Genomic DNA, 126253 nt, shown 5'->3' with positions numbered 1-126253 from the left:
ATGCGAAACTGTTGAAACTTGCAGTCCACAACACTGCAACCTATCCAGTGCCAGTTCTGTTGTTTACAAGCGACTAATCTATATTTCGTTGTTCATAAATTGTGTGGACGTCGTTCGACCCCACATCAATCTCTGCCAGTTACTTTTGTCAAGAACTGCCACGGCTGTAATTTATTCCTAAAACTCGCTATAAATTCACAATAAACAAAAAAGTATCTTGTAGCTCTTTTGATGTTTTTAAAACCTAGGATAAATCCTTTTTGGTAGCGAAAAAGTTGATATTTCGGCTAAACTTTGTATTGAAATAAAATTTGATATTTAAGATACATATTTTGACTTGTGATTGTGAGTGATAAAACTAGATACATTAACACGTCAAGTGCCATCGAGTTCTTTTAAAATAAATGTCTATGTGGAAGATCACGAGTAGGTACTTCGTTTCAGTCAATTTTGAATTAACCTATCAATCCCCAAAGGACAGCCGGCTGCCGCATATAGCCGTGTCCAGACGAGTGTAACGTGTAATGTAAGATTACGTGTAATTTAGCGTCAAAAGTGTGGATGGTCCAAACGAGCCTTTGTGCTCGTGCGAAAACCGACAGCCGATGGATAAACCCCGAGCGTTACATGTAATGCTCGTAGTGCCGTCCACACGTAGAATTCGTGTTACATTAAACGGTGAATTACATTACCCGTTACACTCGTCTGGACCCGGCTTAACAATCAAAAATCTATTGTGCGCGATATCCACGATGGAGGTGTTTTAAATGTACGCAAAAAAATGAACTCGGGTTACATAATAAAATGCGATTGCTTTTCTTTAAACATTGATATGAAAAACTAAAAGCAGTAGCAAAGCTATTTTGCTGAGCATTTATTTATTTATTATTTATTTATTTATGCTTTTTGCACAATGTTGGTACATAGGCGGACTTAATGCCAGATGGCATTCTCTACCAGTCAACCTTTAGGTGTCCAGAAACAAAATTATAGGTGTAGGTGCCAATAGTGCGAAAGGATGAAGAAAATAAATAAAATAAATGAAGAGTAATCTAAATATAACTTAAGTCATAAGCAAACATTATACCTAATAGAGTGAGACTATTCTACTGAATACTATAAAAATATATATATAATACCTAATCTATTAATACAAAATATTATTTATTATTTTTACATAAAATATCAAAAGTACTTTATACATTTAGAGCTTTGTTTAAGTACTTTTCAAGATAAATCGTAGCCTATGTGTTGAATCAGAGTTTGAAGTTTTGAACAACTACCATGTCAAATTTGATCAAAATCCCATTTTTTTGTTAGGAGAAATAAAAGGCAAACGTAATATACAAACTTTAGCTTCTATAGTATCAGTGTAGTTAAGAAAAGAGTTTCCGAATGATTTCTAAATTTAAATTCTTTCAGAAACTACTCATATTTCACGTTTAAATGACGTAAATTGAATGACGAAAAACATTAATCACATATTCAAATGAGCCGTCGATCGAGCGATAAAGTTATTTTGAATTAATTCTATCAACACGTAGACACGTTTTTGCATAACTTAACTGTTTCAAAACTCCGCTTAGAAGTTTGATTGGAATTGCTCCTCACCTGAGCTGGAACTAACGACGAATCCACGAAAACGTCTTAATAACTCAAGGATTCCTAATTGCTTCATTAGAAGCGTCGTCCTAAAATTGTTTATATACCTAGCTATTTTAAAAGTGTATAATGTATATGATGTAACATTTATTACAACACTAGATGACGCCCGCAACTCCGTTGCGCCAAAATTTGTTTATCGCGTGGGAACCGTACATTTTTCCGGCATAAAAAGTATCCTATGAGGACATACCATGCCAAATTTCAGCAAAATCGGTTCAGCGGTTTGAGCGCGAGTCGTAACAGACAGACAGACAGACAGACAGACACACTTTCACATTTATAAAATTAGTATGGATATTTTATATCGGCTATAAGTATAATGTCTAAAAGGTGTAACAAAACTAAGTGATAATACTTTAGGCCGGGTATGTATGAGTCTTATTATACAGGGTGTAACAAAAATAAGTGATAATACTTTAGGGTGTGTACGTGTTCCTTGTAGAGAGTTCACTCTGAAAGTAGCAGCGCTGAAAGACCAAATTTTTTTTTCACTTTTGTATGGGGAACTCGTGACGCTCGGGCCTTTGCCCATACAAAAGGGTAAAAAAAAATTTCGTCTTTCAGCGCTGCTACTTTCATAGTGAACTCTCTACAAGGGACACGTACACACCCTAAAGTATTATCACTTATTTTTGTTACACACTTTATAAATATATTGGATATACCTCATATAGGGGGTTTCGGGAGCAAAAAATCGATCTAGCTAGGAATCATTTTTAGAAAATGTAATTTTATTCGTGTTTTATCGAATAGCTAGTATATTATTATGTGTGTATTAATTAAAACAGCTGCTATCTATACTAATATTATAAATGCGAAAGTATCTCTGTCTGTCTGTCTGTCTGTCTGTCTCGCTTTCACGCCAAAACTACCGAACCGATTGTAATGAAATTTTGTATACAGATAGTCTAAAGCCTGAGAAAGGACATAGGCTACTTTTTTACTGGAAAAAACGGTTGTAAAGGGGTGAAAATACGAAAATTTGTTCAAATTAAGTTAGTTCCAAAAATGCATACTAGATGGCGCCGTGCGTCTCTTACATCGCGCTAACGCTTGTCCAACATCTTTCTATAAGAGGTGGTATCATCTTACATTTCGTTGTAAAGGGGTGAAAATACGAAAATTTGTTCAAATTATGTTAGTTCCAAAAATGCATACTAGATGGCGCCGTGCGTCTCTTACATCGCGCTAACGCTTGTCCAACATCTTTCTATAAGAGGTGGTATCATCTTACATTTCAGTTTCGATCATAGAGAAAAATTATACACGGTTTCAATTTTTTCGATTGTTATTTCTTTTTTACGTTATTTAATAAGTCAGTACTTTATATTATATACAGTGACGTAACCTTAAACCTATCAATGATAAATAGTTTATGGGTAAAGTTGTGTAATGGGGGGGCTAAATAAGCTTTAAAATTTGGCATAAAATTTAAGTTTAATTTAAAAAAATGAAATATTATGTGCACACTGCACAGCTGTTTTGATTTAAGTGGTATTTACCAGGGTTTTTTTTATAAAAGCTTTTGTCACCAATTTTGTTGACATCGCGCGCTATAAACTGAAGTCCACGCGGACGAAGTCGCGGGCAACAGCTAGTACATTATAAGCAGTAGATCGTCATATTTTATGCCGTTTGAATCGGGCGCACGCACACATTTGCATAATTTCAGATAATTTTAGATAGCTGAATAAGTTTAATCCTTCGATCGCGGATTCTTGGAAATGCTATTGAATTCTCTTGATGTCGCGATCACCGGTGCGCTTATGGGACTTGAAGGATGTAGGTTTAAGTAATAGTAAGTATACTAACACGCCTTACACTTAAAACTCCATGTTTGTATTACACGAATTATTACTGATTATTATTATTGCACACAATTTTGACGTCATGTCATGAGAGAGTATAACAAATACATTTTGTAAAATGTATCTTTTGGACAGTCGCATTGCTCGCGCATATTTAAGCATAAAATATTCAATGTTGCACGAGTTTGATTCCAATAACTGAGGCACTCTACTGTACTTTTTTTATGAAATAAGGGAGCAAACGAACAAACGGGTCACTTGATGGAAAGCAACTTCCGTCGCCCATGGACACTCGCAGCATCAGAAGAGCTGCAGGTGCTTTGCCGGCCTTTTAAGAGGGAATAGAGTAATAGGGGATGGTAAGGATGGGATGGGAAGGGAATAGAGGAGGGTAGGGGATTGGGCCTCCGGTAAACTCACTCACTCGGCGAAACACAGCGCAAACGCTGTTTCACGTCGGTTTTCTGTGAGAACGTGGTACCTATTTCTCCGGTCGAGCCGGCCCATTCGTGTCGAAGCATGGCTCTAACACGTCTGGACACACATTTTTATTGCAATAAATTAATGCAGACGAAGTCGCATCCAAAATATTATACTTACGAATAATAATATAATGGGCAACTTTAACATAATACTCGTACCCAGTAAATGGAAACTTTGTTTTCATAGGCCCCGTTCGCTTTGAGATAATTATCCCGAAAAGTGAAAACCTTTTAAGAGTTTTCATACTATTTAACATTTATTTTTTCTAAATAATGTTTTAATATTTTAAAAATAATATGGAGTAAATCTTTTGAATATTTTTAATGGAAATTGTTTAAGAAATAATATGAATAATTATAAAATGAGAGCGAATAAACTTTTAACTTATCTTTGGATGTACCTCATTACAAAATATTAAAAAAAGTACTGAGACTGCTATACATTATAATATGATTAAAATATACTCGTCATTATCGTTATCACATCACTAAAAAGTGCATAGGCTATCTAATTTTAAACAGGGGTGTAAGGGGGTTAAAAGAGGTATAAAAGTTTTTATTTAAGCACTTACCTATTGTCTTTTTTTTTTTAATTTTACTTACTAATTTTTTAGGCATTGTTCTGATAAAATGAAATGACATTTAAAGTTTTAAAAACCCACGAGGGAATAAAAAAGGGTTTAAATTTTGTTCACCGATTGCTTCGCGCCGTCTGCGAACCGATTTTCTATATTTTTTGGAATTTTTCGAGCCACACTCCGATGGGCGAAGTCACGCAGTCAGTTAGTATGTTAAGCGAAAAAAATTGTTTCCGTGGAATACCAGTTGTAAAAGTAGACTTTACTAGTTGTAAAGAGTCACTGTCATAAAACACTTGCAAACAACATAAAAACATCGGCCAAGTGCGAGTTGGACTCTCGCACGAAGGGTTCCGTACCATTACAGAGCAAAAATAGGTAAAAAATGTGTTTTTTTGTATGAGAGCCCACTTAGTTATTTATTTTATTTAAATGTTATTTATTTTATTTAAATGTTATTATTAGTTATTAAATTTTAAATACTACTGAACATTTTGTCAATATTTCAAGTGTCTACCTATAGCCATTATTGATATCGAGCAAAAAATACCAAAAAAATTACGTTTGTTGTATGGTAGCCCCCCTTAAATATTTAATTTATTTGGGTTTTACTATTTGTTGTTACAGCGGCAACAGAGATAAACAATCTGTGAAAATTTCAGAAATCCAGCTATAGCGGTTCTTGAGATACAGCCTGGAGACAGACAGACGGACAGACAGACATCCAAGTCTTAGTAATAGGGTCCCGTTTTTACCCTTTGGGTACGGAACCCTAAAAATTACCAGGACCAAAAACCTCTTGACCAGGAAAGAAAAATAAAGCCCCTTTGGTACTCTACCGCTATTACGACATCAAATATTTTATTATACATTCAAAATATTTATTCGGAACGTAATAAAAATATTTAATCAGAATGTAGGAGTGGTCATAATACCTTTTCCCATCTCCGGCTTCGGTCTAATTTAAATAACTAGGTTAAAAAGGTTGTTAGGTAAAAGTATTATGATTTTGAGCATCAAAATGTTCAGTACATTTTGATGTTCAAAAATCATAAAAATCACATTTTATAAAACTCATCTATTAGGCCACTAATCTTAAATTACAGATTGTATCTACGCAAATGACCTGCCCCCTTAGACGAAGTATCTTTCGGTAAAAACGATAACGAAATTCTTTATCAAAATGTATGCGGTTTGACATAAAGTGCCTGATAGACGTACGAACTTAGGCCGGTATAAATAGTCAGTACTCAAGATGCATCTCGGTCTCAAGACGCGGTTTGGCTCCATGATTGGTCCAAATTTTGACAGCCAACCAATCACAGAGCCTGAACCGTGTCTTGAGACCGAGATGCATCTTGAGTACTGACTATATTTATACCAGCCTTAAAGTACGCGGGTTTTAAGCTCGCGAACTTACTCGGCTCGCGTCGGTGTCACACGAGAATCGCACACACTGGATTACCATGCCCAGCTACTTATAAAAAAAACCAGCTCATGTAACTTCGAAAATATCTTTCTCGATGCCTTCAAATACTAACTTCATACTATACTCGAATCGGGTACACTTACACAATGATTTTCGAAGACTTCACATACCTACTTAATTCTTTTCTATAAAATATGTAGTAAGATCCAATTATGCTCATTTTACGCATTTTTATACTTTTTTGTATGAAATAAAGGGGGCAAACGAGCAAACGGGTCATCTGATGGAAAGCAACTTTCGTAGCCCATGGACACTCGCAGCATCAGAAGAGCTGCAGGTGCGTTGCCGGCCTTTTAAGAGGGAATAGGGTAACGTCAAAAATGACGTTTTTGTATGATAGAAGCGTTTAGTTCCTTTTCTTGCCACGATCAAATAAAGCCTTGTCGAACTGAAATATAAACCAGTAGCGTCGCGACGACACGTCGTCTGCTGCAACTTCATGTAACCGGCTTTCAATTTGTACCTTAATATTGACATCTTAGATTTTTATTTCAAAATAAAATGTGTCGATAATATTTTGGACTTGCTGTAATATGAACTCTTAAAGTGCCTACCTGTAACAATTGGGTGTTTTACCTAAATAAATATGTATTAGGACTTAGCAACAGACATCAAAAATAGCGTATTTATCTAAACATCTATAATAATTCAAGACGTGAGTGGAAGAATAAGGTAAATAAAGTAACATGAAAATTTTTGCTTAAATGGAGGCATTAGGGCCGTAAAATTATTTGAAATAGAAAAACTAGATTATATGTATAGCCAGATATATTAGCTAGGTTATGAAGTAGACAAGTTACAAGTTTTATCATCATAATATTAATACGCGAACGAAAAACTTTGTAACCCTTTTTACGAAAAATGGGGAAACGTAGGTGCATGAAATTTTGCACAGTTATCCATACTAATATTATAAATGCGAAAGTATCTCTGTCTGTCTGTCTGTCTGTCTGTCTGTCTGTCTGTCTGTCTTGCTTTCACGCCAAAACTACTGAACCGATTGTAATGAAATTTTGTATACAGTTATTCTAGAGTCTGAGAAAGGACATAGGCTACATTTTGATGTGGGAAAATATCTTATTTCCATGAAAATATCGATGAAAATGAATTCGCATTGCGCGTGGCCAGCGCTCATCCCGGGGGTCCTGGGTTCGAGTCCCGCAGGCGGAACAAAAAGTTTTCAATGTTCCTGGGTCTTGGATGTGTATTAAAATAAAATTTCAAAAATCTTAAACATATTTTATGTATAATATTATAAAAAATCCAGAAATATATCGATGGAATGAACATTTTAGTTCTAATACGATTCAACAGATGGCGTTTTATTTTTTACTTTATTGTAACATAGAACTAATCATACTTATTAGTTAGTATGTTTTTGTTTACTTATAGTTTTTAATACGTTAGAATATTATGTTTAGTAATATTATCACTTGGTATAATAATAATCAATCTTATCTTATGTAGAACTCCTACTGCATTTCTAATCCATACTATCCATACTAATATTATAAATGCGAAAGTATCTCTGTCTGTCTGTCTGTCTGTCTTGCTTTCACGCCAAAACTACTGAACCGATTGCAATGAAATTTTGTATACAGTTATTCTAGAGTCTGAGAAAGGACATAGGCTACATTTTGATGTGGGAAAATATCTTATTTCCATGAAAATATCGATGAAAATGAATTCGCATTGCGCGTGGCCAGCGCTCATCCCGGGGGTCCTGGATTCGAGTCCCGCAGGCGGAACAAAAAGTTTTCAATGTTCCTGGGTCTTGGATGTGTATTAAAATAAAATTTCAAAAATCTTAAACATATTTTATGTATAATATTATAAAAAATCCAGAAATATATCGATGGAATGAACATTTTAGTTCTAATACGATTCAACAGATGGCGTTTTATTTTTTACTTTATTGTAACACTAGCTGTTGCCCGCGACTTCGTCCGCGTGGACTTCAGTTTATAGCGCGCGATGTCAACAAAATTAGTGTCAAAAGCTTTTATAAAAAAACCCTGGTACCCCTTAAATCAATACAGCTGTGCAGTGTGCACACAATAAGTATTTCATTTTTTTATATTAAACTTTATATTTTATGCCAAATTTTAAAGCTTATTTAGCCCTCCAATTACACAACTTTACCCATAAACTATTTATCATTGATAGATTTAAGGTTACGTCACTGCACAGATAAAGTACTGACTTATTTAATACCGTAGAATAGATATAACAATCGAAAAAAATCGAAACTTAAATGTAAGATGATACCACGTCTTATAGAAAGACTTTTGAGCAAGCGTCAGCGTGATGTAGAAGACGCACGGCGCCATCTATTATGAACTGTTGGAACTAACTTAATTTGAACAAATTTACGCATTTTCACCCCCTTACAACCCTTTTTTCCAGTAAAAAAGTAGCCTATGTCCTTTCTCAGGCTTTAGACTATCTGTATACAAAATTTCATTACAATCGGTTCGGTAGTTTTGGCGTTTGGCGTGAAAGCGAGACTGACAGACAGACAGACAGACATACAGAGATACTTTTGGCGTTTGGCGTGAAAGCGAGACTGACAGACAGACAGACAGACAGAGATACTTTCGCATTTATAATGTTAGTATAGATTATGTGCACACTGCACAGCTGTTTTTGGGTATTTTGATTAATTAAGGGCCGCGCTACACCGGAATGGCAGCGGCGAGGCGAGCACTTTCAGCGCTGCCATTCCGGTGTAGCGCGGCCCTAAGAGGGGTACCACTTACCAGGGTTTTAAAAAGTTTTTAAATTTGACACACATTTTGTTGACACCGCGCGCTATAAACTAAAGTCCACGCGGACGAAGTCGCGGGCAACAGCTAGTAGTTTATATGGTTAAGGAGTGCATCGAGCTAATATTATTTTGAAATTATGCTTTTATCATACATTTTTTTAACAAATAAAACATTACACATACTACAACACACACACATGAGAAATGACAGGTTTTTGAGTGACAAGCCTATACATACGAATTATACTCTTTTATTTATTGAATTACAGTTTTTTTTATTGAATCTAAGATACTATTAGACAATGCTTACACGGCCAGTCTGAGATCAGCTAAGTCCCAGAGACAAGAGTTGGAAAAAAATGATAAAGGCAATATTTTTTACAAATTATAGGTAGTAGTCCTAATGTCCTTGAAACTAAGGTCGAATTTCGACCATTGGGCGATCTCTAGTTAAAATAATTATGGAAAAAATTAGTTAATGTCCGTATGCTACGAAACGTAACTTGTTCGATTCTTCCACTCACGTCTTCAATTTATTATTAATCATCTGTAATATCATTGTCTTAATGTAGAGAGTTAAAGAAGGTATTCGAAAAAGCACCTCCTTGCCTTAACAATAAGGAAGCTATTTCCGTGTAAGTCAATAATTTTTAACAAATTCAAAGTCATGACTGTATTTGGAGATCCGTTTAATTCTCCACCTTAATATATGCGTATACAGGGCGATGCTAAATCGGGTACGAGTATTAGAAGATAATCCCAAATGATTTGAACATTTCGCGAAAATATACGCTTATTTTTTCCGCATGTATGTTGCATGCTTGCTAATAAAATGATGCACGAATAAGGTAATGTTTTGTATTCGTATTTCGAGCAAAGTTCGTGCCGTAACAGACAATCAGCAAAATCAGCAATCATATTATAAGCGCCCTGTTAAAAAATTAGGATAAACGTTGTTTTGTTCTTGTTACATCTGAAGTTGCAGGAAAAGTGAAGAAAATTTTAAAAGGACTTCACGGCTTTGTGCGCGTAAATAAGAGCCGTCATTTTTAGGGTTCCGTAATCCGTACCCAAAGGGTAAAAACGGGACTCAATTACTAAGACTTCGTTGTCTGTCCGTCCGTCTGTCTTTATCCAGGCTGTAACTCGAGAACGGTAATAGCTATAAGGTGGAAATTTTCACAGATTATGTATATCTGGTGCCGCTATAACAACAAATACTAAAAAAAATCAAATATTTATAGGGGGGCTCCCAAACAATAAACGTGTTTTTCATCATTTTTTGCTCGGTATCAATGATGATATCAGTTAGCCACTTGAAATGTTCACAAAATACTCAGATGTGTTTATACTTTAATAATAATTTATGATAAAATTTAAATAAAATAAATAATTAAGGAGCGCTCATACAAAACACATTTTTTTTTCTATATTTGCTTTATAGTGGTACGTAACCCTTCGTGCGCGAATCTGACTCGATCTTAGCTGATTATTTTAAAGAGCCTATACTATTTCACTACATACTGGGCAAATGCCGACCATTTTTCCATTTGTCTCGTTCTAAGCGTCATTTACTTTTACCGCTTTTACTTAGGGTCAATTTATACTAGCGCAGAGTCGAAGCGCATCGAAGCGAATTGTTAAAACTGAACATAACTAATTCAACCTTAACTCCAAAGCGTTAACGCACTTTATTACTTCTGAGCATTTAATAAGGCGCGCGCACCCGTGCGAATTCGCGTGAATACGCCCGGCCAACGCTGATTGGCTTCGAAGATGTAATGTATGCGTTACCTACGCTCTGGAGTTAAGGTTGAATTTTCTGTGTTCAGCTTTTGGAAATTCGCTTCGCTTCGCTTCGACTCTGCTCTATTATAAATTGACCCTAAGTATTTTGTAACGTGGTCTGTTTCATCAAAATTGGTTCGATAATTTCGAAGTCTTCCATCTAAAATTCCAAACGAAACTTTCCTCATTACTATAGGATCTAGTATAATATCCACGTAATCGATTACAAGTTACAATTATGTTAATGTTGAGTTAGCTTTCGTGAGCAAACATGACCTGGGTTTAGCCTACGCGTAATGTAATTATTTAGGATTTAAGGTTAATAGACTGGTTATAACCAATGGTTATAACCAGTAAGTATAATCACTGCTAGTCCACATTGACCGGAGTAATACCTATTAATATTGCAATTAGATGAGGCGACGCGATACATTGTAAAATGGGCAACTCAAAAGTTGTCAGTTATAAACATTTTGATCATCTATACTAATATTATAAATGCGAAAGTATCTCTGTCTGTCTGTCTCGCTTTCAAGCCAAAACTACCGAACCGATTGTAATGAAATCTTGTATACAGATAGTTTAAAGCCTGAGAAAGGACATAGGCTACTTTTTTACTGGAAAAAAGGGTTGTGAGGGGGTGAAAATACGAAAATTTGTTCAAGTTAGTTCCAAAACTTCATACTAGATGGCGCCGTGCGTCTCTTACATCGCGCTAACGCTTGCCCAACATCTTTCTATAAGAGGTGGTATCATCAAACATTTAAATTTTTTCGATTGTTATTTCTTTTTTACGTTATTTAATAAGTCAGTACTTTATATTATTTATAGTGACGTAACCTTAAACCTATCAATGATAAATAGTTTATGTGTAAAGTTGTGTAATTGGGGGGCTAAATAAGCTTTAAAATTTGGCATAAAATATAAAGTTTGATTTTAAAAAATGAAATATCATGTGCACACTGCACAGCTGTTTTGATTTAAGGGGTTTTCTTTATAAAAGCTTTTGACACCAATTTTGTTGCCATTGCGCGCTATAAACTGAAGTCCACGCGGACGAAGTCGCGGGCAACAGCTAGTCATCGATAAAGAAAACGTGTTGGCTGTGGTCTCAGATTACTCTGAATGTATGTACTATGTAATAAACCGAAAAGACTGGCCATACCAATCTGACACATGGATAATAATCTTTCTTGTCAGACAATCAGGCTATTACTATGTTCACTGTATCACTATTATGTTGTCCTCATAAAACCTGAACCATTTTTTAGTCATTCTAATGAAGAAAATGATCATATAATCAGCGATTCGATCAAGCCAAGCTTTACATTTCCAGACCACGAACGCATCATTTATAATTTAGTATAGTGATACACATTTATGGGGTAAGCTAGTACATAAGCATACCAATAATAATTCTAGTTACGTCTTGTATATAAAGTAGAATAGCAAATATCCAACCAAGATCTTTATTACTTTCATGACTGCTGAATTATTAGTTCATTCTTATTCAAAATTTTCGACCTCAATCAAATTGTCTACGGCTTCGAATAATTTTAATATCTGGATTAAAATGAGTGACATTTGAAAATACAATTTACAGTTTTGCGACTTCACTAAGTATCTGGTGACTGGTGAGCTTAGAACATTAGTATTTAAAAACATGAAAGGATGAAGCGGGTAAATAACAATTTGTCGTTTTTTTTGCATGAATGGAGGCTTTAGGGCCATGAAAATGGCTTTAATTAAAAATATGTGGATTCTATGTATAGCTAAGTATATTAGCCGGATGATGAAGTAGATAACAAGGTTTGTTCAAATTGTAAGAGAAAAATGAGTAGGTAAAGGTCTACCAGAATCTGATGGCAAAAAGTGAGAAAATAAATTGACTTTAGCAATACCAGGGAAATTGGAATAAAACATTTTGAGTTTTTTTTCTTATAGCGGCTGATTGTGTGTGTTAAACATGCAAATATAAAAATGTATCCAATCATGAAGGATATTTTTTGAAAATCTGCTGTCAAAAATTGCCATCATTTATTGCTCTTATGATAAAAATGTTAGTTACCCGGTTCATCCACTTATGTCTTTATTTAACAAACCAGTAATCTTCAGCATCCAAGTTTTAAACCAATTAAGTGGTCGGAGTAATTCCTTCGTAAACGCTTTTATGGGGGAAGTGGATCGACAGTAACTCTCGCAAGAAACTTCTTCGGTAATTTATTCGCGAATTATATAAAGATTTATATTGTCTTATCTAGTTGTTCATTAAGACAAATGGAAATAGAAAAGAATGGTGTACCTACAGCATGACTGGTGAGACATGTTCAATACTTACAGAGAGTAGCTCTGTTCTCGATTGTCATTATAATTAAGTAATAAAATTGAGTTCTTAATTTTTCTCCGAATTCTTCTTTTATTAAAGTCATGCAGTATATATTTTGGCATTGAACAACGCTACATAAGTTAAAGGTGGCTTTTTCATCTCTGCCGCAAGCGACAACGAGCGACAAAAATTCAAAATAAAATGCCAATTTATTTGCTACACAAATAGGGTTGCCATCCGTCCGGATTTTCCCGGATTTGTTCTAGTTTGATGGGCGTTCGGGGTGCGTCCGGCCAGTTTTTTGAAAAGCGTCTGGGTGAAATCCAGACACTTTTGATGAGAGAAATTTAACTTTTAAATCATGCAGCAATAAACAAAGTCAAAAACTCACTAAGCATACACACGCTTTCTTGCACGGACTTGAGTTAGTCAATTTTTTACAAATTCTTGTTGGAAAAACAAAAATTGGCAAGACGTTATCGTAATTACTGTTTAACAGGTGTCCGGAGAAATAACTACATTTCGGCCAAATGTCCGGGAATTTTGTCGTGCCTGACCGGCGAAGACAATTTGGGTGATGGCAACCCTATACACAAAGCTAAGGCTGCCTTTCCACCAGAGCTAAGCGGAGCTGTGTTGCGAGGAATATGTTTTTGAAAACCAATAGAATCGCTTCATTGACATGACTTTGCCATGACATCGCTCAGTTCGGCGATGCTATTGGTTCCCAAAAACACATTCCTCGCAACACAGCTCCGCTCAGCTCTGATGGAAACGCAGCCTTAGGCTTCATTTTCTACCGACATTGGTCTAACGACGCATGCCGCTGCTTTATAGACGCGTAGAGCAAAGTGAAATCTACAGCCTAGGTCATAAAGTAGCAGTTTATTTGAATTTATGTCGGTCGCGGTCACTAGCCGCGATCGGAAAGGGAGAAAAACTATTTTAGAAAAACAAACAGTACAAAATACACAGTGCATAGTGCATACAACGTACATAAAACTGGTATCACTGTTGAGCTGGTTTAAATTCAAACACACAGGTAAGTTGGTACTTGGTCGCTGTTAAGCATTAGTGTCCTAACACACATTTTTTTTTTTTGTTGTTAAATTTTGAATGCAGTTTTGTTTTAAATCATCTAAAGAACATAATTGCATTCATAACTCAATACGTAATTTTTGTGTGGGTTAGTACACGAATGCTTAACAGCGTCCTTATATTAAAGGTAAACTATTATTATATACTATGCTAATATAACCTTGCGAATTTAACTAGCTCGTGCTCTCGTCCTACACAAACCCAAATTTATAACATCCGGTGTGATTTTCCTTATTATTGGAATGAAAAGCAAAAGCTTGCACGTAAACAGGTAAAAAACTTATGTACAAGTTTACACGCGCCGTTCATTACACAAAGAATATTTATTTAACCCCCGAATTGGAAAGTTATAACAAGTTATAACCAGTTTTGGAAATATATTTTCACAAACGTTGTAAATTGGTTTGAAATGGCAATCAAACACTTTATTTACCATCCGTCCGGATATCCCTGGATTTGTCCTAGTTTTTATCTTTCGTTTATTGCTGCATGCGTTAAAAGTTTCAACAAAAGTGTCCGGAATTCATCCGGACACTTTTCAAAACCCGGCCGGACGCTTTCCGGACGCCCTTCAGGGCAATAAACGAAAGATAAAAACTCGCTAAGCATACACACGGTTTCTCGCACGGACTTGAGTCAATGAGATTTTTACAAAAATTGGCAAGATGTAATTGTAACTGTTTCAGAGGTGTACGAGTAATTTTTTTTTAAATGAAATAAGGGGGCAAACGAGCAAACGGGTCACCTGATGGAAAGCAACTTCCGTCGCCCATGGACACTCCCAGCATCAGAAGAGCTGCGGGTGTGTTGCCGGCCTTTTAAGAGGGAATAGGGTAATAGGGGAGGGTAGGGATGAGAAGGGAAGGGAATAGGGGAGGGTAGAGAAGGGAATAGGGTAGGGGATTGGGCCTCCGGTAAACTCACTCACTCGACGAAACACAGCGCAAGCGCTGTTTCACGCCGGTTTTCTGTGAGAACGTGGTATTCCACCGGTCGAGTCGGCCCATTCGTGCCGAAGCATGGCTCTCCCACGTCTAAATAACTACCTTTCGGCCAAATGTCCGGGAATTTTGTCGTGCCTAACCGAGTGATGATTATGGCTGACAACACGTCTCGATCATGATCATATTATCAGCCTACAAATTATATAAACTAGATCAAAACCTGTTCTTCCATTTGTGAGCTACGTTACCGCGCACACCTAGGGATGCGTCTCCAGGTCAAAGCTTTGTGTCATTATGTAATACCAAAAATATAAATAACTCAAAATTTGCGATTTCCCAGGAAAATACCCTACGTCTTCTCCCCCAAAACCCCATACATACTAAAAAGGAAAACCAGCTATTATAAAACCAATTTTAATATCCAAGATAGTCTCGTTCAAAAGATAATAACAGTCACAAAGGCCTCACCCTATTAACAAAACAGTTGTTTATGCATTTATTGTGCGACGCGACAATGGCGAGTAGCTAGCTTAATAATTATTAATTAATCTTTCTCGTTTCGCTCCTTTCAAATTTTCCGAAACAAAATTACCTTTTAATCGAATTAACAACATTTAAATTCGGACCCAACTCGTGGATTCAATTAGAAAGAGAACAATAGCTATGTTTGATGAAGCAACTTTCTCCTTCGTTTGTTTTTAACTCTAGGGCACTTATTTCGGTAAGCAATTGCTTTTTTTTTTCTGTCGCTTGGCCAACAGCTTATTCCTCAGAAAAATGGTTTGTAAAGCTGTTGCTTAGGGCTTTGTAACACCTATAAATGTGTACAGTGGCTAGACAGTGGCGACTGGCGAGACAGTGTGACACTCTACTCGGCAAGTGTATCAAGGCCATAAGAACTTCTCACTGAAGGTGCCGCATTTTTAGGGTTCGTTTTTTTTTACCCAAAGGGTAAAAACGGGACCCTATTGCTGAGACTTCGATGTCTGTCCGTTCGTCTGTCTGTCTCTGGCTGTATCTCAAGAACCGCTATAGCTAGACTTCTGAAATTTTCACAGATTGTGTATTTTTAGTATCATTATAACAAAAAATACTAAAAATGAAATAAAATTAATATTTAGGGGATTCCCACACGACAAACGTGACTTTTTTTGGTATTTTTAGCTCGTAATCCATAATGGCAACATGTAGGCATTTGAAATTGTCACAAAATCCTACAGTTACAACTTATATTTATTTTAATATTAAATAATAAAATGAATAATAAAGGAAGGCTCCCATACAAAAATTAAAAAAGAAAATTTTTCCCTACTTTCGCTCTCTAATGGTACGGAACCCTTAGTGCGCCAGTCCGACTCGCACATGGCCGATTTTTTTCAATTCGCTGTGTGAAATGATGTGAAACCGCGCGTATTCGTCCGCACCGTACATGCCGTATTTCGTGTACTATGCGGCGCGGACAGTGCTATCAGTGTTTGCCACTGGTTTGCTGTAGCACAGGTTAGGGCCTAGAGTTTTCTTCTGAAGAAAAATTATCTTCGTTAGACAGTATGTTGTGATAATGATAACTCAATCTAATAAACTTAATCGAGGACTAGTAAAGATAATAGTAGTTGTTTACTCATATTATCCTACATAACATCAACCATGCCACAGACTGAACAAACTCAGAGAAATGCAATTATCGAGTCGCCTTATTTGTGACGGCTTTCCTTATTTTATTTTCATTCCCGACTTGTTTACTTTAACTTCTCCTTGGGGCATCGAAATAACATGCTATAGAAGAGCAACTGAGACAAGAAAATAGTTCCACAAAATGCACGACCATACTTTTAGTTCGCTGTCATACTTAGTCATACAATTTTCTTTACTAAGCTAGTCTGCGCTGTGAGGAATGTGTTTTTAAGATCCAATTGAATCGTTAAATGAAGCCTTCCTTTACGTTACGCTTACGTTACGTTACGCAGTTTTGCTCAACTCCGATGGAAACACCCTAAAAGGAGCCATATATTGAACGCTCAATTATAGTTATTTATCTTTCTATAGGATAGTATTTCGACGCATTGAGGTGGAAATTGAGTGACATATTTGTTCTCGCTTTCCCAAGGCGAGCATTGTCAGTTTTTGGCAATCTCAAAAGCTATGGGATTTGGATGTTTCTCTAGAGTCTAGCGGCTCTGCATTATAGGCAAGTGGTAATACGTTTTATATTGATTTATGGAGGCGCATGTCACTCAATATCACGTACCTACTTATATCATTCCTTTTTGTGAATACCTACCTCTATAATATTAAGGATGTAACATCTCAATACTTTATTTTGAGACGTAGCTTCTTTACAATAAATAACATAATTATTATGTTAAACGCATAATAACATTACTCCTATAATGTTATTATTCATTTAAGGGGGCGACTTACCCTAAAGTGTCGATTTTATAATTCATTTTTATACTTGAAAATAAGCCCCGAATTGTTTCATTTTCTAAAATTAGATACTAGATACATTATATTTCCGAGAATTCGATCTGAGCAAAAACACGATACCTTAAAATTTTCTCGATAGAAAAAAATCACAAAGATTTCACGAATTTTTCATTTATTGCCATAACCGTGCATTGAACTAAGTTAATATTTTAACACATTGAGAGATCGACCTAGCGGATTTTTAAAATGTTGTATATTTATCGAGTTATTGAGAAAAAACTAATTTGGCGATGAAACCGCGTCCTTTTTCACCTGGCATAATATGAAAGACGGGCGTGAGTGTGAAGAGAGAAGGACGATGTTTGATTTTTTGGGTTAGCCGCCCTCTTAACATACTTATGTATATTATCCTCTACTCGAAAATTATGGGTTCTGTTCCCATGTTGGAACAACTGAAGGTGCTGCTTTCATGTTTGGTTTGGCTTACGTCACCTGGTATCAAAATCATTATAGTGATCTTACAAGAAGAATGTTACATGCACATTACATGCGTCGCGTCGGATGGAATGTCAAAATCATTCGTGATTTTCCGTCTACACTGTAGACGGAAAATCAGGATTGATTTTGGCTGTAGACTCTACAGCATGACTGGTGAGACGTGATCAATACTTAAGGAGAGTACTCGGTACTCGATTCTCATTGTAATTATGTAATAAAATTAGGTACTTCATTTTTTACCAAATTTCCCTATCATGGACACAGGACACTTAGTTAATTACTATGCGGCCGGCGCGGCAGCCTGCGCCCCGCGTCGCGCGCCTTGGGTAAATAATTATTTAACTTTAAGCTACATTTACTTAGTGATCAATTGATATTATTTTTTTTCAACTAATATATAATAATATCTATATTACCTAAACCTCACGCGTCATAACCACAACAACGTGGTCTAGGGATATTTCAATTAAACCTAAATAACAAAAATTTTATCAACTTTTTGTTAAGACACTTACACATTAAAATAAACCTTGTGTAATACCCTACCAGATAATAAACTTTTAGATAAAGTTAAATTTAAATAAAACTTAGAAGAAGAGGTAAAACTCAGACAAAAATTCAATCTTAACTTTATTTGTGAAACATCAAACCATAAACAAAACAACTATTTTTTATAAAAGTTGTTGTCAACGCATCTCCGGTGTTCATTTAATCATGCCACGAAGACACTTGACCAGGAACGAAATTTTAAGAGCAGTGGGCATGATTAAAGCTGGCGCCAGGGCCTTCGCTACCATATGTGCAATGTGTGCAATGCACACGGACGCCATCCTCTAGGGGCGCCAAATCACCATCTTTAGGGGCGCCAAAACCAAGGACCCGAAAAATATGCCTAAAGGGGCGCCAAAATCCTTTTTTTGCAAACAGGCCCCAGTAGCCCTGGCTGGCGCTACCCAAATTGCGGTTTCCGAAGCCATGGGGACCAGTCACAGCGTTATATCTAGGCTTCTCTCTCTCAATGGTCACTTGTGCTTTTCACTGATGAATCCTGGCCTATTTTTTTTCTTCACGCAGAGAAATGCATTAACGCATTCGACGCAGGGGATGGAGACTCCCGCTGCGGATATGTGGGGCTCATCGCGGCGAAGATAGTATGTGACGTGACCCTACCCACTAAAACTCTGCGACGCTCCTCTCGCCACCCAAGACGAAGCCACGGGCACGTCACACCCACCGCAACCCCGTCAGTGGCCGTCCGACCTTTGTCAGACTACACTCATTTGGGGGCGCTTCTCGCCCCACAGGCCGACAGAGGCCCCACTTGGGGCTTGCTTGGCCTGCCTTCTCTGGTGTCACGATGCACGGAGCGTTTTGTGCATCGTGAGCCACTCTGGGAGATGAATCCTGGCCTGAACAATCCTCTGGCTTAAATCCTATTGAGCATGCCTGGGATATGCTTCAGAGAAGAGCTCTTATGAATTTTCTTAAAGATATTGTGCATGAAAACCAGCTTTTCTTGCATCTAACCAGGACTTGGGACAGTATTCCACAACAGGATATTGATACCCTTGTTTAAAGTATGCAGAACCGCTGCAGACTCTCCTAGTCTTAAGTGTATCCACGGATTAATAATTTTAATTATGATATTGTCACTTCTTGGTGGAAATTTCCTCTTCGATCAAATAATTACACACTTTTCTTGCACTTATTCCACTTTATTTTAATATATTATTTTAAGTCATATATTATTATTAATTTTAAGTTTTCAGCAATTAAAAAAAATAATAGTTCTTTTGTTTAGATTTTGATGTTTCAAAAAATATTAAGTTGAGATTGAAATTTTGTCTGAGTTTTTCCTCTTCTTCTAAGTTTTTTTTTTTTAAATGTAACTTTATCTATAAGTTTATTATCAGACTAGATGACGCTCGCAACTCCGTTGTGCCAAAATTAGTTTATCGCGCGGGAACCGTACATTTTTCCGGGACAAAAAGTATCCTATGTTCTTTCCCGGGTCTCAAAGTATCTCCATGCTAAATTTCAGCAAAATCGGTTCAGCGGTTTGGGCGTGAAGAGGTAACAGACAGACAGACAGACACACTTTCGCATTTTTAATATTAAGTATGGATTAAATAGGCTATTAAACAAGGTTTATTTTAATGTGTAGGTGTCAAAAAGTTATTTATTTATTTTTATTTATTTAATAATTTATGTACACATAATCGTTAACAGAGAAAACTTAAAATAAGAGATACACTTTAGTACAAAGGTACTACTTATTCCAATTGGAATCTCTTCCAGTAGACCTGTTACAGGAAACATTAAAAAAGAGGTAACAATAGGTAGAGGTAACAAACGTACATATAAAGAATATTAAAAATTACATAAAATAAAATTTAATATAAACCTAATGCTATGTTTTAATAAAATACGATACATATATTTCATATTATAAGTTATATATTACTTAAATAATAATAATAATAAACATAATATAATTAATAATACAATATATTAGGGCTTATTGAAATAGGTAACGTGGTCAGGATAGGCTTAAATAGTGCTCGTGCAGTCTTTTTTTAAAAAGTGCAAGTGTTTTACAATCGCGTATATTACTTGGCAAGGAGTTCCAGAGTTTAGCAGCATAAACAGTGAAGGAATAAGCAAAGAAGTCAGTACGATGGGGAGGGATATCTAAGAGGGTGCGTCTAAAGGATCTACAGGATAAATTTTGCAAGTTGGGAAAGGAGAAGCGCTCTTTTAAATAGGAAGGGGTTGTAGGACTGAATAAAATATTGAAGAGGAAACAGAGTATTCGGTAATTTCTACGGAAGCGTATAGGCAGCCACCGTAACTGCCTTCTGTATTCGGACACGTGATCGTATTTTTTTAGGCCAAAAATAAAACGTATGGATAGATTTTGAAGCCGTTCCAATTTGTTCAATATCTCTTCGTTAGCATCCAAATAGCAAACGTCCGCATAGTCGATGATAGGTTGGATAAGGGTCTGTGCTAATAAAATTTTGGTAGGAGTAGGAAGAAACTTTTGGAGCAGTTTGAGGGAATGCAAGGTGTGGTACACTTTGCGACTTACATTGCTAACATTGGCATTCCACGACAGATGTTCGTCAAAAATAACTCCCAGATTCTTAGCAGTATCAGAGAAGGGTATTGTAGTGCCATTTAACATGATTGGAGGAAGAGAGCCTTTGTCAAGTAAAGCTAGCATGCGTTTACTGCCTATTAACAATGCTTTAGTTTTAGAGGGATTAACAAGTAAACCATAAGACTGCGCCCAATCAGAAATACGTTTAAGGTCATCATTTAAGAGAGATATTGCAGAAGCTGCATTGGGTATAGTAAAATGCTGGTACACTTGCAAATCATCTGCATAGAGATGAAACTTAGACACTAATATTCGAACAATGAAGTTAATAAAAATAGAAAAAAGAAGAGGGGAAAGTACACCGCCTTGTGGGACACCCGCATCGAGATCAAACCAGTCAGAGTAATCATTATTGAGCATTACTCGCTGTAACCGGCCCCTAAGATAGGAATTAAACCAGGACAAGACGGAGTTAATAGAATTTTAGTTATTTAGGTTTAATTGAAACATCCCTAGATCATGTTGTTATGTTTATATAAAACACCGAAAATTCTATAATATAATAATTCTGAGGCAGCACATCAACATTTACAATACAATATAATAATTTTCCCTAAAATTCTTTCGTCCAAAGGTATATAAGTGACCCTTATAATCCGTGGTTACGGCAGCCCCGCCAAAGGTGTCGGGGCAGCGATAGTATAATTACACCTATACCTAATTATAAATTATAATCAGTAATGGAGATGTCCGATGGGGATTTTCCCTAATTATGGGGACAAAAATGTAGATGCCAAGATAATCTTGGGACAATTTTCATTTTAATACAAAATATTGTGGACACTTAATTTGTGTAACGCGTATATTTTCATTTTAATCTCTATTTTTAATGCTTTAAAAGCATTAAGTACGTTTTTTTTACAAATGGAAAGACTAGTTTTGTAAGGATAAAAATATATATTTTTTTAATTTTACATAACATTTTTAAATTCTTTGTTTTTTTCTTTCTAAGTGTATTCAATACACAATAACACTAGCCAAGAGTTGTTTGAGAGAGTTTGAAGACAAAATATAATCTCGTAGTTAGAAACAACTGCCCTTCAGACGAGGGCTGAAGAACACGTGTAATTTCATGGTTTTCCAGTACATACCTTATACCTAGAACATAAAGGCAGAGTAGACAGATTGTGTCTATTGTGATTTGTGATAAAGGTATCCTCAGTACTAACATACTACCATACTTTATAGTAGTAAGTACAAACAAACATACTTTAAGGGGGCGACTAACGCAATTGACATACAGTGATAATTTGATTCTGACTTTTCTAGTCATATTATTATGTTGTATTGTGTTTAATAATTATGTTGTGCATGTCTCTAATTGATATGAATGCTGTTAAAGGACCTAATTGTAAATTGTTAATGTAAGCTTGTATTGATATTGTTGATATGCATAATATACTTAAATAAATAAATAAACGCAAAAATGTCAATTTTATAATTATTTTTTATACTTACTTAAAAATAAGCCCCGATTTGTTTTGTTTTCGAAACTTAGATACTACATTTATATTTCTAAGAATTTGATCGGAGCGAAAATATGACATCTTAAAAAAAATTCTATAGAAAAAATCACAAAGATGCATCTAATATTCACGAATTATTCATATATTGTCGTAACTGAGCATTAAGTTAATATTTTAACACAATGTATAAGATTCTATCATTGAGACACTGACCTGGCGGATTTTTACAATGTTGGATATTTATCAAGTTATTAAGAAAAAACTAACTTGGCGATGATTCCCTTTTTCACCTGGCATATGACAGACGGGCGTGAGTCTAAAGAGAGAAGGACTATGTTTGATTTTTTGGGTTTGTTGCCCTCTTAAGAACTATAGAGAATGACAAAATATACAAGTTAATAAAAATATTTAAAGGTGACGCCTACAGCTCAGTTACGCCAAAATTTTGAGTACAAACGTAAATATCGTACATTTTTCCGGGATAAAAGTACATAATATAATATTATTATGGCCTTTCCCGAGACTCCAAACATCTCTATAAAAAAAATCATTTTAGACAGACTTTGCATTTATAAGATTACTAATTATAATAATATTATAAGGATTAAATAAGCGTGCAATTGCTGCCTTATTAGTAAACGCAACCAAGCATTTACCGGGTGATTCTCCAAAATGATACACGTAAAATACGCGTAGGCTGGCTGGTGTGGATTCCGAGCCAATGATTGATAGCGGGGGTTTAATTAATCTCGCTCAGGCTCTGATTACCGCTGAGATGTCGCGACTCCTAATAAAGCCAATACTGAGCGAAGGCATAATTATTCTTGGAAAAGAATTGCCCAATAAACCCATATTGGTCCGGCCTTGCTAATTTGTTCTGAATGTCGCGTTGTTACGAAGTTGTCCAACTCGGTATTCCTCACGTATAAGATTTGGTTTTCATGTTATGGGAAGGAATATTATTTGTCAGAGGCATACTAATGAAATCCATACTAATATTATAAACGCGAAAGTGTGTCTGTCTGTCTGTCTGTCTGTTACCTCTTCACGCCCAAACCGCTGAACCGATTTTGCTGAAATTTGGTATGGAGATACTTTGAGTCCCGGGAAAGGACATAGGATACTTTTTATCCTGGAAAAATGTACGGTTCCTGCGCGATAAACTAATTTTGGCGCAACGGAGTTGCGGGCGTCATCTAGTCTATTATATACCTTAATTCTAAGACATTATTTTATTAAAAAAATACGTATGGCACTCGGGGACTGCCGCAGTAAAGCACTGCTATAATATAAGATTAGCACTTTTTATCAACTGCAATTACAATACCGTGCCGAACCGCACCGTGCAACTTTGCCAGAACCGCACCGAGTCGAAGTCTGCCGAACTGAAACGACGTTAGACGAATGTAAGGTGTTTTTCGTTACGGAATTTCTTGATCCGGTCGCTGCGCTCAAAGCCCGCGAAAAAAGCTATGCAATAGCTTAAAAATCATTTTTAACCGACTTCCAAAAAACGAGGAGGTTATACATCCAAAAGTCTTACAATATGTTCAAAGCCTTTAAAAACAAAAAAGATGATAGCGTACGAATTTGATCAAAGTAATAAAACATGGCGTGTTACCTAAACTTTAAGATTTGAGGTATGAAGATTTCGCTGTCGAGTATGCCTCTTGTTATAAAAAAAAATACGTTTAATTTTAATGTGATAGTGTAAATCAATTAAAACTAAGGACATAATATTTTGTTATTACCCCGATAGAGCATACCGGAAGGACCTGGTATGTATTTTGTTTAATTATTTTGCAGCTGAAAAAATGCATTTCGCTAACTGTACGCCAGTTTGAAAAATTCTAAAAGCAGTCACTAAAACTTTACGAAATAACAAAAGTTTTCAAAGCGCAAGCCGAACTCGGTATGTTGTTTCAAATCTTTTTTCTCAAAACGTTTGCAAAATCTACTTTAACAAATACTTTTTGCTTTTTCAAACTTAAGGCTTGAAAATTATAAATATCGTTGCTTTTGCTAGCGCATATTATTAATATTTTATTTCTTCGATGCAAAAAATAGGGACTTCGCGTTCTAAATTCTTCTTCTTTTATTATTGGCAAAACATTGCTTATTGTAACATTCAATACAATTAAAAAAAAAACGAAGCATAAAATACATTTGAAATTGGAATGTTTGGTTAAATAAAATATTCTAAATTCAAATACCTAATGTGCATTTGTGTAACGGTAAATAGGATACGATAATATTACTGCAATGGTTTCACGCTCCAGGCAGCACAGCATAGACGGTGAACAAAATAATAATTATGACGAGTGCAACATGTCCAATTTTGCTCGTTTAACTTACTATATGTACTAGTAGCGCCTCTGCTCCGACCTTTGCGTACAGTTCGACAAGACTTTAATTGAATGTGTCAATGTGCGCTGCTGGTAAAGGAGAACTGTCAAAAATGACGTTTTTGTATGATGCGTTAGTTTCTTTTCTCGCCACGTCATATATTCTGTGGCCACGTTCATAAACAGCCTTGTCGAACTCTACCATTATTAATAACTTTGACGTCCAAGTTTAATTTTAAAAGCTTTTTTAATTACCAACAACAAAGGCGACGGAGTTGTCGAAACGCCGAGTATCTCCGAAAACACCCAAAACTAGTTTCGCACGGGGAACACAACGTATAGACGTTACGATAAATCAAACTATTTTAATCGAGTACGAACCAAAACTAGTTAAAGTTTCATGAATGCAGTCGAGCCAAGTCGTACGCAGAAGTTTTAAGACAACATTAGCTGAATACCAACTGAGCCCAGGTCAACAGACCTGACTTACAGATACGACTGATATTAAACCTTGAATACATTACTGCGCATCGCCTTTCAATTTATTCTGTACCTTTTAGGAATAAACTTTTACTGAACTATGTCTAGACGGGTTATTTACCGACTTTACATATTATTGGAATTTGGAAGTAAGATATTGTAAAAAAAAAATGGATTGCACTTTATCATTGCCGTCAGAAGTAAAAATGAAATGGAAATACAGGAATATATTTTTGAGGTGCAGTAAAAAGAGAAGGGAATATTGCTCAGCAATAATACTCTGTAAGTTTTTTTTTCCTCTGTCCTATGAATTAAAGGACGTTCACAAAATTAGTTCGCCATAATTGCAATGTAATATTGGACTCCAAAACATTTTGAAATACTTCTTTTGAAATTCTTAATTTTGGACATAAATAAAAAAAGTAACAGATTATCTATCGTTATGGTTTTCACATTTGGTGTTTTGTTAAACAAAAAGATGCTTACGGTTTCTGTCAATTTTAGTTTTACTTTTTGATATTTTATATTCTCCTTACGTTTTCCATGAATTCAATGTTGAGAATTGAGATAGAAGGGGAAACATCCAGTTTAGTTCCAATATCTTTAATATGGTTGTGTCTTTACTAGTTCTATAGCTGCCACTAAATTTCTCGTCTGTACTTAGTATAACGTGGTCTAACTGCGTCAGAATTGAATACAGTATACGGTGGATTACTGTTATCTGACATTACAGACTGAGTTATCTGAATACTTAAGCTGATCATTGCTAGTCATTAAATGTTATTAGTTTGTTCATTAACTAAGTGAGTTCACTGTGAATTATGTGAGGCTAGGATTTGGCGGTATTATTGAAATGTGTCTCGGTAACGGTATGGACGTAGGTTATGGTCTGTGTCCAAATATGACTATGGCTTCTAAGGGTCAATTCAGACCGCAACGCGACGAGACGAGGCGAGGCGCGGCGCGGCATTTTGTATGGATTTGACAGATTTCAATTGCGTGAGACGTCTTGCGAATCTGTCAAATCCGTATAAATTTAAAAAGTCATCTACGCGTCGCGTTGCTGTCGGAATCAACCCTAAAGGTGGCTTTCGGAACTTTGCCGCGAGCGACCGCGACGGTGAAAATTCAAATAAAATGCTACTTTATGATATAGAATATAAGTATCATTTTCTACTGACATTTTGGTGGAGACCCACGCTGCCGCCGGCGGCGGCGTAAAAGCTAGTAGGTAGAGTAAAATGAAATCTATCGCCTATGTCATAAAGTGGCATTTTGTTTGAATTTTTCGTGCGTTTTTCGCGTAACTTTCTGCCGCGCACTGTAAAACTCTGGAATGAACTGTCACCAGCAGTATTTCCGGACCGATACGACCTGCAAACCTTCAAGAAAAGAGCGTATTCCCTCTTAAAAGGCCGGCAACGCACCTGCAGCTCTTCTGATGTTGCGAGTGTCCATGGGCGACAGTAGTTGCTTACCATCAGGTGACCCGTTTGCTCGTGTGCCCCCTTATTTAATAAAAAAAAAAAATTCGTCGGTCGCGGTCGCTCGCGGCAAAAATCCGAAAGTAACCTTAACAGTTATGGTGCGAAGCACAAAACACCTGAGGTACAAAAAAGGTTAATTGGCCTACATTTTAGGCTATTTATGTGAAGTATTTCTTCATTAAAAATGAAAGTGTCAAAGTTCATGCTAATGCATGCTGTTATCTTTCCGTGGGCGAGCGTCAGTGGCCTAATAATACATAATGGGTAGACCCTAGGTTTGCACTCGTAGAGGGTGCAGGTTCGATCCCGGGTGAAGGCGTGTACCAATGAGACATTTTCTGATCTCAAAGGTTTATAATACGGACGCTCATACGGCGAAGGAAAACATCGTGAGGAAACCCGCAAATAGTTGGTCCCAGATGTATTGACTAGTTCTTTCCTCTGGGCTAGGCCGACTATGTTGCGAGAATGTCGTATGTGTTTGGGCAAACATACGGACTTTTAAATCTTGTCCCAGGACCCAGACACTACAATATTTGATGAGTGGTTACTTCGCTCTGAAAATACTGTATAAATCATCAACAACGGATGTAAAAGGCCTAATTTGTTTATTTTTTCTTGGCCCACGACAAGCGATTATGAATTATGCTTATCCATAGTGCGTGCTATAAACTGCTTCGACAGAGAGCCTTTAAATTTCTGGTGCATTTCCAATAATAATCCTAACATTTTTGATTTTTTGGCGAACACTCCAGGATGACGGACAATTATGAACTTCGCGGAGCTCATAATCATCAATTTAAAATCGAAGACAAGGTAATTAGGGGCAGGTTAAATATCGCCGACAAGCTGGCAACACCGGGCATCGATCACCGCTGTCACCGCGCGCCATCCATCAAACTACACAGGTTCGCGGAAGAGACTACGGGACTTTGATTCTACTATTCGATAACAATAGTTGTCTCTATACTACGATACGACGCCGGCTCAATAGCTTTGTCCACACTGTGCCTTTTTCGAAAAAGGCGCAGTCAACAGCGAACGTGAGGCATGCCCGCGACGCATACCCTCTGACCGTATCCAAAACTTTCACTTTGTTATTAAAAATGACAGTCGGCGTTGCGTTCGCTGACGCGTTCAATTATTGAATGCGCCAAAACGAAAGTTTAATGAAAGAAGATGACAAAAATTGAAGACGAAAGCGCATAGTGTGGACATAGCAGTAGACTGTTGAAGCGCGCCGAACGGAAAAAAAAGTTTTCCAACTGAGCATCTTGTACCCCAAGCATCTCATTCTAAATTATCAGGGCGGGCGAAGCGAGCCCTAGTATATCCCACAACCTGTAACTCTACCATGAGTTTAAAGCTATGGTATTTATCGATACTCGATACCGACTACGTAAATTTTTAGTATGGCTACAGTGCAGCGCCTACGATCACTTGCGAAACTAAAATCGTCATACTAAAAATTTACGTAGTCGGTATCGAGTATCGACAAAAACTATAGCTTTAAACTCATGGTAGACCTACTGAGCACTCTTGTGGTACACTAAGTAATTCACGGAAAACTATCACGCCTATTGATTTGTGCTTTAACATAGTAATTTTTATTTATATGTGTTATGGAGAGGGAAAGACAGACGGATAGACGGACTGACGGACAGACATCGAAGTATTATAATAGGGTCCCATTCTTACCCTTTAGGTACGGAACCCTAAAAACTGCCTTAAACTTATCACCCCGCAGAAAAACGACGCGAGCCCTCACAAAGCTCGGCTTTTAGCTAGTAGGTATCTACACATACAAAAGTTCGTTCTCGTCCGTTATCTACATAACGGACGAGAACGAACAAAGAAAAAACTGCATTAATGTTGAACTAAATTAGGAGAATCGGGGTATTCGCATTTATTTTACATCCGACAGAACCCTTATACCGACTTTAGAAGGGCCATTATCTGGAATGGCGCTTAATGTCCGAATTGAGTTATCAATCTTGACCCGATTTTGGTTGAGGTCAAAATTTCAATCCATGTTGCGAAGGTCAATAACCAAAGTTTTGATAACAAACATCCAACGATGTTCATGAAGCCTTTATTTCTTCGCTCCTGTTAGTCTTAGTGTGATAAAATATAGCCTATAGCCTTCCTCGATAAACGGTCTATCTTTTTAGATAGAAAGAATTTTTCAAATTGGACCTCTTTCCTGAGCAAACAAACTAACAAACTCTTCCGCTTTATAATATTAGTACAATTATAGATAATAATATTAGTATCTAAGATATACATAATATAATTCTCACTACTCTGCAGTAGGCCTGCGCTGTCACAAGTTTTCACTATCGACTAATATCTGATAATATAGACCCCGAATGCACTAAGTCCTCACAAATATAATTCATCACGTACCCAAAGAGACCAAGTATCATTAGTTATTTGGTGAGGGATTAGGTTACAGGAAACGGCTGAAAGCGGTCTCGTATTTGGATCTACCGCAAATCCTGGACTCAATATTATTTTGATGCGTTTTATGGTTTTATGGACGTTTTGGGGTTAGTTTCGTAATCGCTATGTAGCGATATTATATGTATGACAAAATCTATCCTATTTTTATCGATAATCCATCATCCAATACAATGTTTAGTTACAATGCAATACTTTTCTATTTAATTTAAATGACTCGAATCGTGAACTTCGAATCACTTAAGTTCTCCTAAGCCGTCCGTGGACGAATATTTTGAGACTAAAATTCGGAAATTCGGTCCAGCCGATCTCCAGTTTTAGCAAGACGAAGAAAATTTAAGATTATTTTTTATTTATATAGGCGACAATGTGCATTGCATTTTAATTTATATTATCTGTAACGTTCCAAAAAAAAATGCATATATAAAAAATAATTGTAAAGCTGCTATTCAAAATATGACAAAGATAATAATAATTATATTAAGCAATATTCAAAGAGGATGTAAATAAACTACGTAACAGCAACATTATGCTTCTAAAGTTGATAATGATGATTTCTACTCTCTTGACAAATGAGGCGACATTAGATCTGTCACAGAATTCAATATGGCGGTGTCTGGAGGACGAAGTGATTAATTACATGAGGTATACCTACTTATAGTAATTAGCCACTCATTTTCTGACCGTCATTTTGTATATCCCTGTTACTAAAAAGGCTTTCGATACGTATACTGACCTTTTAGTTATACAATGTTTTTTTTTAAATAATTATTATGACAAACAAAATAGAACTTAATCTATACTAATACCAGAGACATACAATATTTTATATTTTTTCTGTGTATATTTTCTCTATGCTAATACTAATCATCAGAACGCGTTTTTTACAACATTTTTTAAAACTGTATCGTTGGCGAAACCTGAAAAATGTTTCACTTTTACAGCGTGCCATGGAAATTTGTAAATCTTTTGTAATTTTATGCAAAAAATTCATACGCCATATTCACGGACATGCTTAAAATATCTCAGCTCTTGTATATTTTAATCTGGGATCTGGCATCTCAAAAAATCGGTGAAGGTTGAAATATTATGATAATAATTTATAGTCTGTTGACATTTTTCTATACAAAAATATTAAAATAATAACCGCCGTACTCAGAGTTTATGCGTGGGGGAGCCATGCTTCGGCACGAATGGGCCGGCTCGACCGGAGAAATACCACGTTCTCACAGAAAACCGGCGTGAAACAGCGCTTGCGCTGTGTTTCGCCGAGTGAGTGTGTTTACCGGAGGCCCAATCCCCTACCCTATTCCTTTCCCTACCCTCCCCCATTCCCTTCCCTTCCTATCCCTACCCTCCTCTATTACTCTATACCCTCTTAAAAGGCCGGCAACGCACCTGCAGCTCTTCTGATGCTGTGAGTGTCTATGGGCGACGGAAGTTGCTTTCCATCAGGTGACCCGTTTGCTCGTTTATTTCATAAAAAAAGAGAAATTTAATTGTGATTAAACTTTAATTTAATGAAGAGTTTCACAGATATTGTATTTTATTTTCGAGGCTTATATCAAAATTTTGAATTAATTACATTTAAGTAAGTAATTAATTATCCACTCTGAGTGCGGCAGTAAGTCTTCTTCATGTCGAAATAACGTGTTAATGTAAAAAGTGATCACTGTACTGTGTGCTTTTTCGTTTCAATAAATGTTCTGATTGCGAAAACTGTTTTTTTTTTTCAGAAAATCATAATCAGCACGCTTTTCTGAGTTCAACTTCATACACCGAATGCGGTCCTCATATTTTGCACACTCAACTCAATCCCTTGTTATAAATAACCAAACACTTAACTAAAAATATTAAAAAAAACTTGAGAGGTGTCAAGGGACACCCGAATGGACGAAGTTATTTCTTATGTACAAAACACCTGTACCTATCTATACATATCAGACATCTATTGACGCCCAGGAATACTAACAATGCATCTTTGTTAATTCTCAAAAACGTCATCTAGTTGACGGCACTTGACGCACTGGAATATACTATCAACGCCCTCTGCCCCTACTATGCAGGTACTTAAAAAAAAGTGTCGAGGCAAATATCGTTCTGTCTAGCCTCCTTTACGCCGAACGCGGCATAAGGAACTTCGTCCCAAAAAAACAAGTAAAAATTTCAACTTAACCCTAAAGTTACCCTATTTTACATTTGTACCATTTTAACCCGGTGACCGGCGAAAAAACGAAACAAAAGGTAACATTGAAATGTTAATTCTGTTCCATTTCATAAAGCAATGAGCACGTACAGTTAATAGGCGGCTGGCGGTTACAAAGGGATGAATAATGTAGGTTTTAACGTGGCCTTAAGCCTAATTAAGGTTCTTTTAGGCTAAATTCAATAGTAGCATAAAATTTTATATATACCGGACATAGGGTTTCTACTTTCTAGTCGTACATATACTTAATATTACAAATGCGTAGATGTTTCTGTCTGTCTTTTGCCTCTTTGTGTCTGAACAGGGCCCCCGCTACCATATGTGCAATGTGTGCAATGCACACGGGCGCCATCCTCTAGGGGCGCCAAATTGCCATCTTTATGGTCGATTTACACTGGTGACTAACGGGTCGATTTTAGTCACCCGGCAAGTCACCAGTCAATAGTAGTATTTGCAGCAAGCGATCGCTTGCGACTGAGCGTTTGCACGGTCGATTTTAGTCACCAGCCGCATGCGGCCATTGGCCGCACGACCTTGGGGCTTGCGACTTTAGACGCATGTGGCGTAGTCGAAATGCCATTCACACGGTCGATTTTCGCCGTGCAGCGGAAATCGTGTCGTGCTTTAGTCACCCGTGTAAATCGGCCATTAGGGGCGCCAAAACCAAGGTCCCAAAAAAATTTGCCTAAAGGGGCGCCAAAATTATTTTTTTGCACACAGGCGCCAGTAGCCCTTACGGGGGCCCTGTGTCTGAACACACTATGCCAGACTCATGGGCGTACCCAGGTAGGGGCAGGTCCCCCCTCTTCTGCGGTGCTTTTATCTTCTAGGGGGGGCTGCCCCCCTTCCCCGAGAAGATAAAATAAACGTCAATTTTGTTAGGAAGTGGGAATTAAAAACGTGTTACCTACTCTGCGCAAAATGAAGTATTGGAAACGAAATATCCTTCAGTCAGATTAATAAAAGTCAATTTTCATGATTTTTGTTTCAATATACCTACCAGATCGACCATCTTCTCGAAACAGGGATGCTGCCCCCCTAGCTAAAATCCTGGGTACGCCCATCATGGCCAGAGTGCCGAAATACGCGCCGGAAGTTCCGCGACTGTGTTGACGTTTATAATATTTACAGCAGAGACACAATTTTTACTGGCAACTAGCTGTCCCTATACAAGCTACTACAAACGCACACAAGCCAAGCTAAATAGTTAATTTAGGGTCAATTCACCGCACGCGCGCACGCGACGCATAGATGCATTTCTGTATGGATTTATTTGACATATATTTATTTGATATACATTTCTAAAGTACTGTCAATTCAGTACTTTAGAAATGTATATCTACGCGTTTCGCTGGTTGCAGTCTGAATTAACCGTAGGCATCCATTCACAGAAATGGATATAGTCCATTTCTGTGCATCCATTACACGCTCATGCAAGCGACAGTCAATTCCGACAATCATAAATAATGTTTGACTGATGGTGACTGATGGACTGACGAATGGTATTAGACTCTTCAGTTTTATGTCAGTCAAAGGCCAAAGCCAAAATTTTCAAAGGTAGATACGTTTCTAATTTTTTTCCTATTTTGTCAGATGCGACAACACTCACTCAAAATTCGTGACTGATGATTGCATGAAGCAAAAGTCAAGATATCCAGATTTTCGTCAATCAACTTCATGCAACCGTCTGTCACGCTCTTACACGGTAGGTTATCCATCAGTTACAGCCATGACTGTGGTAAAACTGACAGCAAAACCTACCGTGTAATGGATGCCAACGTTTGTGTTTGTGAAGGTTTGTCGAAGCGTTTTTTGGTTCGGTAGTTTTTAAATTTCGAAGTCGTTTTTTTTAAATTATGCCATAATTACCAACCACTTCAGACACACCTATGTCATTATAGCTTGTGAGTCTTGTGACACGTTTAATTAATTTCATAATTGATGTATAATTAATACTCTGTTTGCCCTCAATATGTATCTATCTGTCATTATCAGATAGACTGTTTGTTTAATCTATGCTAATATTATCTTAGCCGCTATACCTAGTATGTACTTAGTCGCATCTCATTAACTTAAGCTTATTATATGACATGTGTGAGGTGTAGGTACTTTCAGAGAAGTTGCTTCTTTGCAGTTGGCGGACCTAGTTGGTGGCGTTATGTCAAAACTAGGCCTTTACATCTGTTGTGGATGATTTATACAGTATTTTTAGAGCGAAGTAACCACTCCTCAAATACTGTAGTGCCTGGGACAAGATTTTTAAATGTCCGTATGGTTGCCCAAGCGCATACGGCATTCTCGCATCATAGTCGGCGTAGTCCAGAGGAAAGAACTAGTCATTACGTCTGGGACCAACTATGTGCGGGTTTCCTCACGATGTTTTCCTTCGCCGTACGAGCGTCCGTATGTACTTGAGATCAGAAAATGTCTCATAGGTACACGCCTCCCCCCGGGTTCGAACCTGCACCCTCTAAGAGTGCGAACCAAAGGTCTACCCATTAGGCCACGGACGCTCTTCGTTATGTCAAACTCAGCCGACAACCAAATGACGTAGGTCTGTCAATTGCCTGTGAATCAATTTCTTGGAAGGTACAATGTACTATTAGAAATGTTGGTTTTTATACGCGAGAACGCACCGGCTTGCACTTGAAACGTACGTGCGGAATGCGTTCCGCTCAAAAAAATGAATGTGTGCGCCAGTTAGGGTTGCACATACTAACTTTAACTATAACTTTAACTTCAATGCAAAATGTCTAATCTTTGGTTTTTTGGGACTTTGGAAATCGTTGGGACGCCATATTAAACGATAACCTTGAGTTCGACAAGGCTTTAAATGAACGTGGCGAAAAAATGAACTAACGCTGTCATCATACAAAAACGCCATTTTTGACAGTTCTCCTTTACCAGAAATGCCCTCGCCCACGTTCATTTAAAGCCTTGCCGGACCAGCTGTCATCTGTCAAATTCTGTGGTCAAAGTTAAGGTTAAAGTTAGGCTAACCATAACCATAACTTTGACCATAAATTTACCGTAACCACGCCTCCTGTGCAACCCATCCTCAATGTTTTCTACTGATTGCATTCCGATTACCTAATACGGAAAACGTGTATGCGGCCAGCCTAATATAAATGCAGTAAAAAGTGTGTAAATAATATTTCTATTAGTAAGGGGCTAAAATGCGAAATAGATAACCCATAAGGTTGAGTATCGAAAAATCTATGCGGCCGACATTCGACTGAGTTCCACTCACGTCACGACCAAATATGTCCTCTTGACCCCTGTAATCTGAATATAAACGAAAAGCATTATCAATTTTAAGCTCCTCGGCGAGCTTTTGCGTATCTGATCCTTTAAAACGTCCAGCTTTTAAGTAGTGCTTTACCCATTGAGGAGAGTAAATATTTGTATAATTGAAAGCTGTTTTTGTTACACAATGTCGCTTGTGTTTTTTTTTTTTTTATTATTAAAATGAGAGAAAATTTTGGTAAATTTTAGATTTTGGCTTAATGTGTTATTTAGAAAGTGTTGCCAACATTAATTTATTAAGGGTGAAGCCAAACGAGCGTTATTTGCGAGTTGTGAACTTAATGTGAGTCGCAGAATTTCTGCCGCGTACCTTTTCCGTTACCGCGTTACCGTTTCATACAAATCATGACTTACAAAATTACACTCGTGTGAATCAAACAGGCCTTTTGTATGAAACTGAATGCAGAAGAATTCTACCGAACCGAAATTCTGCGACTCACGAGTCACAAATCACAAATTATTACGCTCGTTTGGCTTCGCCCTATGTCTTAACTAGAAAATAATATTATTGGAATACAGTTCTATAATATAGCTTATAAGACTTAATTTTAGGTAATTAAATTATTATTAATTACTATTTAGTACATGACCCGGTGAACTTCGTGAAGTCCTGGAAAGGTTTATAATATGATTCAGGAAGGAAGCGATACGAAGTTCACCGAGTCATCTAGTATTTTAATAATTTCGTCTTGAACACTATGCGCTGAAGAATAAAATATGAATTCGCGATAAAAGATGGTGAATCAGATACTGAATACTGTATTTAGGGGCAGAGGCGGCTTTAGGGTGGTGAACGGGTCAATCGTCCGGGGCCTCACCCTTGCAGGGACCTCGCGTCAAGGAAAATAATTGGATTATTTGCTTAAATAAAAGATAATCTTAGTAAAAGCCGCAAATATCAATTTTACTTAATGTTTATCATCCCTAATTTCGCTAATAGGTATTTTTTCGTAAGACAAAGTGACACGCAAAGCCTGCCACCCGGGTCCTTGCAAAACCTGCCGCCAGGGCCTAGCAAATACTGATATATCTGCGAGATATCTGCCGCCCGGGGCCTCGCAATGGGTGATGCCGCCTCTGTTTAGGGGAACTTGCCGCCAAACATTTCAAACTTCCACATTGTTCCAGCGATAACGTTGTTTTCAACTGTATTTTTGCACTTCAAAACGTTCAACTTTTGTGGTAGAGTTTCATAAGTGGTATTGAACGAACGCTGAAAATGTACGTTTCAATTCATGTTGATCTATGCAATATTTATTTGGTATTTTATGGTCTATCTTAAAACTGTTATAACAGGTCCCATATAAAGTATTTGCTTCAAATACATCGTTCAATTCAGGCGGGTGTAAAAAAAACTAAAAGATAACTAACTGCACTAGTAATAAAAATCGGCCAAAGCAAAAGTGCGAGTCGGACTCGCGTACGAAGGGTTCCGTACCGGTAAAGAGCGAAATTAGGCAAAAAATTGTGTTTCTTGTATGGGAGCCTTCAGCCTCCCTTAAATATTTACTTAATTAAAATTTTATTATTAATTATTAAAGTACAATTAATATGATTAAGGATTTTGTGAAAATTTCAAATGCCTAGCTGTTACTATTATAGCAAAAAAAAGCTAAAAAAATCACGTTTGTTGTATGGGAGCCCCCCTTAAATATTAATTTTATTGTGTTTGTTACTATTGCAGCAACAGAAATATACAATCTGTGAAAATTTCAGAAGTCTACCTATAGTGATTCTTGAGTTACAGACAGACAGACGGACAGACATCAAAGTCTTGGTAATAGGGTTCCGTTTTTACCCTTTAGATATGGAACCCTAAAAACAATGACACAAATATATAAGCTTCATTTTCACCGTAATATTAGTTACAATAATTAGAAATTGTATGTACTAATATAGTTTAATAAGGTTTTAAATAGCTGTAGTGAGCATTTGAAGATGGATGCACCGGTGTACGGACAACCCTTCAGGTTTTTGTGACACCGGGTTTTGTGTTTGTAATGTCTTACCTTTGTGAAGAAATAAAATAAATTAGTAACGATATAATATCAAAAATAATATTGGAATACTTTTTGTCCAAATATACCTGAAAAGGAGACAAGCAAGTAATGTAAGAAAAAAAATTAAAATCAAGCCAATGTAAACATAAAATATTTTTGTAAATAAAAAAAAAATATCCACAGCCGAACATCCTCCTCGTTTTTTGGAAGTCGGTTAAAAATTGACCTATATTACGTACGTGAAAAAAAGATACTTACCTGAAAGTTGAAACATTTAAATATTTTTGCTAACAACATTTCCTCCAGACAACTTCGCACGGCTAATTACCCACAACTTTGACAATGTTTTTGTGAAGCAATTACAAAAGAAACTCCACAAATAGTCCCATAGGAATTTCGTACACGTGCAGAGATGTCAAGGAAGAAGTCAAGTTTTATAGTGTTGTATATTAGACGTATACAGATTTTAATACTCGATAATTAGTATCTTTTTTCCTTGTTCATAACTACTATTGTCTAAGCAATAAATACATTTTGTATAATTTTATACATATTTGTATATTATTATTATTACATGGAGTTTTAATATGAAGTTTTGGGACTCGCATCGTTGCTTAGAATGTAAGCTACGATGCAAGTATTTAAGAGGAGTCCACACCGCCCTTTTTTCCATACAAACGTTGTCCCCTGTTTCCTCTCTGGATAATGCAAGTAGAGTTATAATTTTTTTCTTGAATATCTGCGGCCACTAATAAAGTGTCCCAATGTTTTATTTTTTTTTCATAATTTAATTATTAAATAAGATATGAACGTTCAAAAACCCAAAAAATGGCCAGATTTTCCACTGTGTTCAAACATCCTGAAAACAGATTTGGCTAGATTATACAAAACAAAAAAAAAACATAGGAACACATCTCAAGCCTTTCTTTAATCTTTAATGAAAAAAGTACTTAAATCGATTAAGTTTTGGAGAAGGAATCAGGGGACAACGAATCGTTGATTTTCTGTAGTTGTCTCTATCGCGATCTGCGGTATAGGCTTGAGGTAAGGGAGACAACTATAGATATTACACGTACTTTTTTTTCATTTCTCTAGCCCCTGGTGTATCCTCTTAAGCCTTAGATTATGGCATAGATATCAAAAAGACATCACGTTTCAGGGAAATCACCGTCATAGTAAAAACTACCCCACTTATATTATTTACAGTACTATTTTCACTTATTGTTACTAATAAATTGTTATCTTTCGCAGACTAACGGTAACGGTTTTTTGTCACCAATAGAGCAATCCTGCAGATGCAATATTTGCTAACGATTATGAATTTTTGGTACCATACTATCTTTTCTTTGACTCATAGTACCTATTCGTTGTGACTTAAAGTTTTTAAAATATCTTACAACAATACAGTTAAAATTTATTAAGTTTAGTTACTCATTATTTTTAAGAATATATGATGGCAATTTATTTAAAGTAGTGTTATTAGACTCACTGGAGCTAAAGTTTCCGTTACAAAAGTACCTTTATAACTTCAGTTAAGTATTCTTATGTCAACTCTGTTGTCTCAAAATTATACACCAAGTGGTGTCTCCATAAATATGTAGTTTTTCAGCGCCATGTCGGTTTATCAAACGTAGAAGTTTGAAAGAAATAAAAGTAGGACTAGATACTTTATATGATAAGAAATAAAAAATAAACTGATTAGTGCGTTAACCAACAATATTTATTATCAAACTAGAAATACAAAAATTGGTAGCTTTTAAGCATTTGTGTATTAAGCAACTTTTTATGTTAAATTATATATGCAGTCTTGTTCTAATGTCTAAAAATTATGACTGAATTCCTAACTCAATACGTATTTTTTTGTGAGACAAATGGTTAAAATAGCGTCCAAATGCACAATAAATAATAATATGAGAGTAGGTATAGAAGGTAAGTTTAAACTCTAAAACACCGATGCCGTTTACTTTTAGAATGTGCTACATGAGGTTGTGTGGGTGCCTTTGTCTCACCTTTCACTATGTTTGTCTGTTTCACTTTATCCTCTGTGGTAATATCACATTTGGCAAAATATTTCTCGTATCTGTCGAGCCAGTTTTGGACCTGAAAGAAAAGGTTAATTTAATTTAACAATGTTTTCAACTTGCAGACAGCTACCCACCAAAACGAGATGAGGCCAGAAGCTGCTGAGTATCTTAGCGATAAAAAATTGAAATATTGCATTTAAGCCAGGGATTCCCAAACTGTGCGCCGCGGCGCCCTGCCCTAGTAGACAAGTGGCAAGGGATTATCGTAAACGCCAACAAAATGTATGCGATTTGACATAAGTCATCGCTTCGCTAGCGAATACTAATGCGAAATGTCAAATCCCATACATTTTGTTGGCGTTTACGATAATCCCTTGCCACTAATGTCTAAGCCCTCTGGTGCGCCGTGAAAAGGAAAGAGCGGCGCCGTGAGTCGATCCTCCATCATTAACATTATCCAAAACCACAAAATAAATATAAAAAAAATTAATTATAATATTAATTCGGTGAAGCAGGTGGATGATTACATATTTGTTTATTATTATTTACATGCATAACGTAACTATAATCATTAAATGTGTTTATTTATGACGTATCTTTTTAATAGCTAAGTAGAGTAAGGCGCCGCGCCGTGACAAAATATTGTGACGTGCAACTGCGCCGCAGGCTGAAAAAGTTTGGGAACCCCTGCCTCCTGCGGGATGCTTAAATTTTAAGCATTGCCAAGACCCGCTTCTTTCGTCTTATTTCCGCGTCTACATTTATTAGCGACTACAGGGGGGTTAGCCAACACGTTTTCTATATCACTTCTTTTAAGAATCACCGATTAAAATGTATGGAATTGAATGACGAGTCGTTATTTAACGCGAATGTCAATTCCACACACTTTTGATCGGCGATTTTATAAAACAAGTAAAGATCAGGAAAACGTGTTGGCTAAGGCTCCATCACCACGTACCCTTCACAAAACGCAGACAAAGTCGCGGGCACTGTCTAATTTATATTAAGAAATTTAAAATTACCAAAATACTTAAATACTTACAATTTCAATGCTCCTTGAAGACATCTTTTGAAATTAACTCAGAGTTCAATCGAAGCGAAACAAAAATAGACCTCTTAAGCACCTGGTTTTTCTTATAATGACTCTTTTAACTCAAAACATTTCAATATATAGCACAAACTTTTTCATAAGTTTGCTAAAATAAACAAAACAATAATTTCTTCAACATAAGATACTTAATGATGTTTGGTATACAATAATAACCTAATTTTTAAATTCATTTTGGCATGTAAACAAGATTATAGTTAATAGGTGATTAGTACGATACACATATTTTACTAATAGCAGAGAAAATTATGCTATAATCATAAAATGTTTTGTTTTAATGAATAGTTTTTGACGAAAATAGTTTGCGAAAGTAGTGCAAAATTTTGTGTTAGTTCCGTTTTCTACTTGGAGGCTTCGATTCCTACATTGAAATAAGAAGAAATATTATTTTCATTTTTGAAGAACTTTGCTGGCTAACCATGATTGTTACACTAATCTAATAATTAGTGGTATGATTGCTGATATGGAAAAGGGACGACAAGGTCAAAGAATAACTTTTTTTTTAAATAAAAGACAACGATAAAAAATAAGTATTCCCAAAATTTCAGCTTCATAACTTAATTTTTTTTAATTTTTGTATACAATTCGATTAATTATTTAAAAAAAAAACTCAGAACCTAAACGCAATCCATCGAAGTTCTAACAAAATCTTCCCACAACAACACACAATGCGTGCAGTCTAGCTTAGGCGTAACATCATAGTTAGCTAACATTTAGTTTGGAGCGTTTTGGGAAGGTCTATTTTATGTAAGCTTTGAATTGTGATATTTCGGAGAGTTTTTATTTACTTCGGTGACAAGTGGAACAGTCTTTCAAGTGACATTTTACATTATAGTGATAAGTGGTTTTGGTTCTAACGTCAACCACGCACCAAAATAACCCTGTAGGTCGACACAACAAGTTTGTTCATAGCTTAATCATATTGACGTATTTTAATTAAAATAATAAAGCGTTCCAATTCCACCGGCCCATAGGAATTGTACTACATTTTGATAAATTCGTTAATTTGATTCGTATCTACTGGGAAATTAATATACGTGATTAATACGATTTTTAATAATTGCCAATGCAATAACAGAAACCACGTAAAGCTATTTATTGAAGATCAAGTTATTTTTAGTTAAGCTAGACTTGATCTATTTCGACGTCTCAATTCTCTCAACTTAGATAATTATAATATAGGACAAGGTGGTAATGTGGCCCCCCACTTTGTTTATCAAGCATTATTTCAAAAATATAGGAGTCAGAAACCTAAAACATACATTATAGGACTTCTTATTAATTTGTTTAAACGTCATGTCTTAATCTTATGATATAAAAATGAATCGCTAAATGTGTTGCTAAGCGCAATACTCGAGAACGGTTGGACCGATTTCGCTAATTCTTTTTTTTAATATTCCTTGAAGTACGAGGATGGTTCTTACAGAGAGAAAAATTCAAAAAAAAAAAATAATTTCCTGAAAAAGTCTAAAAACAACACTTTTCTATACTCCCATACAAAAGATTTGTGATAATACTTAAAAGTCAAATATATAAAAATGGATTTTCAATTATGTTAGTAACGCTAAAACTCGAAAATGGCTGAATGGGTTGGGCTAATTTTAGTCTTAAAATATTCGTAGAAGTCCAGGGAAGGTTTTAAAGTGACACGAAGTTCACCGGGACAGCTAGTAGGGAATAAATAAAACTTGTGCAGGATAATTGAAAGTTTTAATTATTCTTAATCAATCACATTTGGTATTTTGAGATCAAGTGATGGTAATGTGACCTCCCGGGGATGTCACATAAAATGTATTGCAAAAGCGAAACTTAACGGCAAAAATCACAAATGTAATAAGTAGTCACCTTTGGAGCCTCCACAGTCTACATAGCCCATTAGTAAAAAATTTGAGACTGTACCCATGGCTCTACAACTATCGAAATAAAATCACATACAATTAAAGCTCGGTATCTTAAGATACGAAGATGTAAAAATATACATTATAGCTGCTGTGTGTGGTCTCCTGACGATTTCTATAGAAAGACGTATTGAGATGTATCGTGCTATAATATACATCTTTACATTACCTGCTCTGTATGTGACAAGCTTTACAGTTACACCGGTCGCAAGCTTAGACTCGATCAAATGACAATCGAACTTGACAGCCTCTGTTGGATTAGTATGGTGCTAAATTAGTAGCATGCCGCGAGCATCCCGTTCCACCAAAATTATACTGGATAGCGTTGTTAAAACATTAAAATATTGAAGGGGGCCAATATAATATATGCAGGGGCCACATTACCATCTTTTTTCCCTGTACTTATTGTTATTATTACATATTGATTTGCCAAGAATTAAATAAATGCTCTTTTAGCGCTACATTTTCACGGTTACCTCAAAATAAATGGGCGTTGTGAGCTACAGGGGGGTCAAAGGCGCTTTGATATTTGATCAATAATAACAGTAGCCCTACGGTCTATAGAATTTTAGATTTTTCACCTTTTCGATGATATACAACCTAAACATAAGTCATGGAATGGTATCTGTGTATCTGGTAAACAGTTTTCGTATTCTCATAAGTGATAAAATATACAGACGGTGGGCGGAATCGTAGATTTACGACTTCCCTGGATATTAGAGAACACCTGTGACGGCTGACAGCGTGTGTTGTTTATACATTTACACCGATACATGTGCAAAACTATCTTTTCTATAATTATCCCATGGAAACCATAAAGTTAATAAACCTAGCGGAATAGAGAAACAAAGGCCTGACCAAGAGAGATGTCACTATCAGTAACACTGCGTGGTAAAAAGAGATGTGTGATGCATGACAGCAGCACTCTTTTTTTGACGTCCAGTCGGCACGTGCCGCACGTTGACAATTTAATCTCATAGAATTCATATTCAATCATGCTCGTGTAAGTGTATACGTACACATATTTTTACACACAGATGAAACCAATTTCGGTTTCGTTTGACAGCTCGAGATTGTTGCTATATTCCGCTAGGTATATTAACTTTATGATGGAAACTCTGTTGTTTTGAGAAGAGAATAAAAGCTTATGAGTCAATGAGGACTCTAAATGACTACAATGATAAGTTTTATCACAATCCGATTATAGTTTTTGCGTAACAGTAAGTAACATTATTAATTTCGATTGAAAGGATATGAATAGCGAGTGTATTTAGTCATAGCGTCGCTAATCCACTCACTTTTAAAGGCGATTACAGTATAATAGACTATAGACTTTATCGACAGCATTAATCCAATATCTTACAGACCTACAAGCATTTTATAACATTGGCATGTCATGGAATACGGATTTCAAAATGCCTTATCTATACTTAATTATAATATTAAGTAGCGGAAGAGTTTGTTTGTTAATACTGGTCCGATTCGAAAAATTATTTCAGTGTTAGATAAACCATTTATCGAGGAAGGCTATATGCTATATTTTATTACGCTAAGACTAATAGGAGTGAAGAAATAGAGGAAAACGTGGAAAAAACGGGGGAAATTATTTGAAATTACTTATTATCTTAAGAACTATTGGAGCAATTTTTATGTTATTTGGCACACATGAAGAATAGACCACGTGAAGGAATATAGGCTATTTTTTGCGGAAAAATGTACGTGAAATCTATAAATTACGCCGGCGAAGCCGTGCGGAACATCTAGTATTATGATGATTCAGAATTCGGTCACGTTGAGAATAATCGGTGTGAGTGTAAAACGGATATCAAGTGAGAGTGACACTTTACAAGATGGCAGCATTCGAACAATCCTCAAGTAGAATAATTGTATTGTGTTTCTATTTGTATTGTATTTGACGACCTAGCACAACAGCTGATCCACTAGGACCTAGTGGGTCCTAGTATCGCGTGTGTGCTTTATCCGGAGGTCACGAGTTCGAATCCCGCCTAGGGACTACTAATATATATTCTGTGCCTAGGGGAGAAAAAAAATGCATTGTTTCTGTGTCACGTTATGTACTAAATATGCGTAATCTATACTATCTATATCTATACTAATATTATAAATGCGAAATTACCTCTGTCTGTCTGTCTGTCTGTCTCGCTTTCACGCCAGAGCAAGGACATAGGCTACTTTTTTACTGGAATAGGGGTTGTAAGGGTGTGTTTATGCGTAAATTTGTTCAAATTAAGTTAGTTCCAAAAATTCATAACAGATGGCGCTAAGAGTCGCCTACATCGCGCTATCGCTTGCTCATATGTCTATATTGAGTTAAGATTTTCGATTCTTTCGATTGTTATACCTGTTGATAAATGATAAATAACTCACTACTCAGTACTTTATCTATGCAGTGATGTAACCTTTAAACCTGCCAATGATAAATTAAAGTTTATGGATAAAGCTAAAGTTGTGTAATGGGGGACTAAAATATAAGCTTTAAAATTTGGTATAAACAAAGTTTAATTAAAAAAATGAAATATTATGTGCACACTGCACAGCTGTTTTTGATTTAAGGGGTACCAGGGTTTTAAAAAGCTTTTAAATTTGACGCCAATTTTGTTGACACCGCGCGCTATAAACTGAAGCCCACGCGGGCGAAGTCGCGAAGAAAAATCTTAAATAAAGTATAATAGTTTGAAACATAATATTATTTCTGTACCCGTAAGCACAGAATAGGTAATAAGTACAAACCGTAAGTTCTTCGAGAAATAAGCATGGGGCCAGCACCCGTAGCATGGCTACAGTAGAAATACGAAGGTATAGACTAGCAGCGGAGATAAACTGAATGCTGTTTCGATTATACCGCGGCTAGCCGCGATCGACAAAAAATCAATTAAAATGCCACTTTATGACATAGTGTCTAAACACACTAGGCCGAAGTTAAGCGGCGTAAATTACGCATGATTACGTCAACGCATACAAAATACGGACGGAACGCGACGGAATAGTGTGTCATCGGTAATTTAAAATTCATTGCGGGCGTAATCATGCGGAATTTACGCCGCGGAACTTCGGCCTAGTGTGTTTTGACACATAGACTATTAGTCTACGTCATAAAGTAGGATTTTATTTGAATTTTTAGGACCATAGTCTATGTCATAAAGCGGTATATGTCATAAATATTTTTTGTCGATCGCGGCTATAAGCCGCGGTAAAGATCGGAGCGGCACCTTCAGTTTATCTCCGCTGTTTGTCTATACTTTCGTATTTCTACTGTAGCCATGCTACGAGTGCAGGCGTGATTAAAACAATGGATATTATTAGATATTATAATATTACTCTCCTTCTATATCAAATGTTAATGTTCTTAATCGTGGATCACCTTTTTCGTCCCAATCAGGTGATTGGCCTCTGCCGACTTGAAAAAGACTTGTATTGTTCTCAACGTCGAACGTGTGACTAGGGAATGCAAATCTCGCGAGATTGGGGCTCAAGCGAGATCCCGCGAGTTTATGAGCACAATACCGCGAGATCTCGCCAATTTCGAGATCTCGCGAGATTAGCAGTTTGGTGGTTTTTTACACAATATTTGAAAGAATTACGAAAAAATTAATAAATATTATAAGTTTTATAAGATTAACATTAATTTTCACGATTTTTTTCACACACGAACTTTTTAACGTGCACGTTAAATCACGACATTTACAATTAAAGGACATCACGACGTTTACACTTCTGAACCGCACAAAACGTTCGCGGTGCGTTAAATCAAAAAGGCATTTAACGTACACCAAACGTTTTATCGTGGAAGCCGGCGTCCACGATAACGTGACGTCCAGAACTATAAAAGCGCACTATCAAACACAAATCTTTCAGTAACAAAATAGTTCTTTTATAACAATGAGAAGTCAAAATTCAGGACCTAGTTGAGAATCACAGTGCACAGTTGATTAGGCCAGCTCCTCTTTGTTTTTACTCCGTGACTGCAACTCCGTCCGTGTCAGGCCGCGCTTCGAATAAAACGTTTTTATGCTCAAGTGCAATCTCGTCAAACTCGCGAGATCTAGCCTTTTTTCCGTCCGAGATCAATCTCGCTAAAAAAGGCCGAGATCTCGCGAGAACGAGATCTCGCGAGAATGTGATTGCATTCCCTACGTGTGACCCCGCCAGTCGAGAGTCAGGAGCCAATAATAATAAATATATTACGAGCTATATTTTATATGAGCCAATGATATCCATCATCATAATCAGCCTATATTCATCCAGTGCTGAAAAAACTTCTAACTGCAGATATTTTCTTCTGATTCATTTCTTTCGTATCCCAAGACAGCTTTAGCATGTCCCTCGGGCTTCCTAAGATCGTCGGTGCTCCGCAATAAAATCCGTAAGTGAAAGATATAAGGAACTCGCGAAAACCTAAGAAATCATCATATCAAAGGGTTTTCGTTGTTGGACACCGCTGACGATTTTGGCGAGACTGGAGATAGTAGGTGGGAATTTAAACCCGTAAAAAACACGTAAAAAAAAGGCTAGCCCTTGAGCCAAGAATCAAGAGGTTTTCTTTATCGTTTCTTTATAGAATCGCCGATCAAAATTAACTTCGAATAAGCGTTCGATAAAATACAGTCGACACTCGGTATTCGACTCGTTTACGGTCAATTTCATACATTTTGATCGGCGATTCTATGAAAAACGTCTCGGATAAAGGGCCTGAATGGATCGGACTGCATTGTGTGAAGTCCATTCAGGTAGGCCTGCGATCAGTCCAACCGAAGCGACCTATCTCCGTCTATGGGGACCTTTAAAAACATTATTTTTGCAGACGTCGTACTCGTAAATCAGTTTCACCAATTCGCACCTCACAAAAAAATATGGCGGACTTTAGTCTTTAACTAAAGGGCGAAACCGAAGCGCTGACTCAGTTCGACCTTCCGTCAGCACTATAGTTGGGGCCTTTTTGTTGCCAACTTTATAATATTATTTCTCCCTTATTCTGTATACCTTTCAATTTTCGATTAAGGTAATAAAACAAACCCTTTTCCTCCATATGTGACTGTGACGCTGAGGGATTGAAAAGTAATTTTTAACCGACTTCAAAAAAGGAGATTATCAATTCGACGCATATGTATGTAATGTTTCCAGAACTGCTCAGTTTTCGTATAACATTATGTTAATAGTATTTATCAGCGACTGAACAAATGTCTTCAAAAGTGTATGTATGTATGATTTTATGTCTGTGTTCGCATATCTCTGGAACTACAAGTCTTATTTAAGTAATTCTTTTTTAGGGTTCCGTAGCCAAATGGCAAAAAACGGAACCCTTATAGATTCGTCATTTGTTGTACTAGGTATTGTTCAACTTAGGGAACACTATAAGTTTTATCAAAATCCGTTCAGGAGTTTTAAAGATAATGCAATTTTAATTCACAATCACTTACAATTTTGAAGTCGGTTTTATCTTTTTAAAATACTATTGTTATACTAAGTATTATTTAACTTAGGGAATGCTGCAAGTTTCATCAAAATCGGTTAAGTAGTTTTTGAGATACTGAGTTTTAATTCTCAATTAGTTACGTACAATTTTGAAGTCGATTATAATAATTATATAAATATATTTTTAAAATACTATTATTTCATCATAAGGTTAAGTTTTTAATATTCATCATTGGTTTTAAGCCAACGGCGAAGCTAATACTGGGTTTACATTACTCCAATCCAGTAATATAATCCAGCACTGGTTACTACTGGAATAATGTAAACGGGCACTGGAATGCAAATGTGCATCCCATAGGGTCAGGGTTTCTCAAAGTTTCGGCTCCACTAATCCCTGTTAAAATTTCCAGGTGACAGCGAACCTCTTACTAACTAATGAAACCCCCCCAAGAAAATAATAAAATAAATTGTTGTAGAAACACATACAGTGCCAAAAAAAACCAATAAAGGTAACACACACAGTGCCACAAGAGTGTCGCGCGTGCCTGTATATCTTTTATTAAAAAATTTAACGCCTCCGTAGTCTAGTGGTACAGAGCGCGGCTCTTGACTCGGAGGTCGTGGGTGCGATTCCCGCGTTGGAAACATGTTATTTCCAAGTTTGGTTAGGACAATGCAGGCTGATCACCTTACTGTCTGACAAGTAAGATGATCCATGCGTCGGATGGGCATATTAAAAGTCTGTCCTGCGCCTGATCTCTCGCCGGTCGTGTCGGTCTGCCGTCCCACTGGGTTATGAGAGTAAAGGAATAGAGAGAGCTCTTGTGTACTGCGCACACATTTGGGCACTATAAAATTACTCCTGCGTAGCTGGCCTGGTTTCAATAAAACCGGCCACCGTCACCGAAACCGGTGTGGGAGCTATTATATTAAGTAAATCTTGTCGCGAAATTGTCTTGTTGAGAAACACCGCGCATAGGTAATGTGCAATCCAGCGCTGTCCAGTTTACATTATTCTAGTAGCAATCCAACTCTCTGTTAACATCCATTAGATTCTCATTTCCTTCTCATTTTTCACAGATGATTCTGATGAAGACATGGTCGCATATAACTCTGACAGTGACTCTGATAGGAATCAGAGAGAGATGAAAGCGACACAAGTCAAAAAGAGAAAATAATTATTTTATATTATTTCTAGATTGGAATAATGTAATCGCGCTTAAAAGCGAGATTACATCCTATTGTATATTAGTGTGCAGTGTGAATAATAAAGAAAGAAAAGAAATAAATGCGAAGCTTATGTTGACAGACTTAAGTGATGATTGTTTTACGAATTTTTAGACTTAAGTACATAGATATATTACTCAATTAATTTTGTATGGTTTCTATAATTTTGCAACTGTTAAATTCAATTTAAATAATTGTATCCGTCAAAATAACGAATGTTTCCCGTGCGATTCGTCGAAATTATTTTCCTATTAACTTTAATGTAAACAGTATAGCGTTCATCTGATATTGTGTATGCAGTTTTTATTATATTTATTTAGTGAAATGGTTTTGCGGGTTACCGAATATTTTTAAATACACAACTTTTAACTTCACTGTAATATAATAGTAAACAACAGTTGTGTACAGTGTGGAGAATTTTGGTTGATCATGATCTATACAGGGTGCAATTAAACCTTCCTGCCAAATTTTTTCCAAGGGTTAGGTATCATTAGGAGAGTCCATTTAACCAAAAAAATTGGGTGTCATTTTTTTTTCAATGACATATTTTATCCCATTTAAAATCGTTGCAGAACGGTCACTCGCGGTGCGGGGGAATGAGAGGGGGTGACGCGGGATAAGGAGCGCGCGCGGAAGCAGGTCACGCGCGGCCGACGCATCGTGTCCATTAATAGTAAGTAGTGTTTTTTAGGATAACTTTCGGAAGGTATTTCTCAACATTTTAGTACTGAGTGATTATAAAAGAAAAAATACATGTATTTTTATTTTTAACAAGGATTAATATATCAAAATTTGGCAGGAAGGTTTAATTGCACCCTGTAGGTCTAGGTACCAAGCGATACTCACAGATTTTGAACCATCATAGTAGTTGGGTATGAATGATAAAGTAAAAAATCATAAATCCATACTAATATTAATATTGCGAAAGTGTATTAATTTGTCTGTCTGTTTGTTACCTTTTTACGCCTAAACACGTATTTACGAGCGTCTTCAATAGTAAATAAATCATCCACAAAAATGCAAAGGTTCATTTTATCTAAAAGTAGAAATAATCTACGACGACAAGAAAAAAGATTTCAAACTTAGAACTTCTTAGGTCCTAAGCCTTAGTAATAGCCACTTAGTCTGTCAAAGTTGTCTAAGGAGATACGTGTAGACTTGGAAACTTTCCAGCAGGTCTGCCGGTGATTGGGTATGGATGTTTAGGACTTGTGTAGGATGTGCTATATTACTACTAAAGTAATATAATACTACAAAGCTTTAAGTGAACGTGAACGGGGCGCTGCTTATAAAGGAATTCTGTCAAAAATAACTTTTTTGTATGATGGCAGCGTTAGTTCCTTTTCTCACCACGCTGCACGTTAATTTAAAGCCTTGTCGAGCTCTAGTCACGGATTGAATTTGGACTACTTCGTAATCATGGGCGTAGCCACACTGGGGCAAGCTGGGGCGCTTGCCCCACCCTGGCTCTGAGCTATAAGGTGCCTAACTAAACAAAAATTTTTTACTACGCCCATGTTCGCAATTCTTAATCACTTTTTTTTAAATACTTATTATTATACAAGAACCCGCCCGCAACTCCGTTGCGCCAAAACTCGTTTATCGCGGAGGAACCGTACATTTTTCCAGGATAGATCAAATGTCCTTTCCCGGCACTCAAAAGTATCTCCATGCCAAATTTCAGAAAAATCGGTTCAGTGGTCTGGGCTTGAACAGGTAACAAACAGACAGACAGATAAACAGACACACTTTCGCATTTATAATATCAGTATCCATCAATGATTGGTCTCCACGCGTATAGCGCCAAGTTCAAATTAGAAGTATTATGGAACAAGCTGTTGATGAAGAATGAAAATGATTGAATGATCGATGAAGAAAAAAAATTAATAAAAAAAATTGTTTTATTTCTGAATAAATTTGAATCAAATATATTCAGAACGTTGAACTACATGTTGACTACCACCGGTTCGGTGTGAAGAAGTGCATCTGAACTCGGCATTGGATTGGATTTCCACTCTTTTTAGGCCAAAAATTAGGCGATAGGAACTTGGCCCCTATTTAACGCAGTCACGATATTTGGGTGGTTATAGCTTGTAGTTCCAGCTAACAAAACGATGGTGCAAATATTATGCAAAGGTCGAAGCAGAGGGTGCTACACTAGCACATACAATAAATAATCTGAAGAAAATCCGACATGCTGCACAGTACGTCATATCAGAAGAAGACGTGAGTGGAAGAATCGAACAAGTTACATTTCGTAACATACGGACAATAATTAATTTTTTCCCTTATTATTTTAATAAAACTTGTAACTTATCCACTTCATAACCTAGCTTATATATCTGGCTACACATATAATTCACAGTTTTTCAATTTCAAATAATTTTTCCGGTCCTAAAACCTCCATTTGAGCAAAAAAACAGGAAGTTTTTTCATGTTACTTACCTTATTCTTCCACTCACGTCTTGTATTATCAGAATAACAAAACTTTTTGTTTACTGTCTATGCTTCAAGCTGAGCCTACGCGTCAGTGACGGAGCGTCAAGTTGCGTCAAGTTGTTAAATGTGTGTTTTGTATAACTTGACGCAACTTGACGCACCGTCAACGCGTAGGTTTGGCCTAAGCTTTACTTATACATTAACATTAACATATTGCGGCTCCCTCGTTACTGTAGTGCATCCGGGATGTTTGCCGATGCAGGAGTCGACGACTCTATGCGCAAAAAAGTAGCGTCAGTGGTGCACAGAGTTCGAGAAAGCCGAAAAGCGGAGAGAATTGATTCTGCACACCTTCGCAGACTCATTGAGCTACATGTCAGGGTAGCAAGATGAGCTGCTTCATAATTGTTAAATTAGATTGTTAATATAATTAGATTGTAACAAAACATTTCTTAATATGGACTTTTTTGCCTGATAATATATTTTTTTGTTTTATGCTGGTGCAGCCTCTAGCGTGAAAATATTGCAGTAATATTATAAAATAACAATTTGCAACTTTTTTACAAATAAAATGTGGCTGCAGACCCTTATTTCAGATGATTATTATTTTTTTATTGTTATATTTTGTAACGTAAATTATTGCTTATTAGTTATTACTTATTAGGTATTAAACATTGTAATAGCAAAATTACTTGTTAAGTACTTAAAAATCCGTACTAAACTTTCTTTTGAAACGCGTTAAAACTTTAAGCCCTAAAATGACTGCATATATTTTGAATACGCTCATAACAAACAGAGCAAAACTCGTTAAGTTCCGTCACCGTCACCATCACGGAGCCCTATTAAAACTGCGCTAATGACGCCCTAATTGCACTTAAATCAGTATAATTGCTATATTTAATAACATTAAGGCTCATACACACGTATGAAGTTTCTTATTGCTCCTTCTTTATTTTCTTTTTATTTAAGAATATTAATAAATAAAAAAATAAAGAGTACTAAGAAATGAGCAGTGTTTAATAGACATGACAATTAATAGGGAAAAGCAAAAATCAAAGTTTATTTATAGACGTTATAATATTTTGGCCGGACTATGTCAATTAGTTCATTGTATGTTATTCTCTGATAACTGGGCTTGATATAACTCGACAAAATAACCTAGGTCCGCCATCTATCGCCTATGAATCACTAATTTATCTGATAGGACCACCAGCAAGCCTTTATTTTGGTTGAGACTTGAGAGGCAACTTCATTACCCTAAAAATTGTGCTTCCATACCCTGTGACTCCCTAGTGGTAGAAAAGTAAAAACACCCTGGTAAGGACTAAGGTGGAAACAACTGAAGGAGTATCGCCAGCATCCGGGCATCACCTGCCAGCTAGCAACAAGTTGAAGTAAATATTATAAAAAGGTAAACTTTGTTTGTTTGTTTGTTTAATTGTAACGAATAGGCTCAAAAACTACTGGACCGATTTTAAAAATTCTTTCACCATTCGAAAGCTACATTATTTACGAGTAACATAGGCTACTTTTTATTTTGGAAAATATAGGTAGGTTCCGTAAGATATTTCAGTTTTTCGGAAACAACCAGAAAATTTACTTATTTTGCGTACGCTGCCTAAACTATAAAACATAGAACTATACAATGTTCTAAGTAAATGTAGATCTTATAAATATCTACAAAAATGTCCACGACACACTATACCTATCTATGTCAAGTGAGGCACAACAACCATACTTTTATTTAAAAATCTTGATTTTTTTTGGACTACATTTAAATGCATGTATTTTACTCATGATAATAATCCTTATCAAAATAAATTATTTCATCTCAAAGTACAGTTTATGTGGACAATATTTGGTCTTTGAATGATTAAAATTGGATGTTTGGTTTAGAAGTTATGGCGAAATTAAAATATTGCGATTTACGCCCGTTTCGAAGTGGGCGCTACCAAGGCGGGGGTGCGCCCGCGGGAGGGGGGTTTAGATCTATGAGTATTGACTATTGAGTAGTAATGTATCTATCAGTAGTATCGACGGAGAGCTGACGACCAAATCAGTCATGTTACATGTAGCTTCACCTGTGTTAAAACTCCGTTAGCTACTTCCCTGAACAACCCTTTCTGATAATCTGCGTGCTGGCAGGCCGTGGGCGGTGGGTGTGGGAGTAGTGGGGTGGGGGAAAAAAGAAAAAAATGTAGGTTCAGCTGTATTAAGACTCCGTTAGCTACTTCCCTGAACAACCCTTTCTGATAATCTGCGTGCTGGCAGGCCGTGGGCGGTGGGTGTGGGAGTAGTGGGGTGGGGAAAAAAAGAAATAATGTAGGTTCAGCTGTATTAAAACTCCGTTAGCTACTTCCCTGAACAACCCTTTCTGATAATCTGCACGCAGCACGCAGATTATCTGAAAGGGTTGTTCAGGGAAGTAGCTAACGGAGTTTTAACACAGCTGAAGCTACATGAGTCATGAGTCATGACTGATTTGGTCATCAGCTCTTAGTCGGGTAGTAGTAGTAGATCTATGAGTAAACAAACAAACAAAGTTTACCTCTTTATAATATTGGTTTAGATTAAAAACTCATTTATTCAGTGAGTGACTTTGGCTATATATTTTTTACCCGTGCGAAGCCGGGTCGGGTCGCTAGTCTTCTATATATTAATACGTGAGCCAAAAACTTTGTACTTATCCTTTTTGACGAAAAATGAGGAAACGTAGGCGAATGAAATTTTGCACAGTTATAGTTTATATCGTGAAGGAGTGCATCGAGCTAATATTACTTTGAAAATTTACTTTTATCATACATTTTTTTAACAAATAAAACGTTACACACACTACAACACACACACTAGGAAAAATGACAGATTTTTGAGTGACAAGCCTATACATACGAATTATACTCTTTTATTTATTGTTGAAGTCTTTTGACAACAAGGTGATAAATTGAAAATGGATTGTTTTTTTTTATTGAATCTGAGATACTATTATATTCTCAGAACAGGGAAATAAGATATTAGACAATGTTTACACGGCCAGTCTCTGCTGATCAGCTGAGTCCCAGAGACAAAAGTTGAAAAACATATTGTACGAGACGACGAAAATATAGATTTTATAGTTTAGTTATATACAAGAACATTTATAGTTTAGTTTGTTCATAATAGTAATAGGTTTAAAATACTTTAATTTAATTCATAGTTATAGGTTTCATGTAAGAGTGAGACGGAAATAAATGATCTCGTATTGTGCCTCTTATTCCCAAAACCAAATAGTTTAATAGTCGTGTAATACTTACATTTAATAGTTAATTTGTTTAATTTGTATTTTATCTCTAGTTCTGTCAAATTTAAATAGCTTTAATAGTAAAAATAGTATAATTATATCGTTCATTGTAAATTTCGTGTTAGAGTAGGATAGACATATACAAAGTAGCATGTAATAGATAGAGATAGCTAGATTAGTCACTTTGTTTTACCGATTTTCCGTAGTTTTTAATAGTTTATGTTCGATATTGTAATAGAAATAGGTAAGTAATATAGTAAAATAGTGTTTAGAGTAATATAGTAAAATAGTTTAGAAACATAGCATATTAAGTCTGTACGAAATAGTGTAAATATTTAGAAACAATAAAGAAAGTTTGGCGGGGGCGAGGTGATAACGGGACCGATAACGGGACCGCAGGTCAGGCCCATTGTTTTAAACCTAGTATAAATAAAGGGCCGGGCCGGCCGCCAACCAGACCGCTCCGAGCCAGCCTACCTAGAAGAAACAGCAAGACAAGAAGAATTGGGAAAATATTGGGGAATTATTGGGTCATCGCTACATCGGAAATAGAAGAAAGGCTGGCCGGAAATCGCGTCTACCTCGACCCCCGCTAATAGTACAATAGTGACGAAGTGTTTTCTTTCGACCACCCAGTACAGAAGCCGTTCTCGAGTAAATTCTCGCACGGCAACACTGTACATTTTGGTCACATTCGAGCCGGATCGGATCATCGCATCAACACATCGTCAACCATGCCAGTGACCCGTTCACAAAGCGGAATAGCTGCGTCGGCGCCCCGCGAAGAGGACCGACCGTCCGTCGAGGAGACAGCGGATCTCACAGTACCTGCGTCCCGCCCGTCGTCCCCGCTGCGACACGAAGACCCGCCGAAGTCTCCGTCGGTGCCGGTTACTACACAAGCCGCGCCGACGAGGGCGAAATCCAGGAGCGCATCAAGTAAGGCGGAAAAGGCGAAGAAACTCGCCCGCGCCGCCGAAGAAATAGCAAAGCGCAAGCTGGAGCTCGCCATCGCCCGGATGAGGGTTCTCGAAGCGGAATCGGAGGACGACACGGACAACGAGTCTGAGGGTGCACAGGAGAGAGTGACATCGTGGCTGGAGAATCAGCGTGCGGAAGAGGGCCACATAGACAACCAGCCTCTTCTGCCGCCTTCGTTACCGGCGGGAGCACTTATAGCTTCGCAAGCCCCGCCGCCACCACGTAACACAGCACCCGAAGACAACATAGAAGTCATCGAGCAACCGTCGGGGAATATAGTACCGTGCTCGTCATCGGCGTGCCCCAAGCCGCCGAAAGATTCCCCCCTGCCCCGCGTCGAAGCATCGAAAACAGCGGCACCACCGACGCCGGGGCACATAGCATCGCACACAGCATCGCAGCCAATGAATAGCGAGATAGCGCAGCTCACCTCAGCTATCACCGCGGCCGTGAACAGCGCCGCGGCGAACAGAAGCTCGAAGTACCTGGGGGAGCTGCCCTTCTTCAACGGAGCCTACAGTGAATGGCTCGCCTTTCGGTCGGCCTACATGGAGACGGAGCGCCACCTGACCACGGCTGAAAACGCGGCAAGGCTTCGAAGAGCCCTGAAGGGAAAGGCCAAGGAAGCCGTGACCAGCCTCCTAATAGCGAACGCTCCGTCGGACGTCATCATGAAGACCCTGGAGGATCGATTCGGCCGACCGGACACTATAGCGATCGCCGAACTAGACAAGCTGCGCAACCTTCCCAGGACAAGCGACGCCCCGAGGGACATCTGCCTGTTCGCTAACAAAATAGCGAACAGCGTCGCCACACTTCGGCTCCTGGGAAAGGATAGATACTTGTATAGCCCAGAGATAATAAAAAACATAGTGGAAAAGCTTCCGTCGACCACCAAATACCGCTGGTTCGACTACGTCGAAACCATAGAGACCGAGAAGAAAAACGAACCGGAGCTGCTGCAATTCTGCGAATTTATAGAGAAGGAAGCCAGAAGATGCGCGAGATATGCCGCTCCGGAGCCAATAACAGAGGAGAGCACGCCGCCTTATCGAAAACAGCGAGCACACCACACACGAGTGGAAGGCGAGAAGAGGACAGAAGAAAGGCCGTGCCTCCTCTGCAAACAACTCGGTCATCCTCCGGCCAAGTGCGAAAAATTGCTGCAAGCGTCGACGGAAGACAGATGGACCATAGCAAAGGAAAGCAAACTTTGCTTCCGATGCCTGCGCTATAAAACGATGTCTCACAAGTGCGACTTCCGGACCTGCAAGACGGATGGGTGTGCTAGAAGTCATCACCCGCTGCTGCATTTCGACAAACCGAAAGAAGTCGAAAAAGAAAAGGTCACATCGACGTGTGAAAATAGAAGAGCCCACACCTATCTAAAGATAGTGCCAGTTCGGGTCACCGGTTCGAAGAGCTCCGCCGACACCTTCGCCCTCCTGGACGACGGGTCAACCGTCACCTTACTGGACTCCAATATAGCGAGGAAAATCGGCGCCAAAGGACGCATCGATCCCCTTGAAATAGAAACCCTGGCGCCGAAGAACCTCAAGTCCGAATCGTCTCGTCGAGTCACCGTCCAGCTAAGGGGCAGCGGAGAGGCTCACGAAATAGAGGCCCGAACCATCGACGACCTCAAGCTATCGCCGCAGGTCGTCCAGCGAGAAACAGTGTGGGCCTGTGACCACCTCAAAGACCTGGAAGAGAATTTTTCTTATCGAGAGATGCAGCCGACCATCCTCATAGGCCAGGACAACTGGCACCTCCTAGTCGCGTCCGAAATTAGAAGAGGCGAACGTCGCCAACCCGCAGCATCGAAGACACCTCTGGGCTGGGTCCTCCACGGCACCGACTCGCGCACCCTTGGACACCAGGTCAACTTTGTCAACCACCTGGTAGAAGATAGAATGGACGACATGCTGAGGCATCACTTCTCCATCGAGTCCATGGGCATAGAGGAGAAGAAGCCGCAGTCCGATCCAGAGCAAAGAGCCCTCGATATCTTAAATAGAAGCACGCAAAAAGTCGGGGGCCGGTTCGAAACAGGGATGCTCTGGAAGAAAGAGGACTGCGTGATGCCTAACAACTACGACAACGCACTAAGAAGGCTGCACAGCACGGAAAAACGTATCGACAAGGATCCAGAGCTGCGAAAAAAGTACGCGGAACTCATGGCGGCCCTAATAGAAAAGGGGTACGCCGAAAAGGCACCAACACATAAAACGCCGGGAAAAACATGGTACCTGCCGCACTTTCCCGTGCTCAATCCGAGAAAACCGGGGAAAGTTCGAATAGTCCACGATGCTGCAGCGAAGACGAAGGGAGTCTCCCTCAATGACTACCTTCTCACTGGGCCGGATTTGCTGCAGTCACTCCCCGGGACTCTCATGAGGTTCCGACAACATCGCATAGCAGTAACGGCCGACATAGCAGAGATGTTTATGCGCATCGGCATCAAGGAGGACGACAGAGACGCGCTGAGATACCTCTGGCGCGAAGATCGACGCGACGGCCCTCCGGACGAATACAGGATGATGTCCCTCATCTTCGGTGCAACCAGCTCTCCAGCGACGGCGATCTTCGTGAAAGATCTAAACGCTCGACAACACGAGAAGGAGTACCCAGCAGCAGCCGCGGCCATAGTCCAGGCCCACTACATGGACGACTACCTGCACAGCTTCCAAACAGAAGAGGAAGCTATAGCGATCTCGAAGCAGGTCCAAGACGTCCATCGGAAGGGCAACTTCCACCTTCGCGGCTGGGTCTCCAACTCACAGAACGTCACACGAAGCCTCGACAAAGAACAAGCCGAGAAGGCTCAAGTCGCGCTGGACGACGGCACGAAGACAGAAAAGGTCTTGGGACTCGTATGGGAGCCGCAACGGGACGAGCTCGCCTTCAACCTTAACTTCGAGCGAATTCCTCCACACCTGCTGCAAAAGAACGCGCCCACGAAGAGGGAAATCCTCAAAATAGTGATGTCGGTATACGACCCTCTGGGCCTGGCCTCTCCAGTCACCATCCAAGCCAAGAGGCTCATACAAGAGGTCTGGCGCAGAGGCATAGACTGGGACGTTCGAGTCGACGACGATCTAGCCGAGCAGTGGACGGAATGGCTAGACCTACTACAGAGGTTGAAGGCGATCAAAATACCAAGGGCCTACGCAGCATATAGTGAAGCTTCGTCACTCCAGCTCCACATCTTCGTGGACGCCAGCAGCACAGCATACGCCAGCGCGCTGTACTGGAGATCGGAGACAGAAGACGGCCGTGTACGTGTCTCTCTCGTCACGGCCAAAGCACGTGTGGCACCCGTCAGGGTAACATCGATCCCTCGCCTGGAGCTTCAGGGAGCCGTCCTAGGAGCAAGGATGGCACAGACGGTCACAGATGAACACGAGAGGAAGCCGGACGCCCGCTTCTTCTGGACAGATAGCAAGACCGTCCTGGCCTGGCTCAAGAACGGATCCCGAAGCTACAAGCCCTACGTCGCCCATCGTATCGCGGCCATAGAAGACCTGACCACCTTAAACGAATGGAGGTGGCTGCCCTCGAAGCTCAACGTAGCCGACGACGCAACGAGGAGCGCCCCGCCTGACTTCGGTACAGAGCATCGGTGGTACAGAGGTCCTGAATTCCTGTACGAGAACAGCTCTACATGGCCGGCGGAACGCATCATAGAAGAGAAGGAAACGGGCGAGGAGAGGACTCATCACGTCACATCAAAGCCGCCGTCAATCAGCCAAGTGATACCGGACGCCACACGTTTCTCCAGTTGGGAAAAGTACCTACGTGCCACAGCCCGGGTACTACAGTTCGTGAAGAAAATGAAGCCCAAAAAAGAGATAGTGAATTATAGAAGAGGCAAGAAGAAAAATAATAGTGATCCCGACTGGAGAAAACAGAAGAAAACGACGCAAAACTCAAAACAGAAAACACGGATCGAAACGGAAAAGCGAAAATTCGTCCCCATAGAGGCCGATTTAATCTGGGAGGCCGAAAAATTAATAGTTCGCTCAATCCAACAAGAAACATTCGAAGAAGAAATAAAACTGTTAAACAGTGGAAAGCCCGTGCCGAACAATAGCCGCCTTCGACAACTGTCCGTTCGAGTAGAAGACGGCATACTTCGAATAAGAAGCCGAATCAACGCGGTCGACGGGGTAACAGAAAATCAGAAGTCTCCAGCTATAATAGACGGCGACCACCCGGCGGTGCGGCTCTGGATAGAACACACGCATCGTCGCCTGCAGCACGCCGGGGTCGAGACCACGGTGAACGAGTGCAGACAGCACTACTGGGTACTCCGGCTGCGCCCCTCTGTGCGCTCCATCGTTAAGGGCTGCCTGCCCTGCCGAATACGGCGGGAGGCCCCTCCATCGCCGGCCACGGGAGACCATCCACCCTCCCGCTTGGCCCATCACCAGAGGCCGTTCACCAACACCGGCGTGGACTACTTCGGCCCAGTCAGCGTCACAGTGGGGAAGCAGCACCATAAGAGGTACGTCGCCCTGTTCACGTGCCTCACTACAAGGGCCGTGCACCTAGAGCTGGCGGCGTCCCTATCGACCGACTCCGCGATACTGGCTCTTCGAAGGCTCATCGCACGCCGCGGGTGTCCGACCGTAATATTCTCGGACAACGGCACCAACTTCCACGGGGCGGACGCGGAATTACGACGCGCCGCCATAGAAGCGATGAGCCAGGAAGCCGACGTTCGGGCCATCAAGTGGAGATTCATCCCTCCCGGCGCTCCGTTCATGGGAGGAGCGTGGGAGCGCCTCGTAAAGTCCGTAAAGATAGCGCTCTCCGCCGTGCTGCACGAGCGCCATCCATCCGAAGAGGTCCTCAGCACCCTGCTCGCGGAGGCGGAATACACAGTGAACAGCCGCCCCCTCACGCACGTGTCAGTCCAGCCCGAAGACGACGAAGCCCTCACGCCCAACCACTTCCTCCTGGGTGGGTCAGCGCGGGTACCAACGCCCGGCAAGTTCGACGACGCTGACCTCATCACCCGCTCCAACTGGCGGGCCTCGCAGCGCCTGGCAGACATGTTCTGGGCGCGCTGGGTCCGAGAGTACCTGCCGGAACTCCAACACCGGCGGGAGCCTCGCGGAAGCGGGAGGACCATCAAGGAGGGCGACGTCGTGCTGATAGTGGACAGCAACCTCCCGAGGAATACCTGGCCCCGGGGGATAGTCATCGCCACATACCCGGGACAAGATGGCGCGGTTCGAGTGGTGGACGTGAGGACCAAAGGAGGAGTACTTCGGCGACCGACGAAGCGGCTGGTGATCCTGTCGACATAGTGCGTCGTCTCTCCCAGCACATCGGATCTGCAGCGTCGAGGCTACGTCGCTGCACGGCGGGAGAATTGTACGAGACGACGAAAATATAGATTTTATAGTTTAGTTATATACAAGAACATTTATAGTTTAGTTTGTTCATAATAGTAATAGGTTTAAAATACTTTAATTTAATTCATAGTTATAGGTTTCATGTAAGAGTGAGACGGAAATAAATGATCTCGTATTGTGCCTCTTATTCCCAAAACCAAATAGTTTAATAGTCGTGTAATACTTACATTTAATAGTTAATTTGTTTAATTTGTATTTTATCTCTAGTTCTGTCAAATTTAAATAGCTTTAATAGTAAAAATAGTATAATTATATCGTTCATTGTAAATTTCGTGTTAGAGTAGGATAGACATATACAAAGTAGCATGTAATAGATAGAGATAGCTAGATTAGTCACTTTGTTTTACCGATTTTCCGTAGTTTTTAATAGTTTATGTTCGATATTGTAATAGAAATAGGTAAGTAATATAGTAAAATAGTGTTTAGAGTAATATAGTAAAATAGTTTAGAAACATAGCATATTAAGTCTGTACGAAATAGTGTAAATATTTAGAAACAATAAAGAAAGTTTGGCGGGGGCGAGGTGATAACGGGACCGATAACGGGACCGCAGGTCAGGCCCATTGTTTTAAACCTAGTATAAATAAAGGGCCGGGCCGGCCGCCAACCAGACCGCTCCGAGCCAGCCTACCTAGAAGAAACAGCAAGACAAGAAGAATTGGGAAAATATTGGGGAATTATTGGGTCATCGCTACATCGGAAATAGAAGAAAGGCTGGCCGGAAATCGCGTCTACCTCGACCCCCGCTAATAGTACAATAGTGACGAAGTGTTTTCTTTCGACCACCCAGTACAGAAGCCGTTCTCGAGTAAATTCTCGCACGGCAACACTGTACACATATGATAAAGTAAATATTTTTTTACAAAATATAGTTAGTAGTCCTAATGTCGTTGAAACTAAAGTCGAATTTCGACCATTGGGCGATCTCTAGTAAGAATAATTCTGGAAGACTTAGGTAAAATATTTTTTCACAAACCGTAGCATAAACGAATCTCGATATTTCCAATATTTTAAAATTTTTCATCTTCTACTTCTGCTCAACCAATCACAGTCGATCTAGCTTAAAACCTACACAGACACCGGGTATAAGGGCCCATTCACGGCAGGACTGCACGGCAGTCCTGCATTGAATGGGCCTCACTGATTGGTTCACACTCGGTGTTGCCGGAAACACCGAGTGTGAACCAATCAGTGAGGCCCATTTACTGCAGGACTGCCGTGCAGTCCTGCCGTGAATGGGAACTTTTAGGCCAAAGGTGAGTTTAAAGGAACACATTGTTTTTCGGAGGTTTCGTTTGCAAAGGAACATAATATTGTAATAAGCAGAATCTGAAATGACTATCAGCATTTAACGAAATCGACTCAGCGAAATGGCCTTAGATAATGTGCGTTAACGAATCGAAATCTGGACTCGGATTGTTACTCGTTACCGCGTTATTTATTGTTATTACCTCCTTTGAGATCTTTTTAACCAACGACAAAAACCGTAGATAGTGTTATCATTTCGTCGTGTATGTCGCTTTGTAACTTTCAAACGGATGAACAGTTTTTGATCTTTTCCATTTAAAAGCTAAAGTAGGTAATTAGTTGTTTTTACAGACTCCCCGCCTAAAGGTACGCTTATACGGGCAACGAAATTAATTCTCGTCGACTATGACGTCATGACTACATCAAGCAATTTGTGTTATGAAGCACTTACACGGGCAATTATTGCCCGTGTAAGTGCTTCATAACAACAACATCGTCCATGACAATTATGTTGTCATGGGTGTGGACTCAAGCACAATAAAGCCACACAGCTGACATTGGCAACTCACTGAGGCGGCCATTTTTAAAAGAAGAAGAAGACATAACTACCAGTAGTTCGACTGCAAAAAACGGACAGGTTTCAATATCTGTCAAATTCGTCGGGTTTCACTAGGATTATGAACGGAATGTGCCTCGCGCTGGCTGATATAATTTATTTTTAAATATTTAAAATAAAGATTTCAAAATTGGATTCTGACAATTTTAATCGCATGTGCCAAAACACAAACAACAATACGACCAAAGAGGAACACATCCAGCGAATATGTCATAGTTTGAAAGTTACGTAGTATATGACATTCTCTTTGGTTTTAAATTCGTATGTAACAATTTAACAACCCTGGCGACGATTTTCGTCATAATACGTCAAATTAAATTTTTTTAACATCAGTTCTAAGTCGGCATACTCTATCATTCTGTCTACTCTGACTCAAGGCAGGCAAAACACCCAACCTATAATTCATCATTATCAGCTCATTTAATCGTTCTTGTTTGCAAGTTTCCAAGTTCTTTTTATACAAATAATCTTCATCAAACTACAACTAGTTTCTGATAATAAAGTGGATACTTCTATCCACTTTATTATTTAGGTTTATTCTAGAAAATTTAATAAACCAACGCCAACTATGTGTACAAGTACATCTTAATTGAATAACGCCATAACTTGTATAATTACAACATATTTCGTCTGCGCTTTGAACATGCAACTATCTGCTGTGCGGTCCAGTTTGTTGTTACTTTATGTTCTGTGCAAACTCATTATTATTAGTTAACCCTTTTACAACAGTAGAGGGTGCTACTGCCACATACAGTAAGTTATCCGACCAAAATCCGACAAGTTGTATAATATCAGAAAACCTACAGAAACAAATGTCAAACATCGTACAAAACTTTTGCCTCCAACGTGGAATCTTTGCAGTAATACTTACTTACCTATATACTATTATAATATTAAGTTAAACAATATTGGTTACCACAATGGATTTTTTTCAAACGATACGGTCTAAATTCTAAAGGTATCATCGGAGAAATTTATTCTTGGCAAGTTTGCGGACTTTTTTTACTTTGACTTGATATAGCTCGACCAAATATTACTGCTTTTGAATCAATTTCCTGATAGTTACCAAAGTTAAGGTGAAGCTGCAAACTATGAAATTTTCTTTTTCTCTCCCAATTTTTTTCAAAATACCTTAAATGCAATAATTGTACACATACGATACCTTCACAAAAGTGTATGTAAGTATATTGCATTTATAATTTTAAACGAAATGCTAAGGCAATACGACTATTAAAGAAAAACTCCTAGCGAATGTCTATTGATTCCTAAAAGTGGTAGTGCTTTTACGAGTGAAGTCTTTTTACCTTTCAGGGATCCTGGAATCGACAATGCCACTAGCCAGACATACAAAAACGTACAACCTCCAAGTATGATTGATATAACCGAGACGATAAATGAAATTGAACTTTCGATAGAAATATTAAAGTTCATTCTTGTATGTTTTCGGATACATGATAAATGCTTAATAAAATGACATGAATATTTTATCAAATCAATTTAACACGTATTATAACTGTTGATTAGGATCAATAACGATCTATTTATAATAATGAAAGCTTATAGAAAGTATTATTTTTCATCAAATATATTTCGTACGATAGTATTTTGCTTTTAATTAATAAGCGCCATCTAGTAACGGACGCTGGAACAACGATATAAATGATGTACGACGCTCTGTCGACGCTGGACAACTTTCGTACCTTCGATAATTTCTGAACTAACCACTACACTCGACTTTACTCGCGAGTCGCGACTTGAGTTTTATGTGGTTTTGCAAGTTCAAATCTTTTTACTTGATTAATTGAATTTTATCATACAGAGTTTAACAAAACAAAGTGTAACACTTTAGGGTACGTATGAGTTCCCTGGACAGTTTATTGTGGAAGTAGCAAGCAGCGCTTAAAGATTTTTTTGTTTTTTTTTTTTGTTCTATATCAATAAGTTGTTGGTGGTGGTCCAACTAGATGGGACGACGATCTCCGCTTAGTTACAGGCCCATGTTGGATGCGAGTAGCAGGAGATCGGTCATCTTGGCATTCATTGAGAGAGGCCTATGTCCAGCAGTGGACGACTATAGGCTGATATGATGATGATATGATATGATGATATCAATAATGGCAACACTTGATTTATTCTCAAAAGTCTTTAGTTATATGTGTTCTTTAATATTTAATAATAATATTAAAATAAAAGTTAAGGAGGGCTCCCATACAAAAAACAAAAAATTTGGCCTAATTTTGCTCTATTATGGTACGGAACCCTTCGAGCGCGAGTCCGACTCGCACTTGGCTGATTTTTTTTTTTTTTGTATGGGCAAAGTCATGACGGGCTGCTTACTGCTTGCCCATAAAAAACAAAGAACTCTACTATAAGTACATGAGAAACATACACAGTACACACCCTTACGTTTAATCACTTTGTTTCGTTACACTCTGTAAATAGTTTGTAAGTACCATTCCATGTCTCAAGCTGTTCCTTAATTCTTTTCTATCAATAACAAAATAACAATATCATAACCTATATAGATAATTAAATAATATCCTTTTATTCGTTTATACAGCTCATAAAACGGGAAGCTCATAAATCAGATCTACAGGATCACAGGTTGGAGCCGTAAATCTCAGGGTTAATTTATTTTAAGACGCATCTCTCCACTTGTGAGCGCCTGTAGCCGACTGAAGTGGAAATTTATGGGCAAATGAATGTCATTTTCGTTATTCTGTTCCTCATGTGAATGTTTAAAAGGAATGTAAGGAAATAAATTACGGATGTACGTACCATGTCATACCCGCGAAAACTTGTCTCTGTGATAAAATTAATTTGAAGGACTTAACTGGGCTTACAATACTGCATGATAAATATTTATACTGTAGGAAGATTGTCTCTATTATTATATATTTTCTTTCTTTCTTTGGCTGTATGTACAACCAAGAAAATCAAAGAATAATTGTACCTATTACGTTCTCTATTACATTAGCTTCTTTGGGTTTTTATTACCAAAAAATATACGTGGGAGAGCCATGCTTCGGCACGAATGGGCCGGCTCGACCGGAGAAATACCACGTTCTCACAGAAAACCGGCGTGAAACGCTTGCGCTGTGTTTCGCCGAGTGAGTGAGTTTACCGGAGGCCCAATCCCCTACCTGCATATTCCCTTCCCTACCCTCCCCTATTTCCTTCCCATCCCTACCCTCCCCTATTACCCTATTCCCTCTTAAAAGGCCGGCAACGCACCTGTAGCTCTTCTGATGCTGCGAGTGTCCATGGGCGACGGAAGTTGCTTTCCATCAGGTGACCCGTTTGCTCGTTTGCCCCCTTATCACATTAAAAAAAAATTACTTCGATATCTACCTTTGCCTCGAAGTCTATCAAAATTTAATTATTGTGAAGCAAAAGTTAAATAATATTTAGACTTTAGACCGTTAAAAGGATTCTGCCTGTTTAAAATTTTTATTCACCATGTTTACTATATTTTCTGAGCACTCAATTGCTATAAATAAGATTTAAACTTTCAATTAAATAAAGCCCTAATTACTAGGTACTTATCTAAAAAGGTAAAATAAAATACAAATTATTACATCTTTTATTTCAAAAAATATAAAATGGTAGACATTGTTCTACAACATAATTTTAACATTTATCATATTTTAAGCAGGTGCTGGAATTAATGATATAATTAATATTATTTAAAATAATGTTAGGGACTTCCACTTTGAGCCATGATGGACCTATGATTGCCACCATTATCGCACACATAAATGAAGCGGAACATGGGCGATCATAGACTAATTATACGCGCCTGTACAGTATACACGTTCGAAATTGTATGGGTCCATCATAGGCCAATGTGGAAAGGCTGCATTATAATAAAAATTAAAAATCTTTTTTTAAATTAGTACAGACTACAGAATAACAATAAAATTACAATTTTATTGTTATTTATATACTTACCTAATAATTTTCATGCGTTGTAGTAATTATCATCTTAATCTTTGAAATAATAATATCACAATATTATTAGTAACGTGAAACGTATAGAAGAACCTTAGACTAATGAGAAATAGAACATTAAAAAAAATTCTTGTGAAACTAAAGTACAAACGTACAAAAAAAAATTTACATGCGTAGCTAAAAATAACATAACATATTTTTTAAACTAGGAAGTAGAAACTAATATTACAGATATGTTTTTATTTTGTATTTAAATTATTCAAAATTTCATTACTTAGAGTGTATTGGTATTTTATATCCCTATATAAAAAAAAATACAATAATACTTATAATATTTTGACTAGCATTTTTATGTTCTTACACTTACATTTATTCAGAAAATTATGTGACAAATCTTTACAATGTCTGGTAATATAAAAGCATAAAAAATGTTTTTTCTAATAAATTAAATAAAAACTATAATCCATTAACAATTAACCAATCACGTTACTTAAACTCGCCGAGTAAATTATAAACAAAACCTAATTTCTTTTAACGGAGTTTGAGACAACAATGTTTATTCCACGAATTAACACCGTTTTCCAGAGAAAACAAACTGTCAACAATTTCATCACTCATAAAAATCAGAAGTTTCAGCTTTAGATTGGTTGAGAATTATTTATAAGTTGTGCTAAGAACAAACGAAAAAGCGATTTTAATAAAAGAGTAACGTTTTAAGTAAGGGTCAGTTCTTATAGCGACATGGCGAGACGATGCAATGTATTATTGAATCAGTCATTCAAAATCGGAATACTGCAGCTTTAACAACAAACTACGGCAAGGTTATAAAATATTACAGGTTACGATAAGGTATATTCAACTTTATCTTCTCGTGTAATAAAGTTCAGTTTTTGAAAAGGCTTCACATCACATCGTCACGTCACGTTGCAATGTGAATTGACCCCAAGGCGTACCTAATAGAATTTTATGCACTTATCGAGGTGAAACGTGACAAATTAAGTATCTCGCATCACCCTTTATTAGGGCTCCCACACAAAACTGCGAATTTGTGCGAATTCGCATCGCAATGTCATTTTTAGGGTTCCGCACCCGAAGGGTAAAAACGGGACCCTATTACTAAGACTTCGATGTCTGTCCGTCAGTCTGTCTGTCTCTGTGTCTCCAGGCAGTAACTCAAGAACCGCTATAGCTAGACTTCTGAAATTTTCACAGATTGTGTATAATTACCTATCTGTTACCGCTTATAACAACAAATACTAAAAATAAAATAAATTAAATATTTAAGGGGGGCTCCCATACAATAAACGTGTTTTTTTTGCTATTATATTTTGCTCGATATCAATAACAGCAACATAGAGGCACTTGAAATATTCACGAAATAATTAGTTGTATTTGTATGTACTTACTTTAATAATAAAAATTAAATAAATAAAATAACTAAGGGGGCTTCCATACAAAAAACACAATTTTCAGCCTATTGTGGTACGTGCGCGAGTCCAACTCGCGCTTGGCCGATTTTTTATGAGTTTTGTCGCAGATATTTGCGATGCGATGCGAATTCGCAGTTATGTGAGAGCCTTTAGATGTGCCTGTGTAAATTCTCTAATGCTGCGCCAGCTGCCACTGGCTTACTTATTTTGGATATATTGTCTTGTATCCTGGGCCCGTACCACAAAATGGTTTTGAGACTCAAACAATCGGACGAGAATGTCGCGTCATACTCTAACAAACGTGAAATGCCGTTGTTAGAGCAAGGCGCGGCATTCTCGTCCGATTGTTTGAGTCTCAAAACAGTTTCGTAGTAGGTCTACAGACTCGATGCGTGTTAAACACGTTTTACCTAACCCCAAAAATGGTTTTACCTAAAAAATGAAGAAATTTAAGAATGTTTTTACTTCAAAAATTGTGTGACCTATGTTACAATATTTTTTATGCCTACCTAGATAAGGTTTTTATACTTAATGGACTGTATAACTTTTAAGGGCAAAAATTTCTAAAGTAACGTTATTTTCGCCATGCACACCATTTATTAGCATATTGAGAGAAAAAAAACTAAAATGACTACACCAATACCATAGTCCCAATTCTGATTCCTTCGATTCCTGGATTCGAAGAATGTTACAATCGAACGAAAGTCGGAGGTATAAGAATTAGAGCCCAATGATTCTAATGTGGTCCTTCGAGGCATCCTCGTTGGCACATAGCAATAAATGAGCAAAGAAGCTAATGAGCAATATTTAATTAAATTTTTATCATCAAGTTGTTACGAGTATTCAGATACTTTTGTTAGTGACAGTTGGAACTTTTATTGACCAAATCATAATAATACTTAAATTATAACTTTAAACATAAAACTCATTAAAAATATACTTATTATAAGATGGCAGTCATTGTGAAATGAATTAAGCTGCCAACTTTAAAGCTATTATTTTAATAATATTAAGTTATTAATTTTCAATTCGAGGATTAAATTTTCTGTTTAATTTATATTTTATTAATTCTCTGATTTCATCATCAAATAAGAGTAATACTGTAAATTTATTGTGCTGTAATAACATAAGTGCTTAAAGCGCGTTTAATAAGTACAGTTAAACCAATTTGCTAATAGCTGTCGACAAATGGGAATATGACGCAAAGTTCGGACCAGATTGCGCTGCTAGAGGCTGCTAGCATATAATACAGTAAACAATCAGACCAAAATCAGACATGTTGGACACGTCAGAATATTGAGAGAAACGTTGCCAAACATGAAACAAAACTCTTTGATTACTGTCTAAGCTGGTGCTGCACTCTAGCGTGAAAACATCGCAGTAATATATCCTATATTTGGTTTTTCAGAATACGTCAGTCCTCGTTAGGCTCTGTCCCCATCAGACACGTCGCGGCGCCGGCCCCGTGTTACGGTACGGCGCCGCACCGTGTCACGGTGCCGCGTACGGTGCGTCCCTATTCAGTCGATGTTTGCGCTCGAACGAGAGTGCTTGTCTGGATAATGGATATGGATCGCGAAAAAATTATTCTCTTGTTGTTACTAAGAGAAAGATTGAAAAAGAATCATTAAATATTTTTTGAAGTCGGTTAAAAAGAAACCGAGGAAATTTTATCTATTATTTATTATAGATAAAATTTCCTCGGTATACATGACAATATTTGCATTACGCGAATTTGATATGTATTTTCATACTATTATGCCTCGTTTAAGTTTGGACACAAATTTTGTTGGGAAGTTTCACCAGAATAGGGGCGCGCGGTGCACTGTACACGGCACCGTGTCACGGTGCGGCGCCGTACCGTATCACGGTGGCGGCGTCGTGCCTTAACACGGTGGCCGTGCCGTGCCGTGTCTGATGGGGACGCAGCCTTTTACCATTCACGTGCTCTTGTGTGCATGGACCCTTAGTGAGTAAGTTACGTATATAGGGTACTTTACATAATATTTACAATGGATAAGAATAGAGTACATAATATTCATATAGCCCGGTCGCCAAATATTCAGGTCCATTGTTGGGTATATCTTAAGGCTTAACTCTTAACTTGTTGCTTTCGTAGTGTAAAATGTATTTAGCTGTTCTACTGATTTATTTTGACATTTCCGTGTGTAAATTATAAAACAAGTAACGTTAGGTCAATGGCCGAATATCGACATGTTCGGCGACCGGGCTATATAATAGTAATTGTGACGTAGCAGTGCTTAGAATTAGTTTGACTAGAAGATTATTGGACATTTAGGTGCATGGATAAGTGTAGTTCTTAACACAATACGTTATATCTTGCTTATTCAATTTAAACTACTTTTATGGGGTCAGATGATACCGAAACGCTACGCAACGCAGCGTTAAGAATATGTCGTTTAAAAATCAAACTTCGAGAATTCCGAAATTTCAAGTACCAAGTAAAGTGTATCTTGTCTCGAAAAAAAACTTAAATTGTAACTTTTTTTAAAGGTTCAGCGCCACGTTGTATTGCGTCCGGTTTTAGTGTAGGTTGACCTTTACGTGACATTTAAGAAACTGTTGTTATAGAATGCCCGTGTAATCGAGGCTCGAGGCCTATGTTGTACAAACAAGATACAGCGTAGTTAATCCTATACGAAATTGATTGACATAGATATTAACTGACGTGACACCTATCATAGATGAAGTCAAATACTATAGTCAAAATAGAGAGACGAGACATCAGCGGTCATTGACATTATCTAGGAGAGATGTGCAAAAACTCGCACGCTCAATGCAAGTGCATACCAGAGTATCCATACTCAGGCCTAATTTCTAACCAAGTATGCAAAATACGTCGTTCTTACTAGAAACATATTCTGTCACTTCACTGTCAATCGCGGTCTGCATATACCTACGCATATAGACTATCAGAGAAATTGATATTAATTAGGCAGATGGCGTACCTACGTAACTTGGTCGGATTATGTCGCCTAGTCAACATGTTATCACAAATAACATGCCTATAAATAAACTTGTGTGATAGTAGGTACAAACGATCAAATAACTCAAAACCTCAAGGGCTTTGAAAGGTCAATTACCGCTGCCGCCTCGAATCCCCGCGTACACTATAACTTATCATACAGGCTTTTCAAGCATCACATTTTAGCACATTAAAAGCAATAAGTCCTGGAGGTATCATCACCTCCGCTGTCTTGTCAGCCGTAGTAGAACTGGGAGTTGGAGTAGCCACTCAGACTCTTTGGGCTCATCATCACCTCCCCCTCTGCCTCCTTAGCTATAAACCTCGGAACATCCCTCGAGTGTGAAGGAACGTAATCCACATTACCGTACATGCAGGGCCCGGCTGTAGGATATATGGTGGAGAGGGGCTTCATAGCCCTTAGGGTGGTCCTACCGGGCCCGTCCTTGTACAGGATCATGTCAGGATGGAGAGGATCGTAGAAAGTCCCAGAGATGTGACTCACGTCGACGTCATTGTCGATATCCGAGAGAGTATCGTTAAAGACATTCGGTGCTTCCGTCGAAAACATGTTGCCGTTTTTAGAAGCCCTCTCCTGCTTCCACCTCCTATAGTATCTTATGCCTATTATAATTGATAAGACTATGATTATTAATAATATGACTATACTAATATAAATGTATTTTTGAGTCTCTGAAGCGTTGCTAGGTGGTGCTGAAACAAAGAAAGTATAAAAAACTTAGTAGTGTTTTACTACTACGTCAGTACCTACAGGTTATAATATCCTAAGATCCGACCGTAAAATCCTGCATGAATCGTTTTTTTCGATCAAATATATTTTAAAATAATCTTTAGAACGTATAGAATGGATTAATGTTGGGTTGCCTTGTCAAAAGTAGCCGCAAGTACCTCTAATTGAGTAAAATGAAAGCCCGTAATACAAACTTGCATGTATTCAATAGAAAAGTAAGAGAATTAAGAAGGAAAGACATTGAGGAATGACAGGACACTACGCATAAAAATAAAAACGCCTGTTAAATAAAAACTGCAATCTTGCGGGTTCTCGACGTCCTCAAATTCTCCCAGGCATAATAATTGTAGGCCTGAACATTTGTCTTAAACAAAAGTGATGGCAACCCCAGTTTGCGGCTATCGTGCAACTGGCAACCATGGATATTCATGTACAAAATGCATAAAACTTTAATTTTATATCAAAATTATTAAAAAAATCGATGCTTCAATTTTGATGATGAACTATGTCTGTTTACGGGCTGGCAAGTGGCAACCATAGGTTGCGGCCGACTTAGAGCTGGCAACCATTTATACCTTATTTTGTCTCGTCATTTTCTTTTAAATGATGTAAAATTTACTGAAAAAAAATATTCAAACAAATAATGCATTTATCTCATGAACATTAAACTTAATTAGAGGTACTTGCGGCTACTTTTGACAAGGCAACCCAACATTAATCCATTCTATACGTTCTAAAGATTATTTTAAAACAAATTTGATCGAAAAAAAACGATTCCTGCAGGATTTTACGGTCGGATCCAATACTATAATAAAGAACCTACTAAACTCCTTGAGTTCTATAAAGTACTAGATAACGCCCGCAACTCAGTTACGGCAAAATTTGTTTATCGCGTGGGAACCGTACATTTTTCCAAGACGAAAAGTATCCCATATCATTTCCCGTGACTCAAAGCATCTGTATATCCAGGAAATTCGATTCAGCGGTTTGAGCGTAACAGACTGACATACACGTAGTGACGTGGGAGAGCCATGCTTCGGCATGAATGGGCCGGCTCGACCGGAGAAATACCACGTTCTCACAGAAAACCGGCGTGAAACAGCGCTTGCGCTGTGTTTCACCGAGTGAGTGAGTTTAGCGGAGGCCCAGTTCCCTTCCCTATCCTCCCCTATTACCTTATGCCCTCTTAAAAGGCCGGCAACGCACCTGCAGCTCTTCTGATGCTGCGAGTGTCCACTTTTTTGTTTGTTGAAGTTGCTTTCCATCAGGTGACCTGTTTGCTCGTTTGCCCCCTTCTTTCATAAAAAAAAAAACACTTTCGCATTTATAATGTAAGTAAGGATACCTTTATGATTGCTGACAGGGTAGACATTTTTCACCTCTGTCTTGGAATCTTCTTTCTTTTCTGGCGGTTGTAGCGCGGGGTTCGCGACGGGTGCTATCTGGTTTGGCTCCCTCCACTTTTCTCCATGGTCCACTGTTGAAAAAGTTTTAAAATGTGTAATAACTTCTGTTTTGCGAACTCCAAAGTAGTGCCCTCAGGAGTGCTGTAAAGACAATTGTTTTGTAAGTTCAATAACTTATTCCACGACGTTCCCTCGTAAAATTTTAAAACGAGAATCTTGTTTTCTACTTTTATACCTTTCGTGAGTATTTTGTGAGATCACAAAGTTTAAAGAAAATGTGCAGGTAACAATCACTTATGCATAATGATGTTTTTATACGTTACAGACATGTTTTTGTTTTTTTAACTTATTATGCTATTAAAGATTGTTATAATACCGTAATTAGTTTTAATACCTCAATTATGGGAATCGCAGACAATAGATTTTCAATTGTTATGCGACAGCCGGGGATTGCCACTTGGGGATTGATGGGTTAATGATAGGTATTATGTTATTCATTAGCTTCTTAAGAGGAAACGCGGGTGCAATAGAATAACGAAAACTTTAAAGAAGCTATTGCCATCACGTTTCACCCTGCGCCGGCACGTGTATTGTGATAGAGACAGATACAGTAAATCGAGGTAACGTAGTCCTCTGATTCCTCTTTTAAAATAGAGCCTATGTAATTATTTTTTTAATATTTTCAGGAAGAGTGAGCCTCTACGTTTTTATTTTATCATACAGATCTTTTAAATTTGTTTTATGGTCGGTGGATTGGCGGTGAACGGCGCAGTAATTTTCTGCGATTTTTGAAGGGTCATATTTTTTATTTATTAGTAAATTTAGAACAAATCGAACGTAGAGGCATAGCTTTAACAGATCCCAATATTGTGTAAAAAAATCATTTGTCTAGACGCATTGTCCAGGGAGTAAATTGGGGAATACGTTTGTATGGAAAAACAGTGTTAGTGTTCCCTCTTGTCTTTCGTAATCATCTATCCCTATTCCCTATTATTAAAAATATAACATAACTAAAAACTATAAATAACTAAACATTTATGAATAATTCCTTCAAAATATTTATATGTATATAAATATTATAATTTTTATATGGCACCTACCAAACAAACAACTTTGCCATCAATTTCTTCAATTTTTGGTCAGTAGAAAATCAAATTCCGTAGAAGTAAAGATACTTATATCACCTTATATCGTGAAAAAGGGATAGAATATTTTATTGCTCCAAATTGTACGTCGTGGATTTATTTTTAACCGACTTCCAAAAAGGAGGAGGTTATATTATATTCGTCTGTTTGTATTTTTAAACGCTATATTTGTATTGCTCACTACAATGGAAATAAAAGCATTCGTCATAAATTATGAATCAAAATAGATTTCAACAAAATATGCTGCAAAAATATACAAATATTCTGTTTGTGCGATGAACAAAACAGATTTGTTAATTTCATAGTGAAAAAAATTGTATTGCTCGTCAGATTTATGCTTTCATTTTATAATTTTCTTTATTTATTTTCATGCAAACACGGCAGTATTTCACAGCTTATTAATTATTATGTCACAATCATCTGATTTAAGATTAATTGTAGTTCAAAAATTAAGAGATTTTAAAATTTTATCTAATTTTAATTTTGCTTACTTAGAAAATCGAGGGCGAATAGAAACCACCCTATAATAATATGCTGGATGTATTTACATAATATTATGTCTTACCTGATTACCTGATACTGAACATGTTTATATTGATACAGTCATAATAAAGAGATGAGTGGAAGAAGCAGGTAAGTAACAGCAAAAAAAAATTGCCGTTTATTGCCTAAATGGAGGCCTTAGGGCCAGCAAAATTATTCGAAATAAAAAAAATGGATTTTATGCATATGATATATTAGCCAGATGATGAACTAGGTAGGTAGGTAGGCAAGGTAGTATTTATTAATTATTCGCATAGTATATTTTATTTTAGTGTTAAGTTGCAAGTATTTTTTTTTTGTTTTCTTCATACACAGTTAGCTTTATGTGAAAATATATAAATAGTGTACTAAAACCTACTCAATATAATTCAATGTGTAACTTAGTATTGTATCGTAACTGTTTGTTTTCAAAATAAAATAAGGGAATAAAATATGAGTAATTGTCCGTGTGTCATAAAACGCTAGTTATCTGGTTCTTCCACTTATATCTTTAATTGTTCAGCACTGAAGCACCTCTTAGTTCTCATAACATCAGTGGCGGCCTTAGGAGGTAACGAATAGGGCAAACGCCCGGGGCCTCGCAAGGTGTTTTTTGGAAGACAAGGGACCTGCCGCCCAGGGCCTCGCAAAGACCTTCCGCCCGGGGCCTCGCAATGGGTAAGGCCGCCACTGCTGATAGCATCTTGCAGCCCTCTTCCACACTCTAAGTACCTCTATAATTTAATCCTTACCGGTTTCATCAAACAACCCTTCCTCCTTCTCCGTTCCATCCTTCTCATCAGCCTCAGCTGGACTCTCGAATTTCTCCATCAGCACACCCAGAGGCACTACAAAAACCACATAATATATAGAATTTAGAAGAAATGAAATATTATGTTAGGGCCATCCCCCGAGCAAACGAGATTGCACCAAAACCCTATTTTTTTTTACTTATCTTAGTTCAAAATTGTCCTAAATAAAATTAAAACGGGGAATATGTAGTTTACTGTTTATGATATTGTCGATCTATTGGCGTGTGTTTCAAATAAAAGTAACTTGTAAATACTAAGGAGATGCTGAATGTATGCTTGAATTTCAATAAATTGGTTTTACTTTGGAAGCTGATATCATGAGTATAAACTTTTCCCCGTTTTAAATATAGAAAATTTAAAACGGGGAAAAGAATGTTAATATACTGAAAATTATAATTGCTGTATTTTTATTATAACTTTGTAGCTTTCAAATTATGAGTTTATAAGGTTTTAAATACGGTAAATTACGGAATCTCTGTAGGGAAGGCCCTTAAGGGAGTGTAACACGCGTCGCCAAATCGTGCGCAACAGTAGTACAACAGTTATACAACAACAATAAACAAACAAAGATTCATATTATACCTATACGAATCTTTGTTTGTTTACAAACCCTACTAATAAAACGTATACATTTCCTAATGCCAGGTTTACATCACACGGCACAATCCTGCACGTTTTTTTGCAGTATACGTCTTTACATTCATACGCCGATTGTACTGACGCTACTATATTTTATTCGGTAAGACGTATACTTACTGCAAAAAAACAAGCGCAGGATTGTGCCGTGTGATGTAAACCTGGCATTAGGAAATGTATACGTTTTATTAGTAGGGTTTGTAAACAAACAAAGATTCATAACATGTGTGTGCTATAATTATTACTATTGAAATTATATTGAGTATAATATAGAGAATTGTTATAGTGGTCTGAGTAGCTGTCGAAATCGGCTCCCGTACAAATAGCGCTTCGTAAAAATTTTCTTTTTACCGACCGCGACATCAAAAAAGAAGAAGATTCCTCAAGTCGACAGAATAATATTATATGTTTTTTTATGATTGTTCGCGGGTAACTTCATCGATACCGAACCGATTTTGACTTTCTTAGAAAGGGACATTTTAAAGGTCCTATTATACGGCCCAGCAGTGGGACACTATAGGCTAATTATAATAATAATTAAGTATAAGGATACTCTTTAAAGTTTTTTTTTCGTTACAAGTATTGTGTTCTATGCACATAACAATTATCCACCAAATATGCCCACTCTATCCAACCGCGGTCGGAATTGTTGGCTGCGAGGAATTTTACAAGCGAGTAATTTCAAATACACCCTGTACATTCAATTTATCGTGCAAATATTTGAACAAAAAATCAGCGTTAGTATTAGGGTGCGTTGTGTTCTGAGGATTGAGCTACGAAAGTCTATTTTTAACCGACTTTTTTTTTTGTATGTTCGACCACTACTCCGCCGTTTGTGAACCGATTTTCAAAATTTTTGTTTTGTTATATTAGGTTTCACTCCAATTTGGTCCCATTTTCACAGAAGTGGTGATCTGATGATGGGATCCATAAGTAATCAAGGGAACTCCTCAAAATTTATATGGAAACATATAGTGATTTTGGTTTTATGAGAAGCATCCTAAGCATATGCTACCAAAACGTAAGATTTTGCACTAAGGTATACTATGGTTCCGAAGATACTAAGAGAAATCCGGATTCCTTATAGATACAAGTTTGGGGGTTTAGGCGTTGTTTTAAGAACTGAAAGCATATGTTACTATGCTAATTACATTCATCATCATCATCATCATCATCATCATCATCACTACCATGTCAGGGTCACCAATGTCACAACTCACATGGTTGTATATGAATATAATATACACACAACACCATAAAATATCATCAGTCATCACGTTATGTCCTTATTTATTTGGTACATTTCAAAGCGATTTATTAAATTCGATTTATTAAAAGTACATTTTTTTGTATTAACAAAAAAATGTACTTAATGTTGTTTCAAAATACATAATATTTTAAGTAAGTACCACAAAATTGAATATGTTCGTAAAGGTTGAATTTGTTACTTATGAGTAACAAATTCAACCTTTACTCCAGTGTGTAAGGCACACTTTTGGGTTGGACTGAAGGAAACGGGGCACTATGGAAAAAAGACATAAAAATTTTTCGTCAAAATTTTAACCTCTTATAACCACCCTTTTTTTGAATATACCAATCGATAGGGGGCGCCAAGGGGAGTAAGAAAGCTCAGATAAACTTTTCTCAAAAATCAAAAATTTTGACGACAAAAATACAACCCCCTATGACCACCCCTTTTTATTATACCAATCGATAGGGGGCGCCAAGGGAAGCAAAAAAGCTAAGATAAACTTTTCTCAAAAATCAACCCCTGTCGAATGACAGGCCGAAATGTTATGTATGGCGAAAATACTTAGAAAAATTTGGCTAAGGTTTAGGAACCTACGTCAATTAAATGTTGGTGACACGGGTTAAGGAGGATTGTTTTGGGTGAGAAAAACTCCTACTTACCTTTTCTTCAAATGTGAATTTCTTCTAAACTCTCCATTTAGAAGAAATTCACATTTGAGATTTTCGTAATCTTCAGATAAGATCATCTGTTTTCTGATGTTTACGAAGTATTTTTAAGGCATTTCAAGGCTGTGATGAGTGGGTCTTACTTAACTACTCAGCCACGGATACCGAAGGGGGGGGGGGGGGGACGCGGGGGCGCAGTCGAAGTCGAATTGAAGTCGGTGCCAGTTCCAATACCTTCAAATATTCTGTCAGAGAACTAAAGATTCAGCTATCTGGTACCGACTTCAAAATGATGAAGATTGAGTACAGAAATAGTTGAGGTTTAGCCGAATTCGGAAAAAGGCACTATTAGATAGGAAAAATTATTTAATACTTTTTAGTTCATATTATAAGGATGTTATTATTGTTTTTACCTTGGAAGTCGGTTTTAATTTTTTGTTAAAAATTATAATATACGAAACTAAATGACGCCCTCTGCAACTCTGTTCGACAAAATTATTTTATCGCGGAGGACCTTACATTTTCCGGGATTAAAAGGATCCTATGTCCTTTCCGTGGCTTTCAATCTCTATACCAAATTTCAGCAAAATCGGTTCAACGGTTTGAGCATGGTAACAGACAGACAGACAGTCAGACACACTTTCGCATTATAATATTAGTATGGACTGTGATTCTTTGGTGTTCTGACTGTGGTGTTATTTAGATATTTTAACTGTCTGAAATTAGTAACAGTATTCCAGAAACATGTCATTTTGTTTCAACCAAAAAATGTTTATTATAATAATATCATCACTTTTGTCGGTGTTATAGTTATAGAGGTTCGCATAGGTATACCTATGTATAGAGGTAAAAAGGTTTCAAAGCAATGAATAAAAGTTTTTATCTCGGTTGTATGGACTAAACAATAGTGCAAAATGTTTTGTTCAAACAATAATAGAAAAACAGCGTTATATTTTTAACTACAGTTCCTTGAAAGCGATTGAATTTTACTGTAGACTTCAATTCAATTCGGTTTTTCTCGCCGGGCTAGTGATAATGCTTTCAACCTACTGGTAGACATACATTGTAGACTCTTAAATATTTTTATCTATTAAAACGACTAAACGAGTATTAATTTACCATCAAAGAAATTGATTTAATAGAAACATGGTGGCACCTAAGTCATTTTGTCGTGCTAAGTTAGGTCGACGTAAATTGTTGTCTATTTTGTCTATCAGCTTAGGCTTCTTACAGACGAACTGCACTTGCCAACGGCAGATACAGCTGCAGACGTCGACAATTAATGCCATTCGTCTGTAGGAAACCTTAGTTTGAAGAATTACAACAGGCACCTGCCCATGAATCAATTTATCTGATCGTACACAATATAAGACGTGTATCCGACAAAATATGGGTGCCATTTTACATTCGACCATCTCTATTTTACATTCGACCATCTTTACTTATTGTATCTACCCAGTGGCGTGGCAAGACCTAAATTTGATGTGGGCAAGATATATTTTGCTAGGCCCCTAATGGATGACGCAAAAAGACATATTTTGTTTAGAGAAAGAATTATCTGTATCTCTTTTTTTTAATTTTAATATACGTGGGAGAGCCATGCTTCGGCACGAATGGGCCGGCTCGACCGGAGAAATACCACGTTCTCACAGGAAACCGGCGTGAAACAGCGCTTGCGCTGTGTTTTGCCGAGTGAGTGAGTTTACCGGAGGCCCGATCCCCAATTCCCTTCCCTACCCTCCCCTATTCCCTTCCCTACCCTACCCTCCCCTATTACCCTATTCCCTCTTAAAAGGCCGGCAACGCACCTGCAGCTCTTCTGATGCTGTGAGTGTCCATGGGCGACGGAAGTTGCTTTCCATCAGGTGACCCGTTTGCTCGTTTGCCCCCTTATTTCATTTAAAAAAAAAAAGTTTATTTTAATTTTATTAGAGTGAGTAGGTATAGTAAAGATTTTAAGCCTTATTTTGTGGTGAAGTCACTCATTGGCCCTGGCAGAATACCAGTGCAGCGAGCTAGCTTGCTGCGTATAGCTGAGCCTGGGCCAATTTTGACATCAACACAATATATGTATTGTAGGTACCGTATTGTAGAAATATGCTCTTCAGCTGTAATAATGTTTGATCTACATGTGTTGTGTGGTGATAAAATAAACATATTCTTATTCTTTTCTCTGTATAAATAAATATAATATGATATTTTTGCAAATAAACAAAACGAGTGTTCGATCACTCTTTCGTAACGTTCACGTCACGCATTTGCCAGCTTACTCCCCAGGTCAATTTATTATAAAGAAGTTTCACTTCAAAAACTCACCACAAGTGTACACCACTTTCAGGTAGCTCTTGGTCTCCGGTCTGCAGGGTGTGCCGAAAGTCTTGCTGTTGGCGACGACCTGGCAGCGGCGTTTCCCGTGACACAGCTGCATCACAGTCTCCACCGCGTATTGAGCCGTGCACGCTGAAACAGAACTTTCGTGACTACCCTCATATTCAATTCCTGTTATTAACTTATCCTACTATTCTATTTACTACCCAGCTCATATTCAATTCCAGCGGGGCTAAAATGGTCGCTTTGGAGAATCATATTATGAATCATAATATTATGATTTTTTTTTTAAATCGCAAAATGGTCACTCTATTTGTAATTCATGTCTAGTAATTCGTACTAATTTGACATTCGTCAGTTTGACAGTTTTGACAATTCAGTTTGATTGAGAGGCATTGCTAAATATGACCATTTTAGCCCCGCTGATCTTAACTTATCCTACTTCATCCTATTTAGGGCCTGTTTCACCACTTCCTGATAAGTGCCGGTTTAGGTTATCTACAACTTATCTGACAGATACTACATGCGCTATCCATCAGATAAGTTGTGGATCCAGCACTTATCAGGAAGTGGTGAAACAGGCCCTTCACCTTATTTTATCTTATCTCATCTGTCTCACCTGTTTCTATGGTGGACAAAAACAGACGAATACGAGTAAAGCTGCAGAGATTTTCAAACTGAATTTCGTAGTTCCATGGTTTCTTTGGGGTTTAACCAGACTCTGCCACGGAACCAGCAGCATGGAACCATGGTTACAAATGCTAGTTTGAATCATCGTAAGAAAGTTTTTTATTGCATCAGGAAGAACTCTGCCTAAACAGGGATGCCCTAGAGCTGTGCACTAGGCACATCGTCCCTGTGAAAGGGATTTGTTTAAGGTTTCATCATCTTTAAAGTTTGGGAGCATCTGGGCCTGCAGACAAGTGGCAAAGCGCTAACGCTAACGCTAACGCTAGCGCTACAAAATGTATGCGATTTGACATAAGTCATCGCTTCGCTAGCGAATACTAATGTCAAATCCATACATTTTGTAGCGCTAGCGTTAGCGTTTTGCCACTTGTCTACGGGGGCTGCTGTAGACTGCCCATGATAGATTTCACTTCGCGTAGAAAGTGTACTTCGAGCACACTTATACACGTCGACTACCCTCAGCTCAAGTCAATTCAGATTTCTTTTACCTCTGTCAAGACCTTAATGTCAACTTCATAAGGTTCATTTTCGAGGCTCCGAAGTTAATTACTGGTTTAGCCATCCACGCATCACGTGTCGGCCAAATTCGCATCGCCACACAAAGATGATTCGATCATTAATTTGATTGATCGTCGTACGTTACGCTTCGCTACGTTGCCAAGTGCGTGGTTACGTAAAACATAAAAATAAAATCGGCCAAGCGCGAGTCGGACTCACGCACGTAGGGTTCCGTACCGTTATAGAGCAAAAATTGTCCAAAATTTGTGTTTTTTGTATGGGAGCCCCCCTAATTTATTATTTTATTTTAATTTTATTCTTAATTATGAAATAATACATTTAGTTGAGCATTTTGTGAAAACTTAATTCTCCTACCTGTTGCCATTATTGATATTGAGCAAAAAAAAAATACGTTTGTTGTATGGGAGTCCCCATTAAATATTAACTTTATTTTGTTTTTAATATTTGTTATTATAGCGGCAACAGAAATACATAATCTGTGAAAAATTCAGAAGTCTAGCTACAGCAATTCTTGAGATACAGCCTGGAGACAGACAGACGGACAGACAGACATCGAAGTCTTAGTAATCCGTCGGGTCCGTTTGTACCCTTTGGGTACGGAACCCTAAAAAATCAGGAAAACTCATAAGGCCTCCCTTACTAAGATAATATTTATGACTTCTTACAGATGAACGGCACCTGTCGACGGCAGTCGACAACAGCCGTAGACAAGTGCCGTTCGTCATTCATACATGGTCCGCTTTTGTCTGGCGTATTGGAAAAGTCACACCACAGACTAAGACAACCGATAAGCTGCATAAATAACTTTATTAGTAACTATATGACGCCCTCAACTCCGTTGCGCCAAAAATCGTTTATCGCGCGAGAACCGTATATTTTCCCGGGATAAAAAGTATCCTATGTCCTTCCCCGGGGCTTAAAGTATATTCATACCAAATTTCAGCAAAATTGGTTCAGCGGTGTGGGCGAGAAGTGGTTACAGACAGACAGATAGACAGACAGACACACTTTCGTATTTATAATATTATAGTATGGATTGGTAAAGTCGATAAAAAGTTGAAAACTAATTAAACTCACAACGCCAATTTTATGATCTGCTAGACTAGATGACGCCCGCAATTTCGGTGCCGCGGTAACCGTGCATTATTCCGGGATAAAAAGTATCCTGCGTCCTTTTTCGGGACTCAAAGTATCTCCGTACCAAATTTCAGCTAAATCGGTTCAGCGGTTTGGGCGTCAAGAGGTAACAGACAGACAGGCACACTTTCACATTTATAATATTAGTATAAACTATGAAAGTATTACGACACTTAATTTATTAAAATCAGATAAATAAATCAGTAATTTAGGCGATATAAGTGTAACATGGGTGTAACAAACATATATGTGGGAGAGCCATGCTTCGGCACGAATGGGCCGGCTCGACCGGAGAAATACCACGTTTTCACAGAAAACCGGTGTGAAACAGCGCTTGCGCTGTGTTTCGCCGAGTGAGTGAGTTTACCGGAGGCCTAATCCCCTAACCTATTCCCCTCCCTACCTTCCCCTGTTCCCTTCCCTTCCCTCCCCTATTACCCCATTTCCCTCTTAAAAGGCCGGCAACGCACTTGCAGCTCTTCTTATGCTGCGAGTGTCCATGGGCGACGGATGTTGCTTTCCATCAGGTGACCCGTTTGCTCGTTTGCCCCCTTATTTCATAAAAAAAAAAACACAATATAAACTGTTACTGTCACAAAATATTTCTTTTATCTTTGCCAATATATATTTTTATCTTGTAATCCTAACCAAACCCATAATAACTCAACGATCACTGTCATAACGTCATAATCATGCCTCCGTTTTCGTTCGCTCGGAGTTCGGTCTTAGTTCTAAGAAGCTACGAGTATGTAAACCGAACCTTAGATTTTATAGCCGAAGTGCTCTAGAGAAGACATCCAAGTTACCGCTTTGCGATAGCTTATATTGAAATTCGTAGACTGAAAACATTGAGATACCATTCTATGGAAGGGTAACTTAGTCAAACAATTGGCTCTATAAACATTTTCTAGTAGGTTGTGATACAATTTTAATTGCTCTTAACTACGTTTTTATGACAGTAACAATCCGTACTTCCATACTTATCTTTTATCTTTAAACGAGCAATCTTGTATACCTAAATGTATATATATTATAATAATTGGAATCTCGGGATCGGCTCCAACGATTTTCATGAAATTTAGTATATAGGGGGTTTCGGGGGCGATAAATAGATCAAGCTAGGAATCATTTTTAGAAAATGTCATTTAATTCGTGTTTTATCGAATACCGAGCAAAGCACGGTCAAATAGCTAGTAATATTATGGATGCGAAAGTGTGTCTCTCTGTCTGTCTGTTACCTCTTCATGCTCTAACTGCTGAACCGATTTTACTCAAATTTGATATAGAGATACTTTAAGACCCGGGAAAGGGCATAGGATATTTTTTATCCCGGAAAAATTTACAGTTCCCACGTAATATACAAATTTTGGCGCAACGGAGTGGCGGGCGTCATCTAGTTAACCATATTTTTTTTTTTTTTTTTTTTTATGAAATAAGGGGGCAAACGAGCAAACGGGTCACCTGATGGAAAGCAACTTCCGTCGCCCATGGACACTCGCAGCATCAGAAGAGCTGCGCGTGCGTTGCCGGCCTTTTAAGAGGTAATAGGGGAGGGTAGGGATGGGAAGGGAAGGGAATAGGGGTGGGTAGGGAAGGAAATAGGGTAGGGGATTGGGCCTCCGGTAAACTCACTCACTCGGCGAAACACAGCGCAAGCGCTGTTTCACGCCGGTTTCCTGTGAGAACGTGGTATTTCTCCGGTCGAGCCAGCCCATTCGTGCCGAAGCATGGCTCTCCCACGTAATCCCTTAATAATATTATTTAAGCGGTCCAACATCTACGTGTTAGTGTAAACACCGTTATCCTTGAAACCATCAATTGAGCCCGTCAAAATGAACAACTTTTTCTATGAGAATAATGCTGGGAACTAAAAAAAAAAACGTCTACGTGTTAGTGTAAACACCGTTATCCTTGAAACCATCAATTGAGCCCGTCAAAATGAACAACTTTTTCTATGAGAACAATGCTGGGAACTAAAAAAAACGTCTTCATACGAAATACGAATACCCGGATCGGCAATTTGTTTCGGTATGAAGAGGGATTTTTTTGAGTTCCCAGCATTGTTCTCATAGAAAAAGTTGTTCATTTTGACGGGCTCATTTGATGGTTTCAAGGATAACGGTGTTCAACCTAACATCTTGTATAGGAGTTATCGTTCTATACTGCATTCTATTTCGATGACTGAAACGTAAGCCTATAAGCCTAAAAGACCTGTTTGTTCTTGGGTACAATAACCCCTACGGATAAAAAGATACTGTGAATACTGATATTATAGTTATGCAATGCAATCCCTGAAATCCAATGAAAATCCCTATCAGGTATGATAAAAGATTGGCTTGACAGCAATAGACAAATTATTGTTGTCGTGTCCGTAATCATTATTAGATACAACTATTGCATAGTTTTTTTTGCGGACTTTGAACGCAACGACCTAATCAAAGAATTCCATAACGAAAATAAACCTACCACCACCTTATATTATGTCAGTGACCACCACCTACTCCGGCCGTTGCCGCTCCACTGTGCCGGTCGGTGTGGCGTTGCCATGCATGTCGTTTCAGTTCGGCAGACTTCGGCACGGTGTTTGTGTGTGACTAGATGTATGCGAAATGTAATTGCATAAGTTGATAAAAAATGCTATGCAATAGCTTTACTGCGGCAGTCCAGTGTCACACACGTATTTTTACTATAACCAAATGTCAGGAATTACTAGTTTTTATTATTCGTAGGGAATTACTGACCCTAAAGAAATATTAATTCTTCAAGCCCCGTAAGAGCACCGGTGATCGCGACAATAATAGAATACAATAGCATTTCCAGGAATCTGCGATCGAAGTATTAATTAATATGTTTAATAATTATTATTATGTGAGTAAATCAATTGCATTTATCATTGCATATTTAAGTTAATTAAAAATATATAATATCTTAAAAGTTCTTGAAAAGCTGCTCTTTTCTTTGTACTCTCTCACTTTAGAAATTCAAAAATATTCCTGCCCAGCTAAGTGGACTTCAGTGTTTTAGTTTTGAGCACTTAGCTCTGTTGCTTCTCCACTTTTAATTAACACATAACATTTTAGAGCCTTCCTTTTGAGGCACAAGACTCCAACTTCATAATGACGTATAATTCCTTTTTGAGAGTACTTCTGAACGAATGCAACCTATTACAAGCAGGCCAAGCTACTTCACAAAGAACAATGTATCCTTACTTGTAATTGGCACCTTTCTTTTGTTCATTTTGCTCCAAAGAGGGCGTAGAGTACCTAGGAAATTATGGTAAACTAGATGTTGCATGCAGCTGTTGTTTATTGCCGTCTATTTTTCCGTCAAAACTAACATATTTTGTTCTTTCCACTCAAAGTATCTCGACAAGGTATAACAAAACTAAGATAGATAATAATTTAGGGTATGTGTTCCTTGTAGAGAGTTCAATGTGAAAGTAGCAGCACTTAATAACCAAAAAAAAAATCACTTTTGTATGGGGAAACTCTTGATGACGCTGGGGCGCATGGCCATACAAAAGTAAAAAAAATGTTTGGTCTTTCAACGCTGCTACTTTCATAGTGAACTCTTTACAAGGAACACGTACACACCCTAAAGTATATTATTTTTGTATTATATTTAATACTTAACACTTAGTTTTGTTACACCCTGTATATTGTACAATGATTAATATCTTGAGTCGGTTTATGTGTTTTAAAACACATTCATTGGAACGCAAACACCCGTCTTCTGTCGCAACTAAAAACTAAAAGTCACTAGCTTATTGGCTCTAGTTCATACGAAAAGAAATTTATAAATAAAAATAAAATGAGAACCAAACGTCCTGGGCTGGCCACGTTAGACACGTCATGCATCCCGACCGCCGCGCTGGGAGAAAAAACTATATCGACAGAGTGGTACCCTAAGACGGACGACGCAACCATGTCCGGCTAAGGAAAAGATGGCGCGCTGGAGTCATACCAACCAGGCTGTCTAACGGTGACGTAGAAGCGAGTAAAATAGAAGACCCCTGGAGAGGAACTACACTATTTCAATAAGCCACGAAAAGCCAGGAAAAGCCAAGAAAAGCCAAAAAACTCACTTCCTGCGTCTGCGGCCAAATGATGAACTTGTACGCCTTCGTCCCGTACATGGCATCGAAGATGACCACCCGGGAACGCGGATTGAATTAACTAAATAAGCACCTTTTGACTATAATAATTAGGCACATAATATTAGCTTAGCAACTTGCTCTCATCAGCGACTCCCTGCGTCTGCGGGCAGATGATGGACTCGTACGCCTTCCCCCTGCAGATGGTTTGAATATCACCATCCGGGAGTGCGGCTTGCATTAACTAAATTAGTACCTTTTGACAATAATAATAAAGCTCGTATCAGCTTAACAACTCACTCTCATCAGCGACTCCCTGCGTCTGCGGGCATATGATGGACTCGTACGCCTTCCTCCCGTACATTGCGTCGAAGATGACCACGCGGGAATGAGGGTTGCAGCTCAGCCGGATCACCTCGTCCTCACATGCTGTCTGACTCCGGAACTCGTCTGAAAGGAAAACTAATTTAGATCTTTATGCAGGAATTTAAAAAGCGTGGTAGTGTGTAGTGGTAAGCATTTGTACTAGAGTCTAGAGTGGGCTTAGTTTATCCTGAATTAAAGGTCACTTTGCAATGTGATGAGCCATTTAAAACTGGAGGAGGTAGCACATCACCGCGGGTGGCAAGTCCATAATTTCAATGTGTTACATCCTTTTTGTGTACCAAATAATGTTTAGATATTTTGAATAGCTCATTTAAATCGCCTCGTCACGTTCCAATGTAAACCGGCCACTAATAGGTGCCGTTCGCGTTCTTAGGCTCATATCACATCGAAATGGCAGCGCAGCGGCGCCGGCGACCGCGAGACTTTCCAAGTTTCTCAAGCGATATGTATTACAATAATGAAGATCAAGTTTATAAAATGCACTGCGCTGCGCTGCCATTTCGGTGTGATTTGAGCACAGACATATATCAAGATAGATACCGCATGTCGCTCCATTTGTATGAAAACGAGCGTGCCAATTTTTCCTACCACACCACCTACGTCACAGTATGACGTACCGATGATAAGAAACGTGTCCATTATCTAGGCTAATGTTTTTATTTGAATTTCTACAGCTCAATACGGCACTTTTAGGCATTTAGGCATTTTTAAAATTCCGATTGACGTCCGATTCCCATAGCAGACTAAAGAACAGACTTTCGAAAGACGAGCATTGCTCGCCGTTTGGAGACGCGATATGGTACGCGAAGTACATACACATGCGGTATCTATCTTGATCTATGTATGTGGATTTGAGCCTTAGAAGGTGGTCTCGTTTTTAAAAACAACTAATAATACAAGAGAAGGCGGTAAATTACACCTGAAGTGTTGCTACTGTGTAATTTCCAATAGCAACAAAAATCGAAAAATACTTACGTACGAGTACTTTTCAATAATATTATCATATTTAACTAGATGACGCCCGCAACTCCGTTGCGCCAAATTTGTTAATCGCGCTGGAACCGTAAATTTTTCCAGGATAAAAAGTATCCTATGTCTACGGCCAAATTTCAGCAAAATCGGTTCAGCGGTTTGACTGTGAAGGGTAAGAGACAGACAGACACACATTCGCATTAATAATATTAGTATGGTTACACGGCTTAGTTCATCTCATGATGAAATGAACTAAAATGTATATCACGATTACGCGGAAACTGGTAGAAACTACCAACTTCCATAAGTGCAGATCATAATCAACTGCGCGTGCCTTTCGCGGTATCACTTGAAATCAAACTGAGTCCTCTATTTGGTTTCCTGGTATTCTATGAATTGAACGCCTCTGTGGTCTAGTGGTATAGAGCGCGGCTCTTGACTCGGAGGTCGTGGGTTCGATTCCCACGTTGGAAACATGTTATTTCCAAGTCTGGTTAGGACAATGCAGGCTGATCACCTGATTGTCTGACAAGTAAGATGATCCATGCGTCGGATGGGCATGTAAAAAGTCGGTCCTGCGCCAGTCGTGTCGGTCTTCCGTCCCACTGGGTTATGAGAGTAAAGGAATAGAGAGTGCTCTTGTGTACTGCGCACACACTTGGGCACTATAAAATTACTCCTGCGTAGCTGGTCTGGTTTTCAATGAAATCGGCCACCGTCACCGAAACCGGTGTGGGAGCTATTATTATTATTATTATTATTATTATTCTATGAACCAATCTCTAGTTGGGTGATTTTTTATTCGAAAAATGAAGAATTTTTTTAAAAAGGAACTTAGGTTATCTTAATCAAAACATTTTGGTAGATCCAAACAAAAAAGGTGGAATATAGTAACCTTCTTACTCATGCTCATATTATAAATTAATATATTACGCATTAATTGCATTCATTCATAATATGATGCTAATATCACGCGAAAGTGTCTTTCTGGCTGTCTTTAACTTCTACATGATTTAACCGTTGAACTCAATGCTTAGTATGGAAATACTTTAGATCTCGGGAAAAGACAGTTTTTGGTCCAAACCATAAAGTTATTAAACCTAGCGGAATAGAGCAACAATCTCGAGCTGTCAAACGAAACCGAAATTGGTTTACATCTGTGTGTAAAAATATTATGTGTACGTATACACTTACACAAGCATGATTGAACATGAATTCTATGAGATTAAATTGTCAACGTGCCGATAAGTGCCGACTGGACGTCAAAAAAAGAGTTCTGCTGCCATGTATCACACGCCTCTTTTTACCACGCAGTGTTACTGATAGTGACATCTCTCTTGCTCAGGCCTTTGTTTCTCTATTCCGCCAGGTATATTAACTTTATGGTCCAAACTGTACGGTTACCTATATAAGTATATACTAACATCCCTGCAAACAAAACTGCGACAGACAGTACTTATAAGGTAAAACTAATTCAATAATTATAAATTAAAACCAAATTAAAAGAATTTTGTCAAAATGTAGACTCTATAATCGTTAACACTTTGTGAATGTAATGAATGGTGCTTAATGACTATTTAAAGTATTCGAAATTTAAATAGTATTAAACTACAAAGAGCCTATTGAAAACCACTTTAAATACCTTATGTACAGTATTTTATTGGTATTTAAAGTAAAAAACTCTTAATGCGCCCACCAACTTTTGATCGAAGTGCAATTTCGTTCATTAAGCCTTTTACAGACACAAAGGACGTATATTACATTACCAAGAGCCTGATGAAACATTTAAAATATAATATGAAAATACAGAAATAGCTTTCTCATATATATGTAATAAATTATATTACTTATATTAAAATCTTCATTGTTCGTCCTTTTATTTTGGGATATTCATCATTTTACATGTAATTTGACATTATTACTGTTTACGACTTAGATAAAAATAAGGATGACGCTGACAACTATAATATTTGTTTTGATTATTAATTTAAAACTACATCTGACGATAACCATTGATTAGTATCGAAACTGGTCGTGTATTTCATTCAAATTGATAAAAAATACGAAATATAGTAGAAAAAGTGCATGTAATTGGGTTTTAGTGTTTTATTAAATAACTAGCTGTCCCGGTGAACTTCGTGTCACTTTATTACCTTCCCTGGACTTCTACGAATATTTTAAGACTAAAATTAGCCCAATCCGTTCAGCCGTTTTCGAGTTTTAGCGTTACTAACACAATTGAAAATCCATTTTTATATATATAAGATAATATTAAATGAAACTAAAACACGCATTAATAAAATTACTTTATGAAAGCAACATAGAGTAGGATCCATTCAATTAAGGTCCATCAGAAGTGTAAAACACTTAGGCCAGTGTATAGTTTGAGAGCAAACAGCTACAAATGAGTAGTATTAATTTCAAGTAAAACAGGAAGCTTTCAACCCTTTCAACCCTTGTTCGAAATTCAAAACCGTCAATACGGTAAAAGCCTGTAGTGTTCATTAATCAATTAGTACGAGTATTTTATGAAACTACCTTTTGTGTTTGGACAGCGCAGACTGGCGATATTTGCAAAAAGAGGTGTGAAATAGTAAGCGACATAATTAAAAACTCATAAACTACCCTTCAATCAATAGCTCAACTAATTTTGTAATGATGAATGAAATTAGCTACCGCGATTCTCGAGACGCCGCCTGGTGACAAACAGACTGACAAAGAGCAAAAGTAATGCTGTACTGATTTACTCGGGTTCCATAGCCAAATAATTATAGCCAATAATAATAATTATTTGGGCTAATAATTATAATTATTATTAGCCCTATTAGGTATTGAACCCGAAAAAGCAGTCTATCAAAAGTTATAAACCTAATTTCACTAAAGTAACGCAAACAAAGTAAGAACGTTTGCCCCTTAACAAAGTCTATCTTTTCTTTACGTCGCCCGTATGCACCGAGCACTAAAATAATGAGAGCCGCACCTATGCCGCACCCGGCCGCGCCCGGCCACTGACCTGTCCGCTAATAAGGCATAAATCACATCATACACTCGCCCCTCATAAAACCATTGCCACGCGATTAGTGTATAACCCCCTTTATTTGATGGCGCCCAACGTGGGGCTCGAGATTTTTATTTCATATCAATTTTATGGATGTGTTCGGCTGACGTTTTATGAGAGAATCATATGCTATGTGTTATTGTATTATTTGATTGGATATATATAAAATATTGCTGCTACGATCGTGAAATTTGGAGATGTGTCTGTTCTATGGACAACAAAAATTTTTGAGAGCATCTACCCATTCATTTTAATATTTTACTTTAAAATCGTGAAGAAAAAGAGTTTTACTTATAGTGTTTTGTCCTCGTCCGATGCGTTAGAAAACTTGCTTGGAAAGGCTATAAACCGACAAAGAGTAAGCATACTATAACTAAAGGGACTTTTTTTATTTGTATGAGGTTACACGTACAATATTATTATTTTTATTTGCTTATCAAGTCTATTTGAAATAGTTTCACGTTATACTTAAACCTGAATTAAAAATTACTTGTGCTAATGATCACTATACCTAAGTAATTCAGTTCGTGGTCAAGTAATAACTTAGCGAAATTTCCAATTCAGTTAGTAATAACGTTTTAAGTACTCTGCGACCACAACAAACTCTTTCAGTTAAAACTTTCATAATCGAATTTTTATGATCAAAGTTTGCACCTAAGTATGAAGTTTGTGAATAAATAAATGCAAAATAATAAACCGATAGCTTTTCGGTCGTCTTTATGGATTGAAAATAAGCTTGGTATACAAAATATAATGTACTTACTTTTATTTAAACATGAAATCTTGCCGAAATTAAAATACTGAAACTACTTTTGCCTTGCAATATTGATTTAGCATTGTGGTTAGATTAGATAGCACAAAGCACGACGAGGACCGGATAGTCTGATCCCCATATCTTTTCAAACTACAAACGAAATGTCAAACCAGCGTAAAACGCATTTGGATTGGTTAAAATTCTAAAAGACAGTCATTTGACATATACAAGGAAACTATAATGATATTTGATAGAAAATGAACTAGATCGTACAAGGAAGGAAGCTGCATTAATATTTCATAAAAATTGTTGAATCAGGTTATAGGCTAGAATCAATAATTGGGATGATGACAAGGTCAAAGATTAGCAGATTTTAAAAATAAAATAAAGAAACGGTAAAAAATAATTTGTATTTCCAAAATTTCAGTTTGATAACTTTAGTATTTTTTTTTTGTTATGGGCCTTCAAAGTCAGATAGATAAGTCGATTTGTTTTTACATAAATTAACTATATTATAATTATTTACCATTCGATAGCTTATGCAATGAAACCACTTTAATAATATTTAATATACTTACATAATATTATTATCGAACAAAGTTCTCTCCCGATGCGTACAAACTACACAATGATGACGTCATCATTTATATTTTATTAGATTTTTGAATTGTGATATCTTGGAAAGTTTTCAAGCTAATAGAGTAATTATTATTTCACCGATGTTTCTACTTTAAATGATCCTACTTTTAATGGTAAAATTTGTCATCATACCTATTACCACAATAGCCATAACTACCAGTAGTTCGACTGCAAAGAAACGGACAGGTTTCAATATCTGTCAAATTCGTCGGGTTTCACTAGGATTATGAATGGATTGTGCCTCGCGCTGGCTGATATAATTTATTTTTAAATATTTAAAATAAAGATTTCAAAATTGGATTCTGACTATTTTAATCGCATGTGCCAAAACACAAACAACAAAACGACCAAAGAGGAACACGTCAATCGAATATGTCATATTTTTAAATTCGTAGATAACAAGTTAACAACCCTAGCGACGATTTTCGTCATAATACGTCAAATTTAAAAATTTCAACATCAGTTCTGAGTCGGTATACTCTATCATTCTGTCTACTCTGCTATTACCTTTCAAAGTCTTAAACCTGTCGTCGAAATGCTAGCGTACTAAAATTTTTATGGCGAAAATAATCTATTAATTTGAATAAAAGGAAATTCGAAGTACCCGGTTCGAGGAATTAGGTTTTCATTTCCTTGTAGCCTTTTAAAGAGTGTAAAATTTCATTTTCCTCACTTCGGGAAATTTAATAACAAATTATTGAGACGAAACGATTATGATGTAAAGGAGTAAAATGTTTACTAAAATTCTTTAGATATTTTTGTGAGTTGCACCAGAGATATTAAGAAATACCTAGACGGGTACGTTAATAATTATATTTTCTCAACTGAATTTGACATAACCTGACCAAATTACGTGGGTCTTTTAAATCAATTACTCTGATAGCATCATCATAGAAACTAACCATAGGCAAATGGTAGACCTAATATTATGTTAAGGCCCAATTTCACCAACGTCTGTTAGTGTTAACAGCTTGTTAAAATATCATGTCTTCTCTTTCATTCATATGAAAAGCGAAAGAGGTAACGTGATACTAATCCGAGCATTAACTTTAACAGTCGTTGGTGAAATTGGGTCTAAATGGTGTAATGTCAAGTCAATGCTAGCCGTCATATTCTGTCCATTCATACCTGGGGTTGACAACAAAAGTACTAGGTCTACTTATGAATCAACTCGTCTGACCGTACAATGTACCATCGAGGAAATTGATTCCTAGGCAGTCAACAGACCAACGTCATTTGGTCGGATCGTGTCAATTTAATGTTAATACTTAATTCTGATCTGTCGGCTGGGTTTGACGTAAGGCGACCAAAGAACGTAGGTCCGTCTGCATAGGAATCAACTTATCTGATAGTACATTATATTTCACCATGACCCATTCCCATTCAAATTCAAATAAGATAGCGTAAAAGACTTAAAATATCACCTATGTTTATTTATATAATAATATATTTACATAATAAAGAGATAGCATCCAGAGAATTAAATTAAGTTAACCCTCTAAGCGCGTAGCTCCAATTTATACGTCATACATTATAAAGGTCTTTGATAGTGTTAACAAATTTAATTTATTACCCGACGTGCGTAAACGACCCCACGTACACACCTTGGCAATGAGTGAGCACACGAGTAGAGAGAAGACTTCAAACGAATGCGAAAGAATGCTGTTTATTTTTTATTTTTCTCGTGTAACGTGTAACATTATTTGACAGAATGAAAATGAAAATTGTGGCAGTCATTGAGGTGAAGATATAAACTTTGATTGCTTTAGCGGGCCCTAGACGATGAATTTTAAATTACCAATATCACGTATTGTCCAATATTATTGACCGTCTGGGGTTGACATTTAACGCCAATAGCTTCGTCCACACTGTGCCTTTTTCTGTTCGTCAAGGGCATGCGTTATAGCGCAGTCAACAGCGAACGTGAGGCATGCCCGCGACGCATGCCCTGTGACGGTATCCAAAACTTTCGCTTTGTTATTAAAAATGACAGTTGGCGTTGCGTTCGTTGACGCATTCAGTCATTGAATGCGCCAAAACGAAAGTTGAATGAAAGAAGATGACTAAAATTGAAGACGAAAGCGCATAGTGTGGACATAGCTTTTCAACCTTATTGTCAAATAAATTGTTCAATAATATTGTTCAATGATATTGCACAATACAATTTATCATCTATGGGTCCACTTATAATAAAGCATTCATAATGGCAGTCAGGTTTAGGATCTCCTAAAATTCTTCATGCCTTTAAGAGGATACACCAGGGGCGAGAGAAATTGAAAATAGGTATTTGAAAATGTATTGCTGTCCCACCAGTCTCAAGTCTCCCACCGCAGAGCGCGATAGAGACAACACGACAAAAGTTCCAATAAAAGAACAGAAAATCTTCGATTCGTTGTCCGCTGATTCTTCTCCAAAACTTAACCGATTTAAGTACTTTTGTCATTAAGAATTAAAGCAAGGCTTGAGCTGTGTTCCTATGCTTTATTTTTTGTATATTTTAGCCAGTTTTGTTTTCTGGGTGTTTGAACATAGAGGAAAATCTTGCCATTTTTTTGGGGTTTTGGACGTTCTTATCTTTTTTAATAATAAAATTATGAAAAAAAAAAAGAAAACATAGGGTAATGCTAATAGTGGCCATAGATATTCAGGAAAAAAGTCATAACTCTACCGGCATTATCCAGGGAGGAAACAGGGGACAGCGTTTGTATGGAAAAACGGCGGTGTGGACTCCTCTTAAGAGGGCGACTAACCCCAAAAATCAAACATCGTCCTTCTCTCTTCACACTCACGCCCGTCTTTCATATGCCAGGTGAAAAAGAACGACGCGGATTCATCGCCAAATTAGTTTTTTCTCAATAACTCGATAAATATACAACATTTTAAAAATCCGCTAGGTCGATCTCTCAAAGATAGAATTTTATACAATGTGTTTATTTAACTTATTTCAATGCACGGTTAGGGCAATAAATGAAAAATTCGTGAAAATTAGATGCATCTTTGTGATTTTTTTCTATCGAGAAAATTTTGTGTTTTTGCTCAGATCGAATTCTCGGAAATATAATGTACTTAATATCTAATTTTAGAATATGAAACGAATGAAACGATTCGGGGCTTATTTTCAAGTATAAAAATGAATTATAAAATCGTCACTTTAGGGTTAGCCGCCCCCTTAATCAAAATAGACTCAGTCGAAAATAAAAGTCAGATAAATAGACATTAGGCATACTTTTTATTTTTAATATTAGTAGGTATCGATGTCGAAAAATATAATCTTTGCTACGTAAGTAATATAAAAAACTTTTACGCTAGTATTTTTCAACAACACAATATATCAAAGACGAAAACTCATGACCTTCTTAACATCACCTCTTCTTAGAGTTTGTCCCGGGCCGTTGGTGTAATTGAGAATATTATTTATGGGTCTCCACGACCCCATAAGCTGATGTGAGTTATATTCTAAGTAATGTATGTGGTCTCAATCTAAACGCGTATAACTCCATTTTAAATCCGAAGAAGTTTCTTCTTATCTTGAAGTTAACTTTGTGCTGTTTCTTACGACTGGGTTAAGCTTTAATAGGTGGCCAGCATATTATGCTTCCTACACTATTATACCGATAAAATTCGTTTAGTAGTTTAAGATAACAAAACACCTATCCTGACAAACTTTCATGTTTATTGTAGTAGCACAGACATCCAAATACACGTTAATAAAAACTAGTAATATTGCAGGATTTCAAATGAAGTATCTTAAAAATCCATCAAGAATATTCTGACACAAAAAATGAAATATTGAACTTCTTTTATGGTATAATTTAATAAAATATAATACGGCAACAAAACATTTGGGGATTTTATCATTTTAAACAAAAGAATTTTTAATATGTAAGGCTGGGCCTGGTTTTTGTTGAGAAGAATTTCTGAATAGATTTTGATGAATTTCTGCAGCGGTAGCAGAGTAACAGCTCTGGATATAGGCACTATAGGCCATGGCCTATGGGCGGCAACGTCCCATGGCGTGCAGGCGTCCTAGGATGGCGGCAGAGTTCGTTCATAGGTGCAGCAAAATTAAATAGTTATACCCTGTATACTCGTAGTAGTGCCAGTGTAAACAGAACGAGTAAACCGACTGAGAAGAGAAATACGTTTGACGTAGTATGTCACGTCGGCCGGCGCACGCTGTGCTAATGCGTTATGTACGCCACACGGTACGGTTTACCGGAGAGGCCACCTGTACAGATATGCCTGCGCAGGTATCAGTTGAAAGAATTGATTTTCGATTTTGCTCCGGTCGTCTGCGCAGGCCTAAAAAACTGCAAAGCCCTAGTCGACAAGTGGCAAGCGATTATCGTAAACGCCAAAAAATGTATGCGATTTGACATAAGTCATCGTTTCGCTAGCGAATACTAATGTCAAATCCCATACATTTTTTGGCGTTTACGATAATCGCTTGCCACTTGTCTAGGCCCTCTGGTCTATTCCCACACACGTTCCGTAAACCTCTGCGGTAAACCGTAGCGTGTATGAAACATGTTGAAATCGACACTCACGCCCAACTCGCGTATATTCGCCCGTTTATTTAAAGTCGAGGTAATCCTAGTTCTGTCTACTCTGGCAGTGCTGGCAGTAGAACAGTAAGGCGTATACTCACGCGGTCGGCACTTGAAGGCCACGTCGACGAACTTCCTGGTATGCGGGCAGGGGTCCACCGTGCCCGGCTTGGACTTGGTGCTGAAGGTGCAGTGCGGCTTCTTCCGACACGCCTCCACCACCGTCTGGAGTAACGAGTACTGGAACAACGACACTATTGTCATAATATTGATAAAACGCCGTTTCTTCTCGCCGGGTTAGTTCCCGAACCGGTGGTAGGCACCTTAGTTTCTTGGTTCTTTCTACGACGTTCAAAAAGAGTATTTATGATACCTACCGATCGACCGATCGGGCTAAAATTTGGCATGCAGGTAGATGATATGACGTAGGCATCCGCTAAGAAAGGATTTTAATCAATTCTACCTCCCAAGGGGGAGCGAAGCCGCGGGCAAAAGCTCGTTTTAAATAAAAAGATATTTTATTTTATTTTTATTTATTTTATTGAAATCATTGGTATTATCTAGCATCGTTTTAGGTTAATTGTAGGTTTCCGTAGCTAAATGGCAAAAAACGAAACCTTCATAGAATCGTCATGTCTGTCAGTCTGTCCACCCGTATGTCACAGCCACTTTTCTTCTGAACTAGCCTATTCAAAGAAACAAACTGTTCAGCTTGAGTAATAATCATAATTAATATTGTGATCATCAGCACCAACATCGAGTTTTAACAGCCCATCAAAGAAATTGATCCATTCCTTTGATTATTCATTAGTTTTAATTTTAGACATCCTCGACACCTAAATTCTAATACTATATCTGGGATACACCTTGAATGTATCACTTCAATTGAAATCTCTCATTTGTAGACATTTACCCTTAACGTATCTCATACGACCATTATATTGTACAAGATCAATGTAAAGCCACAGGCTCGTTTCATTTGGTTTGTAGAGTCTTCAAGGTATAAACCTCAAAGATCGATGTACAAATGATTTGGGTCTATCGAATCTTTTTATAGATTGCCCTGTAACATTTCTATGATAACCTATCTATTTTATGGTCAGCGCACAAAAAGTTAGATGCATAGTGCATTGGCGTCAAGAAATGTTTGTCTTCCGGTACCCTCCATTTTTCATTCCTTCAAAGATTTTACAAATCGTTATTTGGCTTTAATAAGGAAATCTGCATGCTGCTGTCAGCCAGAAGAACTGATCATCCGAAACAACATCCTAATATCGGTTTGCACTTTTTCAGCGCTGCGGTAGCCTTTTCTCTACTTCATCTAACATAATATTCAAAAGGTGTTCCAAAGACAGACTTACCTGCATAGCCGTCGGCCACTGCTCATCCGACACGACCTACAACACCTCGTGTAGTCTCTGGGCTTTCAGTTATGGGCTCCAGCAGTGGCCTTGCCATCTTTTACCACCTAGATGATGATACTACATAATATAGAATGTTGCAGATTCTTACCTGCATCGCCGTCGGCCACAAGCACTGCTCATCCGACACGTCCTGCACCTGGTTGTCTCTTGGCTTGCAGTTGTGGGCCTTGCATTGGCATCTCCATCACCTATTTGATAGTACTTAAACTACTTAATAATATAGAATGCTGCAGATGCTTACCTGCATAGCCGTCGGCCACAAACACTGCTCATCCGACACGACCTGCATCTGGTCGTCTCTGGGCTTGCAGCTGTGGGCTCCAGCAGTGGCTTTCCCATATTCCGCGACCTGGATGTTGACAGTGGTGCCGCGGGGACAGGAGAGGGACACCAGCTCATCATCACACGCCGCGCGCCGCATCGTCTTCAGGGTGCCCGTTAGCAGCGCTGCAACATTTTTTTAAATCATTAATTTGTATACTTGTTTTAACCTGACTGCGTTTATACAGGGTGTAACAAAACTAAGTAATAATACTTTCGGGTTTGTTGTTTGCACAGATTTTAGAAGTAAATTGTGTTATTTGTGTAAGAGTTCACTGTGAAAGTAGCAGCGCTGAAAGAGCAAAATTTTTTGTGATTTGTACGGGCAAGCTTCACGGCGTCAGGGATTTTCCCATACAAAAGTAAAAAAAGTTACTAGCAGTGATGACTGCTACTTTCGCAGTTAACTCAATACAGGGGACTCATACACACCCTGAAGTATTATCACTTAGTTTTGTTACGTCTTGTAGAAGGAAGGTAAAAACTAAAAACATACATATAACTACGTAGCTACTATCGGATTTTTTTTATAGTCTGCACTATCACTTGTATGTACCTACTATGTATGTTTGTTTGGTATGCTTTGCATCCGAACGGCTTGTTTGATTTTAGCTTAAGAGATATTGTTAGTGTTTAGGCACTGTGAGATTGATAAAGTATGTCCAATAAATATTTGGAAATGAATACAAAACTTTTACTCTAACAAAATATTATGTAAGCAAAGTAACATCTGTTACCGGCGGCGAACTATTATTTGTTTCGGAATAGCATTAACTGTTTCAAGCACCTTAGATACGAATGTTTTGTACTAAGCACTATGTGATCATAGTCTGGCTATAATTGTTTATAATATTTTCTATGATTTCCTATATTGCAATGCTAACTTGCGCGATATAGCTGGATAAGTGAGACTTGAGTTATCTATCTATACTTTATGAATAAAAATGAACTTTCAGTTTTGTTAGTCTTGCTTAAACTCGGGAAAGGCTACACCATTTTGGCTTATTTTTATCTTGAAAAATTCATGGAAGTCCAGGGCCTGTAGACAAGTGGCAAAGCGCTAACGCTAACGCTAACGCTAGCGCTACAAAATGTATGCGATTTGACATAAGTCATCGCTTCGCTAGCGAATACTAATGTCAAATCCATACATTTTGTAGGGCTAGCGTTAGCGTTAGCGTAAGCGTTTTGCCACTTGTCTACGGGGGCAGGGAAGATTAAAAGGTCCCCGGGTTCAACAGTCAGATACACGGTACAAGAATACCTAGTTTATATACCTTCCGCTAGGTATATTAACTTTATGGTTCACGTCGGCCAGTATAGAGAATCTATACATATATTATGAGTAATACGCGAGCGAAAAACTTCGGAACCCTTTTTACGAAAAATGCGGAAACGTAGGAGCATTAAATTTTGCACAGTTGTAGTTTATATGGAGAAGAAGTGTATCGAGCTAATATGTTTTAAAATTATTTTAATAAATAAAACATAACACACACTACAACGCTACCATGTTTTGACTGACAACCCTATACACACGAATTATACTCCTTTGCTTATAGTTGAAGTTTGCTTTCAAATTAAAAATGGATTGTTGTTTTTTTTTTTATTAAATCTGAATAGTCAATACTTCAAACGGGAAGCCAAAAGAAGAAGATAATTAAATTTAAGGTCGAATTTGGACCGTTGGGCGATCTCTAGTATAAATAAATAAGAGAAGATTAAAATCTATTTCACGTACTCACAATATTTACATCTATATTTATCTAATAAATAATAGAGAACGGACAAGTTTTATCTATGTTTATCAAGTCTTCCCATCTCAGCGACGCCTCTCATGAGAAAACAAAGAAATAGATTGTTCGAAGGTATCATAAAGGAAATGGACGAACAATGGGTGATAATGCGCTGTTTGTATGGCATTAGTGTAAACAACCTTAAGTAGGTGATCGATATAACGTTTAGTAACGTCGAAGAAGCATCTTTGATAAGGTGGTGAACTTTAGATATAACCTGGAATAATATTAAAAAGCTTCAAAATTTCCTATCTCAAAAATTACGAAACCGATTTTCATAAAACTTGCAGTATCCCTTAAGTTGAACAATACCTAGTATAACTAAAAATAATGACTTTAATCGGATTTGTAATTCTGAAGATATGTAAACACAAAAATACTTATACAAATATACGTGGGAGAGCCATGCTTCGGCACGAATGGGCCGGCTCGACCGGATAAATACCACGTTCTCACAGAAAACCGGCGTGAAACAGCGCTTGCGCTGTGTTTCGCCGAGTGAGTGAGTTTACCGGAGGCCCAATCCCCTAACCCCTACCCTATTCCCTTCCCTACCCTCAACTATTCCCTTCCCTTCCCTTCCCTACCCTCCTCTATTAACCTATTCCCTCTTAAAAGGCCGGCAACGCACTTGCAGCTCTTCTGATGCTGCGAGTGTCCATGGGAGACGGAAGTTGCTTTCCATCAGGTGACCTGTTTGCTCGTTTGCCCCCTTATTTCATAAAAAAAAAAAAAAACAAAGCTTAGACGTATAAATATAAGTCCGGTCGCCGTTACGTTGCGACACGTTGGGATTAAATAGTAATTGGGCATAGGACTCATACGGCAACTACGACTCGAAACTCTGACGGATCTTGGTCAGAGAACACCATTCTTATCGGAAGGATAGAAATTGCTCCTATAGGTCAGATTACGGGTGTAACGAGTATAAACATTGAGTAGTCCGCCCTTTGCCTTGGTACAGTGCACATAGTTTAATTTTTTTCATATAACGAATCGAAGTGAAGAGTTAAAAGTGATTTTATTTAAAGTCATCAAAACTAAAATATAGATATTTATAAATATCAACAAAATTATACAGTTCACAATATTGTCTGTATATTGTATACACTTTTTGTTCAGACGCACGTAATATTAGATATGGTCTATATCAGCGTCTGAATAAAGCGCATTTGTTCAGACGCTGACATAGACATAGACATATACGAAAACTGGTATATGTCTATGTCTTTTCTCAGTTCTGGAAAAAGTTCTGAAAATATTACATGCGTGATGCGTCAAATTCATAACAGTCATTTTTGAAGTCGGTTGAAACCGTGTGTCAATCATAAAGTTGATATACCTAGCGGAAGCTAGATATATTAACTTTATGGTGTCAATCTGGGATCGCTATAAAATTCTGAACATTTTCCATTCGTCGCATTGTTTAAAACACATTCATAATAAATTACCATTTACCGCTAATGCTTTTCAATGCACCAAATGTTTAAAGCGTTGTTAAATTTCAGCCTTATTATTTAACTAGCTTTTGCCCGTGGCTTCGAACGCATTTAAAAGTATTATTATATGTTATATTTTAACCCCTGAGGGGTGGAATTTATCAAAAACCCTTTCTTAGGGGATTCTTACGTCATAGTAGCTTTATGCATGCAAAATCTCAGCCCGATGGGACTAAGAAAATTGACAAAGTTTCATACAAACTTTCATACCATATTTTAATACCTCGATCGTGGGAATCGCAGACACAATAGATTTTCAGTTGTTATGCGACAGCCGGGTGCCGTTTGGGGAATTGATCAAAATCCTTTCTCAGCGGATGCCTACGTCATAACTTCTACATGCATGCCAAATTTCAGCCCGATCCGTCGAGTAGTTTGGGCGTTGATAGATCACTATGTCAGTCAGTCAGTCGGTCAATCACCTTTGAGTATATTTAGATATGCTCACAATAAAGCTTAGCTTAAAATAATTTACTAATACCAGATTTTTCAAGTTATTTGATAGGATTTTTTGTTCCTATTATAGATTTGACGATAGCCAATCAAAAGTGTGTAAGTACTGAGTAGTGACTAGTGCAGGGGTTCCCAAACTGTGCGCCGCGGCGCCCTGATGCGCCGTGGAAAGGCAAGAGGGGCGCCGTAAGTCGATCCTTCATCATTATCCAAAACCACAAAATATATTATAAAATTATAATAATAATTATGTAAACTATATAAATCAGGTAGATAATTAAATATTAGCACAGAATAGATAATACTAAGTACAAGTAATATTAGTTTAATTTGTTTATTACTATCTACCTTCTAAATAAAACGACCTTTGGTAGCGTGAGCACGGAAGTGAACTTTTATTTCAGTAAGGAATAGACAATAGACAACATGTCATCACAGATAACATTACTTACATATTCACAGATAATATAACATTTTAGATATCATGGGCTATTACTTTTCTACATACCTGCTTAACCTAACTAGAATTATTAAAGGTGTTTATTTATGTACCTTTTTGTAATACTCTAGGTAGAGTAGGGCGCCGGGACAAAATATTGTGACGTGTAACTGCGCCGCAGACTGAAAAAGATTGGGAACCCCTGGACTAGTGAAAACAATATTACGATGATTGCGTGCTTTAAGTAAATAATGAGATTGTATTTTATATAATAGTATTGTACTTATATTAATAATTAATCCGGATTAAGACGTCACTCTGATTTAACCTCTGGTTCTATTGATTTAACCCTTAAAAAGCGCCAGTAGCTAAAATCATATAAATAAACTGCTATTTAAAACATTAAAATTTCGAGCACTTTGCCTGTAAATATCATATCGATGTATTTTTAAACGTTTTCCCAAGCTTATCGAGTATAGGAGATTAAGGGCAAACAAACAAAATGAAAAAACCAGATACAATTTTATGCCGATTGTCAATTTTTATGTTCCTTCATAACATGAATGTATAATTTTGCAAATGGACATTCAAAGTAAATGCGGATTTACATGCAAAAACACTGTGCCATTATATTTTATTAGACTTTTCAATTTAGTTTTAACAGCTCAATTCTGTTAGTGATGTAGAATTAATATTTTATTATTATTGGCTCGTTGAAATGTTACTAAATATTATTGTTATGCGTTATGTTGTATGTGTATTGAAATCTCCTAGTTTTTATTATTCGTAAAAATCTTCATTAACTAGTACTTGATTAATCATGTAATCAACCAAGTTTACCGGGATCCTAGACTATAATGCAAGTGAAAGCTTAAAAAAACACCAAATAATTTTTATGCTGACACAAAATATACAGAACGGAATCTTTGAGCATAATGATTTTACCCATCTCCAGTAGTCTAATTAATTCGAAAGTTTGCATTAATAGCCAATAACAATGCAATAATATTTTGTTAAAGTTTGTTAAAAAACCTGTTTTTTTTTAGTTTTTTTTAACTAGTTATTATTAATTATTTCTTGTCAAAACTCTATTTATGGGCAGTAACTGCAGTTTCATGGCTAGTCCAGGATCCCGAGGAACTAAAGGTAACTTTAGCTGAACTATAGTCTAGGAACCAGTTTTTCTTTTATTTTCATCAAACCTCGCGACACATTTCTCACCTCCAAGAAACGCTTATATATAATAATACGTTCATTAGTGTTAGTCGGGAGCCCTCGAGCAAGTAGGTCACGTGACTCGTTAGCGCTCTGTAAAATCAATTACTATTATACACCACACCTATTAACGTATTACCTTATAAATTTAATTAAATTATGAACATAACTAGATGTTGCCCGCAAATTCGTTTATCGCGTGGTGAGCATTTTGCCGCAATAAAAATTATTCCCTAGTCTAGTAGCTGTCTAATAGGACATAATGTGCTGGACTCTAAATACATACCTGAGCCTATGAAATGTAATAATAACTCCCACACCGGTTTCGGCGACAGTGGCCGGTTTCATTGAAACCAGGCCAGTTACGCAGGAGTAATTTTATAGTGCCCAAGTGTGTGCGCAGTACACAAGAGCACTCTCTATTCCTTTACTCATAACCCAGTGGAACGGAAGACCGACACGACCGGCGAGAGATCAGGCGCAGGACCGACTTTTTACATGCCCATCCGACGCGTGGATCATCTTACTTGTCAGACAATCAGGTGATCAGCCTACATTGTCCTAACCAAACTTGGAAATAACATATTTCCAACGCGGGAATCGAACCCACGACCTCCGAGTCAAGAGCCACGCTCTTAACCACTGGACCACGGAGGCGTATGAAATTTATGGAATTGACATTACAGGAGTCGAACGTCAACGTCGATATTAATGATCGCTTATGTTAATTCCATACATTTTGATCGGCGATTGCTATAAAGAAGCGATTAAGAAAAGGCCTTGGCTAAAGGGCATGTACCCTTTCACGCCTAAGACAGTGAACAGATTTTTTAAATCTATTTTACTCCAAACAGACTTAGATTTTGATATGGAGATACTTTGAGTCTCGGGAACGAACTTATGTTAGTTTAAGCGTCAGTTTGCGAAAGAACAAATTTCCGAGCGAAGGAAGTTGTAAGTAACATCTAAGTAGCAAATAATTTTAAGATACTAGAACCAAATTCCAAAGACACATTAAGATGCAAGTCCGATTTCGGTTCCAAGAACATATATTTGAGTACTAAGCATAAAGTTAATATACCTAGCGGAATAGAGAAACAAAAGCCTGAGCAAGCGAGATGTCACTATCAGCACTGAACATAATATTATATTAGTAGTACCACTATCAGTGACACTGCGTGGTAAAAAGAGACGTGTGATACATGACAGCAGAACCAATTTAATCTCTTAGAAAGATGCTTGTGTAAGTGTATACGTAAACAAATTTTCACACACAGACGTAAATCAATTTCGGTTTCATTTGACAGCTCGAGATTGCTGCTCTATTCCGCTAGGTATATTAACTTTATGGTACGAAGAGGCTAGTGGAAATATTGTTCAAATTCAGAATATCCACAACTGAAACCACAGCGGGCTCTCAACCTAAACAGGTGATTGTGACGTCACACCCTGGTTTACTAACACAGTAACACAGTTACGTATTTAAACTAAATGTTCATAAGATTAATTAAATATTATTATTTCTTTTTTTTTTTTTAATATAAGGAGCAACACAGGAATAAAAGTAAAATCATATTATGGTTATAATCCATTTCCATACTAATATTATAAATACGAAAGTGTTACTGTCTCTCTGTTACCTCTTCAAGCCCTAACCGCCGAACGGATTTTGATAAAATTTGGTATAGGGATACTTTGAGTCCTGGGAAAGGACATAGGATACTTTTCATCCCAGAAAAATTCCCGCGCTATAAACGAACTAAATTTGTTCGCGGATTGCTAAATCAAGTTATTACGGTATCCCAGACTCCAGAAGAACACTGCACTTTTTCAGGATAAAAAGTCTATCCGCCGCTGATTATGTACTTTTACTGTTATGTGTTAAGTGACGCCGCGCCAAAGTAAAAAATCGTGTTGGATACGTTTTAGATTGCTTGTTTTGAAAACAAGCAATGGAACAGCAAAAAATGGAAAGGGCGTAGCCACAAAATGGTTTTTGTCGCGTAATTTAAAAACCATAAATACATTAATTCATATAAACTATGGGCGTAGCTATGGGCCAATTAAAGTGTATGCTTGAACCAATTTATGTACAAATTTTGGAAGCTTTAATTCACTCTCGTCTGTTGGCAAAATAGGAATCCTTTTTTTACAGAGGTCCTTTTGATTGATTATTCTGTGTTATAAAAGTTGACCAATCGTGTTATGCTACGGGTAAGTCAAAGACAAAGATATGATGAATACTGACAATGAACTATAATTTCTTAGCTTTAGTCATTGCTGAGAAAAATCGATATCGCTACAGCCAAATTATCAAGGCGTCGCCTTAATCCTGAGCCTAAAGCTATTTATTTATTTAAAGATACACCAACAACATATTGTGACAGCATTAATAACTTAAAAACTAATACATTTTTGTTTTAAACTAACACAATAGTTAATTACAGGCGTATGCAACTGTTTTAGAGGTATTTGCTCCTTACAAGCTAAATCACTAGGTACTGTGCCATGCCGATCAAAATCCGTTCAGCAGTTTTTGATTAAATAAGTAATACTTAATAGTGACAGACTCTCCACTTTAGCATACACAATATTTAATTTACTCTCACATTGCCTATCTAGAGATATTATAAGCGAACTTAATTAGAACAAAACAACTTATATAAAACGACCCCTCCATCGGCTCGCTTGATTGGGTATTAACAGCTCAGAGCCTAAACCTCATGACCCCCCATGCCCCACGACCCCCTAGACCCCTGGCACGAGGGGTCACGGTTCAGTGAGCGCCAGTCGACCTCCACCTTTATTTTGTAAATAATGTTGGAAGCGCCATCGATATAATGCCATTAAGCGTTAGGGCTTGATGTGTGTTTTCGTTGCCCTTTTTGCTGGTTTCCTTTTTTTCTGGTGAAGATATTTCTAGAAAGGCGTAAAAAATAACTACCACCTTAATCCATACTTCCATATCCATATTAATATTATAAATGCGAAAGTGTGTCTGTCTGTCCGTCTGTCTGTCTGTCTGTCTGTCTGTCTGTCTGTCTGTCTGTCTGTTACCTCTTCACGCCCAAACCGCTTAACTAATTTAGCTGAAAGGCATGTAGATTGTAGATACTTTGAGTCCCGGGAAAGGACATAGGATACTTTTTATCCCGGAAAATGTACGGTTCCCGCGCGATAAACGAGTTTTGGCGCAACGGAGTTGCGGGCGTCATCTAGTATTATTTTATGCAATGTTTTCACGCTAGAGCATAAAGTTAATATACCTAGCGGAATAAAGAAACAAAGGCCTGAGCAAGAGAGATGTCACTATCAGTAACACTGCGGGGTAAAAAGGGACATGTGATACATGACAGCAGCACTCTTTTTTGACGTCCAGTCAGCACGTGCCGCACGTTGACAATTTAATCTCATAGAATTCATGTTCAATCATGCTTGTATAAGTGTATACGTACACATATTCTACACACAGATGAAACCAATTTCGGTTTCGTTTGACAGCTCGAGATTGTTGCTCTATTCCGCTAGGTATATTAACTCTATGCGCTAGAGACAGCACCAGCATAGACAATGCAAAATGACAACTCTATCAATATTTTGATATGACGTGTGCATGTCAGATTTTAGTCGCATTATTTACTGTATGTGCTAGTAGCGCACTCTACTCCGACCTTTGCGTAATATTCCCTATTGCTAACATAATTTCAAAAATTATGTTTGTATTTTCTCATTTCATTTAGTAATTCGTATTGCCCGTTCTGGTTTTTCCTCGGCGGTCTCGGGTAGATTTTTGTCCACATTCCGAGAAAAGCTTGGTTTTCGTTTGGAAATAAAATGTTTCCTTAATTTCTGCTGGGAGATTTCTATGCATATTATAGCAGATTATTTGAACAGTTTCATAAAATCCCTTAATTTAATTCAAAAATTAAAGAACATAGCGGGTGTACATTATTTACATAGAGAGGGGATATTACTTTCTCCCCTACGCAGCGCCGGTTTACTCTCCCTCCGTCTTACGAATTTCTGATCAGCTCACGTGTCATGACAGGATGATTTACAATATTTACTCAAAAAGTGCACTAAGACGGTAATTTCTTGTTTGGCATTAAAATAAACTTTAGTGACTCATCTCGTTGTTTGGACTATCATATTAATAGTCGATCAATGCTGATCTATATAATATACAATAGATCCTAATTAGTTAACAGTAAACAATTAATTACAATACAATACAGATAATATACTATAATTATGCGAATGTTAAGCCTTGCAACGTGTACTGTACTATCAGAGAAGTTGATTCTTAGGCAGATGAGGGACCTCATAAGTCATATGTCATATTTTGATCGGCGTAATATGTCAATTCAATGTTAATTTTGATCTGTCAGCTGGGTTTGATTTAACGCCACCAAATTATGTCCGCCTAACATGATTTCAAAAATTATGTTTATGCCTAGGAATCAATTTCTCTGTTAGTACATTCCAAGAAATAGCATTATACGCACAGTCGAAGCCAGGCTCAACAACTTTTCGACCTTATTACCTGGTAATAACGTTAAAAAGTGCTAAACCTGTACATAAGTCGGTCCTACGGGAATATCTAAATTGTTCCCATAATTGCTTATACGTTATACGAGCAAAGATTCTACGAATTTGTGGTACTTTTGTAGAACGAGGTCCATAGGGACACTGAGTAATACATGTGTACCACGATCGATGAAGCTGCCTTTGTTTGATCGAAATTACTATCAATTAACATAAAAGAAATACGAATTTTATGAATGAGTATATTTGTAACTTTTTCTTGAGAAAACTACAAAAATAAAATTAAAAAAGCAGTCTCAGGATTCTATTGCAGGGCCACGGCATCATACTTATATCATTTTAACCTTTTTTTTCTTTTTTTAGTAGCATTTAGTTGCTTTAGGGGTCGAATTACTAATATTTCCTTTAACCATTATTTTATAAAGTGTGTGATTGTAGTAGTGCAAGTTATTTAATGATAGTAACTCAATAAGTGTAACAGATATTTGTTGAAAAGCCTAAAAAAACTATTGAGTCAAAATAAGTGAATCGTGTTTTCCGTTAGGCAAATATCAGATAAATATACAATGATTAAATAAATCTCAATTTCATTTAAGTCAATGATCTTCCAGGATCGTAATACTTATTAGAAAACACAGCAAAATTTGGCAGCCCACTCTTAAAAAACTAAAAAAAGTCCTGTAGAACTTTTTTAAAAGTGTAAAACAGAGGATGGTAGTAAGCTACCAACCTCTGTTTTACACTTTTAAAACCTGGTGTACCTAAAATCAGTTCTATGTCCTATAATAAATCTGTTTTATTCTACTGACTACAATAGTTTTATTAACCTGTTGCGGTTATAGTTTTTGTATTTCTTGATTAACATGAACTGAAACATAAAAATACTTGCAAATCCAAGAAAAATTGTCTTATTTCAAGATATCCGCAAACTATCGTATTTTGGGATCATAATATAACGAGCATTTGTCAACAAGCCCCACATAACATCGGCTTATATCAGATATCTTACAAATTACCTATCACAAGTATTCTTTAAGCATCCATTAGGTGGATAATACGAAATTTATTAGATGTTTTCCTCCCTTGACACTCGCACTCAGATTACATCAATGGATATCATACCTGAATAAATACATTATTTATAACATACAGGAAAAATAACTGTATAGTGAGTAATTAATTTATTTATAGTTTATTTGTAAACGAGCTTTTGCCCGCGGCTTCGCTCGCGTTAAGAAGTATTATTATATACAAACTTTCATCCCCTATTTCAGCCCGATCCGTATATATATATATATATATATATATATATATATATATATATATATATATATATATATATATATATATATATATATATATAGATTATTATACTCAGTGTGAGGTTTAAACGTAGATTCGTATTGCTTCTGTTGTTGTTTGTTACTGACGCGGATGACACGGAGTGCAGCCAATATTTTCTTTGTAAGACACCCCCAAATTTTAACCTTCTTAACACTTAAATATTTGAGTAACTTTCTTTTAAAGAAAAAGTTTTTATTTTATTAATAAAACAAGATAAATAAGTGCTGGAAGCATGGAAAAACGTATTCTCGTTAAAAAATTTTGGCACCAGTTTCATCTTACTTTACCAATTTCCGCACCGAAAATATAATTTAAACATAATTTTGCTTAGAAAATTAATGTCACAAATATTTTTAGCGTTTTTAACGTTTTGATGTAATTTATGTTTGGCAGTTTTTACATGTTTTAATGAGATTTCGTACGAAAACATACAGCAGTATTCGTCGACTTTACGTTGCATGTTTGAGTTAGGTACTGAAAGCGGTATAGTTGTAATACTTTTAACCGACTACGGCGATCCTTAAACAATTTAAAAAGTTCAAATGACAGTTTAAAAAATTATGACGGTGTTTGCTCTAATTTTAGTTATGACTGCCATACACGCTAAGGTCTACCGGAGATGTACCTGTTGGTATACCTGCGTACGTAGACCGGAATGTGTGTGGGAATAGACCAGTGGCAAAACCCCCCTAGACAAGTGGCAAAACGCTAACGCACTACAAAATGTATGCGATTTGACATAAGTCATCGCTTCGCTAGCGAATACTAATGTCAAATCCATACATTTTGTAGCGTTAGCGTCAGCGCTAGCGTTAGCGTTATGCCACTTGTCTAGGGGGGCTGTGCAGTTTTTGAGCCTGCGCAGGCGACCGGCGCAAAATCGAAAAAAAAATCTTTCGAGTAACACCTGCGCAGTCATAACTGCACAGGTGACCTCTCCGGTAGACCGTAGCGTGTATGGCTTATTATAATCCTTGTTACATACAAGCTTAGTTCTGTCTACTCTATTAAAGTTAGTTGACATTGCACCGCGACCGTGACGAAGCGATGGACTGCATTTTTAAATATTCAAAATTGGAACAGGCAGCCCAACACCGAAGGCAGCAAGTGTCAATTCAATGTAAAAATTCTTGTGTACATAATATAATAAAGTTAATATTTGAATAGATTTTATACTTATATAAAATTCTCGTGTCACAATGTTGGGCCGCGTACTCCTTCGAAACGGCTTTACTAATTTTAACCAAATTTTATATGCATATTCAGTGGGTCTGAGAATCGTGGGAGAGCCATGCTTCGGCACGAATGGGCTGGCTCGACCGGAGTTTTCGCCGAGTGAGTGAGTTTACCGGAGGCCCAATCCCCTACCCTATTCCCTTCCCTACCCTCCCCTATTCCCTTCCCTTCCATACCCTCCCCTATTACCCTATTCCCTCTTAAAGGCGGGCAACGCACCTGCAGCTCTGGGTAAGTATTATAAGTGCATTTGTTGAATACTTATATTAGTAAATTATTACAACTCGAGACTGACGACGACTATTATTTGTGCGACGGGATAGCGATGGCATGGTGACATACTTATTTAGTCACTTCAATAAAATAATACGGGCGAAATACATACCTTATATGGCCAAGAAACGTTTGCCGAGACAGCTAGTAATTTATATATTAACAACAACTAAAAATGCTTGCAAGCAACATAGTATCTATAATTCATAATGAGTTTAGGTTTTAGATCTCTGTATAATTTGATATGGCATCGAATTTTACACAGTTGTATGAGTGACGAACAATATTTTTTTCCAGAATTCCCATGGGATCTGAAGTCACGCGAAAGAGTTCTATTTTAGTAATGGAAAATTCCATTATCGATGTTTTTTGATGTAGTAGAAAGTACCGTATCCACTTATGATCGGCATTCTGCTATTGATTGTTTCGACCAAGTTAACTGGTATGAACTGGTTCCTACATAAAACCTCTGACAAAAAAAGAGGAATTAATTTAACGTGTTTATCTGTGTTTGAGTCTGTCCGTGGCTTTGTAGCATCCAAACAGGTAGAATCTGTTTTTTTATTTATTTATTGAAAGCTGACACGATGGAAACTGTTCTTAGCTTTAATTCATCATCATCAGCCAACTCAGTGCTGGAAAATTTGGGGTTCATCTCGTTACCAGTTAACAGTTTGCAAAAGAGTGTCCGCCCTTATAAAGCGAGACTTAAACTTAAACTTAACTTTAATGTAATTATTCCACAGTATAACATTGTAACTTTGACAATAAAACATGAATATAAAGTTAACAAGTTTAATATTTTACTCAATATTTCCTCTACAGAAATTATCTGTTAGCAAATAATCGACAAAATTAGTAGACGCAAACTTCTGCAGTTTTACAAAAAACTTCGCAACTTATGCTTTATAACTTATTAATTAATTGATATTTCCTTTTACATTCATCCGCTATATTTATGATTTTATTGGATATAATAATATTTAAGATAATTAAAAAAGTATTGACTGCAAAATCATATACATACTTTAAATCAACTCTCGTGCTTATAAAAAATTAAACAGTAGAAGAATTCGGGCCGAAAAAACACGTCAAGATATTCCAGAGAAGCTACGAATTTTTCAATGACATTAATTTAATTCTTTCCGTTTTTGAACTCCAAACAAAGCTCGGTCTTCCATATACTAAAATAGTTACATTTAGTAAAACATGCTGTCAGCGTCATTTTTCCTTAACGTAGTCCAAAAAAATCTATTTACAAAAGCGGCATCAAAAGTGTGGCTTTTCGAAAAATCCAGAATAATTTCGCCAGCATCCTGTATAATCATTATGCCTTTAACGAGGCTCGAGAGGAGTCATCAAAGCAACTGCTGCCGAGAGATCCTTCACTACTTTGAAATGTCCCTTGCAATCCACGCAGTTTTTTCTACTAATTAAAAAATCTACTTCTAACTCCTTTACTTAGAATGTACACAAACCGTTTCCGAGTTTCCGTAAATTATTATTAGAGAACTAACCCCGAAAAAGTAATTTACAATTTTATAAAATAACTAAAAATTAATATTTACGAACAATGTTATCATGATTTATTTGAAACAACTTTTGATTGGAATAGTTACTGAAAAACAGCGCTTCTTGATCCTAAAACAAATTTTCAATCTATTTTGTACGTTTTGCAAAATGTATTTTATTTACAATTTTATGATTGAAATCTTTAATCCCTAATCTTTTTCAACAAATGCAACTTGATATTTTCCTTACAATTTTTGAACGAATATAAGGATATATTGCATTTTTCCAATTTTATTTACATCCGTACGAATATAGTCGTATTTCTAAAACCCTTGTCACTAACCAAAAAACTAGAGCCATAGGAGGATTAAAAATATACGCACCGTCCGTCTGTCCGCGCGGAAACCGAAATATTGACACTACCTTTTTACATGCACATATTTAACATACCCCACATGGAGCAAAATAAAAATACCTTTTCTAGAATGTTTTGTTGAGGTACAATTTACTTGAGTTGTGTTTAAATAGCAACTAAAGTTACCACGCAGTTGTATTTTTAGTTGGCTAGAGGAGTTTGTGTTTTGTGTAGATAACTTAAGATGACTTTACTTTAATTGAGATAAATACAACCAACATACCTAATATCTTGCCGTTTTTTGTTTATGACTAATATCACAGAATATATATTTGCTAATATTAAAGCATGGACAGGGTTGATTTGCTAGATCGGTGGTACAATGTGAAGAAAAAAGTTAACACCAACAATGTAAAAAAATATACAACAATCACGATTTAATCAAACTTAAGTAGATAATTTGGCTTTGATTGTTTATTTTTAAATGGAATTATATTTAGCTGGCGTAGCATCAGAGGAGGGAAAATTTATATTCACTTCCGAGAATCAAGCGCGTGTAAAGAATTTCTCATGAGCTCTCAAATTTTTCCGATAGAAATTTATCCTCGATGACTGCTTGTTTAACTTCCCAATTTGTCAATCATCGTCTGTCACCGTTATTGCTGTTGGCCTGTTAGAAGAAAGAAAAAATATATTTTTTGTTACATGCAATACTGAATCATTCCGTATGTAAATGAGACTTTCACCAATGTCTGTTAGTGTTACCAGCTTGTTAAAGTGACGTCTTCTCATTTATTCCTACGAGAAAGGGGAAAGGCAACCAGATACTAATTCGAGCATTAACTTTAACAGATGTTGGTAAATTTTTTCCTTAATTCTTCAAGCCCCATAAGAGCACCAGTGATCGCGAGTACAATAGAACATAAAAGCATTTCCTGGAATCTGCGATCGAAGTATTAATCTGTCAAATGGTCATAAATGAATCATCTTGGTGCCACATTTAGATTACAGTTTTGTATCAATCAAAACAAAGAAGAAGAGATCAATGATTTAACTTGGTTTGAATATGAGAATACCTTCTCCTCTATCTAATTATATAAAACTCAAAGGTGATCTATCAATGCACAGCCCAAACCACTGGACGGATCGGGCTGAAATTTGGCATGCAGGTAGATGATATGACGTAGGCATCCGCTAAGAAAGAATTTTGATCAATTATACCTCCATGGGGTTAAAATAGGTGATGAAAGTTTGAATATAATAATACTTCTTAACGCAAGCGAAGCCGCAGGCAAAAACTCGTACAAAATATAACAGAAAATAACCGTAAGATTCTGTTATATTTCATGCCGCTCTTTCCCAAATATTTTAGTCTTTAAACCATTTCAAAACTTGATAAAACGAACCGAACGTTATGTAAGTACATTTATGTACAAAACCCGTATACTTCACAGGTCCAAATCCATGTTTGTTCAATAGCTTGTTGGTGCACGGTGTGCGAACTGATTGGAGGTATGTTATGATATTTTATTTTCTAAATACCGTTTTCCCAGTTTTGTTTGAAGCCCTCAAATAAACGATTCAGTAAAGGCACATATAGAGTGTAAACAAAATATAACGAATCGTTTTATTTGTGGTTATTATAATACGCATCTAGATTCCCTGGACTTGGAAATGCTTCAGTTTATAAAATCAAACACTATCTTCAAGTTGACGAGAAATAAATGGATAATTGGAAACAAATTACTTAAAATATATATAAATATAACTTAATTTTCAATTTTGTCGTCTCTCTCGGGAACAGCAGGATGGCAGAAACGGTTTGGCTAGTTTTAGACTTGAAATGCTTGTGAAAGTCCAGTTGATACGAAGTTCACCGGCTAATCTTTTTTAAGTGAACTTCTTTTTAAGGATGGGTAAAGAATTTAAACACACCTGAAAGAAATTTTTTTGAATTTAAAATTCGTACCTAAGGAAGGAAAATAAAGATTCGTTTTCAGTACGGTTTATTAAATTGACCACCGTAATATAGCCTTATGGTTTGTTGTAACCGCATAAAAGTTTTTATTGCATAATTGAAGGGTTACAGTGCAGTTCCCCTGAGTGCCATCATGAAGTGGACTTTTGATGTGAGGGGTAGATAGGCCTTGATTTGATCATACAACATTTTAGAATATTGAATAGTTTTGTCGGGAAAGGCAAGTTCTGCACGTCATTGTGTCTTCAACGTCGTCAAAATTTGATAAAAACTGAAGTTTTTTTTATAAAATGGCGTGGCGTGTAAAGTGTATTATATTAAACTAGAGATCGCCCAATGGTCGAAATTCGACCTAAGTTTCAACGACATTAGGACTACTCCCTATATTTTGTAAAAAATATTGACTTTATCATATTTTTTTTCAACTCCTGGGACTCAGCTGATCTCAGACTAGCCGTGTAAGCATTGTCTAATAGTATCTAAGATTCAATAAAAAAACTATAATCCATTTTCAATTTGTCACCTTGTTGTCAACAGACTTCAACCATAAATAAAAGAGTATAATTCGTATGTATAGGTTTGTCACTCAAAAATCTGTCATTTTTCCTAGTAGTTGTGTCGTAGTGTGTGTAACGTTTTATTTGTTAAAAATATATATGATAAAAGCATTATTTTAAAATAATATTAACTCGATGCATTCCTTCATCATATAAACTATAACTGTGCAAAATTTCATTCACCTACGTTTCCCCATTTTTCGTCAAAAGGGTTACAAAGTTTTTGGCTCACGTATTAATATATAGACAAGAGTTTGACATGCTCTTAATAAAATTATACGTAATGACATTTTCAATGAAATAGACTAAATACTAAGAATGATCGCGCTTTTAAAATACTACAATAATTACGAAACTATTATAATTATTAAATATTACGTGTAAAATTAGTTCTAGACAGGCGATACTGAGAATCAGACACGTACGAACATACATCATACGTTATGAAAGTAGTGCTAATGCCCAATTAACCCTATTTCCTACCCTTGGTACGTTTTGCCCTTATTGTTTGAGACATATGGTCGAGTTTGACCCAGCTCGGTTCGGCGAAGTACGTTTGTCACGTTTTTAATTAATATACGATGGGTAGAGCCGCACGCACACGCTTTTTGTTTTAGTAGAGCCATCAATTGTAGTCATATAACGAAATAAACATGTTACGCGGTGATGTAGGGTTAAAAATTACAAAGGCCATTGTTTAGGACGTTTTAACACAATGAAGATAGGGTAATACGACAATAATGTCGCCTTCAGTACCTGAGAAAAGGTATTGCATTACCTATCAATTATTATTATCAGCCTACAGTGTCTGCTAGGCAAAGGCCTCCCCTCTTTCTTTCCAAAGTTCACGATCCTGTGATGTTGTTGGCCACTCTTTATCAAACGCATCTAATTCGTCGCGCCACCTTTTCTTGGGTCGGACTCTGTTACGCCGTGTACCTCCCTAAACCTATCAATGGTTATTTTAAAATATGGTAATAAGTAATAACTCAAAAATGCGGGGTTTTCTTGGAATAAAGGTAGGCTAGATATTTTTTCCAAAGATAAGCTGCAATATTCTAAAATGCATACAGAATTTTAGAATATTACAGCTGTTAGAAGAATGTTGTAGTTTAGAAGCTTTCCCATTCGTTTAAGAGGCTTTACATAGTTCAATCTATAAATAAAATACTAAATCGAGGCACAAGACTGCATAAAAAGTGTGCAATTTTGTATAAAAACCCCGTAGTAGAGCCACTATTTTCACACCAATAAAATTAAGTAGATACATCTAGTTACTTAAATTGCGTATGAAATCCAATTATCAATAATTTAATAATGGAACAACACGAAATATTATATTCATTTGGCCCGGCGTCCTTTAAAAATAAAGTCCGTTGAAAGTACGTGCGGGTTTTACGAATCAAAATGGCCGCCATGTATTCCGAACACGGCGGGAAAGGGTAGAAGTTATCTTTGTGTAATCTCGGCGACTTAGGACAGTAAATAATTTTTATTTACTAGTCAATTGAGAGATATATTGAGAAAAACGTTAGCCATAAGTCTGTTAACAAAACTTAAAAAAAATGCTTAGAACAACCGATCGTAACCATTCCGCCGTACTCGGAGACATTTAATTATGATTAACCTTCAATTTAATGAAGAGATTGACAGATGATGTATGGGGCTTATGTCAAAATTTTGAATTAAGTAATTACATATTTTAAGTAATTATGTTCCACTCTGAGTGCGGCAGATTATCTTTTAAGACACAAAGTAATTGAAACAATATTATGTGAAAACAAAATGATTGGTCTATCGCTTAGCGAAGCGAGGCCAATATTATATCATGGCATTGAATCTGTTTATTATTTACCTTCATTAACCGATACCAATATGTGACTTTTTAAAATCTTCATGGTAATAAGTCTTGAGTTGTTAAGAGGGCGACTAACCCCAAAAACCAAACATCGTCCTTCTCTCTTCACACTCACGCCCGTCTTTCTAATGCCAGGTGAAAATTAGATGCATCTTTGTGATTTTTTTCTGTCGAGAAAATTTTAAGATACCGTGTTTTTGCTCCGATCGAATCCTCGGAAATATAATGTATATATCGACACATTAGGGTTAGTCCCCCCCCCCCCCCCCTTAACTACATATTCAGAGTACAGCAATACATAATAGAACAAGGCTTTTCTGCGTACAATTTTGATATTCATCGAATGCACATATGAAAAGTCGTATTAAATGGAACACAATATTGTGTTTATAAAGTTGCAAAATGCGTACATTAGTAACAATGGTAAATGTATAAAGGAAGAAGGTACGCAGTAAAGAGTATTTACGAAACAAAGCACGCGTTGTTCTAAAAGGGAGGCTTTTCAAAACGCCTACTATGGTAAAGGGTTGTTTTATACAATTTCAAATTTTATGTTATTAAATATACATATTTATTTTGATTATAAATACGAAAGTGTGTCTGTCTGTCGTAACGTGTGTTAATGTATTGTAGTTTTCATTTTTACCGACACTCCCAGAGTGCAACCGATTTTTTTCAGCCCACGGCTTATGCGTTTTTTCGGGTTCTCTACCCAAAGGGTGACAACGGGACCCTATTCATGAGACTTCGATGTCTGTCTGTCTGTCTGTCTGTCTCCAGGCTGTATCTCAAGAACCGCTAGAGTTCTGAAATTTTCACAGATTGTGTATATCTGTTACCGCTATAACAATAAATACTAAAAACAAAATAAAATTAATATTTAAAGGGGGCTCCGATACAACAAACGTGATTTTTTTGCTCGATATCAATAATGGCAACAGATAGACACTTGATACTTTCACAAAGGCCTTAATTGTATGTCTACTCTAATATTTAAGAATAATAATAAAATAAAATAAAAAATTAAGGGGGGCTCCCATACAAAAACACAATTCTTGGCCTATGTTTTCTCCTTAACAGTACGGAACCCTTCGTGCGCGAGTCCGACTCGCACTTGGCCGTTTTTTTTCAGCCCACGGCTTATGCGTTTGTACATTTATAGGAGTACCTCAATACAAGTATTATCATAAGCACAAAACATCCTTTTTCAACCGATTTTCCCAAAGTGTATCACATAGAAATACAGTTATTTCAATCTGTCGTTTTGTAGAAGTACCTTAAGTATTATCATAAGCACAAAGCAACCTGCTGAACAAACGTTTAAAGTTTTTACTGAGCAAGTGAGCGCGACTGTAGGAGTTTATACGGTGCAGGTCGGTACAATAACACAGATGTTCGATCTTTATTCCCAGCTGTAGAATATTCTTTTACGGCGTCATTTTGTTGTTCAGAGTTTGTCCTGTAAATATACCTTTGAGTATTGCAAGCCCTTTGACTTGGCCAGTGTTTATCAACGTGTAGGTCGCGAACCCGTGGAGGGTCGCAAAGTTTCTGTAGGGGGATTGCCAGAGATTGAAAGAACTATTTCAGTAAATAAAACAATAAAGATCGAAAGATTGGTATATTAAGTAGAATAATTTTGACAAAAGGATAATTATGTATACTCATAAACATACAACATATATTACAAAAAGCAACGGGTGAGGACTGGGGGTATTTTTTATTCCAGGGGGGTCGCATTATAAAAAAAATTCAAGACACTGACCTTGGCTATACAAAGGTTAGTGTTACAACTTACAAATTATCACTGAAAGGTAAGGAATATGATTGCGACGTTATGCGCTTTAATGGAAAAATGGAAAAAATATTTGGCTGAGATATGAAGTAACCTAAAAAACCTATAATAGGGTGTTACAAATCTATGGACCTATTTCACGACTTCCTGATAAAGTGCCGGATAGGTTATCCACAACTTATTTGACAGATTCTCCATACTCTATCTGTATTGTTAAGTGGTGGATAGCCTATCCAGCACTTATCTGGAAGTAGTGAAACAGGCCCTAAGTGATAATAGTTTAGGAAGTGTATGTATTCCTTGTAAAGAGGTCAAACTGATTCGTGAAAGTAACAGCGCTAAAAGACCATTTTTTTATTTGTATGGGCAAATCTATAATGCTGGAGCGCTTGCTCATACAAATCACAAAAACAATTGCTCTGTAACGCTGCTACTTTCACGGTGAACTCTAAACAAGGAAAACCGTGGTAAATAATGCATATTTTATTATATGAAAAACATTAAAATATAACGGTTGGGTCGCAAAAAAACGCTCCACAATGCATTTGCAGCTCGAAATTGAAACAGACAAAGAGAATATAATTTTCTTATTGCATTAGTTTGATGCCTTGAATTCCGTCTCATTACCTTCTAAACTAATACTAATATATTTAGCAACACAATAACATAATTAGACTGGAAAATATATACATTGTTGTGTTCTGCACAGTGAACTATAAACAGAGTGAACTAATGTCTTCTTATAAAAGTTGTACAATACATTCCTTTAATACTCTTTACCGCTCAGTTGGCTCGGGTTTGTTCGAGCAAGAAATTTGGCAACGCGGCGGCTCTATTTTAACATTTAAACCTTAAAAATTAGTCGAGTATACTATTAAATAGGCTCACAATTACCATAAAATTACAATGTTCTTGTTGTGTGATAAACTGACCTGTTTCAGGATATAATATAATAGCTTAAATTGTGTCTGATGCATTTAATACATGATGATGTCCGCAATTATGCCTCCGTGGTCTAGTGGTACAGAGCGCGGCTCTTGAGTCGGATGTCGTGGGTTCGATTCCCGCGTTGGAAACATATTATTTCCAAGTTTGGTTAGGACAATGCAGGCTGATTGATCACCTGATTATCTGACAAGTAAGATGATCCATGCGTCGGATGGGTATGTAAAAGTCGGTCCTGCGCCTGATCTCTTGCCGGTCGTGTCAGTCTTCCGTCTCACTGGGTTATGAGAGTAAAGGAATAGAGAGCGCTCTTGTGTACTGCGCACACACTTGGGCACTATAAAATTACTCCTGCGTAGCTGGCCTGGTTTCAATGAAACCAGCCACCGTCACCGAAACCGGTGCGGAAACTATTATATTATTAGGTCCGCAACTACATTGCGCAAAAATTCACTTACCGCGCGGGAATCGTACATTTTTCCGGGACAAAAAGTATCCTATGTCGTTTCCCGGGACTCAAAGTATCTCCATACCAAATTTCAGCAAAATCGGTCAAGTGATTTGGGCGTGAGGAGGTAACAGACAGACAGACAGACACACTTTCGCATTTAAAATATTAGTGTGGATATAATATAAAGTTAATAAGATTTTTTTAAAAGGAGCAACATTCGTAGAGTCTGTCGTAGCGCGCTACGGTTTCGTAGCAAGTTCGTAGCGATTGCTACGCCATGAGTGGCCATGACATGCGAAATATTATACTTTTGTTTTTTTTTCTATTATTAGATACAAATTGTTATTTAATATTATAGTCCTTAGTTCCTTTAAATTATTGGATATTTTTTACTTTGTAAGTGCAAATGCATATTTTTTCGCTAACAGAGTTTAGGATAGCATATACTGTTAACGTATTTGTCACACCAATTTTGAACTCTTTACTATCCATCATGACTAAAAATACTCAGAAAATCAACTTTTTCTGAGCCTAATTAACGCTTAAAAGACTCACAAAATGGTGGCAAAAACGTAATTCTCCCAAGAAACAGGCAAGGTGTAAGGATATTGTGTACAGCTGTAATATTCACCGCACGTGCATCGTCCACGAACAATATTACTGCGAGCAATGTATGACGTAATTTCGTTACACAGAGGGAATTGGACAATTTAATGAAAGTTTTGTCTAGCATTGTTAAGTCTGAGTATTGGTGATGTCGATTTTACGGTACAGAAGAAACTGCAGTTCAAAAGAAATATAAAACACTAAGAGTGACCGCAGACTTACAATTTCAAGTTGGCCAAACAAATCGCATAGTACACCAATAGCTATAGCAACTTATGAGAGCTCTCACATTGCATTTTTTTTATGAAACATGGGGACAAACGAGCAAACGGGTCACCTGATGGAAAGCAACTTCCGTCGCCCATGGACACTCGCAGCATCAGAAGAGCTGCAAGTGCGTTGCCGGCCTTTTAAGAGGGAATAGGATAATAGGGGAGGATAGGGAAGGGAAGGGAATAGGGGAAAGTAGGGAAAGGAATAGGGTAGGGGATTGGGCCTCCGGTAAACTCTCTCACTCGGCGAAATACAGCGCAAGCGTCGTCGAAGTCGAGCCGGCCCATTCATGCCAAGCATGGCTCTCCCACGTATGCATCCAACTAAATTGTACAGTTACAATACAATAATTGTATTGTACAACTAAATAATTGGACATCAATCGTATAAGAACCGCGATTCCTTTCCGATTACCTACAAATTAAAAAGTTTTCCGATTAAATTGTGAAGCGCAATTTAGTTGTACGACAGTCGACCAACTTGAAATTATAAGTATCGCTCTAAATGTTGCCTAGAGGTGGCTTTCCGATCCTCGTGACAAGCGACCACCTTATGGCTGCGTAGAAACTGTTACGCCAGTATGTTATATTTTTAATAAAAGACTAGCGGACCCGGCAAACGTTGTTTTTCCATAATTATATTTTTTTTTTTCTAGTACCAATATAAAAAGTAGATAAAAACCAATTTTCAGGCCTAACGAATGTACATACAAAATTTCATTTATATCGGTTGAGCCGTTTTGGAGGAAGTCGCACACAAACACTGTGACACGAGAATTTTATATACTAGAAGTAAAACTAGCTGACTTACATACACAGTCGAATTACAGGAAGCGCACATCGCTACTGCTTTTAATAGTTAAAACAAGTGTCTTTTACCCAATATTAATGTCTTAACATACGAGTATAAAATTTGACGACCTCTGTGGCTCAATTGATTAAGTGTGTGGCAGCTCAAGCCGGGGGTCGCGGGTTTGAATCCCGCCGACGGAACAAAAAGTTTTCAATGTTCCCGGGTCTGGATGTGTATTAAATATGTGTATGATATTATAAAAAATCTTAAATATATGTATAGTATTAAAGTATATTAAATATATTTCCGTTGTCTGGTACCTGTAACACAAGTCCTTCAGGTACTTAGCACGGGGCCAGACTGACGTGGTGTGAAGCGTCCATTGATATTATTATTATAACCAAAACCGTCTGATGACAGTCTTATAAGAACCATAACATTTGTTGCCAAGACAAAATATTATGATTTCATCCTTCAAAATGGCTAACCGCATACACCCTTGCTTTTATAACCTTGCTTTTAGCCATCCTTTTAGCAACTTACACTATTTATGCGATTTCTAAAGACAAACTTTGTATTTGGACGTATATACTAGCACTTAAGAAAACTTGGATAGATTCAAAAGTGGTCGGCGAGCTTGATCGCTTTTTACTACATCTCCATAAGCAATCTGGCTCGGATTCCTTTGGGTAAACTTGGAGAACTTTCCAAAGGTTAAATCAGAGTGACATCTCAATCCGAATCAATTATTACTGTCTCATTATTATTTGCTGAAGGCAATTCGCACGTTTCGAACGCAGTAATGTCAGGTTTATGATGTTTATTTGCCGATGTTTTTACTAGATTTGCTAAGGCCAAAATATTAACCAATCAACAATGCTGTTGAATCAATTAACTCCTGCCAAAAACACTTAGAAAGTAGAAACTTATTATCAGGCATCAACCGCGAAGATTTTCGCCTAGATGTACGGAAACGCATCGTTTATTTATCTTTTGTTGTGTATGCTCGTTATTTTGTAAAATTCTTAAGTGTGGCAACAATTTTTAATTGATTTTTTTTAGGTTCCACTTTAATTAATTTATAGTTTACTTACCTTTAATTTTCTGAGCGAGTAACGTTTATTATCGGTTTGAGGAGCGCCTTATTTCAATCGATTGCATAATTTATATAGTCCTATAAATGGAGGTTTAAGCGATTAAGGTCTTATTGTTTGTATATAGAGATTAATCGATTCAATTATCGTTAATATTGTCGATCTGTAGACAATGCTGAGTAAATCGACAATTGTTTCACTAAGTAGATTATAGGCATGAACGGCTTAAATACATTTCATGTAAATAACCAACATTCTTTCAACTTTTCAATTATCCGAATACAGCGAAGCAAAGAAAATCAAAAAAAGGTTATAACAAAAACAATATCTATGTAATTTAGGGTTACTTAAATATTTTTGAAAATCATCTTCTACCTTAACGATCCGATTTTAACGAATAAAACATCAACAGATAACAAAAATATTTTTTTATTTACTTAATTGATTTATATTCAACTTCAGAATTTTAAATGGGCAACGAAACAACTGATCGTAACATACTACCGCCTGGTCTCCATTAAACCATCTACCCTATTAAAACTACATAATATTTAAGGAAAGAATGAAACGGAAATCAATAATCTGCTTAGTGCTTATGTTTTCCTAATATGAATTGGTAAGACAGGCGACGATAGGACATAAATGGGCCATTCAGAAATGAACTCTAAACCCACAGACTAAGTTATTGTTTTGAATATAGCATACGTGTGTTGTTAAAGCCTGTTTTTCCGTAACAGAAAACGCAATATGATATTTAATTACCGATAAATAAATAATTACCCATTAGAAAATTATAAAACATTCATAATTAGTAATTAGAAAAGTTTAATTCTTACGCAGTATAACGTAATAAAAATAATTATATTTATTAATTATAAATTTTTAAGATGTAAAAATATATATAATATTTTAAAAAGCATAAAATATACAAATAAACTATTCATTTCAAATACTGTAAGTTACAAACAAAGAGTAGCAATTTGCATGCAGAGCGTCTTAATCATAATCTAAAGATCCGCTTAAAGTAAAATACTTAAATATTATTAAAAGTAAGTGTTCTCACTAACCTAAGCTGTCGGAGCTCGAACAAGTGGTGCTAGAGAACGCCAGCACAGCGAAAAGTAAACAAGCCGGAGAACACATTTTAAAATCCACTGTTGTCTACCGAAAAACCGCTCAAAAAGTCCCCCTCCACATAGTCACTTCAGTAGCTCAAACTACGAAAAAGTTCCCAATTAATCAAGTCATCCACACTCATTAAAAATTATTCGATTAAATTCACAAACTTCATCGAAGAAAATAATTAAAAAATCAAAACGTCAAACGCAGTAATTAAAGTTTTTAGTTCGTCATTTAAATCACGGAGCGAACTGGCTGCTAACAAAAAACCATAACACAAACACAATTAAAAATAAAACATTCGAAATTCAAAAATTCGAAAATTAAGCCGTTAATGTTGCGCGGGAAAAGCTCGCGCGAGAGGTCACTAGTGAGCGCGCACGTGGTCTTATTTATCTGTAAACAAGCGGCGTGGCGACTGGCGACTACAGCTGCGGACGTCGGACTGACGCAGCCGGTGCCCGCCATTCACTGGTCACCGGCCCATCAATTGCGCCTGACGTTTCAATAAACCCCCTTTTTCTCTGGTGGTAATTAAGGAGCTCTAATAATTAATGGAACGGTGTGGTAGCGCAATTTTCCCGGTCTCGAGCAAACTCAGATCTCGTGTAATTAATGTCGAGAATTGCTTAAATTTTATTATTCCTTTTTTAAAACGAATTACGTCTAATGATTGGCCACCGTAAAACAAATTGCTTTTCTATTGATTCCTTTTCGGTTTGCGAGCGTAAATACGTACGGTTATTATGTACCTACTTCAATTACAAATCACATTTTGGACTTGTAAATAATTTTAATATATTATCAGATATCGAGGCAATAGTTTCACATAGAATAGGATATACGTCTTCTTTATAGCGTGTTTATGTGATGTTTATGCGACCTTAATAAGACGTATTGTTGTCTCACAATGGAGATAATGTTTCACCTTTTAGCGCTATTACGCGATAAATCTTGAGGAAATCGAATGCAAATAGCGGGATATGTATGCGTGGGAGACCTTTGGGCAATATCCAATTTCATACACAGTCAAAAAAATCTCGATATTTCCTATGAGGATTTGGTAGTCACTGATATTTATACATGGCTTATGACATCACAGCTATTTAATAGGCATGGAAAAGACCTTTTATAGATATCCAAGTTCATATTGTATGTCAAAAATTCTTGAAACTTTCAAAATTAAAAAATGACTGATTAATTTTAATCATGGTAACATTAATTAATTTAGACCAT

The 126253-nt window shown here is 37.3% G+C and overlaps 2 protein-coding genes across 2 annotated transcripts; one reads left to right on the top strand and one right to left on the bottom strand.

Moving 5' to 3' along the window:
- The first annotated feature begins 54923 nt into the window (after positions 1-54923).
- LOC121732727 lies at positions 54924-60485 on the top strand. The gene has a single exon (XM_042122681.1). It carries the CDS (start codon positions 54924-54926, stop codon positions 60483-60485), a length of 5562 nt encoding a protein of 1853 aa, XP_041978615.1.
- Positions 60486-70954: 10469 nt separating this feature from the next.
- LOC121732726 (protein eva-1 homolog C-like) lies at positions 70955-125074 on the bottom strand. The gene is made up of 8 exons (XM_042122680.1): positions 124966-125074; positions 98803-99008; positions 97239-97377; positions 87081-87230; positions 80330-80473; positions 75401-75496; positions 72921-73052; positions 70955-71538 (listed from the first exon to the last, which is right to left on the bottom strand). Exons 1-8 carry the CDS (start codon positions 125039-125041, stop codon positions 71060-71062), a joined length of 1422 nt encoding a protein of 473 aa, XP_041978614.1. The 5' UTR covers positions 125042-125074; the 3' UTR covers positions 70955-71059.
- Between the last annotated feature and the right edge of the window lie 1179 nt (positions 125075-126253).

This window comes from Aricia agestis, chromosome 12 (genome assembly GCF_905147365.1).
Source record: "Aricia agestis chromosome 12, ilAriAges1.1, whole genome shotgun sequence".
Taxonomy (NCBI): Eukaryota; Metazoa; Arthropoda; class Insecta; order Lepidoptera; family Lycaenidae; genus Aricia; species Aricia agestis.
Note: the sequence above shows the minus strand (reverse complement) of the source record. Positions and strands in the feature narration are given on the sequence as shown.

Excerpts from the sequence above, each read along its gene's own strand:
- LOC121732727 (XM_042122681.1), top strand. The coding sequence starts at position 54,924 with ATGCCAGTGACCCGTTCACAAAGCGGAATAGCTGCGTCGGCGCCCCGC.
- LOC121732726 (XM_042122680.1), bottom strand. The coding sequence starts at position 125,041 with ATGTGTTCTCCGGCTTGTTTACTTTTCGCTGTGCTGGCGTTCTCTAGC. Across the intron at positions 97,378-98,802 it reads TGTGGCCGACGGCTATGCAG|TACTCGTTACTCCAGACGGT; the intron begins GTAAGCATCTGC and ends TCGTTGTTCCAG. Across the intron at positions 75,497-80,329 it reads GAAAGTGGTGTACACTTGTG|TGCCTCTGGGTGTGCTGATG; the intron begins GTGAGTTTTTGA and ends TGGTTTTTGTAG.